General features: G+C 34.5%; 12 protein-coding genes across 22 annotated transcripts in view; 10 read left to right on the forward strand and 2 right to left on the reverse strand.

The window, feature by feature from the left end:
• LOC137820024 (protein BASIC PENTACYSTEINE6) overlaps nt 1–2,603 on the forward strand; it is a 4,129-nt gene extending 1,526 nt beyond the window's left edge. For 4 of the 6 annotated variants that reach the window (XM_068623792.1, XM_068623793.1, XM_068623796.1 and 1 more), the window contains 3 exons: nt 695–738; nt 900–1,058; nt 1,214–2,603. In XM_068623792.1, coding sequence (XP_068479893.1) covers nt 990–1,058; nt 1,214–2,158 — 1,014 coding nt within the window. In that variant the 5' untranslated portion in view covers nt 695–738; nt 900–989 and the 3' untranslated portion in view covers nt 2,159–2,603. Of the gene's footprint in view, nt 1–694; nt 739–884; nt 1,059–1,213 lie in introns of all 6 variants that reach the window. The other 2 variants (XM_068623794.1, XM_068623797.1) reach the window with 1 other exon arrangement.
• A 9,562-nt stretch (nt 2,604–12,165) lies between these two features.
• On the forward strand, nt 12,166–19,030 carry LOC137820077 (uncharacterized). 2 transcript variants are annotated; one of them, XM_068623861.1, is made up of 16 exons: nt 12,166–12,897; nt 13,010–13,071; nt 13,148–13,215; nt 13,526–13,647; nt 14,671–14,776; nt 14,907–14,958; nt 16,022–16,139; nt 16,229–16,259; nt 16,343–16,366; nt 16,499–16,623; nt 16,906–16,987; nt 17,109–17,231; nt 17,346–17,399; nt 17,640–17,709; nt 18,146–18,179; nt 18,426–19,030. In XM_068623861.1, exons 1-16 carry the CDS (start codon nt 12,702–12,704, stop codon nt 18,800–18,802), a joined length of 1,644 nt encoding a protein of 547 aa, XP_068479962.1. In that variant the 5' UTR covers nt 12,166–12,701; the 3' UTR covers nt 18,803–19,030. The 2 variants fall into 2 exon arrangements, with proteins under 2 accessions (XP_068479962.1, XP_068479964.1); XM_068623863.1 differs by having other exon boundaries at nt 12,448–12,897; nt 12,985–13,071.
• Nucleotides 19,031–34,034: 15,004 nt separating this feature from the next.
• Nucleotides 34,035–40,224, forward strand: LOC137820080 (protein IQ-DOMAIN 32). 2 transcript variants are annotated; one of them, XM_068623868.1, is made up of 7 exons: nt 34,035–34,262; nt 34,372–34,459; nt 36,182–36,511; nt 36,614–36,826; nt 37,143–37,223; nt 37,324–39,079; nt 39,863–40,224. In XM_068623868.1, the coding sequence occupies exons 2-7, from the start codon at nt 34,376–34,378 to the stop codon at nt 39,880–39,882; spliced, it is 2,484 nt and encodes an 827-aa protein (XP_068479969.1). In that variant the 5' UTR covers nt 34,035–34,262; nt 34,372–34,375; the 3' UTR covers nt 39,883–40,224. The 2 variants fall into 2 exon arrangements, with proteins under 2 accessions (XP_068479969.1, XP_068479968.1); XM_068623867.1 differs by lacking the exon at nt 34,035–34,262 and having other exon boundaries at nt 34,273–34,459.
• A 2,592-nt stretch (nt 40,225–42,816) lies between these two features.
• On the forward strand, nt 42,817–48,507 carry LOC137820344 (zinc finger CCCH domain-containing protein 6). Of its 3 annotated transcripts, none has more exons than XM_068624383.1 (5): nt 42,882–43,068; nt 45,622–45,728; nt 46,721–46,930; nt 47,085–47,209; nt 47,294–48,507. In XM_068624383.1, exons 2-5 carry the CDS (start codon nt 45,690–45,692, stop codon nt 48,189–48,191), a joined length of 1,272 nt encoding a protein of 423 aa, XP_068480484.1. In that variant the 5' UTR covers nt 42,882–43,068; nt 45,622–45,689; the 3' UTR covers nt 48,192–48,507. The 3 variants fall into 3 exon arrangements, with proteins under 3 accessions (XP_068480481.1, XP_068480484.1, XP_068480482.1); XM_068624381.1 differs by having other exon boundaries at nt 42,892–43,244; XM_068624380.1 differs by lacking the exon at nt 45,622–45,728 and having other exon boundaries at nt 42,817–43,244.
• A 2,682-nt stretch (nt 48,508–51,189) lies between these two features.
• Nucleotides 51,190–52,903, forward strand: LOC137821458 (uncharacterized). The gene is made up of 2 exons (XM_068626066.1): nt 51,190–51,674; nt 52,697–52,903. The coding sequence occupies exons 1-2, from the start codon at nt 51,318–51,320 to the stop codon at nt 52,724–52,726; spliced, it is 387 nt and encodes a 128-aa protein (XP_068482167.1). The 5' UTR covers nt 51,190–51,317; the 3' UTR covers nt 52,727–52,903.
• Nucleotides 52,904–53,858: 955 nt separating this feature from the next.
• LOC137821706 (probable methyltransferase At1g29790) lies at nt 53,859–55,662 on the forward strand. The gene has a single exon (XM_068626427.1). It carries the CDS (start codon nt 54,087–54,089, stop codon nt 55,344–55,346), a length of 1,260 nt encoding a protein of 419 aa, XP_068482528.1. The 5' UTR covers nt 53,859–54,086; the 3' UTR covers nt 55,347–55,662.
• Nucleotides 55,663–64,259: 8,597 nt separating this feature from the next.
• LOC137820646 (uncharacterized mitochondrial protein AtMg00300-like) lies at nt 64,260–65,304 on the reverse strand. Its single transcript, XM_068624829.1, has 2 exons — nt 64,926–65,304; nt 64,260–64,354 (listed from the first exon to the last, which is right to left on the reverse strand). The coding sequence occupies exons 1-2, from the start codon at nt 65,302–65,304 to the stop codon at nt 64,260–64,262; spliced, it is 474 nt and encodes a 157-aa protein (XP_068480930.1).
• Nucleotides 65,305–68,789: 3,485 nt separating this feature from the next.
• LOC137820647 (uncharacterized) lies at nt 68,790–71,225 on the reverse strand. The gene has a single exon (XM_068624830.1). The coding sequence runs from the start codon at nt 71,223–71,225 to the stop codon at nt 68,790–68,792; it is 2,436 nt and encodes an 811-aa protein (XP_068480931.1).
• Nucleotides 71,226–78,719: 7,494 nt separating this feature from the next.
• On the forward strand, nt 78,720–79,505 carry LOC137821035 (protein SMALL AUXIN UP-REGULATED RNA 12). The gene has a single exon (XM_068625446.1). It carries the CDS (start codon nt 78,855–78,857, stop codon nt 79,263–79,265), a length of 411 nt encoding a protein of 136 aa, XP_068481547.1. The 5' UTR covers nt 78,720–78,854; the 3' UTR covers nt 79,266–79,505.
• A 24,250-nt stretch (nt 79,506–103,755) lies between these two features.
• LOC137820279 (filament-like plant protein 4) lies at nt 103,756–109,841 on the forward strand. 2 transcript variants are annotated; one of them, XM_068624264.1, is made up of 6 exons: nt 103,756–104,278; nt 105,354–105,458; nt 105,874–106,090; nt 106,192–108,616; nt 108,814–108,856; nt 109,057–109,841. In XM_068624264.1, the coding sequence occupies exons 2-6, from the start codon at nt 105,360–105,362 to the stop codon at nt 109,513–109,515; spliced, it is 3,243 nt and encodes a 1,080-aa protein (XP_068480365.1). In that variant the 5' UTR covers nt 103,756–104,278; nt 105,354–105,359; the 3' UTR covers nt 109,516–109,841. The 2 variants fall into 2 exon arrangements, with proteins under 2 accessions (XP_068480365.1, XP_068480364.1); XM_068624263.1 differs by having other exon boundaries at nt 103,800–105,090.
• A 7,263-nt stretch (nt 109,842–117,104) lies between these two features.
• LOC137820655 (secreted RxLR effector protein 161-like) lies at nt 117,105–117,716 on the forward strand. Its single transcript, XM_068624839.1, has one exon. The coding sequence runs from the start codon at nt 117,105–117,107 to the stop codon at nt 117,714–117,716; it is 612 nt and encodes a 203-aa protein (XP_068480940.1).
• A 23,865-nt stretch (nt 117,717–141,581) lies between these two features.
• Nucleotides 141,582–142,711, forward strand: LOC137820656 (uncharacterized mitochondrial protein AtMg00810-like). Its single transcript, XM_068624840.1, has 2 exons — nt 141,582–141,762; nt 142,161–142,711. Exons 1-2 carry the CDS (start codon nt 141,582–141,584, stop codon nt 142,709–142,711), a joined length of 732 nt encoding a protein of 243 aa, XP_068480941.1.
• The last annotated feature ends 1,468 nt before the right edge of the window (nt 142,712–144,179 follow it).

The following is a 144,179-nucleotide window of genomic DNA, read 5'->3' on the forward strand; positions in this document are numbered from 1 at the left end:
TCAGAACAGTGCTTTTAAAACTTGCTTTTCATCAAATGTTATTGGGTTTTGGAGTTTGGTCCTCCTGTCATGGAAGTGCTGCTTGAAGAGGACCTTGATCATATGGTTGTCATCATTATTTCTGTGATATTTACCCATGCATTATGTGGTCAGGACATTATAATCACATTAGGATTCTTTCTATCCACTCATTTTTACCTCTTCCCCCTCTCCCAACATGCCTTATCTTTCTTCATTTGTTCTACCTTCATGTTTCTTTATTGCTTCCATGGAAGCTCTGAAATAATAACAATAATGACTAATAGCTTTTATATGATATGGTGGTAATTTCTGGAACTTAATATCTTTCTATTATAATTGCTGTAGTAACTGCCTACTACGCGGCTACCATTGATGTAGTTGTGGTAACCCTGCTTACTACATTACTACCATGTCTGCCATTCATATCCACCTGTTCCATTGTTTCCTTTTAAGGTTTTTGGAAAGTTCCAACTGTCTTTTATGCTTCAATGCAAGTATTTAAATCATACATGATGACCAATAGACTTCCCCTGCGTTGCCAAAGTTTCCCAGCACTATTTTTATCCCAGATTTTCTTGAAGCTGAATATTCTAGTCTTTTTATAAAGTGGCAGTTTGTTTGTAAGTTTCATTCGTTATTGCATGTGAACTTACTGAGATTCATTTTTGTATAGGTTTAATTTTGATCAAGTACCTGCTATCCCTATGTATAAGCATGGTAAGTATTTTAAACTTTGTGACATTCATTCTTCATGGCAGTTGTTGATCGAGTGATTCCTTCCTACCCAATACTCTGCACCCTAAGAAAGAAGAGGACCACATAGATACACTAACTATCCCAAGTATCTAATATAAACTGAAAAGTTTCTATGAATGCAGGACTTCTGGCATACTGTTGTTTGATCAATCAAGTTCCATATTGGTTGAGGAAGCCTAGAGTCCATATTTAGTTATTTGTTTGTGTTTCTGATGGATGATGCTGGGCATCGTGAAAATGGCAGGCACAAAGCCGATCAATTTAAATCTGCTCAGGGACAGGTATATTAAAATACATTTATTTTTGTTCATGTATAAATTCATCAACAAATTTACTATTCAATTTTGCACAAACAAAGAATTTGTAACTGCAGTGCGTTCTCACTATTAAGTAAGTTGCTGACTTTAAAAATATTTATCTCGATGTTGCGTTGCAGTGGCTGATGCAACATCAGCCTTCCATGAAGCAGATCATGGCAATTATGGCCGAAAGAGATGCGGCCATCCAAGAAAGAAATCTGGCCATATCTGAGAAGAAGGCAGCATATGCTGAGCGTGACATGGCATTTCTGCAGCGAGATGCTGCAATTGCAGAACGAAATAATGCAATTTTGGAACGAGATAATGCGTTTGCAACTCTTCAGTATCGAGAAACCTCGTTAAGTAGTGGCAGTATGCCATCATGCCCTCCGGGATGCCAAATTTCACGTGGTGTCAAGCATATACATCATCCCCAGCAACAGGTACACCATATACCTAACATGGGTGATCCTTCTTACAACACAAGGGAGATGCACACAACTGATGTCCTCCCCGCAGCTCCCATCACTTCTGAGGCTGGGAAATCAAGGCGGGCCAAGCGGCCCAAGGAACCTAAGTCAACTTCACCTAATAAGAAGACTACAAAAGCAGCAAAAAAAGTCAAAAAGGAGAGCGAAGACTTGAATAAGGTTATGTTTGGCAAGGCACATGAGTGGAAGAATGGTCAGGAAATGGTCAACGGAGGCGATGATCTTAACAAGCAGTTAGCAGTGTCTAAGGCTGATTGGAAAGGTCAAGACTTGGGATTGAACCAAGTGGCTTATGATGAGTCAACCATGCCAGCGCCAGTATGTTCTTGTACCGGGGTCCTTAAGCAGTGTTACAAATGGGGTAATGGAGGTTGGCAGTCCGCCTGTTGCACAACCACTCTGTCAATGTATCCACTTCCTGCAGTGCCGAACAAGAGGCATGCTCGGGTTGGAGGTCGAAAGATGAGTGGTAGCGCTTTCAACAAGCTGCTTAGTCGCCTTGCCGCAGAAGGTCACGATCTGTCAAACCCTGTTGACCTCAAAGACCATTGGGCCAAACACGGGACGAACCGATACATTACAATAAAGTAGATGGTGAGAAATTGATTCTGGAGCAGCATTGCATGAATAGAAACAGCTTTTAGTGATCAATCATCAAGTCGAGCGAGGGAAATAATGTCAAGTGTAAAGGTTATCTGGGAAAGTTTAATGATTATAGTATGCCCGTACCTATATTTAGAATGCTTAATGGTGCTAGATGTTGGCTAAACGAAGGGGTTGAAGAAATGTCTAAGTAATCAGTCATCCTTGCCATTTTTACCCATTTAATCGTCTGAGATGTTCTGGTGGCCCCGATGGCAAGTGTAAAATGTGTGCATGGTGGATAAATAGTTGTTAGATAGTCTTGATTAATCCATGTAGTTCTTAAACCCCAATAATTGTAGACTCGTGTCCTCAGTCATCCTGGAACCCTTTTCTGCTCTACTATGTAAAATCGACTACGTATGTTAATTATTTCCCTGTTTCATGTTTGTTATTTACCCTCCACGTTCAAACCTATCTATGATTACCACTTTAGTTTTTATCGGTGATTGTTACAGGAGGAAGCGAACATGAAGCAGATACCTCACTCTCGTTGCTTCATTAATGACTGTATTCCATGCTGATTCAAAACAACGTCAGAGCCGGGTTTCTCTTCCCAATTTTTTTTTAGGATTTTTTGTATTTCAAATATTAATTTTCATGAACTTTAATATAGCAATTGTCGAATACGTACACACACACACACACTATATATATATATATATATATATATATGATTACATAGTTTCTACACCTAAGAAATAATTTTAATTATACTCTCTTTTTTCAAGGCAACTCCTAACTATCTTTGTAAAATTTAGTTTGTAACTTTTTATAATTTTATACAATTTTCCCTTAAATGCTTATCTCATGTCTTAAATTTTTTGTTCAAAATTAGAGATAGATGTTCATTCATGGGTGAAAATTGAAATGCTTGCTAGTTTGGCTACAGTAGTTTATAAGGGTGAGCAAGGACCTTTCCAATGGCTTGGTTTTCCTTTTTTTCGGTCCTTTTAAGTTGCTGGAAATTCATATCTGCGTTACTTTTCCTAACTTCAACTTTCTTGCGTGCATGTAATCACACGCTACTCGTTGCGTGCACTTGTATGTGGAAACTGGTGGGCTCCGAAAATAGTAAATTAAAAATATTACAAGCACAGAAACATTTCGAGAAAACTTTAATACGATTTGACCTTATAAACAAATTCATTTGTGAATTTTCTGAGAACTGCGTGAAGGAGTGCTATGAGAAACTAAACATGCCCTTTTACAAGCTGTCTTCTTGTATTCAGCTTAACAGTGCGTGTCAGATTACAAATTCTCAGCAGCTACTGTGTCAGCCAGGGATAACCGTGAAACGATTGTTCTCATCGCCCACAGCACTGTTTAATCACACTAACAAATTCATTATGCATTGGGATCTGTAGATGAAGGTGGAAGAATGAAAATATTCCCTTATGTTCTGATCAAGATATCTGAGAAACGCAAACAACTTGCATTTCGGCCAAATGAAACATTGATATCATTGGCTACAACAGGTAAACGAGTATTTCGTTCTTAACCAACATCATCTTTAGTTTTGGAAAATCATAATCATGGAGTTCACATCCAAGCATTGGAAAAATCATTTATTCCATGAGGGTATAATAATAAACATAACTAAAAGAGAGGAATCGCTTTCCAAACCAAGATTTGAGCTTGGCATTAGATCTCCTAGTAAATGAAGATTTATTACACCCAAATCAAAGTTTGGGCTCTCAAGAAATTGAAAGATTCTTCATTTGATAATTGAATGCATGTAGAGGAGACAGATTATGAAGGAGAACGTGAGTGAACAAGAATCAGAAAGTGTTTGACGAGATGTTTCTAAGATAATTTCTTTTAAAGGTGTGCTTGCTAGCGGTGATATGTAAAAGAGATAAAATCCTTGAGAGTGGAAGTAAAGGTATACTTCAAGAAAATTATGTTGTCTCCAATCCTTCCTTATTTGTGTCTTAGATTGAGGGCTCTCAGATTCCTTACTTTTATAACAAGTGTTAGCTTGTAAACTATTTTATGTAATTTATGTTAAATTTTCCTCTATTTCCTTTATTAGATCATTATACCTCATTAATTATTATTTTGGTTCAAAGTAAAATACTTTAAATCAATGAGTTCAAGTTCCCTTTCAATCTAAAATTAATTGTATTGATAGAGATCCTACCTTTCACATACATACTAGATAATCTTGATTATTTGAAAAAATAATTATGAAACTTCTTAAAATTTTGATAACGATGATGCTAAATTCATTAATGAGACTGAAGTTTCCATAACAAAACATCATTCTTATCAATAATACTAAATTTATGAAACGAAACTAAAGTTTCAATAACAAAATATCATTCCCTTTAATCGGTCATTAACTCATCTGGACATTTCACAACTCCAACCTTAAGTAAAATAAGACAAAAGGTTTAAAAAATTTTAAAAATCAACTTAAATTATACTACGAGACATCATTTACGTATAGACTCAATCCGTTAAAATGATATGAACAATTCAATTATAAAAAAAATATTAGTAGTTGTACATTTTATTTGTCTAAATAGCATACAAAATTTCAAAAATTAAGATAATGCCACACACAATATTAACTTGTATATTTTGAAATTAAGGTTAAACACAACACACTTAAAATATATATATATATATATATATATATATATGAATTATAAGGTGGTGAAGTTATGCATAATCATTTTGAATTAACTTAATATTTTGAGATGTGATAAAGTGTGTAAACTTGATTTCTACAAGGGCAACAAACTGTCATTGTTTTTGTCAACTCTGAAGGACACTTTGAAAGTTAAAGTCAAGTGTACAAGGCATGCTTGTGGCACAATTTGATGGGAAATCCCTCACAAATTTCACCACTCAAAAGCTTATCATTAACCGATAATTCCTTTAATTTTAAAATATAAAAAACTCCACATCATAAGCATCTCCCACTAAAAAATCACAATTCCAATAAAGACAACACAATGAAGTGTATGATGGGAAAAATGAACGCGGAAGCAATACACACAATCATGAATCAACTGCAAAAATAAACAACACAATATTTAACGTAGTTCGGTCGCCAACTGCAACCTACATTCACACGGGCAACTATTAGGTTTACATTATATCCTGTTGCACACCAATTACAAGTACAGTGATCTCTTTAAATAGAGATAAATAGATATAATAAAGGGACACAATGATCAAGCCCACTCACTAAAACATGGTGTCTACTCAGCCCAACCCAATTGGTCCTGGCTTCATACCCAACAATCTCCCACTTGAAGTCACGAAACAATGTTCACCTGCGCTTCAACTGTGTACATGGTGTCTTGTCAGCCCAACCCAATTGGTTTTGACTTCATACCCAACAATCTCCCACTTGAAGTCACGAAACAATGTTCACCTGCGCTTCAACTGTGTACATGTACTTCCTGTAATATGTCGACGGAACTCAATGTTCCACCTCTAGTTGCCACCAGCCTTTTTAATCATTTTGAAGACTTCGTTAAAACTCCCCTGAGTTTCAACACGTCAATCACTGACCCGTTCTCTATTCCTACCGACTCCCACTTACAGGAACTGCTGGATTCTGGAACAACCTGAGAACAAACACTCTCCATATTCAACAAGAAATATTCTGGAGAAGTTTCAACAGCTGGAATACTGGTTCTCCTAACCCACTGTCGTCTAGGAACCTTAGCTGAAGCACAACTCGTGCTCCCACTGCCATAAGTACCTCTGACTGGTCTACCTGAACCTTTCCATGCTCATTCATCCTGAATCTGACCTGTGGCTCTGGGTTTCTCTCTTATAAAGACAACCCTCTTCTGCCCACAAGATTTTGTGAACCGAACTTTGTTTATCTTCTGAACTGAGATGGTCACTCCCTCATTAATCCGACTATATACAACGAACCTCTCTTTCTTCCGCAGGCTATGACAAGATTTTCCTTGACGACCTTCCACTACTGATTTTCGAACTTCACTTCATGTCTCTGTTTGTCCAACTGTCTAACAAAAATCTAACTTTTTGTCAAGCTTGGAACAACTTTGACATCCTTCAAAGTCCAAAAACCAACTGGTGTCTTCAACACTATGTCACCCATGCCCGTAAAATCAAGAGTTCTGTTGTCTGCTAGTCTTAGCTTTCCAAAGTCTCTAATAACTAGATTCTGCAATGCTTCAGAATCCATGCCCCAGGAATCCACACTACTATCCGCGCAACAGACTAAAATGTCCTCGTCCACGAAGTCTTCTGCAATGTTGACTTATTTATAATTTGGGCATTGATTCCTGAAATGCCCCACGTCCTTATAGTTCCAACATGTTACACTTGAGCAATCCCAAGTCTTTGACTGACTCCTTCTTTTGTTCTTACTCCCACTATCTCTGATATTATTCTTACCTCCGATGAAATATAGCTATTCACTAGATAATTCCCCATAACTCCTTCTTTGGACATCCTCGCCAAGAATGAGATCACGAATCTTCTCAAAAGTGAATTCATCGGATCCCGCTGAACTGGTGGTAACTGCTGTAACCATTCCGGACCAACTGTCAGGGAAAGACAACAGCAGAGTCTGGCTAAGATCGAATTCGTTTTATTGATGTGCTCAGTAACTGAACTCGCAAATCCTCAATTTGCATTTTCCACCAACTGAAATTTGTACCATCGAATTTTCAATTCGAAACTTCCCGTCTTCTGCCATCTCAAACGACTAGTCGAGATACTCGGTACAACTAATTTCAGATCTTGGCAATCTTTTTTTTTTTTAAATCAATACCACAAAAATTGCACCACCCAAAATCACTCACCAACAGACCTGGTCGCAGTCCCCACTGCACTAGCGCTCCGCACCACCACCGTCGCTGGTCACCGGTCACCGCTGTTGTGAAGCAAATCTGGAGCCTCCTCCTTGCACCGCTGTGAAACCCTAAGCCTTGGGACGCTGCTGCAATCCCTGTGAAACCCTAGCTTTGGGATGTTGTTGCCGCCTCTGCGAACCCCTAGCTTTGGGACACTACTCCAGCCACATTTTTCACGTCTTGTCGATTAATTTCTACTGATCGGATCTCTAGTGTGTAAACAAACCAAGGCTCTTTATACCACTTGATGGGAAAAATGCACGCGGAAGCAATACACACAATCATGAATCAACTGCAAAAAAATAAACAACACAAGATTTAACGTGGTTTGGTTGCCAACTGCAACCTACATCCACACGGGCAATGATTAGGTTTACATTATATCCTGTTGCACACCAATTACAAGTACAAAGATATCTTTAAATAGAGATAAATAGAGATAATAAAGGGACACAATGATCAAGCCCACTCACTAAAACATGGTGTCTACTCAGCCCCACCCAATTGGTTCTGGCTTCATACCCAACAGTGTATCCCAAACCTTAAATCACGAGGCAATATGTTGAACGTGTCACAATGAGTGGAATCAAAAGTTTCAATATTAAATATTAAATTTTGTTAGATAAAAGTTTCTAAGGTATAAATATAATTAATTATTCACACATGAACATTAATTTGCTCGAAGTTTTATTATATTATTTTATTATCTTTGTTTAATTATTATTGATAGTTACATTTTTATAAACTTTAATTTTTCTATTTTAATGTATATCAATCACATACACCACGAAGATAATATTAATTAACATTAATTCCCTAGTAACAAACTAAATACAAAAACTTAAATTTTATATTAAGTTCCAATTCCTTTTTTTTAGTAATTTTATATTTTTCATTAATTCTTAAAAATGTTGAAATTCTTTTATTAATGCAAATGTTATTCTCTACCAATTTGATACACCTAATTTTTTTTCTCAACATATGTGAAAAATAAATATTCCACTCCTATCTTTGTCGACTTAAACTTTCTACAACAAGTTGTTACCTCTAGGTTTGTGATCGTTTATTTTAAAAATTAGCATGATTTAATAATTACTTAGTATGTTTTTTTTTTCTAAGTCTTTTACAACCCATTCAAAGTATTTATTACCTTGTAGAATCCCGTTTATAATTTAGTTTTATTACATGAAAAATGTTATGTAAGTTTGAAAATTAAGTTTTTATTAATGTAGTTTTTTCAAGTGACGTAAATAATATATTTGGAAAAAATATTCTTTCATTCTATTTTTGAAAAATAAGTACATCATTACAACTAATACTTAAAATCTATTAATAAATCACAGACATTTGTATTATGATGTCAATTTTTTTAATCTTAGAATATATATTTTGATAAGGGTATTAACTAAATGCATTTTTTTAAAAATGCATCAAACATAAAATAATAAACAAATAGTAAGGTTTAATTTCTACAAGTATAATGGTTTGTTATTTTTCAAGTACATAAAAAAAAATCAATTTCACTTATTATTGTGTTGTTAATATCTGTGACATTGAACAAACAAAAAAATGTAATTTTAAAAATATTTAGTTAAACTTTATCTATGACTAAATAATTGAATATAATCCCTTATATGTATGGGTAAAAATAGAAAGAGGTCAATTTATACTTACTTGCTAAACTAATCAACAAGTTTCAATATAATTGAATTAGTACACGTATTTTCTATATTAAAAATATAAGTACAATTTATATAAAATTATTACTTAATTAAGTTTTAGATACAGTATATGTGGGTAATATATGGGCAGATAAAATCTACCCAGATATCCACAAGAAACTTAAACAAAAGTGTTTATTTATTTAGGTACCAAATTTAAAAGAAAATTTTATTAAATACTTAAAAAAAAATCTATGGCTTAAGAATTATTTAAATTTAAAATTATTTATAGATAAAAGTGAGTATATATATATATATATATATATATATATATATATATATATATATATATATAATTTACACTTCTATAAAGTTAATTCCTTTTCAAAGTATGTAACATTCAAACCCAAACACAGCTATTTTTCCCCCCTTCAAAATATATAAAATAAAGGAGGAAGTTACATTATGCGGTATATATATATATATTATGTGTATGAAAAATAATAAGTATAAAAAATAATACAACTGCTTAAACAAAATTTAAATATAAGAAAAGTTAAATAAAATGCATATTTTAAATTTTTTTTATAAATAACCTGTATATTTCATTTAAAGACAGAGGAAAAATATTTAACTCCCCGTACTATCATATTTTAATTTAAATTTTTTTGCGACCATTACTATTATTAATAAAGAGAAAAAATAAAGTATTTTTAGAAATTTTCCTAAATAACATTATTATTTTAAAATGACATAAATAAACTCTTTTAAATATTTACAGATATACTGGTTATTGTTTAGAGATTAGAATTTAATTTTTTGATTTTTGAGATATTAAATTCTAGCTGATAAAAAAAAGATATTAAATTCTAACCTGTAAACAGTGTTTTCCATTAATAATGGTCAGTGTAGATTTTCTAGTACATATGACCAATGTTCATAGATTAGAATTGTAGTGACTTATAAACAATGAATATGTAAATAAAGTTCGAACAAATTTATTTATATAATTTAAAAAAAAAAGTGATATGTATGGGAAAAAAATTCCACTTGGTCATGAATAATGAGTAATTTGCTGTATATCCTAATATTGATAAAGGAAACCAGAAAAAAAAAAAGATAATGTTTGATACCGTGTACAACAGGGAAGAAGGAATTGAAATATGATGTGAAAATAAATATATCACTTTTTACATATTGTTTTTGTCAAAAACGAATTCGGATATTCTCATTGAATATACTTTTAATCCTCTTAAAAAAAATTATCTTATACTTAAATAAGTATCAACATAAAAATAACAATAAATGCACCCTAATATGAGAATTAACTAGTATGATAATTAATACTATGAAATATGATAACTTGTAATTCTTAAAAAGTTGTTATTTATAGATTTTTTCAATAACGGTCTTTAAATTAATAGTATGATCATTAAAGTTATTTATTTTTTTCATAAACAATCATTACTTATTTAATAGATCGTTTTATTCATAATTATCAAAATATAACAATGAAATTTCAATTATAAAATATACGCACAATTGTTACCGCAATAAACTATAAACATTCCCATTTTTTTACTCAATACAATTTTCATATGCATATATAATGGTTTTTTTTTGTTTTACGTCAATTATCTTATTTAAATCGTTTATTTTTTCATAAATAATCATTTAAATTAAAGACTCGATCGTTTTATTCATAATTATTAAATATAACAATAAAAATTCAATTATAAAATATACGTGTACCCATCGCGATGCACTATAGACATCTTATTTTTATTACTATAGATACAATTTTTATATGCATATATAATGGTTTTTTTGTTTTACATCAATTATCTTCACCATTATTAATGGTTATCTTGCTTCTACCTTTTCATTTTCTTTCTCTCACCGTATGACGTATAATTCTTTAGAGTAGAACAAGCTTTCTTATCTCCAAATGTAATGGCTTGTGTTTGTGTGCTTGGGACTTTGAGTAGCTCTTGAGTTCAAAATATAATTTGGTGTTTTGAAATTATCTTTTAAGCTTTGTAATTTAAAATATAATTTTTTATTTTAAATTGTAAAATTTAGAATGTATTTTACCTTTTTAAAATTATAATTCAAAATACAATTTTATATTCAGCATGTAAAGTTTAAAGAGTATTTTTAATTAAAAGAATTATGAAGGTGTAGAAAGAAGAGGCCCACTGAAAATTATAATTTTTGTATTAAAATCCTAGTTCCTCCTGCTAGAGATACATGTAGCCTCTTGTTTTTTCATATACACACGTAAAATTCATCTACAAATTCTATGATGATCTTAGTTTAATGTAAGTATGTTTAATAGGAGTTTTTACAATATTTACATCTTAAATTAAGACCCTTCTGCTAATCACTTTTTCTTTAGTTTAAATTATGACAAATATTATATAAAAAAATATTTAAGATATTTTCAAGTAAATAAAAAGACTATTTTTTTAACCATTCCTTAATTTTGTGGGTGAGAGATTACCATATTCCAATTACATGTTTTTTTCCTGAATTTTTTAATTATACTTTTACATTAAAAAAATCATAATGTTACATGTTTAAGAGAATGAATACATCTTAGAATAAGAGATTAAACACGTCCTAAAAGCAAGTGTAGCAATTTTAATTTTCATGTACAAGTAATTCCAGATGAAAGTAAAATCCAAATATACAATTACACGTTTTTCCTGAATTTTTTAATTATATTTTTTTAGATTTTAAAAAAATATGTTACATGTTTAAGAGAATAAACACATCATAAAATAAGAGATTGGACACAAACACCTTGTATCGAGTTATCAAATGATGATATAAATGCAAAGCAAGTGTAGTAATTTTAATTTTCCAGATGAAAATAAAATCCAAATATGCAATATTTGAAGTAAAATGAAGCATATGTTACGGATTATTCACTTGATGACGTGACATTAGAGTGTGAAAGTGGAGAATTTTAAATGATTTTTGGACAATATATCAAACCCTCAATCTAATTGTAAATGGATAAAATCGATCTAATTTAAAATTAATAAAATTTATCGTCTCATTTATTTGTTCTAATTAACTTTTATTTATTATGTGACTAAAATCTTTCCGAATTCTTGGGAAAACAAAGAGTTTTTCTTATTAACGAGTGATCTAAGTAATTAATAAATTAAAAAAAGTGGTGTTAGTGAAGAAATAAAGAAAATTGTGAAAAAGAGGGAGATAGAGAGAGGTAGTAGGTGTGTTGCGTGGATATAGTATCAGTATCTGTATCTACTAGCATGAAGGAAGCATTAACTGTGCGCGTGCTACAAGCTACTTGATTTTTCTATTTATAGATAATAATGAATTCAAAATAATTTAACAGAGTGTAACATTTACGCTACCTGCAAGATCAATCAGAGCTTAAAGAGTAATAAAGTCTAAAAAATGTATAAAGAGGGAGAGAGAGGGACAAATTCCGACGATAAAAGTAGTAAAAGAAAAAGAAAATCTGCAGACAGCGACGGAGCATAGCCAAAATAATAATAATAAATAATGATTTGTTTCCGTTGTCATATTTTAATTTATAATAATGATTTTTGTTTCCATTTATTAGTTGTTAATTGGTTAACAATAATAATAATAATAATTTAAGATGATTAATCAAAAGTTGGGTTGTTGCTACTCTCGAAAACCCAAGGACAATCCACTCTTTATTATCCTTTTTTTTTTATATTTGAGAGCACTCGCGCACACACTGACTCGGTAAAATTGAATTAGGGTTTCATTTTCTTCTTCACCCCACTGTCACTGCGCAAACCCAGTTCTTCCCTTACCCTCTCCCTCGCTCCTCATCTTTTCCCGCCATTTCCCGCGCTTCGTTTCCCCTGATTTTGAATACTAGCCGTTAGATCTGCCATTTTTCATTTTTTTTATATTTTTTTTTCGTTTTTTTCGAAAACTTTCGACCGTTGCTCTAGCCGGAGTGAACGGGAAATGTCTGCATCTGAAGCGGAGAAGAAGGTGGAGGAAGAGAGCGAGGAGGTCAAAGGGGGAGAACTCTTGTTCTGCGGTGCCACGTGCTGGGATATCATTGGCCGGCGCAAGGGTGCCGTCGACGGCAACCTCGTCTCTCCCTCGCGCCTCCGTCCTCTTGTCGGGGTTGATATTCGTTTCGTTGCGTCCGGTTGCGGTAACTTGAACAAACTCGTTTGTTTGTTTTTTTGACGTTCACTTTTTAAGAACTTACTCTGTTGTGTTATGAATTATTGTTTTAAAGTGTGTTTTCGTTGGCGAGAGTGCAGTCTCGTGTCATTGCGTTGCATTGGACGTCGAAGGGCGCTGCTATACTTGGGGACGGAATGAGGTATGTTTATGCACACGCACTTAGGTGTTTACGTTATAGAAGTTTTTGCGTCTAATTTGTGAGATTTGGTGTGCAGAAAGGGCAACTGGGTCATGGAGATATGATTCAGCGTGATAGACCAACTGTCGTGTCTGAACTTTCCAAGTGAGTTCATGATTTGGTTTTGTGAATGCTGATTTTGTTTTGCCGGTTTTTCCCCATCTGGTTGTTATGAATATAGTGTTAGTTCCTTGTCTAGTGTTGTCTATGAGCGTTGACGCACTTTTAGGAAGAAGCAACAATTGTTGTTGCTTTTGGTTGGTTGTCTGTTCTGTGATTGTCTAATGGAAAGCATACACTCTTTTTTCTCTCTAACTTTAATATGACTGTTGATATTTACATCTTTCTATTTATAATCCCTACTCTATATAAGGGTTAATTTTGTATTAATCTGTAGTTTATTCTGTCATTGAAGGCACAAAATTGTCAAAGCTGGATCAGGGAGGAGCCATACAGTGGTTGTTACGGAGGATGGAAATTCCCTGGCCTTTGGATGGAACAAGCATGGACAGCTAGGTTCGGGTTCCGTGAGAAATGGTATGTTTTTGTAGTTATCTGTTAAATTCTGCAGTTTCTGCCAATGCATTTTAATAACACCCATTGCTTGCTTGAATGTTAGTGTGCCCCCATGTTCTTTCTTGGAATTGTTCTGATTTTTATGAGTGGAAATGTAGTCAAGCTTGTCAATATTTGATTATTCAAGGATGGAATGGAGGTTCTGGTGAAAGTTAGTAGAATGAAAAATGTATTCTTCCAATTTGTCCTTATTCCAGAAATCTTATTTTTCTTATACTATTTTATATTTGTGAAGTATTTTATTACTAATTCATGAAAAAAATACATACTATTTTCAAAGAATATCCATGTCACAAGTTGTGAAACAGTTGTGAACTGCAAACTTCAAAATGCTTAGAAGAAAGTAGCAAAAGAGCGAATTGAAACATGGGGGGAGGATGAAGTGCGCTGCTGGAGCTTCGGTACCAAATCAAACACTTTGTAGACCAAAAACAGGGTGATTTGACAAGGTTGATGCAGGTAGATAATGGTTCTAGAACATGGAAGAGGAACTTAATGACAATACTTAAGCAACAAGTAGAAAGAGTTATGGGAAAAAAAGTATAATGTTGTAGTTATGATAGCAACAAATATAAATTGGTTTCTCCTTTTCACAGTTCAGAGGTGAACATAATGGGTTACAGAGTGGAATGAAGTCCACCCAATTCTGTTCTATTCCAACCTATTTGTAAAACCCAAACCATGAAATTCCTTATCATTCTACTCCTTTTCACCCTCTATCATCAATCTAGACAAATAATTATTTTCAGTCTTCTACAAATAAAATTGGTATTGAATTATGGTTGCATTGTGATTAATTATTGGGATGCTGGTGGTAATTCTTGTTGCAACTCACTGCTATATATTGTCCTTCCAACAAAACGAGATTGATAACTGACGTAAAACTTCGTAGATCTTCCAGTTGTACTTTTGTTTGTGAACAGCAAGGATTGCTTTATCTTGTGGAGAATGACAATTTCATTTTCTTTAACGTGTCTTGTACAGAAATTGAGTCTTCACCTGTTCGCTGTCTTGTGTCTGAAGTAAATCATGCTGCTTGTGGGGGTGACTTCACTGTGTGGTTATCTTCCATTGAAGGAGCTTCTATACTGTATGGTTTCTGAATTAAGATTGCATTCTGTTTTCTTGATTCTCTGTCCTCAGGCATGGATATTCTATTTTTGCTTGGAATGCAATTATCGGTGATTCTCAATGTTTTTTTCTTTTGATTTGATTCCCAGAACTGCAGGGCTTCCCCAGTATGGACAGCTTGGGCATGGAACAGATAATGAGGTATGCTCAAGGATGATGTTTTAATTTAATGGTCTTTGTTGTCCCAAGATGTGTGTCCTTATTTTAATTTAAAACCATGGGACGCAGGAAGCTGTATTCTAGTTGTTGTAACTTGTATATGATCTATTATCTTCAGATTTAAAGGCCAGTTGATCAGATGCCGTGTGCTGGGGGCAAATCTTACAATTACAATGATTGAATTTTGATTTGTGTTTCCCTCTTGCTATGATAGGCATATGTTTTGTTTTAACACAGATTTTTTAGTGCTGTTTACTGCATCAATTTTATTTATGTTTTCTTTGAATAATTATTCCAGTATACTTAGTTTAAGTAAGTACTTGCAAGTTTAAGAATAATACTGGATTCCATATTTTAACGTTCAGCAGACTAGATATTTATGCATGCTACTGTTTTTCTGGATTTTATGGATTTAATTCCTTGATTAGTCCTACTCTTGGTTGAAATAATCTTTAATAGGTACTTTTTCCTGTGCTAGTTGCTTGATTTCCTTAATTAACATTTATTTGAAAATAACACTGTTAATTATGGTAGGAATGCTTAATATTTTTTGTAGTTGCATTGCAGATAAGCATTAGAAGATAATTATTATAAAATAATGAATGCTGAAAAAAAAATATAAAATAATGAATGAAGAGGACTGAAACTAATTAGTAATTATGTTTTGCATCAGACATTTGCTAAGTTCATTTGTCTTGTGAATTATCTCACTTATTCTATAGTTGCCTTGCCATCTATGACTGGTGTTTGGCCTGATCATCTTAGTGAGCTTCTTACATGCCAACATGAATTATGAGCATTGTATCACAATTGATGTAATAATGGGTCATTATTAGGGTTTATCATTAAGTAAGTTGTTTTTCTTCTAAAACAAGTTGTTTTTCTTACATTTAATATCACTAATTAAGTTGTTATTCTCCACACTTTTTATTTTTTAATAAAGTTTTTTTTATTCCCATTTGATTCTTGCTTACTCTAATATGCATTCACGTGCATGGAGCCGCCAAGAACAGGAAATTTTACCTAATTTTGCATATATCTGCAGTATAATTCCAAAGACAGCTCTGTGAGGTTGGTTTATGAACCCCAGCCACGCCCTCGAGGGATTGCTGCTCTTGCTGGGGAAACAGTTGTGAAAGTGGCATGTGGAACAAATCATACAGGTGGTTGTTATTCCTTTCTTTATCTTGGTTATATGACCTTGTTTACTATTTTTCCTTTAATGATTTTTTGTTTTGTTTTGGATATTTAGTGGCGGTGGATAAGAATGGCTCTGTCTACACGTGAGTATTCCTTTAGTTACCTACTTCAATGTTTTAGTTCCTTTGAGTTTAAAGTTATGATTGTTAATTATTTGTGTGTGCAGGTGGGGTTTCGGTGGTTATGGAAGGTCTGTGCTTGGTTCGAGATTGGGTTGGCAATGTTTTGAACTCCCAATAAACAGTCAAATACGAGATATTCTTTTTTGAAATGGCTTTTAATATTTGGTCCCTTGTGCTCAAAATTTCATAAAACTATGTAGGCTAGGACATAGGGAGCAGAAGGATGAGTGGGTCCCACGTCGTGTTGATGTTTTTCAGAATAGAAATATTTTGCCACCTGATGCCATTATTTCTGCTGGTTCTGTGAGTTCTTCATGTACTGCAGGTATGCTTCGCACTTGTAACTATTTTCTTCTATTGATACTTGATATTTGTTTTAAATTTGTTTAGTGGTTAGTTGATGGTTTGTTAAAAGAGCCTAACCTTTATGGTCTTTGCATGTGTACTTAATAATTTATAATTCATTACAAAAGGGACTGAAAAAGTCTCGTGTTAATTTTGCCAATGGTTAGATCTATTTATCCTACTGGTTATACCGAGTATGGATGGGGACTTTCCACAGAATGGCTTTTGCTTTCAGTTTCACCTCCTTCTTATTTACTTTCAGGTGGTGGGCAGTTGTACATGTGGGGCAAATTAAAGAACACCGGTGATGACTGGATGTATCCAAAGCCTCTAATGGATTTAAGGTTGTACTTTATTCCATGGTTTGGATAATAATGCTTGGTGCATGTTATTCTTCTTGATAAGTTCTTTTTTCCACCTCTTTTACTTGATGTTGATTAAGTCCATGTTTTATTTGATAAATAGTGGGTGGAATATACGGTGCATGGATTCAGGCAATATGCATCATTTTGTTGGGGCTGATTCCTCTTGCATAAGCTGGGGACATGCTCAGAATGGTGAGCTGGGATATGGACCTACTGGACAGAAGTATGTCTATGCAACTCTTTCTGGGCGGATAGGGGTGTGGGGGGGAGTAATCTCTTATATTTCGTGTTGCCTTAATTTTCATATTTTCCAATCTTGTTTGTACTTGTACTTTAGGTCCTCGGCTGTACCCAAGAAGGTGGATATACTTGAGGGTATGCATGTAATAAGGTAGGTAGTGAGCATCCCATTTTGTTCCATGTTTTCCTGCCTCTTTTTTGTGGATGTTGCGATTCTATTTAAAACTCTGAATTTTAAGTGGTTTTCTTTTGTTTCAATTCTCTTTTGGTAGTCACAATTTGGTTTTGGTTAAGTTATATTCTTCGATGCATCTTTTTATTCAAGTAAGATTTTTATCTATATGGATGAACAGAATGTGAAATGATCTAATGTTTCCTTGTTTTCTAACAGTGTTGCTTGTGGTATGGGTCATTCCATGGTTATTGTTGATAGAGCAAATGTTGCTGATCGACTTGACCAGGTAGCTTTTAAATCTTAGCAGTTCATAAGCTCACATATTTACTGTATCAAGTTCTCAAAGAATCTTTTATTGTATTTTTGGCTTTCTGTAGCAGAAATAATCGTATAGTAGTGAGTGTTGTTCCAAGCTATTTATCTGTTCAATACAGAAACCAGTAGATTCTTTGTAACAAGGGGTTTTGTATTTTGTTAGCATATTATTATATGTCGAGTATTATGAATAGATTTCGGAGGCCATGAGTTTTCTCTAGTATCGGTTTATATTATGGTGCAGTAAATTTACATCAATCTTGCATTTTTATCTCTAAAATGTTGTCCGTGACATGTCCTCTTCATCACAAGTCGGATGTAGTTCATTTTATACTATGTTACAATGTGTAGTTTACTTTATCTTGAGTTACGATGTATACAACGCCTGACATCTCCTTTGTGTGCAGCTTGATATATATGACGGGAAAGCTGTTAGTGAAGGTATGCTACTTGCTATAAATCAAATTAGCTTTAGGTCTAAAATACAATCTGTCCAAAATTCAAAATACCTCAGCATGTATCATTTTATGGCTGACTTAAAGGGGTGGTGGGGTGGAATCCTAATTGCTGTGGAGATATTTTCCTGATCCATCTTCAGTTGATTGACTGACTGTCCAAAAAGAGGACTTTTAACAATCTGGTTGGAATCTGAACTGGTGCTGATTTCATTGTGCTCTCTGCCTGCAGGTAATGAGGCTGTAAATACAACTCCAGTTCCTAAGCAGGCTGCAAAAAAGGGTGCCAAGGCAGCTGACAATTCGAAGAAGAGGAAAAAGTCAAAAGATTCATCCGAGTCAGAAGAGGAAGAGGAAGAAGAAGATGCTGAAGAAAGTGATGATGATAGTGAGGAGGATGAAGTTAATGGTGAGGCTGAGGTGAAAAGGCTGCGTGGTTCTGGTAAAGGCAGAGGTAAGGCATCCAAAACGTCCAGTGCCAAGGGAAAGGGCTCGGCTGGAAAGGGAAAAGGTGGTGGCCGAGGACGCGGTGGAACTTCAGCTAATAAGAACAGTTCTAAATCCCCTCCGGTGAAATCTGGTAAGAGAGGAAGACCCCGGAAATCATAACTTAGTTTTTTGGTTGAAAATTTTGTTCTCTATGTAACCACTAGAGAATTGTAGCGTGTAGTTCATTGGCCGGTGATTATACCCAGTGTTTCAGTACTCAAATTTAATCACTAACTACGCAAATTTTTGAGAAACACGTCGAATTTGCTGACTGTTTTGGAACGCGAAGGCAAGAATTGCCCGCTTGTTATTATAATTTATTCAAGGGGGATGCTTTTATTGCTTCAATTTCTATACAAGGGGAGCTCTTAATGCTTCGATATATATATGATTTCTGCTTACATGTGAGATACTTGTTCACTTTGAGGTGGATTAAGTCGTTTTTTTTTAATTATTTCGTTTTATATCCAAAGCGTGAGTTTTGGCACAACAGTAGAAGTTCAAATCTTACCAATCACCAGCAGTGGTATGGATATGGGCGTCTCAACTGAGTTCCATGCAATTATAAACAGCTCAAAAACTCATACTCAAAAGATATTAATATTTTATGTTTTTGGAAAACGTTTGTGTGCTTTCAATTTAAACATTTTTCATTTTACCTTGTATTGTTGCACCACGCATATTCAAGTTCTGACCAGTATGGGTAAGAGCCACTGTCGATCTACCTTGCGTGAATTGATTGGATGTGGGAGGGCGTGCATAGTTTGCTAGGGAATTGTTTTCAAACACTTAATTTATTAATGAAATCTCAATATATTTTATTATCTTATAACAATAGTGTATAATCATAGTTTAATAATAAATCTAGTTTTTCTATCTTTTGATTAAATACATTCTCGTGTAAGTCTTTACTTCATTTTTCTTCACCCTCAGGTCTGAAGAATCAAGAGGCTTAAATAACTTTTTCTTTCATCTCGTAAGAATTTCCTTTGGGAACAACATTAACAATGGCTGTGGTTGTAGATGTAAATTTTATCCCCCATATTATATTGAACTTTGCTAATGGGTGTTACGCTTATTAAGTTTTTTTGAAACAGTAAATCTTTTCTCAAATAGAATCTTCATGTTTTTTATCTTCTTAACTCAATGCCTATTGCCATGATTTTTGTTTTTAAACTAACATATTATACATCATAAAAATCTTGTAGCTTTATTTAGTGGGTGACAGCTTTATTATGCATAGCACAGGTACTTTTGAATACAAAATTATAAATTTTGATAAAGTCATATACTTCAAGGTAAAATGAAATATAATTTTTAGCTCAAAGCTTTTGATAGTCTTTACAAACTCTTAGAAGCATTTTATTTCTATATTTGTCTTTCGTAATTGTTGAAGCTTTGAAATTCCAAAATTTGATTGAGGTGGAGAATGTAGGGGAATTTGAGTGCAGGAGTTATATCTTGAAAGTATATTCTTGTAGCCTCATCCTCTATGGTTGTGCAGTTTGTAGGTAGCTTTGCTATTAAGCATCCAATCATGATATTCGATTGAGGAAAAGATAGAGATAAGTAGATTTGACTGAAAGGGCCTTGTAGGTGTGGCCATAGAGAGTAGTTGTCTTGCCACACTATTGTCTGAGTGATGCTTAAGATAAGTAAATAATGATCTAACTCATCCAATCTTGGTGCTAGGTTCTTTGGAGATTTTAAGCATCTTATTTGTCATTACATCTCATTGTTCAAGTCGGAGTGATAGTATCGTTAGGGTCAATTACGGCATTTGATGTATTGTTCGTTTTGGAGGTCGGTGTTCCGTCACGATTTTGTCTTAAAAATTTGTCTCGATGGATTGACGGAGAAGGGAGTATATAAACTGACATTGGCCTCGACTTTTAAGCGATGTGAGACTATATTGACTTATGGGAGTGGATTCCCTTTAGCTGAGGCGCTAAGGAGCCTCTTCAGTCCCACGATAGCTATTGTTCCGACTTCAAGTCCGAGAAATAGCATTGCAAGTGTCAATCACCGCATCCGAAGTATTGTCCACTGTTCTTGACCTTGACTCCTAAGCGATGTGGACTATATTGATGTACGAGAACATATTTCATTGCTTTGTTTAGTGTTATAATCGGTTTTGTGCTGGAATACTACTGTTTCTGCATAATGTTGTTATAACAATGCAACATTCTAAAATTTGTTTGAGGATTTCGGTCGAACACGAGAGTGTCTGATTTTGGGCTTTTGTTATGGTGAGAGTTGTTGGGCTCTGAAGATGATTCTGAAAAAAAGTGAAGCATGAAGATCCAAAATCGAAAAGCAATGAGGTTGTTGTTGTTGTGTTTAGTGAAGGGTTAATGATTAGTTTGGGAGTGACGGAGCAACGTAGCATGTGAAATATGTCAGGTGGATAAGCTTTAAACTAGAAGAGGCCATGCACATGCACACAAGCTTTTATGATTCACTTGGCACGGTTTCTTCTCTTTATAATGGACGAAGTATTTGACGAAACAACAATGTTGTGGCTGGCTTTGTTGGATCCCATGTGACATTGGGCTCCACCACACCTACGCACTCACCATTAATTGCCTCTCTATAGTTGGCTTCTCATGTGCCCTTCTTCCTAAACGCCATTTCATTCTTCTTCATCACCTTAAATCTTCACTTTTTTTTTTATCTCATCGACTAGATATTGGAGTATTTCATAATATATAAGTGGGTGCAAATTTCACTTTATTGACGATTTATGGGATTGAGTTAAATTTAAAGTCCAGTTCGTAATACGGTATCCGAGTCATTTTCGGACTTATACTAACAAATATTTGTTGGGCTTATCAGGTCACTCGTTATCGAATCACCCATAATATATAGTCTCACGCACAAGTTGACAATCTCGACGTGAAAGAGTGTGTTGGAGATCTCATGTCGACTAAAGATTATAGTCTTTCATAATATATAAGTAGACGTAAACCAGAGTTGAATTAAGTTTAAATTTAATTTTGTAATAACTTTTTTCGTTCATATCATTATCCTACCAAAAATTATGGATCAACCTTATCAATCAAACCAAATTATTTACTACCAAAACATACATTGCATCTGCTATGTGTGGTAAAAACTTGTGGACCAAACTTGTCCCATATATCCAATAACTAATCATTTTCTCTCTCTTTCATTTCATATCATGCTCTTCCAACTATGCCCATCAAACAACGTACTTACGTACCATCGACTTATAGATAGTGGTTAAATACATTTTTTTTCTTAACATCAATTTCTCTTAGGGTTTCACTCACAAAACCAATCACTGTATGATTGAATAATCATGCTGTTTTTGCTTTAGGATCACCCATTTTCAGATACGCATTAAATAATTACCTATATCAAGTTAAGTTAGGCCAAGTTATATATTCTGGCTAACATACTCCGTCTTTCCATTTTCAACGCAATTGCAATGTAACAAATTTGAATTCAAAATCCTTTTACACTAAACCTGTTTTGTCTTTGTTTATCCTTGTATTTGGTGATCAATTATTTGTGATTTGACAAGTAAAGAAGCAAGATTCGAAAAGTGAAGTTACTAGCAAAGAAAACACTAGTCCTTTTTTTTTTTTTCTTGTCATTTGTCAATTTTTTCAAAGAAGTCACGTACAAATGAAAGGATCGGACACCAAACATGTTATACCATCTTTGAGAATCGTTTCGAAGGAAATAATAATTCTGCAGTAAAAGTATTTGAATTAATATTTTTAATTTATTTTGTTCCTTTAAAAATAAGGTAAAACGTAATTTAAACAGAAATAATAAAAAATATTAAGAGATTTTTTAAAAATATGTTTGCCGCTTTACATTTATTTCCGAATTCAATAGTTTGTATATATTTTAACTTTATTTTTTGAGTTAAATGTTTTGAAATTACATTTATCACAAATCACGCTGATAAACAGTTGACGAAACTAAGCCTTTATGAAGAGTTTTAACTTTCCTTTAAATATAAATTTGAATAAATGTTCACAGCGATTGAAAAGACATATTTTAATATAATTAATTGGATTTATAGGAAGTTTAATTTATTACATTTGATGATTTTAAAAGATGAAGGGTCTATTTCTTGGAAGTTAGGAGAAATAGTGATAGTAACAGCGAAAAATGTTATTTGAAAATTGCCTATTAAAATACGTAGTTTTTTTTCATCAATGACAAATAAATAAATGCAAATCATTTCTTGAATGGTTCAATCTTTATACAAAAATACAAAACCAACTACTAACTAAAATCTTCAAACTAACAAATAAAAACACTAACGAGACACAAAACATAAACTACATCAAACAACTATTCTCATACAATCTAAATGAGTCATACACCAACTAGAAAAAGGAAACGAGACAAAGCGAGATCTAACATTAATTCAAGATCAAACTTTTGCTTGCATCCGTGCACACACTTCAGACGCATCAGTCACTTGTTGAAGATAATAGATTCCTGTAAAAAAAAATACATAGTATAATTATGATTTAGGGTTATGAATGTATCAACACTTAATTTTAAATTAAAAAATCTATTATTCATTAATCAAATATGAGTAAGAGGATAATAGACCTTTTCTAATGTTGCATGATTCTGGTTGGAAGTGTGGGGGAAAGAGAGTAGAGGAGTTGGATGAAGGAGGGACATGATCATAAATAATTTAGTAAATAATTTAACATATAGGGTTGGGGTAGGTGGACCAATGTTTTTGTTTTTTAATAAAAAAATGACATTTTATTGAGATACGCTAACCCTCATAATTTTATTTATATTTATATTTATATTGATTAAGCTTAAAAATAATAGGTTGTTCCATGTTAAGGTGGAATATCATATGCTTTTTATTATGAATGAATTGTGTTGTATTATATGGCACAACAGCCATGTGCTCCTACATATCCAAAAAGTCAAGCCACGTGGCAAGCCAGGACAAAATAGTCATCAATCACCTGCTCTCTTCTTTATTACGTTATAGTCGAATGTCCATAGATACAAATATAGAATCTTATGCCATGTGATCTTCCTCTCTTTCTCTCCACAATTTTTTTTTTCTTTTTTCTTAATCTTTTATTACCATCTGCATTTTAATTTTATTTTCTGCATCTTTCTCACTATGCCAACTACGTTTTGAATTTTTTTTTATTTAAAAGTTGAAGAGTGGACACATCTTTTATCATTTCAGGGTGTAAGTTAATTTGAAAATTTGGAGTGGTGAGTGAAATTTGGAAACACAAGAACCATGTAATTTTTAATAAGCGTAAGACTGATGTGTTAGAAGTGTTCGTAATGGTCCAATTCAAGAAGTCTAGTTTTAGATCGTTTTCTTATTTTAGTTTGTGTTTGAACCCTTTGGCTTGTATGGATTGGTTTGTTGAGGTTTTCGGTGATTTTTACTATGATATTAGTGGTGTTGTCTGTTTGGTAGGTGGGAGAGTGGAGGAGATTAAAGCGCGATTATATAAGGGTTGAACACCCCTAAAATAATTCATATTTATTAATTCGTTTTACTGATGATAAAAAAAAATGTAAGTTAATTATAGTAAAATCAAATTTGATTCATTCATAATCCAATTCACTTATTTTACATTTGTGGTAAGTTGGACTAACTCATATAATTCATTAAAATCAATAAAAAAATAATAATTAAGTTTTCAATTTGTCATAAAATTAAATATTTTTAATTGTATTTCTATAAAAAGAATTAAATATTACAAAAAATTATAATTTTATCATTTAATTATTCCATAAACTGGTTAACGTATCTTTACTACGTAATTTTAATTAATTGTCTCCATGTTCATGTAATTTTCATGTGTTAAGAAATATAATTTTTATATTATTGTTAATATAAAATAATAATTGGTTTTTATTGTTTTAATTGAAAACAATGTTGTTATGTTTTTCGATTCAACAACATTATTTATTGAGATCAAGAAATCACGTCGTTATCATCATTAATGTAATTGATGATGATAATTTTTTATTATCGAATACATTTTTAATGAAAATAATAAAAATTATTTATTGTTTTACATCAACCGTTATATTTTTTTATATTAATCATCAAATTTAATAATTTTTTTATTATGAAACAACCGTTCACCTAATTAATAAAGAAATTAAATGATAAATTCATAAAAAAAAATATAAATGATGAGTATTAAATAAATTAATAAAAACTTATATTAAAAAATACTCAAATTTAAAAAAAAAAAATTAAACTTAATTAATTTAAAAATAATATAGTTTGAACATAAATAAATACGGAGTACAACAAAGAATTGTCTTATTTACATCATACTAAGTCTAAAACCTAACTGTTCCTCTCTTTTGGGTCTTCAATTTTTCCTATATTTTCATTTTTTATTGTAGATGAAGATAAAATAGATATTAAAAGTGACAAAGTTTTTATATATTTATCTTATGAAGATTTCAATTTTATTTAATATTTATGGACAAAAGACACTAAGATAATAAAGTTCTTTCTTTGCTATTTAATGTTGATGGGTCACCTCAATAGTTATATTTTGTTAAAAAAATTATTTTTTCATTTTAAAGTTCAAGAATACTGAGAAATTAATATTTAATTTTGTTAGACTTTTCTAAAAAATATGTTTTTAAATTTATATATTTTTAAATTAAGTTGATCAACACATTTAATTAACAACCATATGATTTACTGATAGAGAAAATTATCTTAAGGACTCACCAACAGATCACATTAAATTCATTTGTTCGTTAAATAGGTTAAGACATCTATAGTTAACCACTTTACATTAAGACTTTTAAGTTTTTTGTGTTATCAATTATTATTATCATTAAAGCATTTTGACTCTAAAATTATCTCAGAGTTATCCGTTCTCAATATTTTTTTTGTCTACCCTATATATAAAGTTGAATACATTAAAAGATGCATCATCAATTGGCTTAATGGATATTTATAGTTCATTTTTTACATAAATAGATATTAACTATAAAATGGCACCATTGAATTAGAAAAACAATTTTAGAATATTTAAGTAAGTTTTTTTTTCCATGTGTTTTGAGTTACAAGAAAATCATTAAATAGAAACCACTTTTTTAGAGACCAAAATAATTAGTTACAATAATAACTAAATTAGAGACCATTTTAGAAACTAAAAAAATGGTTTTAAATTAGTTTCTATTTTTGTTAAATAGTTTCTAAATTGATATCTAATTAGCTATTAATGTTTTAACTACCAATTATTTAAATTCTAAATTTGGTAGCAAAAATCTTGGTTGCTAATTAGATACCAATTTAGAAATCATTTAATAATAATATAAACTAATTTAGAAACCAAAAATTTATTTAGTCCCTATAACACTAGTGCAGAAATGTAAAACAAATGTGGCTATTTTAAATTTACAAATGCGGTCATAGAACCGTATTTGATCAGCACGCATTCGTAAATCTGGCATTTACAAATGCGGTCATAGGACCGCATTCATAAATCACATTTACAAATGCGGTTATTTTAAGTAACCGCATTTGTATATTATTCTGAATGAGGGATGTGGGTTTGAGGTTTAGGATTTATGAATGCGGTCTTGGTAAAAACCGCATTCATAAATCACTATTTACAAATGCGGTCTTGGTAAATGACCGCATTTGTAAATAGTGTTTTTTTTTAAAGTGCAGTTTGTTTTGTGCAGAAACCATATATTTTAATAACCTGCATAATGATCAAACCCAACCAGACAAATACAGAAATATAGTAATCAATTGAAATCATCAAAATGTACATTTACAAGTGATCAAATTACATATAATAAAACCACTATTGTTTACCTATGCTAGAGTTATAAAAATTAATGAAATATGTGGACCAAGAATCTCTAACATATGAAATGCCTTCCTCATTCATTGGTGTTTCTTCTGTGAATAACTGCATTGCAAAGTTGACATAAATTAGTTTTTAGATATATATATATATATATGTTCAAGAATTATAAAAATGATTTAACATATATAGTACCTCTTTCCAACCAGTTTTAACACCTAGTCTTATAATGGTAATCATCCATTGCATAATGTAATAGCCACACTCATAGCTTCCTGGTTGTTTATTACACTATAATTCAATAAAAAGTAATATGTTAGTATATTGATAAACAATGATAATAGAGAAAGAAAAAAATTACAAACCTTTACTCTTATGTAGTTCAAATTATTTGAACTGGATCGACCTTTTAGGATGTTATATCCACGCCATGAACTGGTTAATACAAAAAACCTCGTTAGTAGATGATTAATTAGTAACATACAAAGTTAAGTTTATACTATACTTACGTATCAATGATATCCTTAAATTTTGTGGGAATCTTCTTGTGTAGGGAACAGAACCACACAGCAGTCTTATCAACCATTGATAAGACAAGTAACTGCCAATGATGCCTATATGATCAATGAAAAGAGTTAGTAAATATTTAAAACATGAAATAATAATAATTGATGACATATAATTAAACTTACTCATTAATATAAGGGCATAAATAAATTTGTTTTCCCTCTTTTTCCAGGGTGTTAGTGATGTATGCTTGAGTCTCAGTTGAGTTTGGTCCAACGGGATTAGTATATGCAGGATCTAAGAATCCATACATATTTTCCTTCCCCTCAGTGATACAGACTCTATGCAAAAACCTACAAGTTTTTAGTTAAAGCATAATCAATAATAATTTAACATAAAGTAAATTGAATAATAGGTAAAGATACTTACATCATAAAAAATTGAATTATACTTATATTGAGCTCCTGTTTCCCAGATATAAATTCTGATAAATCTGTGTTGTAAATCATCAGTGGCAGTTCAGTGTTTATTTGAAAAAATATATTATCCCACGGAACTGGAAAAGGATCATTGCCAATCTGACTAGCAATGAGACGTAGGGAAGCTATAAGATCGTCAACTGGAACCTCACGCTTCTTTTCCAGACTTGGTGGCTGAAAAGGTTTCTACAAGATAAACAACATTTGTATTAAATTATATGTAATATATAAATATAAATAAAAAATAATATAATGAAACGAAATTATTACATGAGGTTCGGGCATAGATCGAATGAGCTCTCTGGGCCAGGCAACGAATGTCTGAAATGCATCGGCCACAGTGGTTACCTCATCTGAAGGTAGTGGAACACGAGCATTAGGAAATCGTACTTTTTCAACTGTTACCTTTGCCACATCAGGGGAGAGAGGAACGTTATGTAAGGTGGTGGCGTTTTTATAGACTTTTCCAAGTGCCACCACCCGAGGAAGTTTGCCGCCCACTACCAGTAGCTCACAATCCTCTGTCTGCCCATTGATATCATCCCTTGATGTTGGAGGAGCCGCACAACTCCCCTTTGTGCTCTTGGGAGTGGGACTAACAAGGGGTTCAATCGGCTCAGCACAAACTTGTTGCGATAGAAACTCTTGTCGCATTCGATCATTCTCCTTTTTCATCTCCAGCCACATCAAATCAGTCTCCTTTCTCATCTCCTCCATTATTTCTTCACGTAACTTAGTCTTCAGTTGAGTTTCGTTCTTGGAGGAGGAGGATGGTTGTCGTTCTGAAACTCCAAAATAAAGTTTAATTCCGACCCCTTGTCCAGCTGCACGAACACGACCAGAGTGTTCAGGTCGTCCAATTGCTTCAACCAGGATATCGTGACGACCTTCAGCAACAAATTTACCGTCAGATTACAAGGAATCCTGCAAGAGTACACAAAAATCATATTTTCAATCATTAATATAATTAATGCTTTAAAAAAATGAAAATAACAAAAATAACTTACAATTTTTTCGATTATAACCCCGGATTGCTCAGAACTTGGTGCACCCGACTTTTTAATTTGGGCCCTCTTCCATTTTACATGGCGAAAAGGTGGTGATGGAGGAGAAGTGACCCCTGTTTCCACATTCTCAGACAACGCCCCCTGTTGAGATTTCTCCTTTTCCACCATCAGTGTTTGCTCAAGTTTTCGATACCCCGAACGAGACATAACGTGCGGGGTAAGATTCTTCAAAGCTATCTCATGAGCTTTCTTCCGACGATCCAGTCATAATTGAAATAAAAAAACTGAAGTAAATAAGATAAACTTATTAATGTTATATAAACAAAAAAGTTACTTCACTTACCATCCAAGCCTCATTTTCACGGCTTTCTCTAAAAAGACGCCATGTCTCTTCATCAATATGTTGGTACTTTAAACATGGATTTTTGTCTTTAAGGTCGCCAAAAATGTATCTCGAAGTCAGTCTTGACTTAAAGGTACGAAATTTGAGTCCGATATTGGATATAATCTTTGATCGAAGCGGTTCCACATCAGGAATTTCAAAGTTTGCCTGCAAAATAACATCAGCAAATTAAAATTAATCAATGAATATTAAAAAGCATTATATCAAAATGTAAAGCTTACCAGAACATCCTCCCAGATCATGTTCCGGTCGGCCTCTGACACCTCATCCCATGAATTAATCAGAATGGAGAGCCTCTCACGAGAAACAACTCCAAGATAGCTCATAAACTCATCTGCCTTAGGACCAAAAGCCACTCCAGTGTTGACGTCAATGTCAACACGTGTCTTCTCACCAGCAGCACGTCTCAATGCGAGACGCTTCAATCTAGTAGGTCCTCTGCTGCCTCGTCCGGATCGAGGTTTGTTTGGGGTCTGATCGTCATCCATGTCTCTGTTAAAAAAATTAGGTAACAAACATTAGTTAATCTGCATCAAATTAAAATCTTATAAAAATAATACATAAAAATGTAAATAAAAAATGCTTATTTACAGGTTGCATGGAGGTTGAAAGTTCATATGTAAATTCCTTCACTGTGGTCTTTACGGGTTGCATGTACATCATCAACTACATCGTCATCTTTATTAATTATCTTTGGTGTGAATGAACAGGGGTCACCATTTTCAATATCATCTATGGTCTCCCCTTGTTTTTTGGCGTGTAAAACGACATACCAATGTTCTGACGTAGGATCTTTCATGTAGAAAACTTGAGATGCTTGTTGAACCATTATAAATGGCTCATCTCGATACCCTATCTTTCGAAAGTCCACTAGTGTGAATCCTGAATCATCAATTTTAACCCCACTTTTATTGTCAACCCATTTACACTTGAAAACTGGAACGGAAAACTTAGTGTAGTCAATCTCCCATATCTCTTCTATAAACCCATAGTATGCCATTGATCCAAGTACTGGATTTGTATCTTTCGAAGTCGAAAACTGCATTGACTCGGCTTCAAGAGTAACACCGGAATTTTGAACTGTACTCTTTTCATCCATGGACTTCGTGTAAAATATACAATTATTCACTTCGTACGTTGTACATGAGATGACATCAAACTTCAATCCAGCAGCCAACCAGGTCAAGGTCTCTGATGCCGTTGAATCCTTGAACACCTCGTCTTTAAACCAAGGCATGAAAGTTCTATTATGTTCCATCAAGACCCATTTCTCTGCTTGTCTTGGGTTATTTGCCTTCACAATGGCTTTATGAGCTTCTATGTATGGTACAACTTCATCTGTGTTATTCAATATGTACAAATGTGCTTGCAAGACTTCTGATCGAGATTTGTTTACAATATTCACACCACGTAAACATTTACTTGTAGAACGCCTGTGGTGCCATGAATTAGCTGGAACACCTATTGGATTTGCTTTTGTCATGTACTCTGAACAAAATTCAATACTTTCTTCAGCTATGTACCTTTCAATCATTGAAGCCTCTGGACGATAATGATTTTTCACATAAACTTTCAAAATTTTCATATACCGCTCAACAGGATACATCCATCTTAAGTACACTGGTCCACACAATCTAACCTCTCTTACCAGATGCACAACTAGATGAACCATGATGTCAGAAAAAGACGGAGGAAAAAACATCTCCAATTCACACAAGATAACAACAATTTCATTTTGAAGTTCATCTAGTTTTGAGGGATCAATGACTTTACAACAGATGGAAGAGAAGAATGAGCACAAACGGGTTATGGTATGTCTAACATTTTTTGGTAAGATCCCAGGGATAGCTACCGGCAACAACTGTTGCATCAAGATGTGACAATCATGAGACTTCAACCCAATTAACTTCAAATCTTGCATTGACACTAGGCTCTTCACATTTGAGGAATGTCCTTGTGGCACTTTCACACCTTTTAGACATTGACAAAAACTAATTTTTTCATCTTTTGACATTGTGTAACAGGCTGTGGGCAAATATGTACGCTTACCCATTTCTATGGGTGCCAACTCGTCGCGTATGTTCATCTCAATCAAATCTAAACGAGCATTTAGACCATCATTCGTCTTCCCGTTAATGTTAAGAAGTGTACCAATTAAGCTATCACACACATTCTTCTCAACATGCATTAATATAAATTAATTGTTTCCGTAAATAATTTATTAAATTATATATAAATTATAATAAACAAAAATTCAAAATACACAGAAATATATAAATTATTAGTTATTAGTTATAAATTCCAAGTTGTATTAGTTATTAATTAAATATATATTATAATACAAAAAAATAAAAATTCAAAATACTAAATAAAAATTCAAAATATTAAATATAAATTCAAAATATTAAATAAATATTAAATACAAAACCAACCTTTCCGTCGTGAAGAAGCTTGATGGTGATCGGAGTGGAAAACAAAGGCGAAGGCGACGGCAGAAGCTGTGGCGGTGGCGGAGCAAGAAAACAGCAGGCAACACCAATGGAACAGTAACCTAAGTGCCACAAACGAAGTAAGGAAACGAAAATGACAATGGCAACGAAGTGAATAATGAATGATGCGAAAACGAAAACGAAAACGAAAACGAAAACGAATGAGTGAAACTGAAACTTACAAAACGCAGAGAGAAGAAACTGAACTGAGCGCAAAACGTTGAAACGAAGAGCGGAGAGGAAAGTGAAAGTGAAAATGAAACTGGCGCGCTTCAAATTTTTAGGGTAAAATTATTTTACAAATGCGGTTGTAGGGTAAGACCGCATTTGTAAATCAATTAAAATGATTTACAAATGCGGTCTTACCCTACAACCGCATTTGTAAAACAATTTAATTTCAAAAATGCCACCGCGTTTTTTACAAATGCGTTTAAGCGCTAAGCCGCACTAAATAAATGGTCGTTGTTTTACATTTCTGCACTAGTGTAATGATATCTAGTTTAGTTACTATAGTAACTATTTTTTTTTTTAAATTGGTTTCTATTTGATGATTTTGTTGTAGTGTATTGATAAATTATATATATAAATAAAGTTGGAGTAGCTGTTAAATATTTAATGTTTATTTTATTTTATTTTTTTTTTACAAAAAAGAATTAGAAATCTCTAAAAACATTAAAAATAATAGAATGTTCCTTTGCAACTATTTGTGAGAAGATGGATGAACAACCTTGAAGATAAATCTACATAATTATTACATGTCATATTCTAATTCATCTCATTTTTCGTTTTCAGGGTATAAAACTGCACAACTTTAAGTCAGCATGCATTCTCAAATGCTATTAATGTCTAAATAAACTTTAATCAATACCGAAATTGTGGTAAAAAATGTATTACTCACCTTATACTAAAAAATAATATATATATATATATATATTTATTTATTAATATTATTATTTTTTTCTTTTCTTTGTGATGATTGACAAACACTCATTTTCCAATTCTCTAGTAAACGATCATCCCCCAGCAATAATATAAATTTTTATTTCAAAATATAAATTAAAATTTGAGAAGAATCAACTACAAATTTAAAAATATTATTTTTTATTGGATGTTTTATAAGTGTAGGAAAATTAAAGGATAAATTTTTCCTTTTTCTTTATATTCCTAAATTCTAATATAACTCTTCTTTAAATCTCAAGCTTCCATTTCTATATAGAAATTAAGCATCATAAAAGGTTGACAAAAACGACATTGAGTGAGAAACTGGAGTCATGATAACCTAAAAGTTACATTATAGATAAGTTTATCTTCATTAAGTTGCGTATATATCAAGTAAAACCCATTACTATAGCTTAATTAAATAATGATTATAATAACAACAAAGTTAATGCTCTCATAAGTATGCATTGTAAGAACGGTCACATTTAAGAAGTTAAAGTATATATATAGGTTTGATTTTTTTTTTTATATATATTTTTACAAACTAATCTTTAACGAGAAGCGTTAAAAAAACACAATCACATATCAAACTAAATGTGGAAAAAACAGAGAAATTAGAATTCGTGATTTTGTGAGTGAGGAATATTTTTTTTATAAAAAGTTTTTATGTTAGGTATCATTATATTATTTGACATTTCAGCTAGACTGACAGCTCAAATAACAATAATCATTTTTCATCCCATAAAAAAATATTATTAAAGAAAAATACAAAAATATGGAGGGAATAAATCAAAACTCATATTAACAAAAACAATATATAGGTAAACTATATGTTGGAGATCCCACGTCGACTAGAGATTAGAGTCTTTCATATATAAGTGGGTGCAAACCTCACCTCATTCAGCCGGTTTTATGGGGTTGAGTTAGAGTAAAGTCCACTTCGTAATATGATATCAGAACTGTTTTTGAGCCTATCCTAGTGAATATTTGTTGGGCCTATCGTGTCACCTGCTATTGAGCCACTATCTCGGCGTGAGGGGGTGTGATGCAAACCTCACATCATTGAATCCATTTTATGGAGTTGAATTAGACTTAAAGTCCGCTATCTCGGCGTGATGGGTGTGATGGAGATCTCAAATCGACTAGAAATTAGAGTCTTTCATAGTATATAAGTGGATGCAAACCTCGAACCCATTTTATAGGTTGAATTAAGCTTAAAGTCCACTTCGTAATACTATACTTATTAATAAAAAATTATAACATAATAGATAGAAACCAATAAAATGATTCTTTATGAATAAATCTTAAATTAACAAACTTATTAAAAGAGATATTTGATATTGGACGCAACTCCCACGACAATTTATAGTATATTGAGGTAATATTGTTAAAAATAATTTAAAGTATATTGAAATAATATTGTTAGAATTAATGATATGAGTTATTATCTACATCGATTCTGAGCGAAACTATATTGAGGACACCGATAGTAAAACTTATGATCCCTTAGTTTCGTATTAGTCAAAGTTACTTACGGTGTAAAAAACTTGCATTAAAAGGTCTTGTTCCACACGAAAAAGAAAAGAAAAATGAATCGTAAGAATCTGAATTTAGAATGGAAGCTTTACTTTAGAAGAAGGTAAGGGGACCACAGGGCGCTGGATCTTAATGGTAGTGGTAATGGTCCTATCCTAATCCTAATCCTAATGCAGTGCATTTAAAAAACTTCAAATTTCTATAATGCAATTATATATATTATATTAGAATATATAAAAGGTGAAAGAAAATAAAAAGGAGGAGATTGTGTTTTTGTTGATCCATTTTATTTGGGTAGGTGAAGGAGAAGGGAGACGAAGTGATGCGAAGAGAGAAACGGAACGCGGACTCCAAGGCAAAAACAGAAGGCAGATTTAAGGAGGGAGTTGAGGTCCGTATATTTTAAGCTTATTACCTTTCTCTCTTTCTATTTCCATTTTCCAATACGGTAACCAACCGCAACACAAAGCTCCTCTTCTTTCTTCCTTTCCCACACTCAGAGCCATGGGCAAATCTACCTCCTGCTTCAAGCTAATCACTTGCGGTGGCGATGCGCCTGAGAAAGACGACTACCACCAAGTCTCCGAGGTAATTAATTCCTCTCTCAATTCACTTTAACCACTCCAACTCTCTTTCATCTTCTCTCTGCATCTTTGATCCCACATTCTTTCTCTTTTTCTTCTCCAATTCACGCTCTAGGGCTCACTTCTGCATCCTGCTTCATCAATAACTTCATCCGCCTTTGATTCCCTTCTTCTTCTTCTTCTTTTCCCTTTTTGGATAGCTTATTAAATAATCTGATGCGGTTTTTCCATCATTGTGTTTCCTTTTTCGTTTGTCCTTCACTTTCATTATTACCGGTGGATGTTGAGGGAGCTGTTTTTTTTTCTCTGTTGATTATTGCAATTATTGTGCTCACCTTTTTAAGTTTGTTTTCCTTAATGTAGAACTTTTTGTTTACATCCTACTCATTGAATTGCCAATGCATGAGAACGATCCCGAAACTGTTGATTTTTTTTTTTTAAATCTGGCATCTAGTAACTTCGTTAGGATTGTGACATTTTACGCTTTCGATATGGAGTTACTATCAACTTTATTTTTAGATCTGTGCTTCTTGGCTCATTGTGTTTTCGCTGGATGAAGTGTACGCATTGCACATGTGACTTCGAATAGTTGCACATTGCTTTCTGGTGAATTTCTTTGAGTCAGTGGAAGTTCATCTAAAGGCCTTTTGCTGTTGGCATTATGAATAAGAGTGCATGCCTTAGATGCATTAATCGTTAGATCATTGAAGCTGAATTCGTTTAGGATTTAAAAAAAAAAAAATAGTTCGTTGAATGTCTGTCTCCTGTCGTCTTTTGTGACTGATGATATCTGTCACGTGGAAAAATTGTCTGTATTTCTCTTTGTTTTCATTTTTTCAGTTCCACTGTACATCTGATTAAAAGCTGGATTTGAAGAGAACACTGTAGAAGTATGTTTCACGAGCTGACTTCTCTTTTGCAAAATTGCAAGAGTTAGTGGTTTTCTGCATCTGAACAAGATTGGATCCTTTATGATTGAAGCAGCATTCCGTTTCATTCTTACATTTCAGACACAGAGTCAATGTAGTTTTGAAAAAATTATAGGAAAAAATAAAAATATACATATTTTAACTTGCATAGAGGAAAGTTATTATTTGTAATTTGCTGTTGTTTTCCACTTCTAAGTTCCGTAGTAAAATTATCTGAAAGCTGAAATTAGAAGGAATACCATAAAAACTTTTGAATACCAGAATTTGTTTTCGCGAAGTTAGAATAGTTAATATTTGGCTGCATTTCAAACATCATGGTTCTGTTATGATTGAAATAACATTCCATTTTGGCCGTATGAATTGGACACGGAATATGGGAACTATTTTGTAGTTTTGAATAAACATGTATTAGAAAATGCTTATCTAGATTACCGATAATCAGCAATCCCACCCTAAGTAGGATTTATATTGTGCTGTTTGAAACCGAAGGGTGGGATGTAAACATCATCGTACTGAATCTCTTTTTAGTGCTAAATGTAGGGAGTAGCAATTGCGCACAAAGCTAGGAATGGAATCACCTTCCTGACTTCTTGCATGTAATTCATGCTCCGGAAAAATATAAATTCCAGCAAATAGTCTTGTGGAGGATGTTTGGTCAAAAAATATTTATATTCACCATTTATAGTTTTTACTTTCTTGCTAGCAGTAAGAAGAAACTGAGGTTATCCTTGCTACTGTACCTACATGTATGGCTCCAAGTTTGTTTTTCACACATTTTTTTTAAAACATTATTCCAGGTAAAGGAGTCTAATGATAAACGTGGTTGGAGTTTCCGCAAGAAATCTGCAAGGCATCGTGTGCTTAGCAATACTGTGATAGCAGAGTCTCCATCTTCGGCAAATAAGGAACATTCAGAAAGTACTAATTTTAATTTTCAACCACTTCCTGAACCTAATGTTGTTGAGAAGATTTACACAGCAAATTACTCCGATGAGAAGCCCCAGTTATCCTCCTTTGAAAACTCACAAGTAGCAGAAACAAATGTAATTGAATCTGAGAAGAAGGTAGATGTGAATCCACCAGAGTCTGATGTCATCATCATCCAGGCGGCTATTAGGGGGTTATTGGTATGTTTTACCTTTGTGGAATTTTGCTAATCCATAACCTTGAAAGAAGGAACAATTATTTATAGCTTCCTTTTTTGTGTGTATTGTTCTTGTTGATTTCAGGCTCAGAGAGAACTGCTACAGCGTACGAAAGTAGTGAAGTTACAAGCTGCCTTTCGTGGGCACTTGGTCCGGAGGCATGCTCTGGGAACCCTGCGTTGTGTTCAAGCCATCATCAAAATGCAAGTCCTTGTGCGGGCTCGACGTGCTCAGCAGTCACATCTGGAAAATCCTTTAGATCACAAGGACGGCAAAAAGGATTCCTCAGAAGCTTTGGTACTGTTATTTCAAAATTGAAATTTCTGATTGGCAATTGATTTGTCCTCTGTTCTAATAAGTTTGATGATTCTTGCCCAGTTGTTACTTGTTTAAAGTTGCTTCAACTTGAGAAATGATTAGTCCTTAGAATTTTCCCTCCTTAATACATTGAGCATTCAATACGATTACTGGAAGTCTGGAACACAGGATATCTATTTCATAGTTTAATAGTTGAAGTTCTTTAATTTTTAATTTGCAAGAGCATCATATGATCTGTAGTATCTTCAGTTGATGCTCTGTGTATGACCCTTTATTTTTACATACCTTTGTTTAGGGAAATGAAAATCTGATGACCAAATCAAATGTGAATTACACTTCAATTGAGAAGCTGCTTAGCAATAGGTTTGCTAGTCAGGTATGCTGAATATGGATATGTTTGTTCCCCAGTTCGTAGTTCCTATATTTTTTTATTATCCCATTAAATCTCTTCCCATCTTTTATTTTTTACATTCAAGCTGTTGGAATCAACACCAAAGAACAAACCTATCCATGTCAAGTGTGATCCATCTAAAGGCGATTCTGCTTGGAAATGGTTGGAAAGGTGGATGTCCATATCATCAAAAGATATTGCAAATTGCAATGAAACTAGTTCTCTAACAGAACAGTCAAAGGAAAGCAAGGATAGCGCTTCTGTGTTTCAATTTGAAACGGGTATTCCATCTGAACCCTTTCCCCCAGCTGCTAACACTATACCCACTGTTGAAGATTCACCTCTGCCACCTGAGGATGAAGAAAAGTCGATTACTTATGATCCTAATAACTTTGAGTTTCAAGCAAGCTGCTCCACACCATCTATTGTAAAAGATGACATGGAACAGGTTCCGGCTGAAGAAAAAACTGCATATGATGCCAAAGTTACCTTAGCCGATACCGATTCCTTCCAAAATGACAATTCGGCATCAGATGCAAGTGCCCCACCAGAGCTTTACTCTCTTCGGAAGGGACCTGAAATTGCCCCACCATCTGAACACAGCTCTCTTCATGGGGAGCCTGAAATTGCCCCACCACCAGAGCTTAATTCTTTTTATCAGAAGCCTGAAATTGACAGTGAGCAGAACAAACGATCCATGAAAAGATTTGCTTCAGACCAACTAGAGTCTGAAGGAAAGAAAACTATGAATGGATCAAAAAAGCTCAGTAATCCTGCATTTATCGCGGCACAGTCAAAATTCGAAGAGCTGAGTTCAGTAGCAAATTCAGGTAGGACAAGCAATTTGTCCTACCAAGATTCTGCAGTTGAATCTCAAGGAGACACCTTTTCTGTTGGCAATGATGGTGCATATAAAACAAAAGAGTTTGCATTTGAAAATCCTGCTCTTTATCTTTCTAGGCTTGCTGGTTCTGATTGTGGCACTGAACTCTCCATTTCTTCCACTCTTGATTCACCTGATATATCAGAGCCTGGCGTAATGGAAAGTGAACGAGATGCCAAAGATTTAGTGGAAGGGATTGGTAATATTGAGAACACAATAAACCGTGATGATGAGACCAATGTTTCATCTGCCATCCCAGCTTCTAACCTAGCTACTTCTGTTTTGGATCAGTCAGAGGTTGTGGATGTCATTAGTGGCAATTTGGGTCACTCAGTGGTGGCTGTGGACTCTGGAGAGCCTGCTAATAGTAATACTGAGAAAGATGCATCTGATCTGCAGAGAGAACCAGCAGAGTCTGCTCTGCAAGATTTAAGATCGTCTCCAGAAGCATCACCTAGAAGCCATTTAACTGTCCCTGAATCACAAGGAACCCCTTCAAGTCAAGTGTCTGGGCAACCTAAAGAGAGCAAAATCAACAAGAGTAGATCTGGCAATAAACGTCGGAGTCTATCCTTAAGTAACAAATCTCCTACAACTCCAAATCAAGATTCAGGATCAGGAGGCAGTAGGGAGCAACTGCCTAAAGATCAGCAGAATGGAAAGAGGCGCAGTTCCTTTGGCTCAGTAAAGCCTGATCACATTGATCAAGAACCTAGAGATAATAGTACTAACAGTAATTCTGTTCCCCATTTCATGCAAGCTACAGAATCTGCTAGGGCCAAGATTAATGCAAATAACTCTCCAAGATCAAGCCCAGATGTGCATGAACGGGACGTCGAAGTTAAGAAGAGACTTTCCTTACCTGGTGCCGCTGGTAGGCAAGGATCTCCACGTATCCAACGATCAACATCTAAGGCACAGCAGACTGCCAAAGGGAACAATATACATCCTCCTCAAGGTAAATTTTAGAGTATAAGTAACTTCTTTTGCTTGGATTTTGAAGCTTGAATCTTCTTGTTATTATGAATGGATCATTATTTTTTACTTCATTGAATAGTGTAAGGGTTGTTGCTAGTAAAATTATGATTAATTGATAAGCTGTTATTTTGGCTGTCTATTGCATTGTTGTGGTGTTTGACATGCTAGTAGTGGACAAGCTTCGATCAATTAGGGCTGTGCACTTTGCAAGAATCCAGCCTATGTTTACAGATTATGTCTTGGTTTGGTTTGCCAAAAGTTAATGTTTATATTACTTAAATTTTTGTTTTTGACCATTGGGTTGTTTGGGGGCGGGGTGAACTAGAATGTGAATGACTTTTTTTTATCGGTTTTCGAGGTTTGTTCTTAAAAAATAACGCTGGAAATGCACCACATTTTGAGCTCAACTGGCAATGGAGGCATCTGGTTAGGAAGGAGATCTTAAGCATATTTTCCTTATTAATGAAAAAATGTTGTTTTAACTTTCTTCTTAGGCCACCATCCTTGTGAATATATCATTGCTGCTCTACCTTGAAGATATTTGTAATGTATGAATCTGTGTTTGATCTCTTGTGCTTTCTTTGCCTCACCTTCTTTCTTATAGTAAAAGTCAGAATATTGCTGGTTATTGAGCTAAACATACTGGGGGTGTCCAGTGTCCAACCTTTCTTGTGGAGAACATATATTTTGTTATGAAAAAAGAGAAAAATAAAATCTGCTCTTTAAGTTGTACTACTTACCACTTGATTTCTGATTCTTCCAGAGAGAAAATGGCTGAGGTGAATTGATGGCGGAAGTGTGCTGACAAGCTTCTACAATGATTTGATTTGTTAATTCTATTTGAAGCATAGCTGCTCCGTTTTACATGCTTTTTTTTTCTTTAAATATTTCTTGACACTTTGCATTCTTTGCCTCCCTTTTCTGCTTCCCCAAATTTGAAGGTGCTCAGTTTGGTTGTGACCTCCGGGAACATTCATGTGTAAAAGTGAGTGAGGCTTATATATGTAATGTACATTGTTTGTTGCTCTGGTCATTGTTATTATTGTGCCATACCTGTGAGGCGCACGCGATTTGTAAGTTTCAGAGTTCGAACTTTATGAAATATTTAAAAATGTTTGTTGAATATATTTTTGTTTGGTTTTTGACCCAAATGGAGGATTATGTTACGGAAATAAGCTGAATATCATCCTGATTTTTTCCCTTTTTCTTATTATGACTTGAGTGAGGGGGAAAAAGAGCCAAAGATCAGCTGTAGTCAGACAAAGTCTTTGTTAGCCTGATTCTTTTGACTGAATTGAAAGTGTATCGGAATTTTTCATAAGTAGTGCTGTCAATTTCTCTTAGATGATTTGAGATGTCAAAAAACTATGAGTGAGATTAATTAAACAATTTTTTTGTAGTTTTATAATTTAAAATAAAATTAATTGGTAATAAAGAAAGTATTTAAAAGAGTTTTCTTTCATTAGTCCGAAGATTAAATGAACCAACTATGAACAAATTACAGAAATTTGTAAATCATCAGCAAATAGTAACACTGAACCAACAAGAGAAAGGAACAGAGTATCAGAACAAACATTCTGTTCGCCGAGAGTGTGGTGAAATTGAATACGTAAGATTCATAAGATGTCTATGGGTAGGTGCTCCTTCGAGGATAACAGTGTTTAAAGAACGAATTTCACTAACCACCTTTAAATAAAAGAAAATTTAAAATGAATTATTGTGAAATGATAATTTGTAAAAAAGTAAATTAACTTGTATTTATAATTTGTGTATAAGTTAAATTTAGTTTTGAAAGAATATTTCATTTTCTAATTTTTCTCTCTCAAAAGTATTTATGTAAAAAACTCATCCAACCATACCTGCTTAAAAGGAACTCTAAGTTGAATGTGAGTTTTATAATAATCTTCAATCAATTATTTGAAGTGAAAAAACTCTACCATTTTTAATTCTAGAATGTTTTAAGTAATTAATTTAAAAAATCAATTTTGTTAATTAGATCTCAATTATTTACGATCATTTAACTTTGAGAAAAAGTTATTATTGTAGCTAAAAAATATTATTTGTATAAAAAAATAAGGATAAAAGTACACCAGACTATTCATTAAAAGAAACTAGATTGAAGAAAAAAATAACTAAAAAACTCCAATTTAAAAGAAAAATTAAGTGTCTGGTTAACTCACCAACTATAGCGTATTAAAAGGAACCAAACTTATTATTTTGAAACTTACTTATAATTAAATTGGATTTATTTGATCCACCATTTTATACACCAAATGGAATGAAATAGAGTAAAATGTTTGACACCTCTTATTAAAAGTCATCTAAAAAGTTGTATACGTGTAACTACATAAAAAAACACTGATAAATGTTTAAATATAATGTTGTTAAAGAACTAAATACAAGTAAAAAAAATTAGTTTTGAGTAAAATTTAACGGTGGGAAATTAAACCGATGAACTCTTTTAGTAGCAAGAATTATATTTCTTTGGTCAAATATTGATCTCCCAAAAAAGAATTAAAGTTTATTCCGTTAATAGACTTTTATTATAACTATATGGTAAGTTAACTGATTTTTATTGTAAATGCATGCATATTATACGAGTTTAATCTTTTCCTTCCCACAATAATTAACTAAGAACATTTCTATTATATATATATATATATATATATGTAGAAAAATTAATCCCTTTGCCATGGATAATGAACTATTAAAATTAATAATAGTTAATCAATCACCCAAACTTTCTAGTTTTAATATCTTAATCATTATTAAGAAAACAATTAAAAAAGACATGCTAATTATTATATATAAGGTTACCTTAGTAGTAAAAGTGTTCAAGTGACAAACTTTAGTTTCTTTTTAATTTTCATAACTTATTAAGAAGAAAAAAATTAAATACGTAGTTTTATTTTGTCTTCTTATCTTAGACTCTTTTAAAGTACACAACTTTAAGGAATTCTGAACTGTAACGCGAATAAAGCGAATAATACAGTTTAAATGGAAGTTATCTTAAAATACTATCTCAATAATTCAAAATCCAGTTCAAATTTTTAAAAAAATAAACATTTGAAGTAAAATAAATCTAATTAAAACATTTTATTTATAAGTAAAAATATACAAGAGTTTAAAATTAATAAAAAAAATTAAACTCAAAATTCTCTAATTTTTATCAATAAAAAATCATATAAATATATTTAATTTTATCTTTTACATATATAAATTATTGGTAATTTTATCAAACATTTACAATTTAAAATCCACTTGATTTAAAGTCTATGAGACTCAGACACTATTCTTAAATGATATATCTATGTCGGACACACGTATCGATACTAATATTATGACAAGTATCGGTGAAGTGTTAAATTTAAAAAATACTTATTAAATTTTTAATAATTATAACATAATTCTAATACAATTTAAAAAAAAATTAATGTATAAATTTTTATTATCATTATAAAAATAAATAACAAATTTTTTGAATTAGTTATGAAAAATATTTTTTTACTTTAAAAAATCTAAAATATATGTACACAAATTATAATTTATATAATATATAAATTTGTATATTTAATCTTCATATTCTACATTTTAAAAATTAGACGTATTTTTTTTTCTTATTCGTATTTTGTTAGAGGTTAAGGGTAATTTGGGTGTGACGAGAGAGTGACAATGAGTGAGAAAATAATTAAGTATATTATATATGTAGAGAGAAATATGGAAAAATAAAAAGAGAAAAAGCGGGGGCGATAATTGTCGCTGTATATTCCAATTTGCAAGTTGCGATTTGGTGAGATTTGGGTGAGTGACGAAAATTTGGGGTTGAGAGCTTTAAAGAAGAAGGGCAAGCTGGGAAAGAAAGAAAGAGAGAAAGAGAGAAAAATGTTGTTAGCATGTGAAGAGCGAAGAACTGCGAAACATCCATAGATCGATAGATAGGGGTGCGTGTGGGAATGCGTGTGCGTGACGGTGAGGGCCCTTCCCAGTCATAAATAGCTTTCTCTGGTTAGGGTTTACTCTCCAATCTTTTCTTCCATACTCACACACATTTCCATCCAAGAAGCTTAACGATCCATTCCCTAATTATGCGCCGATTGCAAAAATCCAAAAGAGTTTCATGGGCCTCCGATTTAGATCTTTGTCAGGTAAAATCATCTGCACAATCCCAAATCCATCATCCCTTCCTTCCTTCCCATGCTTAACATCCAATACTCGCTACTCTTGTAAACCCTTTTTTTTTTAATTTATGCCTTTTTGTCTTCCATTAACCTCACTCTGTGTTCTTCTCTCTGTTCGTACTCCGTAATCTACCGTTCATGGATTCCGATTACAATAATCTCATCACTCTTGTTTGCTCCTATCTGTGAATCGAGGGTTTTAACTTTCGAAGTCCAAGTTAACACAGATGCAGTGTAATGGTGTCGGACAAGGCACGGGATTGCCCTAATTGAAATTGTAAACCCTGGAGGACTTTCTCTCTCTAACTTGTTTTCAATGAAAGTTTAGTCATCATCAACATCATAGATTAAATTTTTATAAAATAGGCTTTTAAATGATTGAAGAAAAAATGAAGAAAGAGAAAGGCAAATTGTTTCAGAATACGAAAGGAACTAAAGTGAAGTATCTCTCATGGCATTTGAAATTCCTGATGAGGTCTTTGTATGTCCTGCTTCTTCATTCATTTGAAGCTACTGGTAAGGTCGTCAGGCAATGACAAAAATATCATTTCACAACCTGAGAATTGAGGGTAGTCACAGTATAGTTCTGACAGAGGAAGGAATGGCCTTAACTAAAATTATAAATTTTGGAGGACTTTCTTCATGATTTGTTTTGAATGAAAGTTAACTGGCCATAGATTAAGATGTCTATAAAATAGGTTGTAAATGATGTGAGAAGAAAAAAGAAGAAAGGTTTTGTTTCAAAATGCAAAGGTACTTGAAAACCATCATAAGCTGTATGCTGTCTTGCTTCTTTATTCACTTGAAGCTACTGGTAAGTGGTAAGGTCATCGGCCAATGCAAGAAAGATCATTTGAACAAATGAGTCTTTGGCAAGTGCATCTTTGACTCTCCATGCCATTTGCAATCTTATAGACTGTAGGAGAATGACATGCAAGAGAAAATAATTACCAATTAGTTTTGCTTGAAGAGCTCTATTAAAAGTCACGAAGAAGGTGATAATGTAATTAGCAAAATGCATCTACCAAGATTTTCTGGCAGAAATACAGTATATATTATATCCCTACTGTCCAAATTTTCGTCCACCAGGATAACCTCAAATTCCTGCGGCTTGATGACTAAATTTGATTTCTGAACTGTTTGTATGTTTTAAAAAATTGAAATTGTTGTGTGAGATAGTACTCCTTGAATGTGTAGGTTCAGTTTCGTGGAATGCATTATGTTGTGGAGTTGATGTTTGTTGTTGTATGATTAGAAAAAGCTGTTAATAGCTTACTGCAATCTGTAATTTAATGCATAGTTACATGGAAGACTTCATGTGTAGGGAAAAGAAATTTCGGTACCTATGTTAAATTCCATTTGAAACATAATTTATTCTTGGAGAGTGAATGCCTTGTATCAGCTAGTCAGTCAATTTCTTTGTTTTTTAATAAGTCCCCTTTTGTGCAATTTTTTTCAAAATTTTCAGTTGTACTTTCATTTTCACAGGGCACTACCATCAATATTTCATATAGGATGTCTTTCTGCTTTCCACAAACTTAAATGACACTGGAAAAGTAAAATTTTCCATAATTGGATCAGATCTTAAATGTTTTAATGGTTTGAATATATGTCCAATTATACGTGATACTGCAATTGCACATTATATTTTCAGACATTTTTTAAGTAATTTGGGGTGTAGATATGTGGGATTAGATTGCTTATGCTGCCCTCTAGTGCTTTATTTTCTGAATAAATTTATACTGGTCATCCTAAAGTTGTCTCTATTTTCCTTCTGGAAGGATAACTTTGGGAGTTGTTTTAGTTATTTTGTTAACCTTTCGTAATTGCTCAAGTGAAAAAGGGGCCATTCTTCCGGGTATTTTCTATTTCTTTGAGATGTATCCTTGTGTGTGACTGTTAACTTGTATGCTTACGCTTTCTGTCTATAACAATGGATTAGTTGATTCCTCTGACTTCTTTTGTTCCATTGGTGGTGGTCTGTAATATTCTTGTATGCCGCAATTGTTTCTATAAAAGAAGATAATATTAATTTCAAAGTGATGCATTGATCTGTCCAGCTATTTCTTCTGTGATGTTGGTTTTATTGTTATGATTAAAAGAATTCTGCATAACCCTTATATCTGTACTTTTCAGTTCCTTTTTTTTTCATAGATTATGTGTGGTTGCAATTGTGTCCGTGAGTCCCTGAAGAGTTAAAAAAATAGCAGACCTTTTGTTTCTTCACTGCTATTACTAATTACAATGGACTTTTGTTGTTGTCCAATTGAATTGGTAGAGTTCTGCAGCTTAGACATCTTTGTTGTCTTTCACTCTAAAATTTTGTTATTTTTCTGTTTGAAAGGAGTCTAAAAGCAAGACCTCAGCCACTTCCAACATGGGAGGGCCAAGTCACAGTGATATTTTCTCAAGATGTACTGCTGGTGCATTCAGAATTATCAGAGGAAAAAGGTGACAAGTTTTTGGTTGGCCGGCCTACTAACTCAGATAATAATACCTTTCAGAGTGTGACTATATAAGTTCTATGCAGTCCAAATCTGAGAAGAAGAGGTGGAAAGATATAGTCAGAGATGTTTTGAAACTGCTTGCCCTTTGGATTTAAGAATCTGTTATTTTTCCTAATCAGGGATCATAATTTGGTGTTACCCCTAGTATCAGTCTGTGCACATTGGACAAGGTGTTACTCACTTGTGGGCAGATATTTTTGTGTGTCCAGTTTTAATGAGACGCATCAGTATCTTCCCTAGTACTATGGCAAGATTGTAACTTTTGGTTTTATTAGTCTTTCCATCCAGGGTGGGGTATTCTGGATGCAGTTATTCCTGGAGTCTACAGTAGTAGGCTTTGAAAATCTTAAAGAATACTAAGGAATCGAAGATATTGGATCTTGGCCTTTCATGTACCTATTGGATGAAAAATATGATTGTGTATATAATTTTGGATGGGAATGTGTTTCTGATATGATTGCAACCACTCCGAATGCTACTGCATCTATTAGTTTCATCAGAATATTTTAGCTAACTGTGTTGGTTTTTATGTGGCAACAGTTCACCTTCTATCATAGTTGACTATTCTTAGATGAAATATTTCATGATTGCTTGATTGTGTGTTTATAATGATTAATGTTGTTTTTTTGGATGCGGTAAGTGTAAGTGATAATTATGTCAGTCTGAAGGAGTTTATTTTATCATATTGAGTGGTATTTAATTTTTCTATATTCAAGTTTTTTACTCAATAAGCTCATGTTCAATGACCATATATTTTCGCCTCAGGTTTAAGATGATTTTCTTTGTTCTTCAAGTATTTGCTTTTAATAATCACCTAATTGAGTTGATAGTGTCAATAATCAGTTACTGAAGAATATTCTACCTGATTATTGGATTTGTGAATAAATGTTGGAAGAGTGTCAAAGGGAAAAAGACTAATACTTTTTCATTGAACAGGTTAGGCTATTCTTATCAGAAGACTCCCCTTCACAGGTTGGGTTAAATTCTCAAGATCACCTCCAAGCTAAGGCATCATTGGTGTTGCCTCCAGGTGTATCAGGTTCTGATGACATTCTGCCTCCTGGATTTGAGGGAACTCATACTTCAAGTCAGTTTGAGATTAAGCCATCTCAAATACCAGTTATTAAGTGGATTACTCCTCCAAAGGTAGTTTTTTTTAGTTCTCTATTAAGCATTTTTCCTCTGTAGTTTTCAGTATTATCTATATGTCAAAATAGGTGAAAGAAAAGTAAGAAAAAAGTGGTTCCATGAGTTTGTCTTCGTTATTACATCTTTTTTAGTCAATTTGTTATTCTCCCAGATTGTGCTAAATCTCACATGGCAAGTAGTGTGTGGGGAAGAAAGCAACGAGGTAGAGGATCAACGACAGAGGGAGATGAGAGTACTTGAAGCTATTTATCCTCGCATATCTTCCATTCCTCCAAAGTTTGTGTCTCGTCTGTGCCTTGTACTATAATATTTCTTGGTATCCATATTTCGTCATATAAGATTTTTTCCCCCTGCATGCAGCCCTTCCGTTTCAGTGGATGCTGAAGATTCAAATTACACAGACGGGCAACCTGCTTTGATACCAATAACGCCAATTGAAGATGAAGATGCGGCAGCAGAAGCATTAACGGATTCCTTGGAACCATTTGATGCTTCACAATCTCTTGAATTACCTCCTGGTATATTGAAGAATTCAAACTCTGTTACAAGTACGCAATTTGCTCGTGGTCTGACATCTGATGTAGCTGCTGCATCTGTTGCTTTAACTAACATTGTGAAGAGCAACGAACATGGGAAATTGATCGACCATGACTTACTTAATAATATTCTCAACAATCCAGAAGTGATTGAGAAATTGGTTAGAGATTATGGAGCTACTAATAATTCGCAGAGTGTACATAATGTGGCGTCGTCCGGTGCGGTTTTTTCAAATCCTCCTATTCCTATTAATCAAGGAGAAACCGCTACACCTTCATCGATTGCTTTTTCAGCCACTTCTTCCTATGCACCATCTACTGGAGGTCAGGTGGTACCCGTTTCTACCCAATGGCCTCCTAGGCCTGCAGCCAGTTCAGCTATTGTTTCGTCTCCTGTTGAGGTCCCTGCTGCGAAAGATGTTAACTACTATAAGAGTTTAATTCAACAACATGGAGGAGAAAAACAAGAAACACTTCCATACTCCAGTAAACGTCAGATTCATCAGCCAGTAACAAGTTATGAGCCAACATACAATCAAAGAGCTAAAGTGTCAAAACCAAAGATAATGAAGCCTTGTATCTTCTTCAACAGTTCTAGAGGATGTCGGAATGGAGCCAACTGTGCCTACCAGCATGACACATCATTTCAGCCGCGAGGTAATACCGTGCCAGGGATACAAAGTTCAAAGAGGATGAAAATGGATCATGAGATTAGCAGTTAAATGAACTCTTGATTGGTGGTGTCGATTGCCGTTTAATTTGATGGTGGCGGCTGAATGCAGGTTCATTAACTTTTAATTTTATGAGCAATTGTGAGCCTTGTTTGCTACTAGTTCCAAATGCTGCATGTATAATTTTTTAATGAAAGGCTCCTCTTCATTTTGTTCTCTTTATTGAGAATCTGCCAAAATTACTACTTTTCTTGGTCAATCTTTCGATGATTGTATTTTAGATGGAGACTGATTGCAGGCACCACCAGCTGGATGATGACTCTTTTTTTCTTTACTTTCTGGCAATATAGTTTACATTTTTGTGGAATTTAATCTGCCTTGACGTTATTATTAAATTTTTTTCTCAGTGTGGAGGACATGAAATTGCCAATTTAAGATTAGACATGGCAGTAAGCAACAAATGTCATAAAAACATAATTCATGGATTATGATATATTTTTATGTATGGGGCGTTTGGATTGTTAAAATATTCTATTTTTATTTATTACTTTCATTTTCCAAAAATAGTTTTTATTTTCAATTTGTTAAGATTTATAAATTTTTGTTTGGTTTTACTTTTTATTTTTAATTTCTTGTTTGACGCACCACTTCTCTCATGTCGACCTCAGCTGCCGTCTCTCTCCGCACCATTATCTTTTGGTTCCTATCGTAAAAAAAATGTGACATCACATTTACTAGGGTTTCGGTAGAAGTTTATGGCCATCTGGATGTGTATCGATCATTGTTGTTAACACTTCCAATATGGTGGTGGTAGTAATGAGAACTTTTCTTTATTTTCTGCTTTTGATCTATGTTAAAACTATTTAATGTTTTTTTTTTAAAATTTTGAATCAAGCATATATTCAACTTTACTCATAGAGTGAAAGATAAAACAAATTCTAAGAAAAACATCCCTTAAAAGGATAAGAACTTATCAGACATTTTGCATCATTTTGTTCTCAATTCTGGCTAACACAATTTGTATACATTTGGTTCATTAAATATATTCATGAAGTATAACAAAACCTTGTATACGTTTTGCATAATAATTGATTAGTGATTTTTTTTGTTTTTATCATAATAATAAAAATAATTAAGCAAGCAATATTAAAAATAACAGATAAAAAAACATTTTAGTTTTTATCCATTTCAATTTTTTATGTAAATCAAATAATGCTAATTTTCTTCTTTTTTTCACTTTCTTATTTTCTAGTATATCAGCCAAATAAAGTGTTAGATTAAATAGGTCATCAAACATATTTTAAAAACTAGGGGTAAAATAATCCTATAAATTTTGCATTATTTTCTTCCAGGTCAATTATCACAAGCACATTAAATTTGTACATGTTTAGATTGCATGTGCCATTAAACACAGACTCTTTCTTCCCACGCCTCCATACCTTCTTATGCCACCCCATACTAAATGTGAAAATATCATTTTATCCTTTTTTTTCACCCCCTTGGATTTGAAATAATAAGTCTATGGACTATGTAATCTGGATATATTCCGGATTACATAATCCATAAGTCAATTTCATATTGAGAAAAGATTTTCGGATTACATAATCCAGAAACTAATAACACATCTAAAAAAAAAGCTTCCAAATTACATAATCCGGAAGCTAATCTTATGTATAAAAAAAACTTTCAGATTATGTAATCTGGAAACTAATCACAAAATACTTCTGAATTAAATAATCTAGAAGCTAATTCTGATCTAGAAAAAGACTTACTGATTATATAATCTGAAATATTGAAAAGGGTATTTTTGGAATACGAAAAAATTTATGGGTGTAGCACAAGAAGGTATGGAGGTGCAGGAAGAAGCAGCGTTAAACACATCCCGATTATAATGAGTGAGTTGTGACCCAATTCTTCCAAGGCGTAGGATAGGGACCAGGACCACACAGTAAAAGGTCACTGAAAGTCCTCTTTTTTTTCATGGATTTAAATTATCCTTTTAACATGTTAGTGTTTCAGAGCTAATTTAAATTTATAAAAATAGTTTGTGATTGTATAGTTTTTTCTCGATGTATTTTTACAACAATTTCTTAGACTAATAATAGCAATACTTTGTTTTAATTAAACACTCGCTGTTATTAATTGAAAATGATAGAAAATCACCAATTTATATTGGTCTCACTGCTTATTTAATGATTTCCTCACCTTATTTTAGTGAGATTCAGTAAATTTAAATCAATAAGATACAGTGGTAAAAGAGTATTAGAGATAATATCTATCTTTTGGAGAGTTTATTGATTTTTTTAGTTTAGTGCATTGAGTTTGTTGATCAACCAGGCTCCCGATAATAGGTTTAGGCACCTAGATCTACCGAGTATGTTACTGATACAACACAGAAATAAATACGAAGATATGAATAATATAAAAATGTAGAATATGGAGATACACATCTATATATTATATAATTATGAATTATATAATTTGACAATAAAGATTTATGTGCATAAGTATGTTCTAGATTATTTTTTGAAATAGAAAGATGTTTTTCATGACTGGTTCAAAAAGATTTGTTTCTTATTTTTATAATCATAATAAAAATTTATATAATAAATTTAAGTTTTTAAAAAATTAATGTATTTTTTCTTTTTAAAATTGTGTTAGAACCGTAATAGAATTATCAGAAATCCAACCAATACTTTTTGAATTGGACACTTCACGGATACGTGTTCTATAAGTATCATATGAGTGTCAGTGTCTGATATGAATATCCAACATCGACACGTCATTTAAGAGAAGTGTCTGAGTTTCATAATTATGTTATCATAAAATATCTACCTATTTAATTTTATCGACTTTTATTTTTTCAAATTCTTTAACTAGCTTTTACTCGCTTAAATAATTTATTAAATAATTTCTTTAAATATAATGGTATAAATAATAAACTTATTTTTGTCTGAATATTATAATTAACAATAAAATTAAATATAATATTGAATATTAATTACAGTAATTATTAATTAGATAGGTTGATAAAGCAAAAATTGGAATTAGGAAACCCTAAACTCATCCATCCCCAGAAGCTTTCTTGGGTTTTTCCTTTTACGTAAAAAAACCATCTTGATTAAGGTTTTGGCGTTCGTTGGTTTTGGATTTTACGACGCCGAGTCGGATAGCACAATGTTGAAGTTCCTGTCGAGAGTGAGAATCGAGTTCAACGCGTTGGATCCGCGAACGGCGTCGTGTATGGAGTTTCTGGCGCAATGCAACTCGCGTAAGGCGAAGGAATCGAACCCGGCGTGCGAAGTGGAGGTAAAGCGCGGTAAGGTAGAGTGCGCGCCGCAGATAACGGTGACGTTTGTGAACGGCGTGGAGGAAGTGTTCGACGCGACGGCGACGCCGGCACAGAGCATAAGAAACTTGATTCTGGAAAAGGGTCAGCAGCTCGAGACAGAGCAGATGTTCCGTGAAGCAGGGGAATCTTGGCCTGTTATCATCCCCGACGAGGAGCTTTCTCAAATTGCACCCCCCACCAAAGTGAGTTCTCATTTTCAATTTTATCTGTTGGTCCTGTAATATTTTTACACCTAAGTAATTTAAGTGAAAAGGCTTCATTAATTTTATTATGTGATACTTCACAATTTAGATTGCGTTTAGAGTGCAAACATAGGTGATATAGTTAACATATACCATAGTCCTTTATGCATTAGAAAGTTCCTCTCTCAGACCCTTGTTTTCGGTAAAAGCATCTATGAGAAGTCTTCAATTCTTTGAATAAATCCTCATACTTGGGGGATTAGTACCTGATTCTAGGTGGGCAACCAAAAAGATGGTGCGTAGAGTTTTGTCATGCCAGTGAATGAAAATTTTGTAGAAGGAAGAGTAGTGATGATTTTAAAGTAAGGTGTGGTTCGTAAAATTGTTTTTAGGTTTGTTAGTTTTGGTTATGAGTGTGTGCACCATAACCGGAGAATTTTGTGGATTCGCGAGTTGTGCTATGAGGGAATGTGTGGTATTTTTTTGGGTGATACAATGGACTTAATGTGTTTTTATAGTAATGGTGTTGCAGATTGATCAATCGGAATACTCGGTTTGGATAAACTTATTCGCAATCATTTGTGAGAAAATTGGGAGTTAAAATGAATTTAGCTTCTTCCATAAACTTATGCACTCAACTTTTAAAGAAATTTTCTCATTTAACTTTTCCAAAACTGAAGTGCATAATTTAATTTTAACATATTGGAGAAATTCAATTTATTTTACCTAATATTCTTCTCCTTTAACTGGTTGTGAGGAAGTTTATCCAAACATTGTCTAAATATGTTAATGTTATCACTGTTGTTTGATGGATTTTTTTTATGTAGTTACTTATGCCTGTACAACTACAGTTTATGTGCTTTGGTTTAACAACTTCTGTTCTGATAACTCAGCAATTTGGTTTAGTGTTGAATTCGACTTTTATTTATTGTCTTCACTACGGCTTCTATCTGTTGTGAATGAAGTATCTATAGTTACAACAGTTCTAATTAATTTGTGTGCTTTATATGCCTTTCTTTCAGCCAAGGAAAGCAGAAGACAAGAAGCAATAGCTAAAAACTGTTGAGCTTATTAACTGCTGGGGATTGTTCTGGCTTTTCTTGTTTCCTTTTGGTAGGCATAGATAAGGCATTGGATTGCTGCTGCTGCGTGCCTTACTGTATTTCAGAATTTAATTATTGAATACATGACTGCATATGTTTTCCATAATCTACCCCTGAATTGCTGAATTTTGAAACTGTAATCCTTTCATGCTTGCTTTTTGCTTTTTTTTTTCTCTGGCTTGCACCTACAGTGTTTCTATGGGAATGCTCTTAGCCTCTATAAAGTTCAATGTTGTGAACATAAGCTGCCAAATGACATCAGATTATTGATTCAGAAGCACAACACGCAGAAGCACAAACCTTTGAAGTTTGGCTGTCAATGTTCTTATACTTCGGGGGATAATAACTGTTTGCATGCGATGCTTATTGGCCCAACTGCTAATAATTTCGTACCATCCCCGTTATTGTTGCTGCTAATGCTAAATCATGATTTTCCTGCTGTGTGAGTGCGTATTTCAAATCTTAAGCACGAATAAGTGTAAAACTGTCCCAAACGGACGGAATTGGGAATTTTTTTTAGAATGAAACTGTTTTGCTATTCTTGAGAGATTCTGTGAAAATGTATTTTGCTGAAATTGATTTGGTATTGTGGGTTAGTCCTTGGGCTCATAGAAAGTTGTCTTCCTTGTTTTCAAAGTATGGATAAAATAACTTTGGTTTTAATACAATTGTAATATATTTAGTCTTTTATAAGTTAATTTTCATGATTTGATTGATCAGAATTTAAATTTTTAATATTTTGGTTCCTCCACGAGAGTAACGAAGCGAAGCTAGATGGTATAGGTTATAGTTGATGGAAAAAGATTAAGGAGTAGAGTGAACTGTATAATTGATAAAAAGAACATGCAAGGTGATAAAGTGTATATATCTTTAATGGAGAAAAATAGGTTTTTATTTTAATTATATTCAGATTTGTCTTTCTCAGTTTAAATTGTTCAAGGTCTCCTTTATCAGGTTTTCCCATTTTGAAATTCAATGAAGAGCATATTAAAGGATTGAGAAGGTTAGTTGCTAACACCACGAATGAAGTAGCGAAGATAAACTTAATTAACTTCAAACAAGACAAAGAGCCTAAAATGAAACGATAAGGTGGAAGGAAGTGGCCTTCAATTCATGAGAGACACTGCGTTTTTCTGTGCACCACTAAAATTAATTGCACGCAGCAGGCGAATAAATGAAGAGCTCACGTGTAATGTAACGAGCAACACACACACACAATGTTCCACTCGGTGTCGCGTTTCTCTCTGACACAAATCAATGTAGTGTTCTTCTTCACTCTCCAATTCCCGTTGTGAAACCAAGCCAAGAGATGGGTTCCGTGTCTCTGAAAATAGGCGACGGAACTGCCAGATTCAGAAGAGCAACCGTGTGTTCCTCCGCAGTTAACATTCTCATGATCTTCTCCGTCATCACCACCAACCTCTTCGCCCTCTTTGCCTTCACTTCTTCCCCAAAAGATCTTCACACACACCACCTTCTTCACAAAAACTTCTCCCTCATCTCCGAACAAGTCACCCTCATTCTACGAGAGATCGATTTGTCGCAAAAGAAACTTGCCCAAATAGAAAAAGACCTCCTCGGCTACGAAAGCATTGACCTTTCCCGAAACAACACTGCCAACGAACTCAAACTCTTTCTTCATCGCCACCACCTTCCTCTGGGCAAAGACTCCAAAACTGGAATCACCGAAATGGTCTCATCCGTGGGCCATTCCTGCGACAAATCCTCGGACTTGTTGTCTCAGTACATGAGTTACAAGGTTTCTGGACCCTGCCTCAATGATTGGAGTGTGGCACAGAAACTCGTTTTGAAAGGGTGTGAGCCTTTACCGAGAAGAAGGTGTTTTGCTAAAACTATTTCCAAGGTGGGTCTTCTACACCCTTTTCCCACATCGCTTTGGGAACCTCCAGTTAACAACACTGTTAACTGGAGTGGTTTAGGTTGCAAGAGTTTTGAGTGTTTGAAGGGTAAGAAACTGAGTAGAGATTGCATTGGTTGCTTTGATTTGGTTAATGGGTATGAGAATCAGAAGTTTGTGAAGTCTAGGAGTAAGAATGATTTTCTAGTTGATGATGTGTTAACTTTGGGAGGTGGTGGAATTAGGATAGGGCTTGATGTTGGAGGTGGGTCTGGGTCCTTTGGTGCTGTGATGGCCGAGAGGAATGTTACTGTGGTTACTACCACTTTAAATGTCGGTGCTCCATTCAGTGAATTCATTGCTGCACGAGGACTTTTCCCTCTATTTTTGAGCTTGGATCACAGGTTCCCGTTTTATGACAATGTGTTTGATTTGGTGCGTGCTGCGAGTGGTTTGGATGGTGGGGGGAGGCAGGAGAAGTTGGAGTTTTTGATATTTGATATTGATCGTGTTTTGCGGGGCGGTGGTTTGTTTTGGCTGGATAACTTCTACTGTGTTGATGAAGAGAAGAAAAGGGTGTTAACTAGGTTGATTGAACGGTTTGGGTACAAAAAGTTGAAGTGGGTTGTGGGAGAAAAGGTTGATAGTCTTGGATCAGGTAAGTCACAGGCTGTGTTATCAGCAGTGCTTCAAAAGCCTGTGAGAGTGTAAAGCTTCGGAAAACAATATGACACGATGAAACAATAATGCTCTTGTTTCTGCTGCCTCTGATGAATAATAAGTGCGTGGATATGACTGTTTAAAAGTAATGGTTTGTATATTATTCGGGTACTGCAAACTATTTTATAGGTGATAACTTGTTAGACATAACTGCTAGCTATTAAGTCTTGATTTTAATTTTGTGCTATGAAGTTCAAAGGATAAATTTTATTAGCTGCATAAGTTCTGCTGTCCATATGGATGTTCTGTGTTAATTTTTCATATTATTGAAAATATTAAGAACCGAGGCATGCTTGTGATGAGTGTTTTTTTTGTTGTCAAAACCTAGTATAATTTCTGAAAAAGCTTGTTTCTGTCTCTTTCACTTCATTGACCCGAATTCAGCCATCTTAACGATTACATGACTTGAAGATTCTTAACTGTGGAAACTGCCTTTGCTCAGTGGATATATTTGGGGTTCAAACCTAGAATTGGAAATTCAAAAGGAAAACAATTGAACTTGGAATTTCAAAAAGCCAATTTTGTCTGCAGCATTTACTTCATCTAATTATCACTTCATTTACTCTTTCATCAAACCTAATTTGTTATCATTCCAAGCAATCTTGGGTGATATCCGAGCTTATCAACAATTGGATGCTTAGAACATCTGAGGTTGGACCATGTTTTGAATTTTCGAAACTGACAACATATTTTTTTTTATCTGTTGTCTGTAAACAATAGTGTATTGGTGTCTGTTGATAAACTATATATAAGGAACATCGTTAATGATTTATAGAACATCAAATAGTATTTGCACTTTTTTTTTTCATCAGTAAAACGAATTAATAAATTTGATTCACTTCAGGAGTGATTCAAATTGTAGTTTAACCTCTTTCATCCTCCCAAGAAGTCCCTACAAAACAGACAAATATAAAATCTAAGATTCACAAAATCTACGAATAACATCAACAATCCAACTTCATACAAGTCAAAGAGTTCAAATACCAATTAGGGATAAGTTAACGACCTAAATCGAGACTTAGAGTAAATAAAAGATCAAACCTTGACTTGGACCATTACAATCACTTCTGACACATCATCCTTATCCTTATTAAAAATTACGTTATTCTTCACTCACCACTCCAACCCATATTGCACCCCAAAATTCGTTAACCAAACCTGAAACATTACACATCCCGAACTGAGAAAAAGTTGATGCAGGATCAATGTGGATCATAGTCATCACGCCAAACCACTCAAAACAGGGACACCAAACAAGACAAGCAAATCTGCAGTCGAAAAATAAATGTTAAGTATTCGCACCCTTAATTAAGGAAGAAAATCTGTAGTCGAAAAACAAATGTTAAGTATTCGCACCCTTAATTAAGGAAGGAGGAATACAAGGCAAATGGATTTTAACATACTTAAAAAAAAAAAGCTACACTGAAGGTGTTGTTTTCCATTGAATTTAATCTGCAAAATCAAATAGTTAAAATTAGCTAGGCAGATTATGAATAAATTAATATGTAAATGTTTTTTCTAAGTTCTCGTTTATAATTTATCTATAAGTTAATTTTAATTTATCAAAATAATTGTTTTCTCTAAAATTATCTGCAGAAGAGTTTATTCGAACATTAAAAAACTAAAAATGGCAAAGAGTTTGAGATTAGAGTTACAAGAAAATATTGAATGGAAAAAAATGGGTTAATGATTTATTGGTCTTATTTACAACCATGAGCCAAATAACATACAACCATTGATTCCTTGCAAAACACCACTATTTAGAAGCTTCATCCTCTCTACACTCATCTGCTGAACTTGTGTAAGTCTAAATTAGGCCTATGTAAGTCTAAGTACTTTTAATAATGATTCTAGATATTGTTTACTATTCATTCTTTCTTAATCGTATTTAATCATTAAACATTCATTAACTTTCAATGGGTGTCGAAAAATCGAGAGGCTGAGAGCAAGAATGATTGACTTCTTGACATCTCAGCACTACAATCACTCTCACTGTCACTGGATTTTACACTACCAAATTTTTTTACATGTATTAGTCACGGATACTTAACATGAAAAATTAATTTTTGCTTGATTATATAAATTGTAAATGTAATCACCACAATCTAGCACTTGGATTCCAATAAAAGTAGCAGCAACATGAAATGCAATTTCATCAAATTTTTTGTCCAAATTCATATTTCTAATAAGAGACGATCACAATTTAAATTAATAAAAAATAAATTTTCAAATATAAATTTTGAATAAATTTATTTTTTGTTAATTAAATTAATTTTTTTTTCTTATTTAGATGAATTAGTTAAATGATCTGATACTATTTTTTTCACCATGTGTAATAAGATATTAGTAAAAAAAATATTAATCTTTTAATTTTTAATGAAATTTAAATTTTAAGCGTATTAATAAATTGACTAATGAAATATTTTATTATTATATATATAAATTTTAAAGGTACTATTCTAATTTAAAAAGTGTACAACTTAGTTGCAAGTTTTCCCAAGAGAATCCTCAAATCATGGTTTGCGAAATTTGGAGCTCTATCCAACACTAGGCTTGAAGATAAACCATGATGATGTATCACTTCTCTAGAGAAGAGTTTATCCATATCCACGAAAATGGAATCAAAACCTTTTGTTGTCCTAGGAAGCTCTAATATGAAATTTGTGTCTTCCCAAGGATCATTTGCAAAAGGTGAAGGAGTATAGAGTTCTTGAGACATTGCCTTAGGTGTAGTTTGAAAACAAGAATTGTACCTAAGGTAATGTCTTTGAACCTCTTTTCTCATGGGGGACAAAAGTTTTCCTTTTAAAAACGCTAGAGTTTTATCAACTCTAATTTGACCCATGAGTTCTCCTTCATGAAGACTTTCTCTCTTATGTGTAAAGATAGTCTCGTTGTTACAACCATTGTTTATGAGAATTTGTACACTTGGCAATGGTTTTCTCAATAAGACATGACAAGTTTCTTTAGGCACTACCTCACATAAAAATTTGTTTTTATAGATGCTTATAGATAACTTGACATTCAATTGGTGATATCCTAGCACATATGAGAAATAATCTACTTTATCTTTATCTATGCAAGCTTCTTTTAAAGACTCTTCTTTTTTGCTTATGCTTGCAAGTGTTCCTTTACAAAAGGTAAGGCTTTGAGGTTGTTCAACAAGACACATATTTTCAAAGGTATTTTTAAATCTTTTGTCTTGTTGAATGACCTTGTGGGGATGAACACTCTTCTCCCATGCCTTTTGTTTCTCAAGGGTCTTCTCATGCTTTTCTTTTTCTTTTTCTTTTTCTTTAGCTTCCCTTTCGACTTCCTCTCTTTTCTTTTGTATTTTTCTTTCCTTTCTTTCTTTATGGGAAACAAACAATTTTTCTACCCTTATTTCCCAATCTAGGCAAGCTTCTATATTTTCTTTTCCATGGAAATGGGGTTGGTCTACCCTAACCTCTCTTGGGTTTTCTTGTTCTTTTCTATCTCTTCTATGTCTTCTAGGGGGTGCTTGATAATAATCATTTATTCTAAGGCTTCCCTCCCCAAAAGAATCATGATCTTTAGAGATAGATGCATGAGAATGTAATTTTTTTAAAATGTGAGACTTCTCATCCTTTGCTTTAGTCAATTCATTAGTTTTAGCCTCATTCTCCAATTGTTTAGATGAAATTGATTGCATATCCTTGGAAAGTTGTTTCAAAAGAGATTTCAAGGATTTCACCTCACTTTTAAGAGATTTAGAGGAGTGAGAAGACATGACTAAAGCTTTGTGTTTAGAAATGTTTTACTTTTAAGAAAGAGGAGGGAAGCTAATGAAGGTAGTTTTCCAGGTAAGAGAGGTGAGTCACAATGGACTACTTAAATACCAAGTCTTTGCCTTAGCCAAAAACTATCCCTCAAGACCTTCACACAAATCTTTCTTTAGGTAAATCACTTGAAACACAATGAGAATGTAGAAATCAAATTTTGAATGCAAGAAAACAATGCAAACTATTTAACAAACAAAACAAATAATCAAAGCTTTAAACAAGACTAAACAAAAGCAATTAACAATTGCTAAGCTAGAAAGTTCTAAACTAGTCGGCCCTAGGTGAGGCTTCTTGGACACTTGGAGCCCTTGAAGACACACTCACCATCTAATTGCGTAATTAAAGAAGTAATTAACAAAATTTAAGTTGCAAAGAAAATTAAGAAAACTCCCTTTGTTGATCTTTTTTTTTTTTGCTATTGACACTTCCTTGGTTGTCTTTTCTTTGTTGGGCCCTCCAAGTGTTTGTGGTGTTTTTTGGTAAGTAATTGTTTCTGCCCTTGCCTTTGTTCCTCTTAGAATTAGGGACTTAATTCTCCAATCCAGCACCTATCAAGAAAACTAGACCTCACTCAAGTCAAATTTCCACTCAAATAAGCACCAATTAAGAATCAATTTCAGCACCAAATTTAGAGGCCAAAGAATTAAAGCAAGAAACAATTTAATTGGAAAAATAGTACCACACAAATGGAGTTAAATTGTGACAACTAGAAAGAGTTCCAAGAAATATTAGACAAGCAAATAAAGGTACTCAAATAAAGGTAGGCACACAAAATGAATCCTAAGAATAGAACTAGAATTAGATTTCAAAGTAAAAAACAGCACCACTGGAAAATTGTTGTGGGCCAGAGAACGTGATTTTCCCCAATTTATGCTGAGCTGCCCTTTTAAGATTTGATTCTGAAATTTTATATGCAAAATATTCAAGATCTTAACTAAAATCTGGCGTTGGAATCACTCCAAACGCATGAACCATTTTTTTTAATAAATTTTTCAAATTCAGTGTTCAGTTACGCCAACTGTAGCGCCCAGATTGCACACTGTTTTTAAAATATTTATCATTTTTTTTTCTATTGACTCTTTTGAGCTGATTCTTTTTTTGTCTTTTCTGTAACACCTCAATCTTGCATAATCCAGGGAATCAAAAATTTCCTATGAGGGAAAATAATTTTCTGAAACAAAACAGCCAGCACAGAGTATGTAAAACAGGGGATTCTGGAAAAACTGGAAAAAAAAACAGCAAGAGACCAAAAGATAAACACAATGGAATTAATGTAAAGGAATTTGTGTAGATCTAAACACAAATATGAACTCAAACTAAAAATAAAAGGCACCAAAAGATCAATATCACAGCAGTTTCAAATCAAGCAAAATTACCCAAAATCAAGAAACAATCAAGCCAAACAAAGGACTACTATGAGTTGATGACATTGTGGATGAACATGACTTGAAAAAACATATATGGATTCAGAAATTAAAAGACTCAAAGAGCATAAAATGAACCAAATAAAAGTGCAATAAAGACTCAAATACCTAAAATAAAAAACAGCAACTCAAGGTGTATGGAATCCTATCACAAATTGCACAAGGGTTGTTCAAGATCAATTGAACAATGTGCACCAGTTGGATCTTCCAAATAGCACACCAAATCAAAGTAAAAATTAAAAAACAGCAAGACAATTATGGAAACAAGAGGAACAACATGAAATAAAGAAGAACTCAAAATGAAAAAGACCAAGAACTACTCATCTTTGAAGAACCTATGCTCATGATACCAAATGATGGCAAATTCATGAAGCTCTTCTTGGATGTTGTGAAAAATGGTGCGGAAGCTATGGTTGTAAATGTGCAAGATCCTCCTAGGAGCTATGGTGATCTTGAAGGTGCATGATGTGTATGGAAGTAAGGAGGTTCGGCTAGCCCTTTGGTAGGTGATGAAGGTGAAGATTAGATCCTAGAAACTAGGGAAAAGCAAAGTATGGCACAATATTGGCAGCATAACTTTACTCTCATTAATCTTGCAAAATACAAGGGATGGCTTCTCCTTTTATAAGCCAAGGAGGCCGTAAATCCTAAGCTAAGAGAAGATGAAATGCTTCTCAAATGAAATGAAAATGAATCCACATGGTAGCACATGGGAAAAATACTAAAAATACTCAAAAGTAATTACAAAAGAAAGACATCCAATGATGCTTAGTTTGCCCATATCTTCTATTTGTTGGGCTTGAGTTGAAGCTTGAACTTGTATTTGGGCTTGGGCTTGGGCTTTTTCTATCATGGGCTTGGGCCTCTTCCATCATCCCCTCCCTCTTGAAAAGGATTTGTCCTCAAATCCAATGCTTCTTCTTCATCATCATTATGTGGATGTATGTGGCTGGATGGTTTCCATCAGTTCACATGGCTACCAAAACCGTCCCTTGATTAGTGAAGGCTTCTAGAAACCTTTGCTAATCAAGGTTAACTCCTCCTTAATTCTAATGTGCAGAAAAATAAACACTTGTCCACATGGCTATGCTATTTACACCCCAATTAAAGCTAAACTACACTTGTTGGGCCTTCACGGAATATGTGCTAGTATGCCACTCTCCCATTCATAGCTTGATCCAAGTCTTCTTATCCTAGACGCTCCTAGCTTGTCCTAGACGCTTCCTAGCTTGGTCTTCTTGTCCTAGAGGCTTCCTAGCTTGCCTTAGACGCTCCTAGCTTGGTCTTGGACGTTCTTGACTTGGCTCTTGCCTTTCATGAAAGGTTGTGCTTGGCCCTCTTCCATCAATAAGGGTTAAGATAACTTAAAGTATTTCATTTAATTTCGTATATACATTATTCATAAATAAAAATTGTATGTTAATCACGTACCTAGATGAATCTATATGCATGATAACTGTTGGGAAAAACGGGTAATTTTCCCACTAAAATTACCCTAACAGAGCTACCCGACAAATAATATTGAATAAACAGAGCAGAATAATAAAAGAGATAAAGAGGAAAAAACACACCAAAAAATTGTTAACGGAGTTCGACCAATTTAGCCTAATCTCCGAGCACAGCCCACTTTTATTATTATGGGAGAAGATATTACAAATTGAGATATTTAACCGTGAAAGAGGAGATGTTAATTTATAACCCTCAAACCTCCTTTCCAAACAATGAACCCATCGATGTGGGACTTGGGATTAAGCCAAAATCAACAAATCTCCACCTTGGCTTAATTTCAAGTTCCACCTAATACAAATCTTCTCAAAATATAACAAAAACAAACTTTGCAGTGCTTCAAATTTGCGCCTCCGAGCGCCAACTTCAAATGTGCAAGATATTAACCAAGTCTAAACAATGTTCAAACTTGGCCCTTGTAACCACCTTGGTGAGCATATCTGCAGGATTCTCCGTAGTGTGAATCTTCTGGAGAACAATCTCTTCTTCGAGAATCTCACGCACAAAGTGATAGCGAACATCAATGTGCTTCGTCCGTGCATGAAAGACTTGATTCTTTGCTAAATGAATAGCACTCTGACTGTCAGAATATAACTCAAGTTGTTTCTGACCAACTCCCAAGTCTTTAAGCAACCCATGAAGCCAAATTGCTTCCTTCACAGCCTTTGTAATCGCCATATACTCTGCCTCTGTCGTAGACAAAGCCACCGTAGACTGCAAGGTAGACTTCCAACTAACTGGCGCTTTTGCTAAAGTGAACAAATAGCCAGTTGTAGACCGTCGCTTATCCAAATCACCTGCATAATCAGAATCACAATATCCAACTATGCATTGACCAAGTGATTCATCTTGCTTAAATGCCAATCCAACATCTAAGGTATTTTGGAGGTACCGTAGAATCCATCTCACAGCTTGCCAATGACCCTTGCCTGGATCATGCATGTACCTGCTAACAACACTCACAGCCTGTGAAATATCTGGTCTCGTACACACCATTGCATACATCAAGCTTCCAACTGCATTTGCATATGGGACTTTCGCCATGTATTCTCGTTCTTCATCATCCGTAAGAGATAAACAGCTACTCAATTTCAAATGAGGAGAAAGTGGGGTACTTACAGGTTTTGTATCTTCGTGTATACCAAAACGTTGTAGTACCTTCTACAAATACTGCTTCTGTGACAGCCAAAGTTTTCCCCTCTCTTTGTCCCTGTTTTTCTCCATGCCGAGAATCTTCTTGGCTTCCCCCAAATCCTTCATCTCGAACTCTTTACTCAACTGAGCCTTTAACCTGTCAATCTCAACTTGGCTCTTTGCTGCAATCAGCATATAATCAACATATAAGAGTAAGTAAATGTAGGAACCATCTTCAAGTCTGCGCAAATGCACATAGTGATCATATTTGCTTCTTTTGTACTTTTGATCCTTCATGAACTTATCAAATCGTTTGTACCACTGTCTCAGAGATTGTTTAAGTCCGTACAACGATTTTCTAAGTTTACAAACCCAATCTTCTTTACCAACAACCTTGTATCCTTCTGGTTGAGTCATATAGATTTCCTCCTTCAAATCACCGTGTAGGAACACAATTTTTACATCAAGTTGAGCTGGCTCCAAATTCAACTATGCTACCAAGGCCAACAAAATTCGAATGAGGAATGTTTAACAACTGGAGAAAATACCTCATTATAATCAATTCCCTCCCTCTAAGCAAAGCCTTTAGCAACCAACCTTGCCTTGTAGCGAACATCTTCTTTATTAGGAAATCCTTCTTTCTTTGCAAATACCCATTTGCACCCAATTGCCTTCTTGCCTTTTGGTAATTGTGTCAGCTTCCACGTCTTATTCTTCTTCAAAGACTGCATCTCCTCTTCCATCGCACCTGCCCAATTACCACTCTCTGAACTCAGAATGGCTTCTGGGTAAGTGGATGGAATGCCATCAACAAATGAAAGTGCATAGGCAACCATATCCATGAAACGAGCAGGCTTCTGAATATCTCGTCTCTATCTTCTAACTGCAATTGGCGCTGATTGCTGTTGAGATTCTTGGGTAGGAACCTCTTCCTCATCTGACTCTTCTTCTGCCATAGGAGAGTCACTTGTAGTATTTCGTGTTGGGATCACCACTGTCTGCTCAAACTCCACCTGCTTCCGGGCACACTCCACCTGTTACGGAGTACTATCAACTCCTTCTTGATTTACCTTCTTTAACATGGCAGATTCATCAAAGGTAACATCCCTGCTGATAATCATTTTCTTTGCCTCTAGACACCACAAATGGTATCCCTTCACTCCAGGACTAAAGCCCATGAAAAGAGCCTTCTTTGCCCGTGGATCCAACTTTGATTCAATCACATGATAATATGCAATAGAACCAAAAACATGCAAAGAATCATAATCAGTTGCAGGTTTTCCAGACCATACCTCTAACGGGATTTTGCCATCTATAGCAGATGACGACAAATGATTGACGAGATGTTGAGCGTATGTCACAGCCTCAGCCCAAAACTCTGCCTAACTCAGCATTAGACAACATACAACGAACTTTCTCCACAAGTGTCTTGTTCATACGCTCCGAAACCCCATTCTGTTGTGGTGTTTTTCTAACAGTGAAGTGCCGAACTATGCCACAATCTTGGCATACCTTCAAGAACGGATCACTCTTGTATTCTCCTTCATTGTCTGTTCGGAGAACCTTAATCTTCCTTCCTGTCTGGTTTTCAACTTGAGCTTTCCACTTAAGGAAAATTTCAAGCACATCATTTTTGTTCTTCACAGTAAACACCCAAACTCTCCTGGAAAAATCATCCACAAAAGTGACAAAATAATGCCTACCTCCGATTGACGAAGTCTTGGCAGGTCCCCACACATCTGAATGCACATAATCTAGAATACCCTGGGTATTGTGAATTGCAGTGCCAAACTTCACTCTTCGTTGTTTTCCCATAACACAATGCTCACAAAATTCAAATTTGCAAGCCTTTGTACCTTTCAACAATCCCTGCTTGGTAAGAATTTGCAAGGATTTCTCTCTAGCATGTCCCAACCTCATATGCCACAACTTCGTTGCCTCAGCATCCTTCTTAGAGCTAGAAGTTGTTGTCGCTTCTGTCCCCACCATTGTACTACCTTGATAGTAATACAAATTATTCTTCCTCTCGCCTTTCAACATCACCAGTGCTCCTGAAATTGCTTTAAGAATTCCATCTCGCATCGTCACAACTAGGCCTTTAGATTCTAAAGCCCCCAATTAGATGAGATTCTTCTTCAACTTTGGCACGTACCGTACATCCCGCAAAATTCTGGTGGATCCATCATGATTTCGCAGCTTGATTGAACCTATCCCAGTTATCTTACATGGATTATCATTACCCATGTAAACAACCCCACCATCAAGTTCTTGAAATTCAAAGAACCATTCCCAAATGAGACACATATGATAGGTACAACCTAAATCCAATATCCACTCATCTGGATACGATGATGCTGAAAGCGAGACAATTAAAGAGATATCTGATTCAACATCACTTTTGCATTTTGCAACATTTGCATCTTGCGGAGCCTTCCCTTTCTTCTGCAGTTTTGGACAGTCTTTCTTCCAGTGTCCTTTCTCATGATAGAAAACACACTCATCTTTGGCAACGACTCGACCTTTAGACTTAGACTTCCCTCTTCTCCCTTTTGCCTGGCTTTGCTGACGACCTCTTGCCACCAATGCTTCTTCTGATGTTGTTGATTTGGTTTTCATCTTTTCTTGCTTTCTCAATTCATGACTATATAAAGCAGAACAAACATCATCTAACGACACATTCTCCTTCCCGTGAAGGAAAATAGTCTCCAAATGTTCAAATTCATCAGGAAGAGATGATAACAACATCAAAGCCAAATCCTCATTCTCAAACTTCACATCTAAATTCAATAGGTCTGCTATTAATTGATTAAACATAGTGATGTGTGCATTCATAATAGTACCTTGTTGGTAGTCAAATCGGAACAACCTTTTCTTCATCAGGAGTTTGTTCTGACCACTCTTCTTCAAAAACTTGTCCTCCAATGCCTTCCACAGTTTGTGTGCAGAAGTCTCGTTTTTTACAACATACTTCTGCTCTCTAGACAGGCAGGATCGAATAGTTATGCATGCTAACCGGTTGATGATGCTCCAGTGTTTCTTCTCTACCTCTTCTGGTTTCTCTTCTTCAATAGCAATATCAAGACCCTACTGAAAAAGAGAGTCCAAGACCTCTCCTTGCCACATGCCAAAATGTCCAGTGCCATCAAATATTCCCACCGCCAATTTCAAAGTGGACACCGGGAACCTCAACCATGATGACGAGGAGCTCGACACTCTGGATACATCCTTCGCTTCTTCTTCTTGATTTGCCATTACAAACTCAAAATATAATATTCAATATTACAAATAATTTCAAACAACCCAATGGCGAACCTTCGGCTCTTGATACCACTTGTTGGGAAAAACGAGTAATTTTCTCACTAAAACAAAACCCTAACAGAGCTACCCGACAAATAATATTGAATAAACAGAGTGGAATAATAAAAGAGATAAAGAGGAAAAAAACACACCAGAAAATTGTTAATAGAGTTCGGCCAATTTAGCCTAATCTCCGAGCACAACTGAAACATCCCACTTTTATTATTATGGGAGAAGATATTACAAATTGAGATATTTAACAGTGAAGGAGGAGATGTTAATTTATAACCCTCAAACCTTATTCCCAAACAATGAACTCACCGATGTGGGACTTGAAATTAAGCCAAAATCAATAATAACTAGCTAACCATCATATCAATTAACATGCTTGTAATGCATTTATTTATTTATTCATAAATTTTCTCTTTAAAGAATGCCGTCGAGTAAATATTGCTTGATTGGGGTAATCCAAGTAGATTCCGTGTCGGTCGTCAGGCATTCCTGTAGGTCGATGCTTGGGCGTGCAAGCGTAACATGGATGACCGACCGATGCATTCCTTTACACTTCGTGGTTGCTAACCGGGACAAGGCGTCCGCGCGGGTATTGTGATCGCGTCGAACGTGCTGCATAGAAATTTCAGAAAAGGTGCTCATCGACTGTTTGACTAAGTGATAGTATCGCTGTAAAAAGCTTTCTCGGACTTCATATTCGTCGTTAAGCTGACCGATGACAAGCCGGGAATCACTTTTGCAAATTAACTTAGTGATTTCTAATTCTTGAGCGAGACGTAGACCGGCTAATATGGCTTCATATTCGGCCTGATTGTTTGAAGCTTTGAAGTCGAATTTGAGGGCTTGCTCGATGACAATCTCGCCGGGGCCTTCCAAAACAACTCCAGCGCCGCACGACCTCTCGTTGGAGGAGCCATCAACATATAATATCCATGATGAATGTTCGGTCTCGGCTGAAGAAGTAGTGAGTTCAGCTGCGAAGTCGGCGAGAGCTTGCGACTTGATCGCTCCGCGTGGTTGGTACTGAATATGGAATTCGGATAGTTCGATCGTCCAACTGATCATTCGTCCGGCTAAATCTGGCTTAGTGAGGATCTTTACAATAGGGTAATTTGTCCGAACAATAATCCGATGATTCTGAAAATACATACGCATTCGTCGGGCGGTAATGATGAGGGCCATGGCTACCTTTTCGATCGTCTGGTATCGGATTTCGGCACCATGAAGGGCGCGGCTGACGAAGTAAATCGGCCGTTCTTCAAAATTAATTTCTTGCACTAAGACTGAGCTGATGGCTTCGTGTGAAACGGCGAGGTAGACTATGATGGGTTCTCGTGCGTCCGGTTTCTGGATGACCGGCGGGGTTGATAAAAAAAATTTCAAATCGAGGAAAATTTCCTCACATTCGGTCGACCACTCGAAGCGGGATGCTTTTTTCAGTAGTCGGACGATGGGCCTCGTTCGTTCGGCGAGTTTAGGAACAAATCTGGATAGTGCGGTGAGTCGGCCGATAAGTCTCTGAATTTCCTGAATGGAGTTGGGACTTCGCATTTCGGAGATAGCTCTGCACTTCTCGGGGTTAGCTTCTATGCCTCTATGAGTTAGCATAAAACCTAAGAACTTCCCCCCCCCTCGACGCCGAACGCACACTTGTCCGGATTGAGTCGCATCTGGTGTTGGCGGAGGGCCTGAAAAACTTCTTTTAGGTCGGCAATATGTTGTTTGCATGAGTCGGACTTGACGACGATGTCATCGACATAGACTTCAACATTCCTACCAATCATGTCGTGGAATACGTGGTCCATTAGTCTTTGATAAGTGGCTCCGGCATTTTTGAGTCCGAAGGGCATCACTTCATAGTAGAAATTGCCAGAATCAGTCATGAAGGCCGTCTTCTTCCGGTCGGCCGGGTGCATTTGGATTTGATTATAGCCAGAGTAGGCATCAAGGAAGCTGAGGATGTGATGCTCGGCTGTACCGTCGACGAGACGATCAATGGTAGGCAGAGGATACGAGTCTTTTGGGCAAGCTTTATTGAGGTCTGTGTAGTCAACACACATACGCCATTTTCCGTTCGCTTTCTTCACCATAACCACGTTGGCTAGCCATGTGGTGTAATGGGCCTTCCGAATGAATCCAGCCTGTAACAATTTGTCGGCTTCCTCACGTGCGGCTTGACGTCGTTCCTCGCCTATATGTCTTTTCTTTTGAGCTATTGGCTTAGCTTCTCTATACAGTGATAATCGGTGAGTGATAACCTATGGGTCTACGCCAGGCATATCAGCGGCCGTCCAGGCGAAAAGATCGGAATTTTTAACAAGTGTCGTCCCGATGGCTATTCGGTCGTCCGGTTTCAGCGAAGTACCGATGTGCGTAGTGTGGCGATCATCGCGAAGCGGGAATGGATGCAAGTCTTCTCCTGCTTCCATACGGGGATCGTCCATGCGAGGGTCGAGGTCAACAAGGGCTATCATTTGACGACGGGACATGTGTCGTCCGGAACGCCGTGTGGGGGAACGTCCTCGTTTTTGCGGGACTCGGTCGTCCGTATTGGTTGTATAGAGTCGTCGAGTTGGCTCACTTTTCAAACTTGCTACATAGCATTCCCTAGCGGTTTTTTGATCGACATGGATGGTTGCAATGTCGTTGTTAGCCGAGGGGAATTTCATGGCTAAGTGTGGAGTGGACACAATGGCTTTTAATCTGTTAATGGACGGACGACCGAGCAGGATGTTGTAGGAAGTTTGTGCATTAACCAGGAGGTATCGTACGTTTATTGTTTTATGGAGGCCGTCTTCCTCACCAAAGGTTGTGTACAAGTCTATGTACCCCTTAGTATCGACCCGTTCACCTGAGAACCCTGCAATTTGTTCGTTATAGGGCTGAATATGTGCTTCTGGGATGCGCATTTTCTTGAAAATGTCCCAATACAGTATGTCGACCGAGCTACCCTGATCTACCAAAGTCTTGGCAATTGCGAACTTGTCAATTTCTACAGTGATGACCATGGGGTCGTCCTGGGCTGGATCTATGGCTGTAAAGTCTTCGTCAGTGAAAGTAATCGGAGGTATATGTGGACGCCTCCTCGTGGTAGCATGAGTGGACTGGATGTCACGGAGATGTTTCTTTCGGGCGGAATTTGAGCACCCGCCACCGGCAAATCCTCCAGCTATATAATTTGTTTCGTGGTTCGGTTCGCCCAAGTTAACGGGTCCAGCAATCATGTTGATGACTTCGCGGACTCGTTGGCGAGGTCGGGCGTTTCGGTCGGGACTTGTGCTACGGGCGCGTGTACGCCGAACGGGGCTTTCGCTGCGTTTTCGCGAAGTCTGGCTACGGTCAGTGTGGCGTTTGTAATCGTTACGGTACGACCAGTCGACACCACGGGAAGGACGGTCAGTATTCCGTGGTGGGGATCTTGAACTCTTTGTCCTCTTGACGAACTGCCGTAAATGGCCAGCTTGGATGAGTTCTTCAATTTTATCCTTCAAAGCTTGACATCCTTCGGTCGTGTGACCGAAATTCTGATGGTATTGACAACGCTTAGCAGTATCTGCATTTGGTGGTGTTTGATACTGCTTCAATGTTGGGATTAGGTCCGTTTGTAGTGCTTCATCTAGGGCTCGTCCCCTCGGCACAGTTAAAGGGGTGTAACTGTTAAACCTGGGGATTCGGCCTCCCCTATTCCGGTCGGACCTTAGAGTGGTTCGGACGGTTCGTTCGGTTTCGACTTCTCTTTCTTTACTTTGAGTTTGGTCTTTAAGGGCTCCGAATCCGACAACTTTGAACCGTTGATGGTAATCAATGTGTTCTTCGATTTGCATGAATTTGGTTGCTCGAGTTCGAAGGTCCTCCATGTCTTGAGGTGGTTTCTTGATGAGACTTTCAGTGAAACGGCTCGGTCGGATGGCCGAGACCAAATGGTGCAATGCAACCTCTTGTTTGAGCCCTCGGATGTTCATGCATGCTTTGTTGAACCTATCTAGAAAGGTTCTAAGAGATTCACCTTTTTCTTGTTGTACCGCTAGGAGAGACATGGAGGACATGTGATGCGGTCGGCTAGTGGCATATTGAGTGGAGAATTTTGCGGCTAGGATGTCAAAATCGTTAATGGAGTTTGGAGGCAGCTCTGTGAACCAGGTAAGAGGTTCTCCCTGGAGCGACGTGGGAAATACTTTACACCACACATTGTTATCTGTGGTATACAAAGTCATTTGCGTCTTGTAGACATTTAAGTGTTCGTCCGGGTCGGTCGAGCCGTCATAGAGTGTAATGACGAGGCCTCTCCATTTGTCAGGAAGTGGAGTGGTGATAATTTCGTCTGTAAAAGGATGACCCCTTTTACTTGACTTTCTTTCGACTGTTTCAGCTCTGGAAGCAGGATTGGTATTGGCAGGTGTAGGTATGCGAGAGGCGGTTCGGTCGGCCATATGGGATTGGCCTTCTCGTTCGGGATTATCGACCTGTTGTTGGAGTCGTGCATTCTGCTCTCTTAATAAGGCGATTTCTTCTTCTTGGCGGTGTCTATCTTCTTCTTGGAGGCGTCTATCTTCTTCTTGGAGGCGTCTATCTTCTTCATGTTGACGATGGTCTTCCATCCCCTTTTGTCGCAGTTCCTCCATCTGAGCTTGGAGGATTTGAATCATAGTCATCTGTTCTGCCATAGCGTCGTTGTTGTTTCTTGTCGCAACCATTATAGCTTCAAAAATTGAAGATTTGCCTCGGCCCCACGGTGGGCGCCAATTGTACCTGAGTGGAGAGATGGGGCCCAGGCACGGTCGGTTGACGTGGTGTAATTGCTGACGTGTTGATCTTCTTCTCCTCTGGTCGATTGTCCTTTCTTGCTGTCTCCTTTGGTCGGTCGTCCCTTCGTGCTATCCACTTCGGTCGGGCGGGGGAGGGTACCTGCGAAGGCACTCCGACACTCAAGTAAGTATGAGATTCTAAGCGCAGTTTCGTAAGTGAATGAAAACGTACCTTTCTCTGGCTTGAGCACAGTATTTATAGGATTGCCTAATGGGCTTTCTATCCCTTGGGCTCAGGGTGGTTATGGATATGTCTTGTCAGTCGTGCTCCGGAATACCCGGGGAACATATCTTCTCTAAACGCATATTCCTTATTCTTCGGAGGTGTATCTTAACCACCTTAGCTTGTCATATAAATGCCCTTACATTTATTGTGTATACGGCCGGTCGGAACGTGCGTTCGTTTCCATTTATTGTGTATACGGCCGGTCGGCCACGTGCGTTCGTTTCCATTTATTGTGTATAAGGCCGGTCGGCCACGTACGTTCGTCCGGTACCTACCAGTACATAAAGTAATAGTGAAAAATTGCGAGTGGTAGCATTTATATGATTAAAAATGAAGAATGTGTATGTGTATTTGTTTTATCTATATTGTTCTATTATCATGTGCATGCAATGTAAGGATCCAATTCTGGTCTCTGACAAAAGATTTTACGCATCTCACAATAATGCCAACCTTTTCCTTAAGTTTTCTAATTCTTAAATGCGCAGATACAATTTAATTAATAAATAACGTAGTAATTAAGGTGATTAATCCATATTTTGGCTCCATTTTAATCGTGGACGTTCTAGAAAAGCTCGTTTGCATGCACCGCAGGGTTGCCACATGTAATGTAAGTTACACTTACATATCAATTATTGGCTATGTAAAATTAAAATACCTTAATTAATTAGCATCTGACTTTAAACTTAACTGTTACGAACTAAATTCAGAATATTCAAGTTATTAAAGAATAAGTGTGTTCTTAACCTAAATTCCTAAATTGAGATCTTTTTATCTATGAAGTTTTACCTAGTATATATAGAGTCAGTCTTAATCCTGTGTCTGTTATTATGATTTTCTCTTTACTGCCCAATTAATGTTGGTTAATGCTAATTAATCCATATCCTCTATTCTACGCTATTTTCATTGTATTATTCATGTAGATCGGATTCCTGCCTTACTGATGATGGGTCGGTCCAGACCCATAACCCAATATGTCCCCCAGCCATATAAGACTATTGCTGACTTCAAATTGTACTTGATTGCCAGGTTGGACTACGCCCGCTACATTTAGATCGACCTCCTTCACACTTAATAAAGGATTGACCCAGGCCCATAACCCAACATTAACTTAACTTCATAAAACCGACTTTTGAAATAAGTTTGCATAGAATGAATTGTCCTCATCTATCTTCAGTAGATATTGGATCTCCGACATAATACTATTTTATATATTGTAAAAAATATGTTTTTCACTAATTAGTTTTGGAATACTTACATTTCATCATTAGAAATTACCACATCCACGATAATTTTATATTATTAATTATATAATTTAGCCTCATCCAATTATCGGTGACAATAGGAGAAAAAATAATTATTAGTTATTTAATATTATTTCCAAATTAATTGATAGCCATGTGTTGGTATTTTATGTTAAGTTTTCTTCTCTCTTTTTTTTTCAAAAGATATTTCTGTGTCTCACAATTGAGCACGTTCAGTTATTACGACATCACACCTACTTCACAAGCTATAAATGCAGTCAATTATCATCAAACAGATCTAGCCTGCAATAAATATTATACATATATATATATATAATTTTATTTTTTATTGTGCCTTACTATTTTGCTAATTTGTAATATATTTTCTTTAACTTCTATTCATTCTTATATTGAATAGAGCATGCTTCGGCACCCAATACGGATGACTGCATGGTCTAGCTCATGACTTCATTGTAAGAGTCTCAAATGACTAACCATACTTAAAATAATAAAGATTATAAAAAAATATCATACAAAGATTAAAATAATAAAAATATATTAGAAAATGATTCACGAATTAACTCATCAAATAAATAGCAAATAAAAAACATCAATCACTAATTTGATATTTAATAGGACTATTTACTGGGAATACGCAACTCGTTTTATTAATTATATTTAATACTCATTCAATTCATCAGTTTGAAAACATGTTTTATTTGCTAATAATAAAAAACACCATTTCATAAAATATATATTTTTTAAATGATTAGTTTATTTTCTCCTCTATAAATATGTCCTCGTACACTTTATTTTTTAAGTTTATACCTTCCAATAAATATTTTAATCGAGTTATTGACTAAAACCAATTTCTTCTTTGAAATCCATTGTTACTGATACTACTACTTCCATTATTATTATTATTATTATTATTATTATTATTATTATTATTATTATTATTATTATTATTATATTATGTTCAATGGGGGTAACATTGAAACCAAAGGAGGAGAGGAAATTATAATCAAAGACAATAAATAGGTCCAAAAATAGGTTAAATGTATTTATATTTATCTCGACCTAAAAAAACAAGTGAAAATTTAAACTTACAATTGCTTTGCTCGACCTGTCTCTTGTGATCTTATAATCTATTTTAAAATAAATAACGTATTAATTGACAATTATTTTTATATTAAGTGATGTTTTAACTTTTTAATGAGTCATTAAATGTTTCTTTCAATTCAGTTCCAAATAAACAGTAAACATGACCATTTTTTAATGCCTTCAACATCATTTTTTAATAATCAATAAAGATAATTTAATAATTATTTCACTCGTTGAACTATTTATTTATTATTTTCTTGAAAAACAAATTTCAATGTTACTTTTTGAAATGGATGGAATATTAGAGAAATGATGGATTATTTAATATATAGATCTCACTGTGACCATACATATAGAGATGGTTGACTTAATTGATAAAATTAAACGTTATTGCTAAAAATAAAAACGTTTTGTGCCTTCTTATTGGTAGCAGTCTTTGTTTGATAAGTCTTATGCAACCTTCATATTTTTAATTTCTAAAACATGTGATATGTCCTGAATTATGATCTTAACCTTTCCTTTTTAAAGAAGGGGGTTAAAATTTGCATGTTTGTTATTTAATTTTTCATTTTATATATTGAAGTGAACAAAAATTTGTACTAGGTTACAATATGTGGCAAGAATTTTTCTCTTTTCGAGAAAAAATGTAGCTTTTAGATAATTTTTGTGTGAAAAATCTCATGATTCATTACAGAAAACGCTTATTATTATGTCAACAAAAAATACCAACGGGTTGGGAAATTTTTAGTTGCAAGCTTTCAACTTTTATAAGAACTACAATTACTTTTTCAAAATCAGTTTAGTTTGAAATTATTTTTAGCTTCAAACATTAGTTTTTATTTTTAAAAAAATAGTTATAAATTAGTTTATATGTCATAAATAGTAACTACAATATCCCCGATTGCGCAAGAAGGGTGAGGAGAATGCTGATTTTTGAACGAAAGAAGTAAAAAAGTTTCACAAATTGGATAAAAAAATATTTTTTTTACAAACGTGCCAATTTTAAAGTGAAATATATATATATAAAATATATATATATATATAATAGAAAATAATTTAGAAACAATAAATAATTAGTTGTTAGTTGTTATAGTGACTAAATTAAAGATCATTTCATAAACTATTTTTTTTTCTAATTAGTTTATATTATTGTTAAATAGTTTCTAAATTGGTATTTAATTAGCTATCAAGCTTTTAACTACCAATTATTTAGATTCTAAATTTGGTAGAAAAACCTAGGTTGTTAATTAGATACCAATTTAGAAATCATCTAACAATAATAGAAACAAATTTAGAAACCAAATTTTTTTAGTATCTAAACTGATCTCTAATTTAGAGTATAGCAACTAATTTTTTTTTTCTAAAATTAGTTTATATTTCATGATTTTTTTTAGTGATAATTTCAACTACTTTAAACATAAATTTTGATGGCTTTGATTATATTTAAAAAATATTTAAATAAACTATATAGAAATATGAGACAGGAAATTTATTACATATCAAAACGAAAATAGTATAAAGTATTTATCTTCTATTCATTTTCTTTTAAATTACTAAAATATACTTAATATTTTATTTTGTTCTATATGTAATTATAATTTTTACTATTATTTCATATTAAAGAGAAAATAATAATATCCTTTTAATATTAAATTCTTAATGTAATTTTTAAAAAATATTTAAGCTATAGAAATTATCAACAACAAAATAATTGTAAGCTTTTAGTTGAAAGACGGAATAATTATAATGAATCTGAGACTTCTATCCCATTGAGGTTCCTAACAAAGATGTCGGAATTGACTAATGAAACCATATCATTTAATTCAATTGGTGAAACCAACCTAGAATATGATTCAATTTTCCCCATATTTTATCCAAACAGCCCAGACATGGAAAAATCAACAAAACCAACCACCTCAAAAACCTTTTTTTTTTCTTTGTTGTTGTACTTGGATTTTGTGGGTGTTAATGTTTTTTTTTTCTTTCTATTGTTGAACTTATATATAATATTATTAAAAATGAATTTTAAATTTAATTTAATCTTATAAAAAAAAATATGTTTGCTCTCCTTATAAAGTACGAGATTTCTAATTTTATTTGAGATCTTTAACAAATGTATTAATTAAATTTATAGATTTATTTGCTTTATTTATAACTTAAGGTAGATTCAAATTTTGATTTTACAAATTTACGCTTATCATCTATTTTTATTAATACAACTTAGTAGTATATTCTACTATGTATTAGAGAAATAAAAATAATAGTATGAAGTAAGTAAGTAATATTGTGATAGGAACGGTAACGGTGTGGATTACAAGGCTTGAGTAATGTTGATCCATTTGATACACAATTCGCTGTTGTACTGATAGTTTTCGAATCTTTCAAAGTTCTTTCTCTCCTACGTGTGTGCTTTGCCGGTCGGTGGGGTATCTGCGATTGCACTCTGATGCTCAAGTCACTGCTAGTGATTAGTCTGTTCTTTTTTTTTTTTTTTATCAGCAATATAGTCTGTTCTCTTAGGATATCGAAAATGTACATTTTTCTCCTTCAGAAGTCTTATTTATAGGTTGACCTGAGCCTCCATTTGTGTGGGCCAGATAACTAGTTTGCTAAGACATATGTAGTAATCATCAGGTCGTGTGTAGTGACTTCCAAATATTACGAAAGTGCATTTCAAAGTGTCATTGAGACGTATTTATTACATTATATTATTAATTCATGTCTTCGGTCGTGACCGGTACAGGAACAATATCTATATATAAGATTAAAATGAATTGTTTTTTAAATATAAAGATTAAAAAGACGCATTTCTCCAACTACTAAAAACAAAATGAGTAATTAAAGTATGTGAAAACGAAGAGATGGGCTTCCAGAAATCCAGCATATATTCTTCATATCTTCCAACAGTTTTTTGTCTGATCACCAACCAATTAAATAAAATTCATGAAAGCCCAGAAGGTAAACAACAAAGTAGGGGGATATATAGAACATAACTCCGGAGCAACAAACTAAACGACATTATTAAAATTATTCCTAGTTAATTTTCTTAACTTTAATTTGGAGATCCGGTATGATATGTGTGTTTGTTATAAATCATAGGAAGTGGGGTTGCATGGTGAAATTATTCTAAGGGTGACTTAATCAGGGGGGATGCACCCTACAAACTAAAACATGCGAAGTGGACCCATAAATCATAATCTGCAAAATTTGGCACTTAACTCTATTCTCCTGCAGGCACCATAGTTCTGTACTGCTCTTGATATTTAATAGGAGAACAAGAACAAAAGAAGGAGATTGGTGAATTTGAATGTTAATGGAGGATGTGGATGATGAATTAAGAAAAGATGATTCTAAAATGGGATTGGGTAAGATGGTTTTGGCTGTTTGTTTTGGGAATTATAAAGAAAGGTAGAATGGGGCATCTTGGCACATGGGTGTAGTCAGATTTGGAGATTGGAAAATGGTTTCTATTTAAGATTATTTTGTTCTTTTATTCACACTAATACTTTTTCCAATACAGCTTAACTACAAACCATTTTTTATTAGTGCCTCACCCTAACCCTAAGCTACTCCCTTCTCTTTCCCTCTTTCCAATTTTTTAAATATTCTTTTCAAGGTGTAAAGATCAAAATGGAACTGGCACTTCGGCTGCTCAAACCCTTTTTTTTTAATAAACGAGTTACTTTACTTTTAAGATAAACATAATAATGTCTTTTTTTAAATTACAAAAACAGTTTAATTCGGTTTTCTTTGGTTTAGTAAAATCAATTTTTATGAGTTTTTATGGCGATTTATAACCATCACAAGTACAAAAATAAGTTTTACAATTTGAGCGTACACCATTTTTAACATGTTTTGAGAAAAAATTGGGCGATTTGATAACAAAAAGGAGCGCAAAGATTTTTGTGACACGTCTAGCTATAGGCTATAAGTTCCTGAAATTGTGCATTACTCAATACAAACACCCCACTCATCATTCTGCCTTCCACTACATCAACCAATTTTAGGAATCCATAACACATTTTTCTGTTCACTACTGTTTCTTTACATTTACCATCTCTAAGACATAACCAAAACATTATTGAAACTTACAATTTAAGAAAACCTTATAATACTTAATTAAGTTTTAAATTAGTATTTTTAATTGAATTATTACTAAAAAATTATTATATTAAATGTTCAAATTTTATTTTTGTTTAAATATCTTGTTGTAATCAGAATAATGTTATCAATATTTTGGTGCTTCTACTCTTTAATTAACCTATCAAATTGAATATTTATTAAAACTTAATTAATCTTACAAACTATGTAGCACAGACACGGACACGGACACTGATACGATACGGACACGGATACGGAGATACGTAAAATCTCTAAAATGTAAGACACGGGGACACATATCTATATATTATATAATTATGAATTATATAAATTGATAATAAATATTTATATGTACAAGTATGTTACAGATTATTTTTTAGAACAGAAAGATATTTTTCATGATTGGTTCAAAATGATTTTTTTTTATTTTTATAATCATAATAATAATTTATACAATAAAATTTGAATTTTGAGAAAATTAATGTATTTTTCTTTTTTTTTTAAATTGTGTAAGATTGTCAAAAATCTAACAAATACTTTTTGAATTAGACACTTCACATATACGTGTCCTACAGATGTCATACGAGTATCCGTGTTCGTATCGACACTGACACGCCATTTAAGAAGAATTTCTGAGCTTCGTAACTTACAAATTATTATATATATCCATCTTAAATAATTAAGCCTAGAAAAGAGAGACAGTTGGTTGGTAATTATGAGGAAGAGGAAGGGCACAGTGTGAGGCATGCCATTATAAAAGAAGAGCACCACCCTCTATTCCAATCCCCCACTTCCACTCCCAATTTTCCTTTCACAAACCAAAACCAAAGAGAGTGGAAGGGGAAAATGGCAATCTCAATGTCAGAAGGGGGTCTCGCAAAATGCAGCAGAATCAGGCACATTGTCAGGCTCCGCCAAATGCTGCGGCGGTGGCGCAGCAAGGCCCGCTTGTCGGCCCACCGAGGAATACCCTCCGATGTTCCGGCGGGACACGTGGCGGTGTGCGTGGGCAGCAACTCGAGGAGATTCGTGGTGCGCGCCACATACCTGAACCACCCTGTGTTCAAGAAGCTACTGGTTGAGGCGGAGGAAGAGTACGGGTTCTCCAACCACGGTCCTCTCGCCATTCCCTGCGACGAAACACTCTTCGAACAGCTCCTCCGCTTCATTTCACGCTCCAACCGCTCCGACGAATGCCACCTCCCTCTGAGAAACAACCTCGACTTCTGCCTCCAATCTCAACCACTACTCCACTGAACCAAACCAAACCAAACCCAACACATTCACATTCACATAACAACAACAACAACAATCTTGTTGTTGCAGTGCAATTCTGCTGAGGAGATGGCAAAGGGTTGCCACAATGGTTCACCCAGTCGTCCCGGCTTCCGATCCAAGTTCACCCTATTGCTTTTCAATCTGTATATTTTTACTAATATATATTAATAATATTATTATTACGTTTGCTGCCACTAATAATAATTCATGCAAATTCAAGTGTAGAGTATAGGACTTTCAAATTTAAGCACGCTCAATTATTATAGATTCGATATCTGTTTGTTTTTTAGCACGATGCAATCATAGAAAGAGAGAGCAAATGGGAGTTATGAATAGCTTAGCATCAACCCACGTGAAGGAAAAAGCAAGCACCAAACCCTCAAACTGCACGTTTAATTATGACTCATCATCATCTTCTTTCTTTCTCTATCATCAACTCTCGCTTCTTTAGTTACTTCACTTGTTCACTCACAACAATCTCTCCACAAATCTTTAATTACGATGCTCATGACTCTTTCACTTCTTCTGAACTGTGTTTGTTCCAATTCTTAACTCGTTTCTGGAATAAGGTCTATTGGTTTCAATGTAGCTGCAATAAAAGTAATCCATATACACTCATTTGATTTATATTTTTAGTTAAATGTTTTTATATAATATATTAAAATTGTTGGACTAATATTTACAAATCGTTTTCTCTATTATTGATTCTCAATTTTGATCTCTCTTTTCTTACATATTTTTTGGGTTTATTCTCGATTTTATTTACGTTTGTTCATTTTATATTTTAATCAATTAGAGGATTTCTTATAGTATTTTAAATAAATATGATGGATTCATACACCAATTAAACTGGAAATTAAATATTTATAGAATTGAGAATTTGATTAATATTAAAGATTCTCTGAAATTTATCATTCACTAATTAATGACTTATCTTAAAATTTTTAAAAAATGTGGATATGCATATGGTACTTTTATTTCCGCTAGTAATAATAAAAAAAAAATTTAGGGGCCAACATTTAGTTGTTTTTTGTGTTATTTTTTGTTAATTAGAAGTGAAGTTTTGCTGATATCGTGTATTTATTCTAAATATAGACTCTCTTTTTTTATGTGAAAGAGTATGATGAAATTTGAATTTTATGAGAAGAGAACAGCACATAAAAACTGAATTTAAAATTTGTATGAATGTTAACGAATATGTGTGGGGTAGGGTGTCTTAAAAAAATGGTTATGTGAGGTGGGGGAAGAAAAGCAAAAGAAAAGATGAACATAACTGTAGAAACGAGAGACTTCAGATGTGGCAGGCATGTCATCACTTTACTAATCACAGATATATGTTCCTACGACCTAAGTTAGTTTTGGACTTTAGACTCTCTTTTTTAACTTCAAAAAATATAATGTGATAAACCATTTTTTCCTGGATAGACTGTTTGGTGTGTCACCATCCTTTGCAAAAATGCACTACCATTTCTGTAAAGCAAACATGTCTTTAAGTTAAGCAACACACGATACCTCTAATACTTAATTTTAACGGATTAACTCTTTAAATACTGCTGGTTAATAGGTTTCTGGCGTATATAACTTTTATTTGTAAGGATAAATTAAGCTAAAAATGTTTGTAATATTGGTTTTGTACCGATCAATTCTCGGAAACTACTTTATGCACTCATTGTTTCTTTACCCCAGTCCTGACTTGAACGTCGGAGTGCAAACGGCTGTTAAGGCACCCTTTATCTTTGCAGGTGAGAGTTTCTTCAAACAACGAAGTTCGATTCTCAGGCGAAGATAGGAGAACCAGAGACTGCCGTTCGAATCAACCGACGAACAAGTCAACCGGTGAGAACAATTTTATTTAATATTTTCACATTACATGCTTATGAACACACTATATACAACTTCATTAATGCTTATGAACACACTATATACAACTTCATTAATGAGATAACTATGAAGAGATTAAGGATAGTAGATAACTAAGAATAATAGAAAATGTTAACATGAAACCTATAGGGTTGATTTATGCAATTAAAAGTAATAATAAATACGTTTTCCTATTGAAATTGAGCAGTTTATTTTAATAGGATTTGTGTTAACAAAACAGGTTTTCTATTTTCATATTACTGCTAGAAGCTTTGCGTTGTAGAGTGAGAGTGGTTGGCAAATGCAATTTGCCATTTCTATTTACGGAGTTTTGATTGCTGCAATGACATAAAATTACATCCCTAAAGGGAAAATTTGAGGATGGCAAAACTTAAAATATTAATATATATAGAAGATATACCATAAAGACAATAAGAAAATTATGAAATAAAAATCAATTTTAAAAATTAAAAATAATTAATTACTAATAGTGATTAAATTAGAAACTATTTTATAAACTAAATATATATATATATATATATATATAAAGTAAGTTAATATTCTTAGATCACCACTAGTGCAGAATATAAAAACAACGACCCTTTATTTAGTGCGGCTTTGCGCTTAAACGCATTTGTAAAAAACGCGGTGACATTTTTGAAATTAAATTGTTTTACAAATGCGGTTCTAGGGTATGACCGCATTTGTAAATCATTCTGAATTGATTTACAAATGCGGGCATTAATGATTTACAAATGCGGTCTTACCCTAGAACCGCATTTGTAAAACAATTTAATTTCAAAAATGCCACCGCGTTTTTTACAAATGCGTTTAAGCGCAAAGCCGCACTAAATAAAGGGTCGTTGTTTTCATATTCTGCACTAGAGATCAAACCATCAAACATAAGCCTGATATGATTTACAATAAGTTGTCCTACCCATAAAATACACTCTTCAATAATTCAACAACAAATCACCAACACTATCTTCAATCGTTTTAGCATAAGGACTACCTAGGTTAGACAAAATATGAATAATATTTATTATTGTCAAGTATGAAAATGATGTTGAAATATTAAAAAGACTATAGTTGAAATATTTGCTTTCAATACTTTGAAATAGAGGATTAAAAATATAAAATAAATCAAAATTATCTCATAACAAAGATAGTAGATATTATAAGAACATTTTTTATAAATAAATATTAAATCAAATTTATTAACAAGTGAGAAGTATACCCTATTTTAGAAAAAGTGTTTGATATATCACTACAAGAAAATCATGAAATAAAAACCAATTTTTAGATACCAAAATAATTAGTTACAATATAAATTAAAATAGAGACCATTTTAGAAACTAAAAAAAAATTGGTTTCTAAATTAGTTTATATTATTTTCTATTATTGTTAAATAGTTTTTAAATTGATATCTAATTAGCAACTAAGGTTTTAACTACCAATTATTTAGTTTCTAAATTTGGTAGCAAAAACTTTGATTGCTAATTAGATACCAATTTAGAAACTATTTAAAAATAATTAAAAATAATAGAAACTAATTTAGAAATCAAATTTTTTTTTAGTTTCTAAAATGATCTCTAATTTAGTTACTATTGCAACTAATTATTTTGATTTTTACAAATGATTTTTATTTCATGATTTTCGTGTAGTGTATTGATAATTCTGCATTAGATTATAAGTCAACAAAATTTGTTGAAATGTAAATCTCAAATGTAATAATTTTGAACATAATTATAAAGTATAAAATAACATGTACAGTTGTGAAAATAACATTTTACTTTAAGATAAAAAAAAAAGTGAGCTGATAAATACTATATATTAGCCGAGATCAGCTAAAAGAACGTGTTCATGATCTATTCCAGTTAATAATTTGTACAGTCAAATACAAGAATGATAAAATTGGGAAACTAAGATTTGCAAATCGACCCTCACGTGAAGGACGAAACTGGTGATCTCCATTTGATCTATACAAGAAATAATTACGCCACAGCTAATGATTGGACATCTTCAACGTTTATGATAACTCTGTGATGTGAACACAATAACTTGTTTATGTTGTATAATTGCTGACATGTCGATTTTCTTCTCCTTCGGTCGGTCGTTCCTTCTTGGTGTCTCCTTCTGTCGGACGGGAAGGGTACCTGCGAAGGCACTCCGACGCTCAAGTAAGTATGAGATTCTAAGTGTGATTTAGTAAGTGAATGAAAGCGTACCTTTTTCTGGCTTGAACACAGTATTTATAAGATTGCCTAATGGGCTTTCTATCCCTTGGGCTCAGGGTGGTTATGAATAGGTCTTGCCAGTCGTGCTCCGGAATACCCGGGGAACATATCTTCTTTAAACGCGTATTCCTTATTCTTCGAAGGTGTATCTTAACCACCTTAGCTTGTCACATAAATGCCCTCACATTTATTATGCATTCAGTCGGTCGGCCACGTGTGTTCGTCCGGTGCCTACCGTACAGTTTTATCCTTAGTGTTCAAAAGAAGAAGCAACGTGCAGCAAAAGTGTTGTAATCAGTTTATAAGAACGAAGTGTATCAAGTAAAAGAGAGTTAAATGTTGAAGATGCAACAGTGGTCTGAGATCCAAAAGTTGTGGTCAATGTAATCACTGTGGCCCCTAATTTTCATGTAAAAGGAATGAAACAGAACAATTATGCAAGAGATAGGAAATTATTAAGAGCTCTCTGTCCCCCCAAAAAAAAAGAGTGGAAATTTCTTTTAAATAGAAAATTAGCATAATCCTTTTTCATGTTATTTTATTCTATCATTTTTGTTCACATTTTTGCTGAAGTAATGTTGTGGCCGCTGGACTGATACTGGGTTTGGCCCATTTTTTATTTGCTTGAAACTGTTATTGGGCTGCTTCTTCCTGCACCTCCATACCTTCTTGTGCCACCCCCATAAATTTTTCTTATTCCAAAAATACGCTTTTCAATATTCCGGATTACATAATTCGAAAGTCTTTTTCTATATTCAAAATTAACTTCCGGATTATGTTATCTGGAAGTCTTTTGTGATTAACTTCCGGATTACATAATCTGGAAATCTTTTCTATACATAAGATTAGCTTTCGGATTATGTAATCCGAAAGTCTTTTTTTCATATGTGTTATTAGCTTCTGGATTACATAATCCGGAAGTCTTTTCTAAATATGAAATTGATCTGGATTACATAATCCATAGGCTTATTATTTCAAATTCAAGGGGGTGAAAAAAAAAGAATAAAATGGTATTTTCATATTTAGTATGGGGGTGGTACAAGAAGGTATGGAGGTGTAGGAAGAAAGAGTCCTGTTATTATGAATCTCTTACTAATACTGGGCTTGTCCCTTTTTAACCATTTTCGGGTATTTCTTTTTGGGAAATTGCTTCCTGCATCCAATCAATTTTGACTCGCACCCAACGAAAATTTTAAAATCCCATTCTGCCATTTTCACACATTTGCTTACAGATTTCAATATCCGGAAGTCATTTTTATACATTCTGGATTTCAGAATCTGGAAGGTCATTTTCATATTTCATTTAAGCTTCTAGATGGTCATATCCGAAAGTGAGTAATGAGTTCCGAATTTTCATATACAAAATGGTGTTGAGGATTAAGATCCATAACTCATTTATGTTTGCTTACCGATCTTGACATCCAGAAGGTCATTTATGATGTCCAAATAAGTTTCCGGATGATAAAATTCAGAAGTGACATATTAGTTCTGGATTTGTATATCCAAAACTTTGTAATTTGACTTACGGATATGAATATCCAAAAGGTCAAAATTTAAAATTATTAAGGATAAAATGGACATTTCACGGGAGTGTGTTAAGTACAAATCATAAATGATATGGTGCTGGCAGAATCAGCCTTCTTTTTGCACCTTATAAAAGTCGTGTCCCACCGCCTCTTGGTCTGGCGTTTTTGCTTTGTGCATCTGGGCTCAGTTGTCGAATCTCTATTTACAAGAAAAACACTTCGAATTTCTCACACATACCTGGGCTTATGTTATTCTTCTTTTCAGTTAATATAAGTCTATTTCTTTATGTATTCTCATAATTTTAATTTTGCACTCCTATAATTTTGAAAGTTCTAAATTTATCCTTCTGAAATTAAATTGCTTACACTGGATACTGTGTTGGTGTTTGCTAGTTGGAGTATTTGTACATGTGAAGGTTCTGATGTGCTTGGTAATGGTTGCTATAGCTTGGGTTATATTGGATTATGATTTTTGTTGCAGTTTAATTTGGTTTATGATTTTTAATTTAAGTTGTGGATTATTTAATTTGGAATTATCTCAAATTACATAATCTATCTGAAAATGTTAAATATATTTTTTTTAGTTTTGGACTGGTCAATATAAAATTAAAAATGTTATTTCATATTGTATAGTTCAACATATAAATTATGATTTTAGATTGTGTCATCTATAATACAGATTTAGTTTTTTTTATAGTGTTACAAAATATACAGATATAGATATGGATTGTACATTCCGAAATCATATTTGTATTATAAATTGTAAAATACAGAATATAAATTATGGCTACCAACAATTCGAATATAAAATTTAAAAATTACTTTAAGTTTTTTTTTTAAGTTAATACTTATGTCATGTAATTGCAATTATTACATTGGTTTGTAAGTTGAATATAAAAATGGAATTCCAATTTTAGAGGAAAATATTTCATGAAGTGAATAAGTTGTCTTACACAAATGAGTATGGCATTATGAAGTTTGTGACAAGATGAATTGGTCCGAGAAAACTACATTCGTCACTTTACAACATATAAAATAAGTATAATTACATACTATTTATGTAAAAATTGTAAGATAAAATATATTTTCATGTTATAATATATTTGTATAAGTATTTGGTAAGTAAGATGATTTAAATATGCGCATAAAATAATCTTTCGACTTTACTTTATAATTATTATTTTAATATTTGATAAAACAAATAAAGAATAAAAAAGAAAAACATATTTATTTAGACTTGAATATATTAAGTAAAATATCAAAATTAAGTCTAATTATTATTATTTTATCGACAATAAAAAATTAAGTTTACTTAAAAACTTAAAAGAATATAATTAGAAGGAAGACCTAAAGTGTGACAAGAAAAATTCACCATGCCCTTGTACTATGATAGCAACAAATTAGTAAAAAAATAATAATTTTCAAGACAGTAAAATCTGGTAAAGTGGACTTCACCTATTAAATATTATTTGATATAGATACATGACATTAAACCCTTCATTAAATATGTAGGAAAAATAGTTATCTAGTATAATAAATTGAAGTTTAGCGATTGTCTGTTACATAATATTTTAAAGTTAATTGTATATATAATAAAATCATAGCTCTCCTTCAAATAGTTAATCATAGAGTGAGTGTCTCCATCTATGCAGAATCCAACTCGTAATTCTAATGATTGTAATGAAAAATTATGTTATGATTAGTTTGCGGTCTAGATGATGCTGATATCTTGGAATTATTTCGCGTCTTTTGGAGAATCCCCTTATCTCGTATTGTTTGTATCTGTAATCAATACTAAAAATGATTATAAAAGACAAAGAACGTAAGTCAAAAGTAACAGGAAGAGAAATGGAGAAATTCATAATAAGAAATGATCGAATTCGGGTCCCATCACAAGTGATTGCTTTTGTTCCATTCTTTGTAATTAAAAATAATATTTGTTTACTTTCATATGGAAAAAAGTCCTTGATTTTGACAAATGTGTTTGATCATTGTTTCAATGGATAACAATTACACTTCTAATCTGGTTGTTAGCTCGTTCACCTCACTACTACTCCCTTTTGCTTTTCTCTGTGTGGTGACACCATTTCAAGCCTTTGCTTCTCGATCAGTTTTTCCACCTCTCGTCAATTTTTTTTTGGTGAATCACTTTCCATCAATGTCTTTAATCTAACAAAGACACAAATAAAGCCAACCATTTTATTTAAAGAGACAAAGAGGAAGGCATGCCATCAAGGAATTACCAAATTTTAGAGAATGCCATCAACAAAGAAAAAAGGTTGGAGAGAGATTAGGACTTTGTAGCACATAAGAATTAGTAGGGAAGGGATTTTACATCACTACACTAATAAGCTGGCATGTCAATGGAAGAAGCCTCAAGAAAATGACTTTGAGAAGTTAAAAGTCAAAATCACATACACTAATACAACATACACACTAATTCATTGCATCCAACTCTGGTTCACACGTACCAATTAAGTTCTAGAATCAATTCGCCGTAATTCAGAGTTTTGCTGATAAATGTATAGCCATTTAGTGTTGTAGTCTAATGTGTATATAATCGTGTTTCTTTAACTATACAACAGCACTTCCGAGCTTGGTTTTAGGTAAGGTAAATGAAAGGTAAGGTAAATGAATTATGATGCCATATTAAAAAAAAATAATTATCAAATTATACATAATTATTATATGTAATATTGTACTTAATTATATGTAATTAATTTAGTAATAATAAAATTTTATAATTAATGGATGTTAATCTTTATATATATTTTTTATACATGAAATAATTTAATAATAATAGAATTTTATTATTAGTCTATCCTAATCTCCTACGGTTATATATTAAAGAATAAAAACATTTTATTTCTTCCTTCTATCTTCAAACGTATAATTTTCTTACTTGCAAAACATCTCTAAGAATAATTATTCTTATTTTGGAATCTCGTTATTGTTTTTTCATTTTTTTGTTCTCACTGAGAGAATAAGAAAGAAGGTGGAGCAAAACTATACCTTTCTTAAATTTCCTTCCTTAACCCTGTTTAACTCAATGTTGCTAACAAAGAAATTATTGTCTACTTAAGAAAAAAAAACTCTTCATTTTTTTTTCGTAATTTGCTAACACCAGTCATCTTTAATTTTTACCTTTTTATTACTTTTTTATGCTCATATAAATTTCTTCCTATTTTCTTCTCTCTTTCAAATCAAACGAAATGTTAAAGGTTTTACCACCACTGGAAAAATATTTAAAGTACATAAAATAACAATAAAATGTGATAATGAAATTTGTGTAAAAGTTATAGCTAAAGTAACTTTTGATTCCATTCTTGCAGGTCTTGAAATTGCAACCTGGAAAGCCCAACGTGGTCCCATTCTTTTGATACCCATATTTGAAGGAATAATTTAAAATTTTCTAAAAAGAAATCCTGTGAGTCTTTTTTTTTAATTAAAAAAGGGTTAAGTTTTTTTTTTTTTTTTACAATTATGAAATACTCGATACATTTACTTTTCATCCAAGTATTTTTAATGAAGTATTATGACAGTAAAAGAGAATATAATGAAAAAGCATGAGAAGTGGGTAAGTGGGGACAACATTTATTTTTTAAGCTTATTCTGAAGTGAAGTTTGAACTTTAGTCATTGGATCCCATATAGTTTCTCTCACCACTCTCTGCTCTTTTGCTTTTGCCATCAGTAAGGAATTAATGGCTGAGAAACCTAGCTTAGCTAAAGCTTCTTCATTCAGACCTTGTAGTTCTAGCTGCTAACAATGCGTCTACCATGTCAACTTAATTTTTCTTCACCACTATTTTCTCATTTTTTTTCTTTTTTTTTAATGCTAAATCTTCATATTGATATGACATAAATAGGTCAAAATAGTACTCTATCTTTAAATTGGTGCGATAATAGAGATGAATATTTATATATACTCGTTTGTATCTTATATTTATTTTCGTTAGTAAATTTTTTTTTATTAAAATACTTTTAGTGTCTTAGATAATTTAATTTTTTTATTTTTATTATTATTTTAGTTTTTATTCATTTCATATAAAAACTATTTTTTATTAGAATATTTTTACTATTAATTTTTTTTATAAAAAATTTTCATGTTAGACATCACTATACTACTTGACATCTGAGCTAGGCTGACACCTCAAGTAATAAAAATCATTTGACACATGAAAAAAAAATTATTAAAAAAAAGAAAATACAAAAATATGGAAGGATTAGACCAAAACCCATATGTTAACAAAAAACGATACATAGGTAAACTATACCCATTAATAAAGAATTCTAAGGACAGACTAGATGGAAGCCTATTATACATATGAAATAATTCTCTATGAATAAATCCTAAATTAGCTAACTTATCAGCATAAACAATCCCTTCACGAAAAATATGAGTAACCCTAAACCTGATATTTCCACAGTAATTAAGACAAGTATTACATCGATTACGAAGCATCCAAGAAACATTTGTCCTAGTAGTAAAAACAGAGTCACGTATTTTTATTATTGATGTCAAGATATTTGATCTTTCTATTATAACCTCAATTACATTGTTTTTGTTTGTTTGTGAGGTTTGGTTAGAATGAATATCGCATATAAAAAGAATAACGTAAACATCAATTTTGTAAAATTAAATTGTTTTGAGGACACATATTTTGATAGTTTATTTTTATTATATTTGATAATTTAATTTAGTTTTTAATATTTTTATTTATTATTTGTTACGTATAAATGATTTCACACGTTAATATCTTAATTAAGGTTTCAAGTTCCATTTTCAACTTTGATACTTTAAGTTGTCATCAACCTCTGAAGTGATGTATATTTTTTCTGGTTTGGACCGATCAACTATTTTTCTTAACTATTTCTGATTTGATGTTGACCATGTATTACCTAGCCCACACCCAAATTCAACATCTCCCTTCAGAAAAGTCTACGCAATGTTTCATGATATAGACTCGGGAATCATAAATGGAAAATGCTGAAGAAGAAAAAAAAATCATAGATGGTATTAGATTAGGATAATGTATTCACGTAATAATGTTGTATTTTGAATTTATGGTATACATTATATATCTACTACTTCTACATTTATTAACATTTTTAAGTTGTAAGAGAATCATAAATATATATTGTATACTTTTTGCATCATATTTATTTTTCATATAGGACCATGTATTAGTTGCATCATTAGGATGTGTTGATATGATAAATAAATTTAGTAACATTCCTATTTGTACGGACTCAAAGTTAGATTCATTATAATCTATTTATCTACAAAATGAGTCACTAAAAATTACTCAGCCAAATTTCATTAACTTTATCATGTAGTTAATGATGAGACTCAAGATAACTCAACAAATATAAGAGAGACAAGGAAAAATCTGATTTAAGTGGAGAAAATTAAGTTAAAAATAAATACCTTTGAAAATGATTACTTAAATATTAAATGAAGTTAACTTTTCTTCCACTGAAAATTAAAATGACAATTGTTTTTAGCTGAAGTGGAAAAACTTCAAATACACCCTCGTCAAGAGATTTTCTAGTGATGGTTCTAAAGATTTAAAGAACTGTTCAAGCCTTTAGTTACTTAATAAAATTGGATTATTGACTTGCTCAATATTACATTTCTTTTATTTTGTTTGATGTATTGTATTTTTATACACTAAAGGACGTATAATCTCGTGCAAGAAATAGGTACAAAAATCAGTATATATATATATATATATATAATACTCATGTTAATATAAAATATAAGTAACTCTTAAGCAACATTCCATAAACTAAAATAATGATAATTTATTAACTCTAAAGACTAAGAATATATTTTATAGATGTAGAAATTAAATTAATTAATGTTCTTTTTATAAATGAAATTTAACTTATAGCTAAAACCTTTAATTAGATATTAATTTAAAAATTGTTTATTAATAATAAAAATTATTTAAACATCAATATTTTTTTAGTCTTCATAATATTATTTAATTTATTAATATAGCAATAAATGATTTTTTTTGTCTTGAATAATGTTTCGTTAAAAAAAAAGTTATGACGATTCGTTGAATAATGTTGTAATTTTATACGTTATTGGTGCACAATAATTATTGTATTTTTTATCTACAAAATGTAAACTTGATATCTTACTTATCACTGAGACCAGAAATATGTTCTTACATTTATTATATGTTAATAAGCATGCATGTAAAATATTTTACACAGTTATTTAATTATAAACCATTATATATGTGATATAATAATGAGTTATATACGTAAAATTTTATTAAATAATTTATTATGTTATATTTTTCTAAAGTATTGTGTACTATAAAAAAACTAGTTTATTGATATAATATTTTTAAAAAATTATATTAATAATATGAGAGAAATCCGATTTAGTTTAGAAATAAGTATCCAACATATTATATATATATATATATATATTCAATAAATAAGTATTCATGAATATATTATTTTATAGTCGACATTCGTCTATATTTAAAAGTACAACATTTATTAAATTAATTCATTAATGAAATACTAACTAATGTTTAAATTGTAAAAAAATCTTTAAATAAAACTTGTAATCAATAATTTGATTAATAAAAGATAATGGTTATAAAAATTAAAATCAAATGACTTGGAATCTGTTTTTTCCTATAGTTTGAATATGGGTCATACCATCTTGATAAGTCAAATAGTAAAATTGAGTTTATCCAATTTAACAAAATTTTCTATGGATATTATTTTTATTTACTATATTCTTTCATTAGTTGTTCTGAACTAAATTAATTCCCTTTTTTTTCTTTGTTAAAACTATATTATTTTTCAAAAAGCAAAAAAAAAAAAAATGTTAAACTAAACAGTTTTTTTTTCTTTTGTGAAATGAGTGTTTATAGGACTATTTCGATAATTAAAGATCTCACTTATTTAGTGAGTAATTTGTCTAAAAGTTGTATTCAAAATGATATGTTTGATTTTAATGTGCTTAAATTTTTTTATATTAATACTCTTAGTGGTCAAATTTTATCTCCTCTTTCTGTTTGATGAGAGTTTTCTTCTCCAAGTTGGGTTAAAATAAACATTGATGGTGCTGCTATGAGTTCTCATTGTCTTGTTACTTGTGGTGGTATTTTCCATGTGAGTATAGGAGAATTTATTGGTGATTTCTCTAATTTTCTTAATGTTCAGATTGTTTTGGTTGTTGAGTTTTATAGAGTTATACATACTATTGAACAAGCTCAATGATGGGTCTTACTAGTTTATGCCTTGAATGCGATTCTGTATTGGTTTGTGCTGCATTTAATGTTAGGACTAATGTTCCTTGGATTCTTTGTAATAGGTGAAATACTTGTCTTAACTATTGTGGGAAAATCAGGTTTAGTTTTTTTTTTTTTTTTATATTTTTCGTTAAGGAAATGCATGTGTTGATAAACTTGTTAACTTAGGTTTTATTCATAGAGAGTATTTTCCTTGGTATAATAGGCTTCCATCTAGTATTTTCTTAGAGTTCTTTATTAATATGTATATATTACCTATGTACCGTTTTTGTTAAAATATGTGTTTCGGTCTACTTTCCCATATTTTCTTGTATTTCCTTTTTTTTAATAATATAATTTTCATGTATTTCCTAACTTAGATGTCAAGTTTCATAGTGATGCTTAACATGAAAACTTTTATCTTTTGTGAGAATGAAGTTTAGAGTTTAAGGTTTAGGATTTAGAGTTTTATTTTTTTTTATAAATTAAATAAGAATATGGCTATTTACCATAGCCGCATTTATAAATGACATTTAAGAATATGGCTAAATAGTCGCCTTCTTATCTCTTGTATTTATAACTACGTGTACAATAAATGTAGCTATAAAGTCGCCGTTTTAAATAAAAATAGCCGTTGTATTTTAATATTTTTGCACAAATGTAACTTGTTTGTGTTAAATTAATTAGTCTAATTATTTTTAAACTATTATTTTTTAGTATGTAAATATGATGATTTTGGTATTTCTATTATTTGTTTTCCATTATTTTTTTAAGTGGCAAAAGTTTGCATTTGAATATTTCACATAGTTCTTACTATATAACATCCCCTAAAAAAACATACAATATTTATCATCTCATAAACATATTTTCCCTTTTTGGAACTATCTCCTACACAAATCATCATTGAAGTGAGTTAACTATTTATTAAAATTTATAATATAATTAATATTGAATCACGATAACTTAAATCTATTTAATATTATTTATTATATAACAAAAGATATACAATAGTCTATTTTGGAGAGATTAATACTAAATTCAGATTCATATAATAATATTTATTAAGATATTTGATAGATATAACAAGTTTAATTAATTTCTTTTACTCTTAGGTCACTAGAAAAAAATAATCACAAAGTTGAACATCTATAAACTCTCATATAATTTAAGGAAATGACATAACATTAGTAAAAATGATAAATAATTTTAAATAATATTTTTTTAATTGATTTAACATATAAAGTCATAAAATATGAAAATAAAAGAAAATTATTTTAAAACAAATTCTAATATATTAAAAATATTTTTTACTGTGTTATTTACTAATGGAACTTATTTAGTGGAAATACGCGTAACAGGTTAAAATAATGGTAAAAAAAGGATTTGCGAATGAAAAAGAAAGAAAAAAGCACCCATTTAGACACACTCCAGTTTAAAAACATTGATTAAACTAAAAACGATTTTTGTAAGTGTTATCAGATTTACTCCTTGATTATATTAAAGTTTTATCAGTGCGGAAAAAAAATAGTCACTTCAAAAAAACCATGATATTTAAAGGTGATATGAAGTTTGGACACTCCTCTTAAATGATATGTCGTATCAGACACATATGACACTTGTAGGATACATATCCGTGAAGTGTCCAAAAAGTATTTGTTAGATTTCAGAGAATTATAGTACGGTTCTAACACAATTTAAAAAAAAAAAAATACATTAAATTTTTAAAAATTCAAATTTTATTGTATAAATTATTATTATGATTATAAAAATAAGAAATAAATACTGATGAACCCATCATAAAAAACATTTTTCTACTAAAAAAAATCTGAAACATACTTGTGCACATAAATATTTATTATCAATTTATATAATTTATAATTATATAATATTTATATCCATATTTCCGTTTCTTACATTTTAAAATTTTTACATGTTTATGTTTTTGTGTTTGTATCCGTGTTATCAGTGTCTCTGTGCTACATAGTGGGAGATGAACAAATTCTCTGAAATAAACTTTATCAGTTTCGTACTTATGCTAGCTTTTTTCAACAATCTAGAAAAACAAAACGAACTTTTGTAGTGGGTTTATCATTTATGTTGCTTAGCTTTATAAATTTCGAAAACTAAGGTCGACATAACTTTATACCACTATTATAGCTAGTCAGAGGAAGATTATCTTTCAGCTTACTCAACCAAAAAAGGTCCAAAGAAACAAGAGAATTAAGCTTTAAGGCAGATAAGTGTTCGTCAAATAATTATATCGAACTAAAAAAACAAGAGTTTAGAAGACTAAAAATACTATTCTCCTCAACAATGGTTATTGTAATTTTACGAGCAGCTTCATGGAATTATAGATTGACGGCAATACCATTTGCTAGTTATGGTTGACAGCAATTTATTCCATAGAGTTCATTGATTATATGGTTGACCTTAGTTTTCGAAATTTATAAAGCTAAGCAACATAAATGATAAACCCACTACTAGATATGTTTTTTTTTTTACATTATTTAAAAAAAAATCTTACTTTTCAGCCAATTTTCGAATTCTTCCACACAATTGAACACAACTATTTAAACGTTTACTATAATTTATACACACTTTTCAGCCAATTGAATTAAACATTATTATATCGTTTCTTTGCTTTGAAAAAGGGTAATAGCAGTATGATTATATTAGCAAGAGATGTGAAATATTATTCTTTTCACTATATCGGCAATAAAAGAAATCAAACTATGCAATATCACATGCAAAAGTTATCGGCATTACATGGCTGCATGAGGAAGGCAAGAACATTTTTTTTACATAATAAAATAATTGTGTTTTAATAAGAATTACAGTGGATTTTCTAGTAATTCAACAAACTCAAACTCTAGTTATAATAGATTATAAATACTCTAATATCATATTAAAATAAATTTTAAAATAAATTTAATTTTATAAACTGATTTATAATATAAGATCTGTTCTATCTAAGAGATCTTAGTCTAGAGCGTCAAGTTTAATTAAAAAAAATGGTTTCTAGTTTTTATTATCCGTATTTTTTTACTTGCCTTTCTTCCTTCTTATACTCATTTTCTTGGCTTCGGTCTTTCTCTTCGTTCCTCCTTCATTATTACCTATCCTGGGTATCCAATTAATTAACTTCATTAACGTCTTACTTTCTTAAAAAGTCATAAAAGGAGATCTTCGTCATTAACATCGTAGATCGATCACCGAACCGTTTTGCCTAATTAGCGGGATCAACCTATAACCTCACAACCCCTCAGTCTCAGGCTTAAGCCAATGAGGCTAACAAGGCCTAAGTACCGGATCGATCCATAACCTCACAACCCCTCAGCCTCAGACATAAGCCAATGAGACTAATAAGGCCCAAGTACCGGATCAACCCATAACCTCACAGCCCCTCAGCCTCAGACATAAGCCAATAAGGCTAACAAGGCCTAACAACGGGATCAGATTACAAACTCGCTAAAAAACGGACCACCAACACTCGTGACCTCCTGACTCCCATCCACACACACTTGGTTCTCGAAGTTGTCGTTGACGTTGATATCCGCACCGCATGATTACCCTTGCCACACGTCTCATCCGACATTAAATGCTTTAGTCGTCTCCACGTGTCCACCTGTCATTAGTCGAAATTAAATCAGTTACTGTTAAGCATCTTTTCGTCTTCATGCGAAGCTTCATTCTCCACTTTACCCTTCATTCATTTGATGTTCCACTATCACTTGTTTCATCACCACCTCAATACTCTCCATCTCTTCTTCTGCTATTCCACCTTCCTTTGCCTCGCACTTCAAGTTTCCAGGTACGCATTATTCTTCTTGCCCTTTCTCTAGTTTATTTATCTATTACACACCCTACGCGCGTTTGTACCTGTATCGTGTTGTCTTCCCTTGTATCGTTACCATTTCCACTGTTCTCGTCTACTCATCCCTTGCACCATGGATTATATTGATGTTTATCCTTGGGCTAAGCGTGATGTACTTCGTGAAACCTCTGTCTTCACCTCCGTTAAAAGAGTCGAGAGCTTCCTCCATGCCCAAGCTTTAAGTTATTTTGGTGTGGAAGCCACCATAGCTGTCGTTCCTTGTGACCCCAATGAGCCAGTTTGTAGGGATTGCCAAAATGGAGAACCGTTCTGTTTTTTCTACGAAACCTTTTTTACAAAGCTGGGTGTACGCCTTTCGTTAACTTCCTTTGAAAAGGAAATCCTGAACGCTCTGAACGTTGCCCCTGCACAACTTCATCCTAATAGCTGAGCATTCGTTCGTGCCTTTCAAACTCTCTGTATCCATTTTGATGTCACTCCTACAATAATATTTTCTTCTTTTTCTTTGAGTACAAAGCCTCCAAACGTTCATCTTGGGCCTCCCTCAATAGCGTTCCCGGTCGAGGTTTGTTAACACTTTTTCAATCTTCGTACAAATATTTCAAAGGAAAATTCCTTAAAATACGATCTACCGAGCTCCTTAAAGGTTTTCCACTATATTGTCATCCTGTCCCCGATGTCAATCTTCTTGTTCTTCTGAAGATTTAAATAGTATTGAACTAGATGATTGCAAAAAACTTGACAATCTGGGCACAATATTCGAAACTCCCTAAGGCTTGAGTCCGACCTTCTGATATTAAAGTTTACATCGATACCGATTCTTTTCATTACACTTCCTCTTTATCTTTCTTGAGTTGTTCCTAACCTCGTTGTTATGCAGAGAACACCATGTCTTTGAGCAGAGCTGAGATGACCCGCCGAATAAAGAACAAAAACAAAACTGCTACCATTATAATCGACTCAGAGAAACTGATCGTTCCAAACTCGACCAACTGATACTGGAACCAGAGCATTCGTCACACCAACACTCAACTTATAGAGGGAAAACCTACCAAAGTGGTGGCCATTCTCGAGTTACTCCCGAGCACTAAGCATCTCATCATGGACTGGATTTTTGAACCATTTGGATCACCTTCGTGAACATCGCCACTGAGCTTCCCTTGATGATTCCCAACGTAAAAAACTCCAAACTAACCTGATCGAGGCTTCCCAAAACCAAACCAATCTATAGGAAGCTCAACACATGATTGTTGATCTAGAAAGCCAAATTGCACAAGGCTAACAAACACAAAGACATTGTTACCCAGCTTCAACAATTACTTGTAAAGATACGTGAAAAACATGCTTCTTCCGAACACTTGCTTCAGAACAAAGTGCAAACCTTGGACACTGCTCTTGAGGCGGCTAAAGACGAGATTGCTCGAGGTTTTGTGGATGGATTTAGCGCCGTTGTAGAACAATTTTGTGCACTCTATCCTGCCCTGGATCAATCAGAGTTTGACCCTTTCAAGATCGTGGTAGACGAAAAGATAATTGAAGAGAATTAATTTTCTCCTATATTTTGACAAACTCTGGCCTTTTGCTTTGTAATTATGCAATCCCTCTGTTCTTGCTTGATAATTCATACATTCCGTGTTTATCGCTTCATTTGGTTGGTGCCTCATCCTAAATTTAAGCAACATTTAACTTAACTCGATAACCGAACGAAACCTCCCTGCCCGACATCTAACCAATCTTCTTTTCAAGATGACGAGGTCGACACCAGTGTGAGGTTTTTCTTCATGTTAGGTATAACCTACGTGGTTTTCATTGTTTTGGACCGTCCTTGTACTTAAATTTGACAAGGTCGACACCACAATGTGGTTTTTCTTCATGTTAGGTCGAAACCTACACGGTCTTCATTGTTTTGGACCATCCTTGTACTTAAATTTGACAAGGTCGGCACCACTGTGTGGTTTTTCTTCATGTTAGGTTGAAACCTACATGGTCTTCATTGTTTTGGACCATCCTTGTACTTAAATTTGACAAGGTCGGCACCACTGTGTGGTTTTTCTTCATGTTAGGTTGAAACCTACATGGTCTTCATTGTTTTGGACCATCCTTGTAATTAAATTTGACAAGGTTGGAACCACAATGTGATCTTTCTTCATGTTAGGTTGAAACCTACATGGTCTTCATTGCTTACCTGTTCAACAACTTATATCATGGAAAAATTGTACCCCATCCTTATTTTATTCCAAATCAATTCATACGAGACTAAAAAATATTCGAACACCCAAACCGAGTTACAAATGATCATAGTAAAGAAGCAAATTAAATTAACTGTGATAAAACGTAAATTTGCTACATTTCATGTCCTTGGGATCAGTCCTCCATCCAAAGCTTCTAGTTGATAAACACCTTTATCCAAGCACCTTTAATCGTTGATCTAACCGTCGTGTGATACGACCATACTATATCTGGTAATACTTCTGCCCACCTTGCCTTTGCTTTTCCCACATTTTTCTTTAAGCCTTGCAAGATTATCTTATTTACCACCTCCACCTGCCCGTTTGTATGTGGGTGTTCTACATAAGAGAAAATCTGGCGAATCCCCAGCTCTTAACACATATCATGAATCTTTCTACTCGCGAATTGCGTCCTGTTGTCCAACACTATCTCTCTTCGAACTCCAAACCTTCATATTATATATTTCCAAATAAACTTCAAAATCTTTTCAGCTATTATTGTAGTTACAGGCTCTACTTCCACCCACTTTGTAAAATATTCCACTGCCACTATAATAAATTTGAATTGTCTTTCTGAAATCGGGAAAGGACCAAGAATGTCTATTCCCCACCTAAAAGAAGGCCAAGGTGTCATCATTGAGTATAAGCACTTTGCTGGTGTATTAATTTGGTTGGCATTTCGTTGACACTTATCACACCTCTTTACATATAATAAATAATGCTCCCTCATGGTTGACCAATAAAACCTTGCTCTTACAATCTTAATTGAAAGAGCTCGCCCTCCGATGTGGCTTCCATGGATTCCTTCATGAACATTTTCCATTATACGCTCTGTTTGCGGGCTTTCCACACATTTCAACAAAGGTATAGAAAACCCTTTCCTAAATAATTTATTATGAATTAAGACGTACCTTGCTACATTCTTTCGCAAAATTAATGCCTCCCGAGGGTCCACTGGTTCCTCGCCGTTTTGAAACCAACGTATATTCATACTTGTCCACCCCCCATCCATTTGTACCTCCATTACTTCATCCACTGAGACACTTGGAAATTCCAAATTTTCCTGAATCACAAATCAGTGATTTCTCGGCTTCTTTGTGCTCGCTAATTTAGACAATAAACCTGCCCTAGCATTCTGATTTCTTGGGACATACATCAGCTTGAAATCCTTAAAAACTCCAGCTACCATGCGAACTTTTGCCAAATATTTTTCCAAATGTAGATCTTTTGCCTGAAAATTCTCTGCCACATGCTCAGTTACTAACTGTGAATCACTTCTCACTATCAGGTTCTTTACACCCATATCTCCTGCCAAACGCATTCCCGTTAATAACGCCTCATATTCTGTTTGATTATTAGTGGCTTTAAAAGCAAATTTGAACAATTGATCTACTAAAACCCTATCAGGTCCTTCTAAGATTACACATACTCCACTTCCCTTGATATTCGACGCCCGTCCACCGATAAAATCCATTTTCTTTTTCTCTCACTCTCCTGTTCTCCTTTCGAGGGTGTTAACTCTACTACGAAGTCTATTAATGCGTGAGTCCTAAAGGATCCCCTAGACTTAAAAATAATCCCATACTCTGACAACTCCACTGCCCATTTCATCATTCTTCCCGTTAAATCTAGCTTTTGCAAAACTTGTTTAACAGGTAAATCTATTTTAACAATAACTTGGAAATTTTGGAAATAATACCTCAATCTCCTAGCTGTAATGACGATTGCCAAAGTTGCTTTCTCTAGCTTCTAATATCCTGCCTCTCGCTCATGTCCACTTCTTACGTCAGAACGATGCTGACTGTCCTCTCCATTACCCACAAGTACAAGTGCACTAATACTCCTACTGTGGGATTAACAAGTATTGGTGGTGTAGCCAAATCCTCCTTCAATTGTTGAAATGCTTACTCACACTCCTCCGCCACTGAAAACGTGTATTCCCCTTCAAACACTGAAAGTATGGATAAGCTTTATCTCCCGCTTTTGGAATAAATCGGGAAAGTGAAGCTATTCTCCTAGCTAACTGTTGCACTTCCTTCACTGATGATGGGCTTCTCATATTCATAATGGCCATGCACTTATCTGGATTCATTTATATTCCTCTTTGATTCAACATAAAACTAAAAAAATTTCCCACTTTTACTCCAAAAACACACTTATCAGGATTTAACTTCAACTTATACTTATCCAACAGGTGAAATACTTCTCTCAACTCTTCTTCATGTGCTACCTCCCTCCTTGACTTCACCACCATATCATCTACTTAAGCTTCCACATTCCGTCCAATCATCCCCTTCAGAATTTGATCCATCAAATGTTGATACGTCGCTCCAACATTTTTTTAACCCAAATGGCATCCCCGTGTAACAATAGTTTGCTAACCCACCCATAAAGGCAATTTTTTCCTCATTCTCTGGGTGCATCCTTATTTGATTGTAACTAGAATAAGCATCCATAAATCTTAACAATTCACATCTTGCCACTCCATCCACCAATGAATCTATGGTCGATAACGAATACACATCTATTTGACATGCTTTATTTAGATTCGTAAAATCTGTACACATTCTCCATTTTCTATTATCTTTTTGCACCAACACCACATTGGACAACCATGATGGATATTAAATTTCCTTCACATGTCCTACACTTTTTAACTTCTCAACCTCCTGAACCACTACCTCCATTTTTTCCTCCCCTAGCTTCCTTCTTCACTGGACCACGAGTTTTATTTTGCTATTAGTGGCCAGTCTATGACATATGACATCAGGATTTATCCCTAGCATGTCAGCTACTCACCAGGAAAATGCATATGCATTTTCTTTTAAAAATTGAAGTATCTTCTTCTCCAACTTGGGCTCCAACTTACAACCTATCTTTATACTACACCCTACCCTTATTTTTACCATCTTTGCTTCCTCTTCTGGTTGGGGTCGCCCTTCTTCACAACATACCCTTGGATCTAACTCTACATATTCCCCTCCTCCTCATTCAATGTACATACATCGCCTCCTACCCTTCAAACTCGCCTCATAACACTTCCTAGCCTCTCTCCGATTTAGTCTAATAACTCCTACCTGCCCATTATCACAAGGGTATTTTATCTTCATATGTACTGATGATACTACTGCTCCTAACTTATTTATTGCTGAATGACCCAATAAAATGTTAAATGAAGAAAGGACATTTACTACCATGTACCTGAAATCAATTGTTTTCGTCGTATCGCCCTCACCGAACGCCATCTGAGTACTTAAATATCCCCTGACCTGTACCAGATCATCCGTAAATCCTACCAATATGCCATCAAATTGCTCCAACTTCTCAAAAGGAATGACCAAACTCACAAAGGCATCCCAAAATAAAATGCCAGCTGAACTGCCTTGATCCACCAACACCCTATGCACCTTTCGAATTTTCATTATTACAAAGATAACAATAGAGTCGTTGTCATGAGGAAAAACGTCCCTAGAATCTTCCTTTGTGAGCTTTAGTGACAACATTCTTTCTTGGTTGTCTTGAAGACACATCACTGCCCGTGCATATCTTTTACGATTAGCACTGGAAATACCTCCTCCTGAAAAACCTCCCGCTATGGTATGTAACTCTCCCATAGTGGCTTGTTCATGTCCCTCCCGTCTGCGCTATAAATAACTTCTTGGGGATTGAACCTCTAGTTTAGCCCCTAGCTCCACTTTCTCCCGATCTTCTTTGTCTATCGCCTTGAAGACTTTCAATAGTCGTTGTTGATGAATTCATCAATTTTCTTGGCCAAAGTCACACATCGCTCGGTATCATGCCCATATGCCTCATGAAAATGACACCATGCCCTTTGATGTGGTCCCATGATCCTATTTGTCTTGTCTGGAAACTGTAGCAATTTGGTAGTATTGACATCTTTCAAGATATCCTTCTGCGATATCTTCAACTTTGGGGGAGACCAATCATGATTATGCCGACCTTCCGCCCATTCTCCTTTCAACCCATCATTAGCACGAAAATCGCCATAGGGACCTATTGGTCACATATCCTCTTTCCGACTTGCCTTAAAATGGCCACCTCTGTTCTCGGCATGTCTCGTTCCTACCCTTATGCCTTCCTTATTCCTTTCTTCTTCTCTTTTTTTAATTTTAAATTCTCTCGCTTTAATGTGCGTAGCGACTCTTATTTTAATGGCAACCATGTCTTAGGGCCTTCTCTCAATCAACGAATCGCTAAACGATCCCGACCGTAAACTACTGAACCAATTCAGAGTTGTTCCCACCAAAGTGTTCGCAAACATCTTGCACCTAATTGCATCCGTCCCTCCACATCTATGTTTTTAAAATTTTTAAGTGAGTGCTCAGATCTTGCCTTCCTGTGGAAGTTCCCATTTTTGGAAAAATGTATCCCACTAGAATAAAATTTCCTCTGAAAATGGTTGGAAATCAGGTTCTTCCTCTTCTTCTCCTTGTTGATCTAGCATTTGTTGATTAATTTGTTGTTGATCTAGCATTTGTTGATTAATTTGTTGTTGAAGCTCCTCATTCCTTGCTCGAAACTGATCCCGATCTCGCAATGTTTGTTCCAACATCTCTCTGGATCGAGTACTTTCTCTTCTAAACTTCTCCTGAGCCCTTCCAATCTCCTCCGCCCGATCTTCATTATGTTTCCTCATGGTCTCCATAAGTTCTAACAACATTTGTGTTGTTTCCAGTAACACTCCATTGCTATCCTCTTCCGCTGTCGTTCTCCGAGTTGCCCTCATTGTGGTACAAGAAGATTTTACCTACCCCACGATAGGCGCCAAATGTTCTTCTATCCAAGAGATAAACCTCTTAATCTAGAGCATAAAGTTTAACTAGAAAGAGAGGTTTCTAGTCCTCATTGTCCGTGTTTCCCCACTGGTCTTCCTTCTTTCTCATACTCATTCTCCTGCCTTCGATCTTTCTCTCTATTCCTCGCTCATTATTACCTATCCCAGATATCAGTTAACTAGCTTTGTTAATGTAATTCTTTCTTAAAAAGTCATAAAAGAAGATCTTCGAACTATAACTTCACAATAGTTTTATATTATGAAGTATTTTTTTCTTTAATCGAAATGCAACATTGTTTTAAGAATTTGGTGAGTTATTTGTTTGTTTTGATGAGATGAGATGGGTGGATGTTGAGCTTTAAGGTGGACCTAAAGTTGAAGATGGTAGACATTATTTTGAAAGAAAATGAAGAGGTAAAAAATTGTGCATGTAATAAAGTTTTGTAGTGGAATCTTAGAGAAAGCAGGATAAGGAGAAGAATTTATGAATAGCATCCGAAGGACTTGACCTGATGCAATGGGAAGTGAGCAGTTCGAAAGGCTCAAACTGATCCATGGCTTAGCTACAGACCAAAAATTGTGAGCTGTAGAGTGTAGAATGCCAGTAAGTAACCGTGGTCCAAACTCCTTCCCAGCAATCAAACGCACTTGAACTACGTATAAATATTAAAAAACTAAATAAGACCTATTCCCTCTTAAATCATTTCCATTCACTCACTCACTTGGGAATCCAAAAGTAAAAGAAAACCAATGGCACCACTTTCCTTTGCCAAAATCGGATACAGCTCACAATTCAGATGCTTGCTTGCGTCTGACACAAACCATTCTAAGCATCCCAAAGGGTCAATTACGTCAAACCAATCTTCACTTTGCTTAAATAAAACACAGCTGTTTTCTCTTGCGCGTTAATCAAGATTGCACCACATCAATACACCACTATTTTTATTTAATACATTTATTCCAATTACCTCACCAAAATTTTAAATAAAATGGGTTTTGCGTCTCCTTCAACACCCTGCTTTTAACTTTCGAGAGACACAAACTGCACACCTTCTATTCCGAATATCTTACTTAGGAACATAGCAACCACCTCGCCGCCACCGCCGTCACCGCCGCCACTCTCTCCGTCTTCGATTCTAATCGAGTTCCTTATCCTTCACTTTTCACTTTTCACTTTTCAACCTCTTAGTAGCATTGTTGCTTCCACTGCTCCTCTCGCCTCACACTATCCTCGCTCCCATTTTTTTGTAAGTTTGTTTTATTCACATTTTCTTCGCTAGTTTATCATTCACGTTTCTTTCGCTCTCTGGCTTCCTGCTCGCAACATTTTCAGTGAAACTGCACAGTGCACTGCACGCTACGAATTATTATTTTTTTTAAAATTTTATTTTCATATATTTGGTCATGGAGGGAGAACTTTATCTTTTTCTTTTTCATTTTTTTTCTTTAAATTGTCGGTGAGATTCTGTTCGTGCGGTTCCAATTGTTGCTGTTTTTAGAAATGAGAAACATTTGGTGCATTCCTTAGCACATTGAATAATTTTGCCAAGATTAAATGCGGTGGTGCTAATCTGCGATACCTGATTTCGATTAATTGGGATCTAATTTGGGCGATAAAGACGGTTAGGCATAATAAACAATCATTACGAAAGCTCACTTTTATCTTTTGAAGAATAAAAATGAAAATGGCCACTAACTTGCTTTACTCTCAAGTTTGAGCAGTGAGTGGAGTGCAGTGGAGAGAAAAGAATATTATGTGGCTTTTGATAGTTATGGTACACGGTTATAGCATGCGCACACCTCCACATTAGCCAAGTGCGGTGGTTGGTTTGGTTAGATCTCGGAAATCGCCGTTACATAAATACCACTTCATTTCCATCACTCCCACTCCAGCACGCGCAGAAGCAGTACCATGCTGCTTCCATGCGTTTCACCAATTTAGTAATTTCGTTCTATCCACATCCAAAACCTTACTTCAATTCAATCTGTTTTTGCCACCCACAATTACATTTACATACGCACTGCGCTACTATGCATATCTATTAAGTTGCGTCCCGAGGTAGTTTTTTTTTTTTTTTTTTTCTTTTAATATTCGTTGCCTAAATAATTAAGATGTTTGGAATTTTGAAGGTGTAAAAATTGAACTCCTACTTGAAGATTCTTGTTTGGTTGGTTATTTTATTGTTGTCATTTGAATCTAATTATCGTGGACGGCGGTGGGATTGATTATGGAGTTTGCACCACAGTCTGTTTCTGTGTTAGTGTGACAATTTTGTGTGGTGAAACCTAATCAAAGTGTTTAATGTTGCGTGGCTTTTGTAGTTTGCGATGGATCGACGCTGGCCTTGGAAGAAAAAATCCTCGGAGAAGGCTGTGATTGAGAAAGCAGCTACTGCATTGGATTCCTCCGATGCTTCCAACAACCAGGTATATTTGTTTGTTGGCATTTTTCACACAAGAAATATGTGCGAAACTTTTGTGCCTTCGAAAATTTTCCCATCTTGAGTTTTATTTAGCAACTGAGTTCTGTTTTATTTTTTTGTCTGAGTCTGACTCTTTTAGCAATTTTTAATGTCTATAGTTTTGCCACTTTGTGGATGTTAGTCTCATTGTTGATAATTTAATTATTAATTTTGATTCCCACCTTCCGCAAGTTTCCCATTCTTAGCAGGCTGTTAAGCATGTATTCACTCTCTAGTGTGTATCTAGGAGTAGAACATGGATTTTCAACTTTATGTGACTAGTAACTCTTATCCTTTGTTTGATTGATTCAACAATGTGATTTTAGTTAATAGTTTTTTTTTGTCTTTTCTATTTTTTTTCCCGATTCACATGTGTACAGGATAACAAGAAACCAAACTACATCCAAATCTCTGCGGAATCCTACTCACATCTGTCTAGCGTGGAGGATCAAGTGAAGACATATGAGGAAAAAGTTCAGGAACTGGAGGATGAGTTCAAGGAAATTAATGAAAAGCTGTCCGCGGCAAACTCCGAGATAAATACCAAGGAAAGCATGGTAAAGCAGCATGCTAAAGTTGCTGAAGAAGCTGTATCAGGTAAAATGCTTAATGATTTTATCTACCATCTTATACATGCTAAAGTAGCTGTGTCAAGTAAAATAGATTCTCATCATTCTTAATGGTTTTAAACACTGCAGGCTGGGAAAAAGCTGAAGCTGAGGCTTTGGCATTGAAGAATCATCTAGAATCTGTCACTCTTTTAAAACTCACTGCCGAGGATCGTGCAACACATTTAGATGGCGCTCTTAAAGAGTGTATGCGACAAATACGAAACCTTAAGGAAGAACATGAGCTGAAAATACAGGACGTTGCTCTCTCAAAAACCAAGCAATTAGACCAGATTAAGGGGGAGCTCGAGGCGAAGATAGTGAATTTTGAACAGGAACTTCTTAGGTCTGCTGCTGAAAATGGGGCCCTGTCAAGGTCATTGCAGGAGCGCTCTAACATGCTAATCAAATTAAGTGAAGATAAGGCTCGTGCTGAGGCTGAAATTGAGCTTCTTAAGGGCAACATAGAAGCATGTGAAAGGGAAAATAATTCACTTAAATATGAGCTACATGTTGTTTCCAAAGAGCTTGAAATTCGCAATGAAGAAAAAAACATGAGTATGAGGTCTGCAGAAGCTGCTAACAAGCAGCAGATGGAGGGTGTAAAAAAAATTGCTAAGTTAGAGGCTGAGTGCCAAAGACTACGTGGTCTTGTAAGAAAAAAGTTACCTGGTCCTGCTGCACTTGCACAGATGAAACTAGAAGTTGAAAGCCTTGGCCGAGATTTTGGAGAGAGTCGATTAAGGAAGTCCCCTGTGAAGGCTGCTTCCCCTAATTTGTCTCCATTACCCGATTTCTCCCTGGACAATGTGCAGAAATTCCAGAAGGATAATGAATTTCTTACTGAGCGTTTATTGGCAATGGAAGAAGAAACAAAGATGCTGAAAGAAGCCTTGGCTAAACGTAACAGTGAGTTGCAGGCCTCAAGGAGTATGTGCGCTAAAACACTGAGCAAACTTCAAAGTTTGGAAGCACAACCTCAGACAAGTAACCAGCTGAAAGGATCTCCAAAATCCATCGTCCAGATAACTCACGAAAGCATTTATAATCAAAATGCAAGCAGTGCACCAAGCTTGGTCTCCATGTCTGAAGATGGAAATGACGATGCAGTAAGTTGTGCTGAATCTTGGTCTACAGCAATAGTTCCTGGGCTATCCCAATTTCCTAAAGAAAAGTGCACTGAGGAATCAAGCAAATCTGAAGTCTCTAATAAGTTGGAACTAATGGATGACTTTCTGGAGGTGGAGAAGTTGGCTCGTTTGTCAAATGATTCCATTGTAGACGCCACTGTTTCAGTTTCTTCAAACAATAAGACAACTGACATTGTGAATGGTGATGTATCCGAAGTCAGTATTGGCAACGAAGGTCTGTCTGAAAAAATTGGCAATTCGAATCCATTGTCAAATCAAGTTTCTTCTGATGCTTTGATGTCAGCACCTTATCCTCAATCTGATGCTAGTGGCTTGATATTAACAGAACTTAGATCAAGAATATTACTGGTTTTTGAGTCCTTAGCCAACGATGGTGACATAGGGAAGATTGTGGAAGATATTAAACATGTGCTTGAAGATTCGCATGACATTACTATCCGCCACTCGGTGGATGCCCATCCTTCTGATGCTACGTGTGATAGGAAGGATGATCCTGAAGATGCTGGCTTAAACCTTGAAAAGGACATCATTTCATCCCAGCAACCCAGAGAATATGTGCGTATAACTTCAGATTTGGAAGCTGCAATTTCTCAGATTCATGACTTTGTGCTGCTCCTTGGCAAGGAAGCAGTGACATTTCATGACATATCTTGTGATGGAAATGAAATGAGGCAAAAGATTGAGGAGTTCTCCATCACATTTGATAAAATATTAAACAACAATGCAAGTTTGCTACAGTTTGTTCTTGACCTGTCCTATGTTCTGGATAAAGCAAGTGAGTTCAGATTTAATGTTCTTTGCTACAAGGGCACAGAAGTTGAGAGTAACAGTTCTGATTGCATAGATAAGATTGCTTTGCCTGAAAATAAGTTAGTACAAGACAATTCATCCAGAGAAAGATATCAAACTGCCTGTTCCCATATTCATAGTTCGTGTTCTAATCCTGAGATTCCCGATGATGAAAATTTGGTCTCAGGCTATAGAGTGGATGCTGCATCACAAAAACTGTCAATGCAAGAGTTTGAAGAATTGAAACTAGAGAAAGAAAAAGTATTGACTGATCTGTCAAATTGTACTGAAACTCTTGAAATAACCAAGTCTCAGTTGCTAGAGACTGAACAACTTCTAGCCGAAGTTAAATCACAATTGGCTTCTGCTAAAAAATCAAATTCCTTGGCTGAGACGCAGCTAAAGTGTATGGCAGAATCGTACAATTCTCTTGAAACACGTGCCCAGGTCTTGGAAACTGAGATGAACCGTCTGCAAATTAAGATAGAATCTCTGGAGAATGAACTTCAAGATGAAAAGAAGGCTCATGAAGCTGCTTTGGCTCGGAGCAAGGTTCTAGAAGAGCAGTTACAAAGGTAAGGCGTCATCTAATATCTGGGGACAAGTACTGAAATCATGCATCGCAACCCTAATTACTTCCACACATTTTCAGCATTTGTGTTTATGTTTGATAAAAAATTGGAAAATGTTATGAAAAGCAGGGTGTCATATATCTAATTTGATGAAAATCTCTTGTGTGATTCAAATTCTGATTTATGTTACTGTCTGTCAGGATTGAGTACTCGGCAGCTGATGATGACATCAAGACTCCGCATGTAAGGCTTTGATTCCATTGTGGATATTAATTACCATGTTGAATTCTGTGTGTCATGTCGCAGAATATGTTAAAAGAAAATTAAGTTAGGAAAATATAGGCTCTCATGATAATTAAAAATTTCATAAAGTGTGCATCTTAAAACGTGTGATTTCCTTGGATAAGTTAAAAGTCTAAGATCCATTTCTATTGAAAATGCAGGATAGAGATTTGACAGCTGCTGCCGAGAAGCTAGCCGAGTGTCAGGAAACCATATTTCTTCTGGGCAAGCAGTTAAATGCTCTACGTCCACAAACTGAGTCAATTGATTCATCGTACAGTAAGACAAATCCAAAGGATGAAGGATTCACAGAAGATGAACCTGCCAACAATAGCCCAAAATTTCAAGAATTAGGTCAGATGGAAATGGACAATGCTACTTCTGCTTTTGTGCAAAGATTGAGTTCGGAGTCTCCCTTACAATTTCCCAACAGTTTATTTAGCCCTTCGGACAGTGAGTCCACCCTTCCAGCCAGATCCCCAGTACAGCATTCTAAATCAAAACCAAAACACAGGCCCACCAAGTCAGCCTCTTCTTCAGTTCCCTCTGCCACTACACCAGAAAAGCATGCACGGGGATTTAGTAGATTCTTTTCACCAAAAGGAAAGTCCGGTCATTAAGTTTTGCAGAGGGCTCTATGTGAATTCATAATGAGTAAGCCGCGTGGTGGTGACTTTTGCAAAGTACCAAGGTCCAAATCCTTCTTGTTTGACAGAATTGAGTTTTGGGGAGGTTTGTGTAATTAATTAAGGTGGGGATACCGTGAATGCCGGTGATTTTTGTATGTATGGGTTGTACCATAAGTTTTATTCCTTTGCTTTTCATTGTCTTACCCCCTTCTGTTCTGTAATTTAATTAGCAAAGGACAAAGGTTGACATAGTATCTGAACTTTTACAGGATATATTGTATTTCACAAATTTATCCATACCATAATTCTTTTAGAAAGCAAGACCCACTGGTTGTTTTTCTTTAGACTAACAATATTTCATAAATTTCAACTTAGATAATCAATTTTTAATTTTTATTATAAATGTAACGAAAAATAATTAATTTTAGCATTTGATTCATTAGGATTAAAACTTATATTCATTTTACTAGAATTTTATTATCTTGATGAAAAAGATATTAATTAAATTATAAGCATTTTATGTCTTTTTTGTATTTTAATAATAAAAATTTCCGAAATTAGACAAAAGATAAGTTTTAAACTAAAAACTAAAATAATTATACAAAATAATAAAGATTAATTGAAATAAAAGAGCAATAATTTGTAAATAATGCAAGTGAATTAGAAAAATATAGCAAATAAATGGAAATGAATTACATTAATTACATGAAAATAATTTCTGAAACTGTAAATAATGTGAATGATAAAATGATTTTAAAGTAAAAAAATGTATATATATATAAGTAATTGTAAGTAAAATAGTAATATACTTTTTTGTTTATAGACTTTGCATCAGAATGTTTTTATTTATAAAATTTTATCCACTGTGTTACTAATCACGACGTTCTTATTTTTTATATTATTTCATCTATGGATAGAATCTAAATATAAAAGTAGTTGTATATTGAACTATGTATTTGTTTTGAGGCAAATACTTTTTTCGTGATGATTTGTATACTATTTATGACCACCCTCAGAAGTGTAAAGAGGTGAAATTGGTTAAAATCATTTTAATATTTGTATTATTATATTATATAATTTTAACCAATTATATTTTTATACTACTGAAAAACTCATATATTACATAAAATCGATAATGTTATAATATAATTGGTTAAAATTATATAATATAATAATACAAATATTAAATAAACATATAACTGATTATTTATATACATAAATATATGATAAAATATTGAATACAATAATAATAACATAAATAAATTTATATGATAATAATAACTAATATTATTAATAATAAAATAAAAATTAATAATATTATTAAATTAAAAATATTATTATTAATAATATTATTAAATTAAAAATATTATTATTAATAATAACAATAAAATAAACTTATACATTAATAATTATAAATAATAGTATCTATACTTATATAAAGGAATTCCCCTCTGTTATAAATTATTTTTTTATTTTATCATTATATCAATATTTAGTTTTATTTCAATATTATGGGTATTCCGTCATTTCTTATTTTTTTAAAAACATTTAGTATAAGTGGAGGGGTAATTTTGAATTGAAAGAGCAGTTTTGAATTTTAAATTTTGAAGACTCATTATTTCTTTGCCTTCATTAACCTCCACATATCCTCTTTAACTTCTCATTTTAATATTCTTCAGAGAAATTGTTTTTGAACAATAAAAAGAAGGCCAAAGAAAGAGAAGCATCCTTCTTTCTCTTAGTAGGAATGTTTCCTTTCAAACGCAAAAATGACTCTTTGGTAAATGCTCAACCAATACTTGGAGAGGGACAAAAGCTCAAGCCATGATTGTTAGGATCATGTGTTTAACATCCTGCAAGTTAGCTTTTTTGTTATTGAATAAGTCTCCAGATTATTAGGAAATTAATTAGTTATGTTTTAACTACTGGTTTGTTACCAAATTTCTTTCCTGTTTTTTAGAACAAACTTTGTTCATTCTGTGTATAAATATATAGCTTTCCAGCTTTAATAAATTATCTCAGTTGATCAATCAAACATTATTTGTTCTGAAACTAACAAATTGCTATCAAGAGCTCTCTTCTTAAGGGATTTGTGAGGTCAAAATGGAAGGAGAATCAAGTTTTTTAGTTGTTGCACCACCAGTCTTCGATGGAGACAATTATCAAATGTGGGTAGTGTTGAAGATGGTTGCTGCCCCTTCAAGATTGTGTTTGATGAAGACCTATATGTAGTGTTTGATGAAGACTTTTATGTACATTTCATGTATTTTTGATTTGCTTTAAGTATGTCTTAGTTAGTGCTTAGAGGTTGTCTAAGAGTGGGCTTTTTGCTGAGTAACTCACCTCATAACCACTGACCATGTGTTAAGAACAAGCATAAGTTTTCTTAAATTGTTTTTCACATGTTTTACACAAAAACACGTTTACTGCATAAAAATAAATCTGTTCTTTTCTAAATAAACAGATTCATTTTTTCACTGATGCCTTGGCTAAAGTTTTGTAAAAATTAGATTTTGTGCATCAGGTATTTTGACTATGTCTTCTTCTTTTCAAAACGACTGAGTTTTAAATAGTTAAACTTTCTCTGTTTTCGTTTTGAAAAATGAATTTGTTCATCTGTAAATGAATAGATTCTTTTTGTCTCTGGTGCCATGTCAAGCTTAAACGTTTTTCAGTTTTATCTCAGCACCAGAATGGTTGACTAAGTCTCCTCACTTAACAAATTCTCTAACTGCTTTTGAAAATAAATCTGTTCATTTTATTTTCAATCTGTTCATTTTATAACAGCTTTAACTGTTTTTCAAAAATCTGTTATAAGTTGGTTTTCTATAAAATGCAAACTTGTTTTCTGAGTTTTACAACAATTCAAACAATTCATGCATTTGCAAAAACAAGTTTTGACAGCAGAGAGTTAAGTGTTTACAAAGGATTAGCATTTGTTCTTCAAAGATTTCAAAAAATCACAAAGTGCTTGTTCTTGGTTTGGTTCAAAAGCTTGGTGTGAGGTGCAGCTACTGTTCTAGCAATCTTGCCTACTGGTTTAAGGCAGATCTGTGTATCCTCAATCAGGTGTAGTCGTTTCACATCTCTTTCTTGTAATAGTTTGGTTGAACACTCTTCTTGATAGGTGTTCTTGAAGAGTGGGTGTGTGTGTATGCTGAAATAGGTTTTTTCAGCAAGAGTACCTAAGTTCTTGTAGGTTTCAAAAACAGTGGGAATTGTACTTGGTTGTACTGTGTGTTAGTGATTTCCACCTGTTGTTGGTGAAGACTGGATGTAGCTCAGTTGAGTGAACCAGTATAATTGCTTGTGTTCATTCTCTCTCACTCTCTGCAATTTCGTTTCTGCATAATTGATAAAACATCAAAGAAATAAATCTGTTCAATTGAAAATAAATCTGTTCTTTCTGGGCACTGTGCATACTGTTCTTGATTTCTGAAAAAGGTGTTTGAATCTGATAAGAACATATATAATCTGCTAAAAACCATTGGAACAGATTGACTGTGATAGGTTGCACAAGAAACTGTCAAAGCTATTAATTGAACCTTAAACAATTGCTTAAAGTTGAAGCTTGCTGTTCTGTGATTCATTGTTCTTAATTTCTGGAAAATTGCTTGTCATCAAGAAGAACACTCATAGTCTGTTAAAAGCCACTAGAACAGGTTGTTTGCAAAGGTCACTCAATTAACTAGCATGCTATCAATTGAACCTTAATCACTTGCTTGAAACTGAAGTTTGCTGTTTTGGTGTTTCACTGTTTTTCAATCTGATATCTGTGTGTGAGCATCTGGAAAACCTATCTGCATAGTCTTGTGATTAACCTTGCTGTATTAAAAGCGTTTCAAACAAAAACAGTGCTGAAATAAATCTGTTCATTTTCACATAAATCGATTTATTTTCTGTAAAACTGTGTTAAACACTGTTTCTGCGAGAAAGTTTTAAAAGGTCAATTCACCCCCCCTCTTGAACTTTGGCACTATTAAACCCAACAGGTAGTTCGTATGGAGGGGCTTTGGATCTTTGGGAAGTAGTAGAAGAGGATTACGAAGTCCCTCCACTTCCAGCAAATCCTGTTGTTGCACAAATCAAAGCACAGAAGGAGAAAAAAACCAGAAACTCAAAGGCAAAAGCTTGCCTATTTGCAGCTGTATATCAAATGATCATCACACGAATAATGTCCCTCAAAACAACAAAAGGAAATTTGGGATTACCTCAAGGGTGAATTTGCAGGAGATGAGAGGATTCGTGGAATTAAAGTCCTGAATTTGATTCGGGATTTCAAGTTGCAGAAGATGAAGGAGTCTGAGTCAGTGAAGGAGTACTTTGACAGACTTCTCAGCATTGCCAATAAGGTGAGATTACTTGGTTATGTGTTTAATGACTCTAGGATAGTTGAAAAGCTGCTGGTCACTGTTCCCGAGAAGTTTGAAGCCACCATTACTACTCTGGAGAACACCAAAGACCTGTCAAAAATTTCTCTTACAGAGCTCTTGAATGCTTTACAAACACAAGAGCAAAGAAGGTCTATGAGGCAAGAAGGGGTGATTTAAGGAGCTTTACCTGTCAAGCATCAAGACAACAACAGGTATAAAAAGAAGAAAAACTTCAAAAAGGAAGGAGGTTCCAAAAAATCCTACCCACCTTGCTGCCACTGTGAGAAGAAAGGTCATCCACCATACAAGTGTTGGAGAAGACCCGATGCCAAATGCTCCAAATGCAATCAACTTGGACATGAAGCTGTGATCTGCAAAGTCAAAGGTCAGGTGCAAGAAGTAGATGCACAAGTTGCTGGTCAAGAAGAAGATCAATTGTTCGTGGTCACTTGTTTCTCAAGTAGAGAATCAAGTGAGAGCTGGTTGATTGACAGTGGGTGCACAAATCATATGACATATGACAATGAACTTTTCAAAGAATTGAAAAACACTGAAGTTAAGAGAGTGAGAATTGGAAATGGTGAACTCTTGGAAGTCAAGGGAAAAGGCACAATAGCTATAGCAAGCTATGAAGGTACAAAATTTATTTCAGATGTTTTATTTGTACCTAAAATTGATCAAAATCTCTTAAGTGTTGGCCAACTACTCGATAAAGGCTATAAAGTGTTGTTTGAGAATAAACAATGCTTGATTAGAGATGCTAGTGGCAAAGACTTGTGCAATGTCAAAATGAAAGGAAAAAGCTTTGCTTTAAATCCAATGGAGAAAGAACAAATGACCTTCAAGTACAGAGCTAGTGCCACTAAGATTTGGCACAAAAGACTTGGGCACTTTCATCATCAAGGATTGTTTCAGATGCAATCAAAGAAGCTGGTTGAAGGACTCACAGACATTGATGATAATATTCCTCCTTGTCATGCCTGCAATTTTGGGAAGCAACACATGCAACCTTTCCCTAAACAAGCTTGGAGATCCTCGAAAAAGCTGTAACAGGTGCACACTGATCTGTGTGGTCATCAGAGAACACATTCATTAAATGGTAACCTCTACTGATGGCATTTTCATGTGTTCTTCTTAAATCAAAGTAGAAAATAAGGTGCGGAAGCAATGGGTGAGATGATCAAGACCCTCCTAGGAGTTGTGTTGGCCTTGTAGGTGCATGATGAGTATGGTGTTTGAGTGGTTCGGCCAGCTCAAGGGAGAAGGTGAAAGGATTGAAGTTTAGAGCCTAGATTTCTAGGGAGAAGCAAAGTTGAGCACAAATGGGCAGCATAACTTTACTCACAATAAACTTGAAAATACAAGGTATAGGCTCCTCCTTTTATAGGCTAAGGAGGACCATAATGCAACCCTAATGCTAGCCAAATGAAATGTAAATGTGAAGCACATGGGTGCACATGGCACATGGGTGCACAAATGAGCACATGGGGAGGGGTGTGTCTAGTTTTTATGCTCACCCCCTCCATGGGCTTTCTAGACCGGCCTTGGTAAATTTAGAGGTTTTTTTAGAAACTCTAAGTTTACCTAGGTTGGTGTTTTAGGTGCCAAAATTAATTCTAAGAAAATTACAAATAAAGTTCCTATGCTAATTTTGACAAGAAATTAAAGTCTACTCTACACTAGAGTTTATGGCATTTGAACATGTAAAAGAACGTCTTCTTGGATTCTCTTGGCCATAACTCTATGGTTGGCCCAAATCTACCCTTTGGTGGGCTTGCATGTGGGTTTGTGCTTGGGCCTCTTCCATCATCTACTACATTATTTTTATTGATGATCTAACAAGAATGTGCTGGATTTTCATGTTAAAACAAAAGTTAGAGGTTCCCAGTATATTATGGAAATTCAAAGCCAGAGTTGAAAATGAAAGTGGATGCTCAATTCAGATTATAAGGTCTGACAATGGCAAGGAATACACCTCTGATGCTTTCAACAAATTTTGTGAAGAAGCTGGAATTCAACATCAATTAACAGTACCATATACTCCCCAACAGAATGGTGTCAGTGAAAGGAAGAACATATTCATTATGGAGATGACAAGGTGTATGCTCCATGAAAAGAATCTTCCAAAAAGGTTATGGGGAGGCAGCAATCACTGCTGTATTCCTAAAAAATCGAATTTCTACAAAAGCCTTGAAAGATCTAACACCATATGAAGCTTGGTATGGCTACAAACCTTCTTTAAAATTTCTCAGAATATTTGGCTGTCTTTGCTTCACATATATTCCACAGGTCAAGCGTGATAAGCTTGATAAAAAAGCTAAAGCAGGCATCTTTGTTGGATATAGCACTGTATCCAAAGCTTACAAAAATTTTCAGCCACAAACTGGCCGTGTGATTGTAAGCAGAGATGTTCATTTTGTTGAAAATGAGCAATGGGATTGGGAAAGTTCAACTAAGGTGAATCAAAGTCCAAATGCTCCAAACAGTTCAACCCTTGGGAGCATGACAAAAGAATTTGAAGATGATGGACAAGATGCTGCAGTTGATGATGCACCTGTCAGAGGAACAAGACTGTTGTCTAACATCTATCAAAGGTGCAATGTAGTTGTTTGTGAGCCTGCAGGATTTCACGATGCAAAAAACAGTCAACACTGGATGGCTGCAATGCAGGAGGACCTTTCTATGATTGAGAAAAATAAAACCTGGGAATTGGTTGATCGATCTCCAAACAGAAAAATAATTGGAGTAAGATGGGTTTTCAGAACCAAGCTAAGTCCTGATGGTTCTATCAACAAATTCAAAGCAAGACTTCTTGTGAAAGGATATGCACAAGTTTTTGGTGTTGTTTATTCAGAGACATTTGCACCTGTTGCCAGGCTTGACATTGTAAGATTGTTGCTTGCTCTTGCTGCTCAAAGGAGCTAGAAAGTATACCATTTGGATGTTAAATATGCATTCTTAAATGGAGATTTGCAAGAAGAAATTTTTGTTGAACAACCTGAAGGCTTTGTGAATGAGGGCAATGAAAATAAAGTCTACTTTATGAAAAAGGCTTTATATGGATTAAAGCAGGCTCCACGAGCCTGGAACAACAAGGTTGATGATCATCTGGTACACCTTGGCTTTTAGAAAAGCCAATCTGAACTCACATTGTATGTCAAACATCAAGGTACAATTATTTTGGTCATTTCTCTTTATGTGGATGACATGTTAGTTACAGGAAGCAATGTTGAAGAAATCAACTGGTTCAAACTGAAAATGAAAAAGGTCTTCGAAATGACAGATCTTGGTTTGATGTCATATTTTCTTGGCATTGAGATCAAACAGAATCAAGATGAAGTTTTCTTAAGTCAAAGAAAATATGCAAAGGAGATACTCAAGAAATTTATGATGGAAAATTGCAAAGCTGTGAACACTCCCATGAATCAAAAGGAGAAGCTAATCAAAGATGATGGTTCTGACAAGGTTAATGAATCTGAGTTTAAAAGTTTGATAGGTTGTATGATGTACTTAACAACAACCAGACCTGACATCCTAAATGCTGTGAGTATTCTTTCAAGGTTCTTGCATTGTCCAAACGAAACACATATGAAAGCTGCAAAAAGAGTTATCAGATACATCAAAGGAACTTGGAATTTTGGTGTGAAGTTTCTGAAGCAAAAAGAAATGAAGCTGATTGGTTTCTCTGACAATGACTGGGGTGGATCAATTGATGACATGAAGAGCACATCTGGTTACTGTTTCTCCCTTGGATCAGAGATGTTCTCTTGGAGCTCAAAGAAGCAAGAAACAGTTGCTCAATCCACTGCTGAAGCATAATTTATTGCTGCAACAGCTGCTGTTAATCAAGCTTTATGGTTAAGAAAGGTTCTCTTTGATCTAAATCTGGAACAAAAGCAAAGCACTGAAATACATGTTGATAATCAAGTTGCAATCGCAATCTCAAAAAATCCAGTCTTTCATGGAAAGACAAAGCATTTCAACATCAAGCTTTTCTTTGTTCGAGAAGTTCAAAAAAATGGTGACGTATTTCTTTGTTATTGCAAATCTGAGAATCAAATTGCAGATGTCTTTACCAAGCCTCTGCCATTTAACAAGTTTGAAGATTTCACAGCTAAACTGGGAGTTTGCAGCATTTAAACAAGGAAGAGTGTTAGGATCATGTGTTTAACATCTTGCAAGTTAGCTTTTTTGTTATTGAATAAGTCTCCAGATTATTAGGAAATTAATTACTTTTGTTTTAACTACTGGTCTGTTACCAGATTTCTTTCTTGTTTATTAGAACAAACTTTGTTCATTCCGTGTATAAATATATAGCTTTCTAGCTTTAATAAATTATCTCAGTTGATCAATCAAACATTATTTGTTCTGAAACTAACAATGTTGAAGATTAATGCTTCCTTCCATCCATGACTCACAGTTTCACCACCCCATCCGTGTTGCTGTTCGCGAAATCGACCCGTCCATAGGAAGCGCCACCGTGTTCACGTAACCATCGTATCTAGAGGTTTCAAAAATGCTTCAGCAACGCGCTGCAGTCACCAGCCTCGGAGATGACAGAGTCGTTGCGTGACAGATAGGACATGATAGGTGTGCCCGAAAAAATGATGCGTGTTGAGGCTGGTGGTCATGGAAAGGGAATGGGGTTTCATTGCCTAAGGTTATCGCTAATATAGTGTGTTCTACCTTTTGGTGGCTTCTTCTACTTTTGGAATTTATTGTTGTTTCTCTCTTCCTCTCTTTGAACACAGTACTCTTGCTCTTGAATTAAGATTTTATTATTATTTATTAACTATTACTCTAAAAGCCTCTGCCTTGCCATATGACCCTTAAACATTATTTCATAATTCAGATTTATGGAGTATTTGTTCGGTCTCCATGTCACTGTATGTAATTTTGATAACTTAAAATAGAGAATTAGCCAAAGTTGGCCATGCTGAATTGAAAATTTTCTTGAGACTCTATTTTTCCATTTTATAACCTATTTGTTTTTGTCATTTGCAATCAGAAAATGGTTATTTTTTCATTTTAAGATTGTGAAGCAATTATGTTTATATGTATCTAACACTATGTATATAAATGATACAAATAAAAGATACGGATACACAGACATGTCCAGTGTGTTCCCTCTAGTTAGTAATAAAATAAATAATAATAGTATAAAGTAAAATCATAAAATAATATTACTATTATTAAAAATAAAATTAAAATTTAAGATAGGTAAAAAAATATTTTTTTTAATACATAAGTGAAATTGTTGGAATTTTTTACTCATTTATCACATGATTTACATACTTGTCCTATTTTTTTTTTTTATAAAAAGTTTTCATTTTAGTATCAGTATGCTACTTGTCCTATTCATTTATCTCAACAAACTTGTTCTGATTTCAACTTCTCTTTATTGTCATCAAAACAAATCCAACTCTTAGTAATTGTTGAGATTTTTTTATTATGGTAGACTAGAGAAATTCATCCCTACTAAAATATGAATTATCCACACATCATAAACTTTCTGAATTTGTTGAAAATTACAATAGAACATTGTATTTTTAATATTGGCATAGTTATGTTTATCAACATCATCCAGAATTTTCATCAATACAATGTTGTAACCTTGTCCAGATTTATTGAATATACTATTGTTGATCAAATATTTCAGCTAATACTACTATTAATGGGAAGCTTTTTTTTTAGTTATTTTATGATAATTTTATTTAAAACTCTTATAACAAACGCCAAAATTACCACTCTAATGTTTTTGTTTTCCAGAATATTTTCAAAATATTTAATTAAGAATGCATATTTTCCTTCCTGAAAAAGTTTAACTAAACAGAAAATTAGTTTCAGTGTAGCCTCTCAATGGATTTACATGTGTATGAATTTATTTTACAAACAAAAGTAAGTCAAAGTTACTAATTTCATAGAATACCTTTATGCTTTTTGGGGGAGCACCGACACAGACCACCCTACATCAGTGGGCACTCTTTGTTTTGGGCCACAGTTGTCCTTAATTTCACTGTTTCTTGAAGAATATTAATAAAGACAAATAAGTTGAGAAGACTAGTTCTCAATGCACCCAATTCCCACATTTTTATAACCTCTCAAAGATTAATAATAAATTTTTTTTATGAAATATATCAAATTTCAATGTATTTGTTGGGCTAATGTTACACCCGCTATCATATCGTTATCGTACCACTTATAATATGTTGTCCTACGCACGAGTTGTCACTCTCGACGTGAGGGGTGTGCTGGAGATCTCACATCGACTAGAGATGATGACATTTTATTATATATATAAGTAAATGCAAACCTTAATCTTATGATCTGATTTTATGGAATTGAATTAGACTTAAAATCCACTTCTTAATACAATGTGTTGTCTTGTTCTGTAACCATACTTATTTTGGCTGTTGAGTTTATAAGTTTATAAGCAATTACTTTTTTCAAGAGTGTATAACAAAGTTTAGAGTGATAATGTCCTACTTCCATTGCCCCAACAAAGAACTCCTCAACATAGTCGTTTTTTATAAATATTTTCACACAGAACGTGTAAATGGAATTTGATGGCACATCCATAGTTTCTGTTGCTACATTTAATTGGAATGACAGAAAGACTGTTATACTTTGTTGAACACATAAAGAATAAAATGGATATTTATGAAGATAATTTTTTTTTTAAATATGATAAAGATAAAAAAATAACATTTTAATCTTTTCACCTTAAAGTCCACAAAAATATTTGAGTAAAGTTTGTATTGTAATAGGGTAAGTAAGCCATTTCACGATAAAGAAATGCAAAGTATTAATTATTTATGAACTTATAAATTGTACCGGTATGGGCGAGGCCGAGGTCCACCTGGCTGCTCGAGGCCGAGTCCACTTGACCGAGATCAGGGGAACCTGGCTGAGACCTTAGAAGACTTGGCCGAGAGACCGAGAGGCCAAGACCTAACTTGGCCGAGACGTTGGAAGACTTGGCCGAGACGACCGAAGACCACCGAAATATGGCCGATGGCCGACCCATGCCATGATGATTTGGCCAGCGGCCGACCCCTATTACAATTAACGCTCAAACCAAAATCAGTGAAGTTAATCTATCATTTAAGAATTAGGTAATGCAACCCTAAGCGGTATCCACCTCGATAAACGGGCCCAACAAGGTAGGCCCATTAGAATAATATAAATAGCACGCATTCCAAGGAGTAAGGTATGTCATTTATTACTGTTCACCTACCTGAGAGCTGACCACCCGCTTTACTGACTTGAGCGTCGGAGTGCCTTCGCAGGTACCCCCACCACCTGGTGTTCAGCCGAGGCCGAGTGCCGAAGGAGAAGCAGGAGGACGAGAAGAATCCCAGCTCACCACCCAGTCACCTGATCGACCGAAGGAAGGAGAAGAAGACTTCAATAGTTCTATAGGTCCCATCTCCCTAGCAGGAACAATTGGCGCCCACCGTGGGGCCAAGGGAAACTAGTTGAAGGAAAAAAGTAGATGGTCTCAACAAGAAGCATGGAAAGAATGACTGAAGCCGACCAAACAATGTTGCTGCTATCTCTCCAGAGAGAGATGACCGAGAAAAACGAGCAAGAGCTGCAAGTTCTTTGTAGGGAGAACGAAGAGATGAAGAAGAAGCTGGGGGAGGGAGGACCCTCCGTCATACCGACGAATGTTGTCGGCAAGTCATACACCTCTCCCCTCGACCCGGATGTGGCTGAGGGGACGAGAGGCCGGCCCCGTCCCTGGGAAACCGAGATGGGCGACGAGTCGTGCCTGATGAGGTCCACCCGGACGACACTGACGGCCGACCCGAACTGCCGACACCCCTTTACCAACACCATCATCGAAGTCCCACTGCCTGAGAAGTGGAAGGGTTTCAACCGAGACCGATATGACGGGTCGACCGACCCGGACGAGCATATGGACGCCTACACCACCCATATGAGTCTCTACACCTCGGACGACGCCGTCTTGTGCTGAGTGTTCCCCACATCCTTGAAGGGTGAATCCCTTAGTTGGTTCACCAAGCTCTCACCCAACTCCATCGATAGCTTTGCCACGCTCGTCGCAAAGTTTGAAACTCAGTTCGCGACCAGCAGACCGTACTATCTGACCTCCATCGCTCTGGTAGGCATCCGCCAGGAGAAGGGAGAGTCGCTGAGAACCTTTGTGGATAGGTTCAATAAGGTGGCAATGAGCATCCAGAATCTGAGCCCGGACGTTGCCATGCACCACATGCTGACGGCCCTTCGCCCGGGACCCTTCGCCGACAACCTGTGCATGCAGCCGGCCGACAACTTGGACGAGCTGAGGAAGAGAGCTGCCAAATACATGCAGCTGGAAGAGCTAAGAGAGTTCCGCAACCAGGCCCGTGCCGAGGCCGGTGGAGAAAGGAAGGAAGAGAAGGACCGCCAGACGCGGCCGATACAAAGAATTGACCGACGACGGGAGAACCGAGACCGACCAATTTGGTTGTCAAGGTACACACCTCTGACGACCGAGAGGGGGAGGATTCTGGACGAGGCCCTCAGTGCCGAGTTGATCCCTCCTCCAAGGAAGGTAGCCAGCCCAAATAACACCGACCGAAGAAAGCAGTGTCGGTACCACCAAAACGTCGGACACTCAACCGAGGAGTGCCAGGCCCTAAAAGATAAGATCGAGGAACTTATCCAGGCTGGGCATCTCCGCCGTTTCGTGAGAAATGGTCGAGACCCACCCCGCCGGGCGGATCCACCCAGGCGGACGAGGTCGCCTCATCGCGGCCGAAATGACCAAGACAACAGAGGCGATCGACAACCCGCGAGGGACGACCCCCCCTGAAGGGACGACCCCCCAGGGGGCCGATAGGAGAGGTAACCGAGAGGTTATCAACACTATAGCCGACGGCTTCGTCGGAGGAGGAAGCACGAACAACGCTCGGAAGAAACATCTCCGGGCGGTACATCAGGTGAACGCGGTGGTATTCCGGCCGAGGATGCCACCCATCACTTTCACGGACGAGGACTTCAAGGGCGTAGACTACCGTCAGCAGGACGACCCGATGGTGATAGCGGTCGACATAGACTGATTCACCATACGGAAGACCCTCGTGGACCAAGGAAGTTCGGTAGATATCCTTTACTGGAAAACTTTCAAGGCCATGAGAATGGCCGAGGCCGAGATGTTGCCATACGACGACCACGTGGTAGGATTCTCGGGTGAGAGGGTGGGTACCAAGGGCTATATTGACTTGTACACCACCTTCGGAGAGGGGAAGAGCACCAGGACCATCAAAATCCGATACCTGGTCATCGACACCAACACCTCCTACAACATCCTCCTCGGCCGACCCTCCATCAACCGGTTGATGGCCATAGTATCAACCCCTCACCTCGCAATGAAATTCCCTTCAAGATCAGGGGACATTCTCACAGTCCATGTAGACCAGAAAGAAGCACGGGAGTGCTACGCCGAAAGCCTCCGGGTGGAGCCTTTAAGGGCCGACATCTCTCCTCTCAGGGCGAGAAAATCCTCCCGCAAGGACCGCTGCCCCAGGAAGGACCGACCGAGGAAGATCGAGCCAACTGTGGCGTTGGTGGACCTCGATCCCCGGGCGACCGAGGATAGGCTGGAGGCAAGAGAAGAGCTAAGGAGAGTCCCCCTCATCGACGAAGAACACAGCACGGCTGTAGGAACAGCCTTGGCAGCGGCCGAGGCCGAGATCATGCACGCCGCACTAAAAAAGAATATCGACATGTTCGCGTGGACGCCGACCGACATGCCGGGGGTGAGCCCGGATGTCATTACCCACCGACTATCAATTTTCAAAGAGGCCCGCCCGATCTCCTGAAAGAAAAGAGACTTGGGCGACGAAAAGCGACTTGCGGCTAAGGAGGAGGCCGACAAACTCATGTCGGCCGGGTTCATACGGGAGGCCCGATACATGACATGGTTGGCCAACGTCGTCATGGTCACCAAGCCGAACGGTAACTGGAGGATGTGCGTCGACTACAGAAACATCAACAGCGCATGTCCGAAGGATACCTACCCTCTCCCAAATATTGACCGACTAGTGGACGAGGCGGCCGACCACAAAATCATGAGTTTCTTGGACGCTTATTCTGGCTACAACCAGATAAGCATGCACCCCAGGGACAAGGAGAAAACGGCCTTTATGACGGCCGACACCAACTACTACTACGAGGTCATGCCATTTGGCCTCAAGAACGCAGGGGCGACCTACCAGCGCCTCATGGACAAAATCTTCAAAGGCCTAATTGGCCGGGCGGTAGAAGTGTACGTAGACGACATTTTCGTGAAGTCCGACTCATTCGATCAACACCTGAAAGACCTGGACGAGGTCTTCAGGGCCTTAAGGGGAGTCAACATGAAGCTCAACCCCGAGAAATGTACCTTCGGGGTCGAGGGAGGGAAGTTCCTAGGCTTCATGCTCACCCACTGGGGGATAGAGGCCAACCCCGACAAGTGTCAGGCCATACTCAACATGAGAAGTCCGAACAGCGTGAAGGAGGTACAACAGCTCCTAGGGCGGCTGACCGCCCTCTCCCGGTTCGTCCCCCGCCTGGCCAAGAGGACGAGGCCGATGATCCAGCTGCTCCGGAAGGGCAAAATTTCGCCTGGGACAACCAATGCGAGGAAATCTTCAAGCAGTTCAAGGAGTTCCTCACATCCCTGACCGTCATCCAGAAGCCGAGACCCGACCACTCGATCCTTGTATATCTGGAAGTCTTGGAGGAGGCAGTCAGCGCTGCCCTGGTACAAGAGACCGAGGGCGAGGAACGACCAGTGTACTTCGTCAGTCGAACCCTCCACTCGGCCGAGACCAGGTACCAGATGATAGAAAAGGTGGCCCTCGCCCTAGTCCTCACAGCAAGACGGATGCGCCCCCCTACTTCCAAAATCACTCCATAACTGTAAGAACCGACTACCCTATTTTTAAAATTTTGTCTAAGTCGGACCTTGCAGGGAGGATGATAAGATGGTCAATCGAACTCTCCGAGTTTGACATACACTACGAACAAAGAGGCGCCATTAAGTCTCAATGCCTGGCCGACTTCTCGGCCGAGCTGACACCACTACCCACCCTTTCGGGCGGGTGGACTCTCTATGTGGATGGCTCCTCAAATAAAACAGCTTGTGGAGCGGGAGTCGTCCTGGAGGGGCCGGGCGACCTCTTCTTGGAACAAGCCCTCCAGTTCGGATTCCGGGCGACAACAACCAGGCCGAGTACGAGGCCCTGCTCGCCGGGCTGAACCTAGCCTACGACATGGGAGCGCGCGAGGTTACATGCAAAAGCGACTCCCAGGTGATGGTCGACCAGGTCAATGGAGAGTTCGAGGTTAAAGAACCTTTGTTGCAGCGGTACTACCACGCGGCCAAAAACAGCATCGCCCGTTTCAGTAAAGCACCCTTAGAACACATACCGAGGGAGGACAATAAAAGGGCCGACATCCTGTCCAAGCTATCGGTCACCAAGAAGAAGAGCCATCAGAGGTCAGTCATACAAATATGGCTGAGACGCCCTAGTGTGACGGAGGCCGAGGCTGACAACTGGATGACACCCGTCATCCAATACCTAACGGACGGCACATGCAAGGCCGACCAAGAGAAGGCGATGAAGCAACAATGCACCCGGTACACCATGATCAACGAGGATTTGTACCAGAGAGGTTACTCGACCCCCCTGCTAAAATGCATCACCAACAAACGGGCCGAGTACATTCTGGCCGAGATCCATGAGGGGATCTGCGGAAATCACGCCGGGGCGAGGACGATGGCCGCCAAGGTCTTGAGAGTCGGCTACTACTGGCCGACCATACAGGGTGACTGTGCCGAATACGTGAAGAAATGCGCCAAGTGCCAAGAGTTCGGCCCCCTCCACCACACCAGGGCGGAAGAACTGCACAACATCATCTCCCCATGGCTGTTCGCCATATGGGGGATGCCACATACATCCACATAATGATGATGAAGAAGAAGCATTGGATTTGAGGACAAATCCTTTTCAAGAGGGAGGGGATGATGGAAGAGGCCCAAGCCCATGATAGAAAAAGCCCAAGCCCAAGCCCAAATACAAGTTCAAGCTTCAACTTAAGCCCAACAAATAGAAGATATAGGCAAACTAAGCATCATTGGATGTCTTTCTTTTGTAATTACTTTTGAGTATTTTTAGTAGAACATAAAGGGAGGTGTAGATATAAATATAAGAGGTGCAAATGTATAAAGCTAAGTCACACCTTCCATGTGACACAAAAGAAGGTGTAGGTATAGATTTAGGAGGTGCCAAAAATAGAAACCAAGTCACACTTCCCTTGTGACTAGGAATTGGCTCCAAATTCAAATGCTTCTCATTTGAATTTCCCTCCACTTTCTTTTGAATTTCCAACCCTCTAAACACTATAAATAAGAGGGCTTGGCTCATGTATTTTGAAGATTAATTGAATAGTGAAATGCTGCCAAAATTGTGTCATTCTCACTCATTGCCTAAACTCTCTTAGGAATAGGCTTTTAATCTTCAAACCTTTCACCACCTTCAAAGGGGCTGGCTGAACCTCCCCATTTCCACACTCTTCATGCACCTTCAAGGTCACCATAGCTCCTAGGAGGATCTTGCACATCTCAATCCATAGCTTTCGCACCATTCTTCACAACATCCAAGAAGAGCTCCATGAATTTGCCATCAGTTTTTATAATATTTATCATTTTTTTTCTATTGACTCTTTTAAGCTGATTCTTTTTTTGTCTTTTCTGTAACACCTCAATCTTGCATAATCCAGAGGATCAGAAATTTCCTATGTGGGAAAATAAATTTCTTAAGCAAAACAGCCAGCACAGAGTTATGCAAAACAGGGGATTCTGTAAAAACTGGAAAAAAAACAGCAAGATACCAAAAGAAAAACACAATGGAATTGGTGAAAAGGAATTTGTGTAGATCTAAACAAAAATATGAACTCAAGCTAAAAATAAAAGGCACCAAAGGATAAAAAACACAACAGATTCAAAACAAACATTTAGACCAAAATCAAGAAAGAAATAAGCCAAACAAAGTACTACTATGATTTGATGACATTTTGGAAAAACATGACTAGACAAAACACATATAGATTCAGAAATCAAAAGACTCAAAGAGCATAAAATGAACCAAATAAAATTGCAATAAGGACTCAAATACCTAAAATAAAAACAACATAAATTTTCAGAAGCAAATCTTAAAAGGACAGCTCAGCATAAATCGGGGAAAATCACGCTCTTTGGCCCACAACAATTTTTTCAGTGGTGCGGTGTTTTTTTTTTGAAATCAATTCTAGTGCTATTCTTAGGATCCATTTTGTGTGCCTACCTTTCTTTGAGTACCTTTATTTGCTTGTCTAATATTTCTTTGGAACTCTTTCTAGTTGTCACATTTAATTCCTTTTGTGTGGTACTGTTTTTCAAATTAATTTGTTTCTTGCTTTGATTCTTTGGCCTCTAAATTTGGTGCTGGATTGTTTCTCAATTGGTGCTTATTTGAGTGGAAATTTGACTTGAGTGAGGTCTAGCTTGCTTGATAGGTGCTGGATTGGAGAATTAATTCCCTAATTCTAAGAGGAACAAAGGCAAGGGCAGAAAACAAATACCTACCAAAAACACCACAAACATTGGAAGGCCCAACAAAGAAAAGACAACCAAGGAAGTGACAATAGCAAAAAAAAAAAAAAGATCAACAAAGGGAGTTTTCTTTATTCTTTGCAACTTAACTTTTGTTAATTACTTCTTTAATTATGTGATTAGACGGTGAGTGTGTCTTCAAGGGCTCCAAGTGTCCAAGAAGCCTCACCTAGGGCCGACTAGTGTAGAACTATCTAGTTTAGCAATTGTTAATTGTTTTAATTGCATCTCTTTGCTTTAGATAGTTACGTTTTTAATTGTCTTGTATTGCTTAAAGCTTTGTTAATTTTTGCTTGGTTAATTAGTTAGTTTGCATTGTTTTCTTGCCTTAAAATTTTGATTTCTCCAACTTAATTGTGTTTTAAGTGGTTTACCAAGAGAAAACTTTGTGTGAAAACATTAAGGGATAGTCTTTGGCTAAGGCAAGGCTTGGTATTTAAGTAGTCCACTGTGACTCACCTCCCTTACCTGGAAGACTAACTTCTTTGACTTCCCTAAATTTTCTCAAAGTAAAATACTTCTACGGACAAAAGCTCTAGTCATGTCTGCTTCCTCTCATTCTGCAAAGTCTATTGAAAGTGAAGTAAAATCTTTGAAAACTCTTTTGAAAGAAGTTTCACAAGCTGTGCAATTGATTTCATCTAAACAATTGGAGAATGAGGCCAAAACTAATAAATTGATTAAAGCAAAGGATGAGAAGTCTCAATTTTCAAAAAAATTACATTCTCATGCATCTAGCTCTAAACATCATGATTATCTTGGGGAAGAAAGTCTTAGGACAAATGAATATCATCAACCATCCCCTAGGAGAGCTAGAAAAGAGAGACAAGAAAACCTAAAGGAAGCTAAGGTAAAACTACCTCATTTCTATGGAAAAGAAGATGTAGAAACATATCTATATTGGGAGATGAGGGTAGAGCATTTGTTTGCTTACAACCATGTGAGTGAAGAAAAGAAAGTACCCTTAGGTACCTTAAGTTTTCAATGTGATGCTATGTATTGGTGGAATGCCCTAAAAAGAGAGAGACATCTCCACAAGGACCCTCCCATTACATCTTGGAATGACCTTAGGAGAGCCTTGAGATATCGCCATATTCCTTTACATTACAATAGGAAGTTGATGGACAAGCTCCAAAGACTTCATCAAAAAGATATGAGTGTAGAAGAATATTGGCAAAAGATGATATCATATATTGAGAGGGCAAGGATTAACGAGGACAACCATACCACCATAGCTAGGTTTCTAAGTGGTCTCAAACTTGAGATAAGAAACAAAGTTGAACTTTTACCTTATAGAGATTTAAATGACTTGATTCAACTTAGCATTAAAGTTGAAAAACAAATTTTGAGAAAACAATCAAGTCAAAAACAAAGTTCATACTATGAATCTTATGACAAGGATGAGTTCCATAGAGGGGAAGAACATATACAAGAACCATCTCTAGAACTTTCCCAAAACCTAACCAAGCATATCTCTCACACTCAAGCTAGAGAAATTCCATCTTTAGAATACCTTGGCAATGATCAATTAGCATCTCAATATTCCAATGAAAGATCTATGATCTTAAGGGACAAAGATGAGAATAGTAGCCAAGAAAAAGAAGCTAGTGAGAGTGATGAAAATGTAAAAATAGAAAAGAAAGAAAACCTTGTGAAACAAAAGGCGTGGGAGAAGAGTGTTCTTTCCCACAAGGTCATTCAACAAGGCAAACACATTGAAAATACCCTTGAAAACATGCTTCTTGTTGAACAACCTAGCCTTACCTCTTGTAAAGGAACACTTGCAAGCATAAGCAAAAAAGAAGAGTTTTTAAAAGAAGCTTGCATAGATAAAGATTATTTCTCATATGTGCTAGGATATCACCAAGCGAATTTCAAGTTATCTATAAGCATCTACCAAAACAATTTTTTATGTGAAGTAGTGCCTAAAGAAACTTGTCATGTCTTATTGAGACAACCATTGCAAAGTGTAAAAATTTTCATAAACAATGGTTGTAACAACGAGACTATCTTTACACATAAGAGAAAAAGTCTTCATGAAGGAGAACTCATGGGCCAAATTAGAGTTGATAAAACTCTAGAGCTTTTAAAAGGAAAACTTTTGTCCCCCATGAGAAAAGAAGTTCAAAGACATTACTTTAGGTACAATTCTTGTTTTCAAACTACACCTAAGGCAACGTCTCAAGAACTCTATACTCCTTCACCTTTTGTAAATGATCCTTGGAAAGACCAAATTTCATTTTAGAGCTTCCTAGGACAACAAAAGGTTTTGATTCAATTTTCATGGATAAACTCTTCTCTAGAGAAGTGCTACATCTTCATGGTTTATCCTCAAGCATAGTGTTGGATAGAGCTCCAAATTTCGCAAACCATGATTTGAGGATTTTCTTTGGAAAACTTGCAACTAGGTTGTACACTTTAAATTCTTATCATCCTCAAAGGCATGGTCAAAATACATTTGAAAATCTAGCTCTTTCTACTATGCCTAGAGTAATCATAAAAGACAAACACAACTCTAGAGATGAGCATACACACCATAAAGTAGTTCACAAAACTACTTATATTTCTACTTTTGAGGTTGTAGGTGGGCTAAATCATCTTCTTTTGAGTTGTTACCATCTCCTATAGGATTTGTGCCTAAGGAGAAAGTAACCACAATTGAAAATTTTAAAATGCATAAGATGATTAGAGAACACATACAACAATCAAAAAAGAAATATTGTAAAAAGTTGCCAAACACAAAAGAAAAACAAAAATGGTAACTTAGTGAAATTAATTTTCAAACTAACACCTCTGCTTTATTTGATGATTTCCGTAGGTACACGTTTGACCCGGGAGGGCAATCCTAGTTCTCAAAGCAAGAGGCTGCTATCCGAGATTAAGTCTGAAGATCTGTGGATCAATCTTCTCAAGAAGGAGGAGATGATGGACACCATCTAGCCACAACCATCCCCCCTAGGAAGCAAAAGCATTGGATTTGAGGACAAATCCTTTTCAAGAGGGAGGGGATGATGGAAGAGGGCCAAGCACAACCTTCCATGAAAGGCAAGAGCCAAGTCAAGAGCGTCTAAGACCAAGCTAGGAGCGTCTAAGATCAAGCTAGGAGCATCTAAGACAAGCTAGGAGCGTCTAGGACAAGAAGGCCAAGCTAGGAGCGTCTAGGACAAGCTAGGAGCGTCTATGACAAAGAAGACTTGGATCAAGCTATGAATGGGAGAGAGGCATACTAGCACATATTCCGTGAAGGCCCATCAAGTGTAGTTTAGCTTTAATTGGGGTGTAAATAGCATAGTCATGTGGACAAATGTTTATTTTTTCTGCACATTAGAATTAAGGAGGAGTTAACCTTGATTAGCTAAAGGTTTCTAGAAGCCTTCACTAATCAAGGGACGGTTTTGTGAAGCCATGTGCACCCATGTGCTCCATGTGCCATGTGCCTCCACATTTCCATTTCATTTTGCTTGCATTTCATCTTCACTTAGCTTAGCATTTACGGCCTCCTTAGCCTATAAAAGGAGAAGCCCATCACTTGTATTTTAAAGATTAATGAGAGTAATGTTATGTTGCCCATATTGTGCCATACATTGCCTTTGCCTAGTTTCTAGGTCCTAATCTTCTCTTCATCATTTACCAAGAGGGCTGGCCGAACCTCCCTTTTTCCATACACTTCATGCACCTTCAAGATCACCACAACTCCTAGGAGGATCTTGCACATTTTCACCATTGCTTCCGCACCATATTCATCAACATCCAAGAAGAGCTCCATGAGAATGCCATCAGTAAGTGTACCGGTATGGGCGAGGTCGAGGCCCACCTGGCTGCCCGATGCCGAGTCCACTTGACCGAGACCAGGGGAACCTGGCTGAGACCTTAGAAGACTTGGCCGAGAGGCCGAGAGGCCAAGACCTAACTTGGCCGAGACCTTGGAAGACTTGGCCGAGACGACCGAAGACCACGGGAATATGGCCGATGGCCGACCCATGCCATGATGATTTGGCCGGCGGCCGACCCCTATTACAGTTAACGCTCAAACCAAAATCAGTGAAGTTAATCTATCATTAAGAATTAGGTAATGCAACCCTAAGCGGCATCCACCTCGATAAACGAGCCCAACAAGGTAGGCCCATTAGAATAATATAAATAGCACGCATTCCAAGGAATAAGGTATGTCATTTATTACTGTTCACCTACCTGAGAGCTGACCACCCGCTTTACTGACTTGAGCGTCGGAGTACCTTCGCAGGTACCCCCACCACCCGGTGTTCAGCCGAGGCCGAGTGCCGAAGGAGAAGCAGGAGGACGAGAAGAATCCTAGCTCACCACCCAGTCACCTGACCGACCGAAGGAAGGAAAAGAAGACTTCAATAGTTCTCTAAGTCCCATCTCCCTAGCGGGAACATAAATATATTAATAAATAAAGAAATAATTTTAATTTGTGTTAATAAATAAAGAAATAACTTTAATTTGTGTTAGGTAAATAATTTGGGCATTTTTTTTTCTAAGAAACACGTATAATGTTTTTTTTATAGCGTGTGAGGTGTGAAAGTTTTTCTTTAAGTGAAATATTTTATTTTTCTTTAAAAATTTGTGGAAGTGAAGTTAAAACCTTTTATTTCTGTTCCCTTGAAATATAACTAGCTGAAGAATTTGGGCCCTTTTTTTTTTCCAATAAACACTTAGAAAATGTGACTTAATATATTAATAAATAAATAAATTACAAAGTAAATATTAATATATAAGAACTTAAATCAGTATATATAAATAAATAAATAAATTAAATATATTAAAATTAATATAAACAATGCATAAACATAAATTATACATTGTAAATAAATAAATTGTTCAAATATCAACAAACTGATACAAATTTTTTAATTTTGAAGATAATAATTAACAATAAACAATTATGTAAAAAATGATTCATCCTAAAAAGTCAATAACTAAAATTTTATTATTTGGTGTATGTTAATCTCTGTTTCAAAAATAATCTTATCGTTTCTTTCAAGTCATTTAACATACAAAAAATTATTTTTTCATATACAAATATACAACTTATATGAATAAATAAATAAAATTAAACATACTGGATTTTGTTTATTTAGGATTTTAAATAATTTATAAATTTTATTTTTTTAGATTTTAATTTAAGTAGGACATTAAATAATTTAGAATTTGTGTTTATTGAGATTTTTAATAATTTAATAATTTTATTTATTTTACATACTTTATTTAACTAAGAAGTTAAGAAATTTAGGATTTTGAATAATGTGGAAATTTTATTTATTGCAAATTATTATTTAAGCATTACATTAAATAAAGTATGACATTAAATAATTTAGAATTTGTATTTATTTAGTATTTTGAATAATTTAGAAAATTAATTTATTTCAAAATTTTATTTGTGTAAAAAATTAAATTATTTAGATTTTATATTTATTTATGATTTAAAAAATTTTAGAAATATTTTTTATTTTAGATTATTATTTAAGTAGAAAAAAATAATAATTCAGGATTGGTATGTTTTTAGAACTTTGAAAACATAGAAATTTAATTAATTTAGATGTTTTTTAAGAATCACGTTAATTAATTTAGGAATTTTATTGATTTTCAGTTTTTATTTAAGAATGACATTAAATATAATTTAGTTTAGATTTTTATTTAAGTAGGAAATAAAATAATTTAAGATTTTGTATTTTTTAGGATTTTGGATTTTGAAGAACTTATACGTTTCATTTATTTGAGATTTTTATTTAAGTATAACATAAAGTAAGTAAGGATTTTTGTTTATTTAGAATTTTTAATAATTTAAAATTTTATTTATTTCAGCTTTTAATTTAAGTAGGATATTAAATAATTTAGAATTTGTATTTATTGATATTTTTAATAATTTAGAAATTTTATTTATTTTAGATACTTTATTTAGTTAAGACGTAATTTAGAATTTGTAGTTTTTTAGAATTTTGAATAATTTAGAAATTTTATTTATAACAATTTTTTTTAAATACAACATTAAATTAAATAAGATTTTTATTTATTTAAGATTTTAAATAATTTAGAAATATAATTTATTTCTTATTTTTATTTAAGTAGAACATTAAGTAATTTAGGTTTTGTATTACAAATTTTAATAATTTAGGAATTTATTTATTTTAAATTTTTATATAATAACATTAAATAATTTAGGATTTGTATTTATTTATAAATTTGGAATTTTATTTATTTCCATTTTTATTTCAATAATGTAGAATTTGTATATGTTTAGAATTTTGGATAATTTAATTATTTTATTTATTGAAAATTTTTATTTTTATAGGAAATTAAATAATTTAGATTTATATTTATTTAATATTTTGAATAATTTAAGAATTTTATTTATTTCAGATTTTAATTTTAGTAGGACATTAAATAATTTAGAATTTTGTATTTATTGAGATTTTGAATGATTAAGAATTTTATTTATTTCAGATACTTTATTTAAGTAAGACAATTTAGAATTTGTATTTATTTAGACTTTTGAATAATTTAGAAATTTTATTTATTGCAAAGTTTTCGTTAAATAGGACATTAAATAAATTAGGATATGTATTTAATATTTTGAATAATTTAAAAATTTAATTTATTTTTTTATTTTTATTTAAGTAGAACATTATGTAATGTAGGTTTTGTATTACAAATTTTAATAATTTAGGAATTATATTTATTTATATTTTTATTTAAGTAGAAAATTAAGTAATTTAGGATTTATTTTTATTTATTAAATTTTAATTCCTTAGAAATTTTATTTATTTCCATTTTTATTTAAGTATGACATTCAATAATTTAGGATTTGTATATGTTTAGAATTTTGAATAATTTAATTATTTTATTTATTGTAAATTTTTATTAAAATAAGACATTGAATAATTTAGAAATTTTAGTTTTTTGAGATTTGTATTTACGTATAACCTTAAATAATTTATGGTTTGTATTTATTTAGGATTTTGATTAATTTAAAAATTTAATTTATTTTCAATTTTTATTTAAGTAGAACATTAATAATTTAGATTTTGTATTTATTTAAAATTTTGAAAAATTTATATTATTATTTAAGTAGGAAATAAAATAAATTATGTTTTGTATATATGTAGGATTTAGAAAAACTTATATTTTTTTTAATTTTAGATTTTTATTTCAGACGAAATTAAATAATTTAGGATATGTATTTATTTAAGATTTTGAATAATTTAGGAATTTTATTAATATTGGATGGTAATCCATTGCTTTTTCTCTAGGTCACAATATTCAAAATGATTTTGATCAAGTTGCCTACAACAATTGTGCTATATTCCTTTTTTGCACAAAGTTCTTACAATTTTGGTATGGGTTTCTAAACTTTATACACTATTGTAACAAACATTATTCAGTTTGTATTGTTTTATTATTTTTTTGGTGGGTATAAAGGTGTTTTATTTTGCATATGACACACAATGTAGTGTTTTCCCAGTATTTGTTTATTGTATTTGTCCTTAGTCCATCATTCAACATTGGGTAGTCCAGTGAACGTGTAATGTGAAAACACAAATTACCTTTTCATCTTTTTATTCCTATGTTTAATGTCTTAACCTGATGTGTGATTTTTTTTGGCACCTCAATGTCCACTGTGTACTATTCTCGTTCTGATTATACAAAGCTTCTAATACCGCTTAATCCATTCATAATAAATATATCAATTCTTACTCCATTGACACTTATAGTTAAATTTTGTTCTGAGCAGATTATGAAAATAAATGTATCTGAATTTTCATACTAATTGAGCAAAACTTGTATTGCACATTTCTGTGTAGCAGAGCTTCAAAATGCATATTCATTGATCCTTTTCAGATTAAAGTTTCCATGTCTCAAACCAATTTGAACATAGTTTGGGCAAGGCTCACATGGGGATGGTAGTCTATTGGTTTTTCTCTAGGTTATAGAACTTTTGTGTATTGGCAGCTTTGCACTTGGTTGACTTGTTCAAAATTATTTTGATGCACCACATCAACTTGCCTACAACAACTGTGATATATAGAAAAGGAAATTTTCAAATATTTCTTTATAGTCTTCGTATGCGTTTCTGAAGTTTATACACTATTGTAACAATTTGAAAGTTTGTATTACTTTATTGCTTTTTTTGGTGGGGTATAAAGTTCTTTAATTTGCAGATTATTACCAATGCAGTGTTTTTCCATTTTTCTCAAGACTATGACACGTTTATTATTGCTTTATTGCTTTTTTTTTGTTTAAGTATCAAGTTGTTTTATTTTGCAAATTACACACCCTTTAAACTTTTTATTCCTATGTTGAATATAATGAATGTATATTACTTTGTGTTTGACACCTCCATCATTCACAATGTAATATTCAATGACAAAACATTTTCGTTTGGCAGTCTCACTGATATAACAACAACCATTTGAATCTCATATGCCATTTCAACTGACACACAATTTGATTTATACTTATGTTGGATATATGATTAACTATTTAATGTGACTGTAGATTATACATTATTCTAATATATCATCATTCATAGTGCAATACTTAATGCAGTAGAAAATAGAGAAAAACAATGACAAAATATTCACAGTATTTACCATTCTCAAATTGTTTACATCAAGCTTCAAAACTCAACAAAGGAAATTACATTGAATATAATCTAAACAGTTTACATCACAATTTGATTTTACATTGATACAAACTTTTTATCATCAAAGTATACAAAATGTGTTTTTACACAATCAAAGAGAGTGGTTCTCCTCTATTGCATTCAATCCCTCTATTTACATCAAAATATACATGTGTATTTACACAATTACAATTTCTACAAATATGAGATAAGCATGTTCTTCAATCCATTTACACAATAAGCATCGTGTTCTTCAGAGTGCTCCTCCAATGCAGCCTACACATAACAAAGAATTTTAATATAGCATAATATGAAAAACATAAAATGCTAGCTTAAGAAGAATCTAACATAAAAACATCCATGTTAAATACAGTGAGAAAGAAAACATGTGACAAAACCATTATCAATATGAAAACCATCCAACTTGCAACAAAGCAATGAGGAAGAAAAAAATATGAAATGAATTGATGAATCCAATGAGAAGAGGTCCAAAATAGAATGAAAATGAATATAAAATGCACCACAACAAACCAGATGAACAGAGCAACAAAAAAATGGATATTGAATGTAGTGCCAAATCAGCTTTGAAGAGCACGAATATGTAGTCCAAAATCTATGACAACATATACAAGAACCAATAATGTGAAAAGAGTTGTGATTAGGGTTGTGAAAAGGAGAGAAGATTGAGATAAAGGGTTGTGATTAGGGTTTGAGAGAAAAGAGAGTGATAATGTTTCAGAGAGAGAGAGAGAGTGAGGAAAGCAGAAAAAACGCTAGAAATCGGAAATTCAAATTCAAAAAACATTATCTTAAATGGTGCTCTGTGATTGTTCTGCAACATCTACTAGATTTTGCAAGGCACAACCATACAAAGGAAAGGAAAACCCATTGGCAGCCACACAAAACACACCTTTAGAAACCCTAATTTTGTTGAACAAAGTGTGTTCAAGCTTTGAAGAATCCAAACCCTTTGAAGGTTGATGAAAGGCTGGATGTGCTTGCTGTTGCTGAGCTGTCTTTAGATAGGATCTGGGGTAGATTAATTGTATATATCCACTCTTGATTGAATCCAAAATATAAGCATTCTCAAACCTTTTAATTGAAAAGTGTTTTACAAACTAAGTGAAAAACAACCTGTTGTTTTGTCGAAACAACCGATTGTTTTATACTTAGGTGTTTTTAGAAAGGTTGAAAACTGTTTTTGATGGTTGACTTGCTGTCAAACCAAAACAACCAATTGATTCGTGGAAACAGCTGATTGTTTGTTTTGGGACCATAACAGAAAACTGTTTTGTGCTTTGACTGAGCAATAAATGTTTTTCTAACTGTTTACACTCCAGTTTTTAATGCTTTGACCAATCTTTAAATACAATGAATAGTTTGTTAAGATTTTGTAACAAACAACAACTTTGGTTTAATATAGAAAAACAGATTTGAGTTTTTACACAAATTGAGATTTATAAAAGTTGAGATTTGCTAAGAGATTGCATTTGATCAAAGAGTGTGAGATAGGATTTTCATCTTGTATTGATTTCAGATTTGTTCTGTAACAAGTGTAATCCTTTGTACTTTGAAAGAAACTTTGTGTGTATTGCTGAGAAGTGTTGTGTGTTCTTGAGGGGATCAAGATCAACATTCTTAGTGGTGTTGTGTTGAACCAAAGGAAGTGTGTGTCTTGAGGGGATCAATGTCACTTCTTTGGTTGTGTTGTAAGTGATCTAGGGTTGATTGCTTAGTGGATTCCCAATGGTTTCTGGGAAGACCGGATGTAGCTCTGGATTTAAAGTGAACCAATATAAACCTCTGTGTGCATTCTCTTTATCCTTAATCTCTTTAAATTCAGTTTTTATATTTGTGAACTGGTATAAACAACCGATTGTTTTTCTAGTGCTGTGCTTTTTGCTTTGTGTTTTGGCAAACTGATTTCTTTAACAAGTTATTCTCGAAGTAATTTCATTCTTGGCTTAAAAGTTTGCAAAAACCCTCTTTAAACCATTCACGTCCCTTCTAGTTTAAAGCCATACATTATAACAAATTTCTCCTTCACCTTTGCACATTGGGCTGGTTCACTCAATATGGGTAAGTTAAAGCACGGACCCGTTTTCTTCTTTAGGTAAATTTCTTTTATGATTTTTTGTGGGCAAAAAATGTGAGAGTGATACGTGGCTAAAAGTTCCTGTTTGTGCTACCTCTATTGTTATATAACTAGCCCTGTACCGTGCACAACACGGGTATTCTATAAATATTTACAATACCTAAATGACTATATAATTATACATAAATGAAATAAAAATAAATAAAATAAATATTACATAATAAATAACTAATAAAAACGATAACTAATGAATAATACACAAATAATTTTTGTTTATAAATAAATTAGACGATACAAAATTCTGAATTACATACTCTCCCAATTCCTATCTACACCAATAATAATAAAAAAAAACTCCATGTCTTCAGTCCCAATTCCTATCTACACCAATAATAATAATAAAAAAATAACTCCATGTCTTCAGCTCGACAAACTCCATGTTGTAAGTGAACTCTTAAAATAACTTCAAATATTAACTGTAATATCATGTTATAATTGTTGAAGATGGTTGTTGCCCCTTCAAGACATGTGTTTGATGAAGACTTCTATGTACATTTCATGTGTATTTTGCTTTGCTTTAAGTGTGTCTTAGGTAGTGCTTAGAGGTTGTTTAAGAGTGGGCTTTTTGCCGAGTAGCTCACCTCATAACCACTGGCCATGTGATAAGAACAAGCATAAGGTTTCTTAAACTGTTTTTCACATGTTTTACAAAAAACATTTACTACATAAAAATAAATCTGTTCTTTTCTAAATAAACAGATTCTTTTTTAATCTGATGCCTTGGCTAAGTCTTGTAAAAATTAGATTTTGTGCATCAAGTATTTTGACTAAGTCTTCTACCTTTCAAAACGACTGAGTTTTAAATAGCTAAACTTTCTCTGTTTTCGTTTTGAAAAATAAATCTGTTCATCTGTAAATGAATAGATTCTTTTTTACTCTGGTGCCATGGCTATCTTAAACGGTTTTCAGTTTTGTCCCTACATCAGAATGGCTGACTAAGTCTCCTCACATAACAATTTCTCTAACTGTGTTTGAAAATAAATCTGTTCATTTTATTTTCAATCTGTTCATTTTATAACAGCTTTAACTGTTTTTTAAAAGTCTGTTATAAGTTGGTTTTCTATAAAATGAAAACTTGTTTCTGAGTTTAAACTTCGTTCATACATTTGTAAAAACAAGTTTTACAGCAGAGAATTAAGAGTTTACAAAGAATTAGCATTTGTTCTTCAAAGATTTCGAAAATCACAAAGTGCTTGTTCTTGGTTTGGTTCCAAAAGCTTGGTGTGAGGTGCTGCTACAGTTCTAGCAGTCTTGCCTACTGGTTTAAGGCAGATCTTTGTATCCTCAATCAGGTGTAGTCGTTTCACTTTTCATTTCTTGTAATAGTTTGGTTGAACACTCTTCTTGATAGGTTTTCTTGAAGAGTGTGTGTGAGCTGAAATAGGTTTTTTCAGCAAGAGTACCTAAGTTCTTGTAGGTTTCAAGAACAGTGGGAATTGTGTTTGTTTGTATTGTGATTTAGTGAATTTCACCTTGGTTTAGGTGAAGACTGGATGTAGCTCAGTTGAGTGAACCAGTATAACTGCCCTGTGTTCATTCTCTCTCAATCTCTGCAATTAAGTTTCTGCATAATTGATAAAACAACAAAGAAATAAATCGGTTCAATTAAAAATAAATCTGTTTTGTCTGGGCACGGTTCATATTGTTCTTAATTTCTGGAAAACTGGTTGATTTCAATAAGAACACTTATAATCTGTTAAAAGCCATTAGAACATGTTGATTGTAATAGATCACTCAATAAACTATCAAGCCATTAATTGAACCTTAATCACTTGCTTGAAATTGAAGGTTGCTGTTTTGGTGATTCACTGTTTTTCGTTCTAATATCAGTGTGTGAGCATCTGGAAAATATATCTGCAGATCTTGTGATTAACCTTGCTGCATAAACACTTTTCAAACATACAAACAGTGCTAAAATAAATCTGTTCATTTCCATATAAATCGATTTATTTTCTGTAAACTGTGTTAAATACTGTTTTTGCGAGAAGCTTTTAAAAGGTCATTTCACCCCCCTCTTGAACTTTGACACTATTAAACCCAACAATTGGTATCAAGAGCTAGGACTTGTATTTTAATCAAGTTTGTTTGTAATAATGTCTGAGTTTAATGTGCTTTTTGCTGAAGGATCTGTTGTTAATAGACCACCTATGTTCAATGGAATGAATTATGCATTTTGGAAAGTTAGAATGAGAATTTTTATGGAATATATTGATGCATTAATTTGGCAAGCTGTGGTCCATGGACCTTATGTGCCAATGCAGGTTGTCAAGGATGAAGAAGTGGTAAAGCCAAGATCTAAATGGAAGAGACCGAAAGGAGGAAGGCTCAACATGATCTTGTGGCCAAGAACATCATAACCTCTGCATTAACAATGGATGAGTTCTTCAGGATATCCCAATGTAAGTCAGCTAAGGAGATGTGGGAAGTCTTAGAAGTCACTCATGAGGGTACAGAAGATGTGAAGTGGTCAAGAAAACATTCTCTCATCCAAGAATATGAACTGTTTAGAATGCAACCCGAGGAGAGCATTGCTGATGTGCAGAAAAGGTTCACTCATATTGTGAATCACCTCATTGGTTTGGGAAAAGAATTTGACAGAGAGGAACTCAACATAAAGATATTGAAGTGTCTCGACAGAAGCTGGCAACCAAAGGTGACTGCCATATCTGAAAGCCGTGATCTGTCAAAGCTGGGAACTGCTGCACTTTTTGGAAAGCTAATGGAGCATGAGCTAGAGCTCAAGAGACTCAAAGAGCAGGAAACAACAGAGAGAAAACCCAAAGGTCTTGCACTGAAAGCAACTGAACAGAGTGAGATCAAGGAGGAAAAAGAAGATGATGAAGATGATGACACAATCAGTCTTCTTACAAAAAGATTCAGCAAATTCCTGAGGAAGAAAAGCAGAGATAGGAACCAGCAGTAAAGAAGGTATCCAAAACCCAATGATTCAAATTCCTCTAAATATACTTGCTTTGGCTGTGGCAAAACAGGGCACATCAAAACAGATTGTCCAGATAATCAAGCAAAGGACAAATCTGCCAGCAAGAGAGTTGAAAGGAGTAAGGGAAGAAGGGCTTACATTTCATGGGAGGAAAATGAAGTATCTTCAACCAGCAACTCTTCAACAGAAGATGAGGAAAACAATCTGTGCTTCATGATGAAGGATGAGGAGTCAATCTCTAACTGAATCAATTTGCCCTGAATGAGTTATGGACACTTGTTCCAAGAACATCTGAAATGAACATCATTAGAACAAAGTGGATATACAGGAATAAGATGGATGAGCATGGAGTGATCACCAGAAATAAAGCTAGACTTGTGGCTAAAGGGTATAACCAAGAAGAGGGAATAGATTATGATGAAACTTATGCACCAGTGGCTAGACTAGAAGTTGTTAGACTTCTCCTTGCTTTCTCATGTATAAAAGGTTTCAAACTATTCCAAATGGATGTATAAAGCGACTTCTTGAATGCATATATCAATGAAGAAGTATTTGTTTCACAACCCCCAGGTTTTGAAGACCATCAACATCTAGAACATGTATTCAAACTCAAGAAGCATTCTATGGACTTAAGCAAGCCCCTAGACAATGGTATGAGAGATTGACTGTTTTTCTTACTTCACAAGGGTAAGATAGAGGCACATCTAATAAAACATTGTTCATTAAGAGAAAAGAGGAAGACATAATTTTGGTTCAAGTTTATGTGGATGATATCATATTCGGATCAACCAATGAAGAATTATGTGAGACCTTTGTGAAAATTATGAAGAGTGAGTTTGAAATGTCCATGATGGGTGAACATAATTACTTCCTAGGTTTGCAGGTCAAACAACTCAAGGATGACATATTTTTAAATCAAACTGAGTATTGCAAGGACTTGTTAAGAAAATTTGGAATGGATAAGTGCAAATCAATCAGCACACCATTCTCAACCAACTGCCATCTTGATCATGATGTGGTTGGAAATCCAGTTGATGAGACCAAGTATAGAGGGCTTATTGGGTCTTCATTGTATCTTACTATCAACAAACTTGACATAATGTTTGTTGTGTGCATGTGTGCTCGTTTTCAATCTGCTCCAAAAGAGTCACATTTCAATGCAGCCAAAAGGATTATGAAATATCTACAAGGAACAAAAGATGTTGGCTTGTGGTATCTAGGTAATGTTTCATTAAGTCTAACTGGTTACTCAGATTCAGACTTTGTAGGTTGCAATATTGATAGAAAAAGCACCAGTGGCACCTGTCACTTGCTTGGATCAAGCTTGATCTCTTGGCAATGCAAAAAGCAAGCATGTGTTGCTCTCTCTACTGTGAAGCAAAGTATATTGCAGCAGGGAGTTGTTGTGCTCAAACTCTATGGTTAAGGCAACAACTAAATGACTTTGGTATCTTGCTTAATAAAATACCTATTCTGTGTGATAATACTAGTTTAATTTTTTGCTGAATGAATTAGGTATTATAAATGTTAATTGTCCACTGTAGTGAAAAATAAATCTGTTGTTTATCAATTAAACATGTTTATTTTTTCCTGATACTGGTGTGCATTGATGACTAGGAAAGAGAAACTTTAATATTTGCTCCTTGACTTTTTGACTGACATTGTGGGTATTAACCAACAGATCTTTGACGGTTTTTGTCTTGATTTTGTAATTGATTTGATGCATTGATTGCACAATTGGGAAGTTTGATGTGTGAACTGTGCTTCAAAATATTTTATGCTCCTTTTCAAAGATATTTTGCACATGCACAGGGAATCAAATCTTCACATATCTTTGCTCTTAATTACTTGATCAAAACACTACTGTTTTGCTTTATAAATCTGTTTCCAGCATTGTTAATTCTTACCATTCACTTCTTGACCCAAACCTGGTAAGGTAATTGTGTTCTTTGCTTATTTGTTGTTGTGTGCTTTTCATTCCACAACAATCTGTCTTCAAGTTTATTAATGTGCAGACTTAAGACTGGTTCAACAATGGCATCCTCCTGACGTCAGAAAAAGAAGAACCAGGAGAAACACAACAACTCTTTAGGGGTTCTGGAAAATTGGTTTGTTGGAGATGAAGAGGCCATAACTGCCTACATACATGAGATGAGTAGAAAACAGATCAACATACCCAAGGTCTTGGAGTTCACATGGCTAAAACTTGAAAAACTCACTGAAACCAGATCTGCATTGAAGCATAAAAAACTGAAGCAGTTTCTAGAGATGATTGGAAATGTGTATCCAGACCTCGTGAAGGTCTTCTACACCAACTTAACACTGGATGGAAAGAACCTTGTGTCTTATGTGAAAGGTATTAAGATGAAAATATCCAATGATGTGTGGAACTTAGTGGCTGGAATCAAGTACTCTGGATTGAAGGTTGGAAAAGGGAACACAAATGGAATTCAAGAGTTTAATAAAATCCAATACTACAAGAGTTGATGGAGGAGGGCCCAAGCTCACCACACGATGAAAGCCAAGCCTCCAAGACTAGACGGTCTAGCCTATGATGAGGAGCGTCTAGACTCAAAAAGGAGCGTCTAGCCCATGAAGAGGAGCGTCTAGGCCATGATGAGGAGCGGCTACATAAGGAGCGTCTAGGCCATGATGAGGATTCCTTCTAGACCGTCTAGCTTCACATACACATGGGTCAAAGCTACGGTTTTGGGAAGAGAAGACCTTTGTAATTGTTACATAAAGGCCCATTAGGGGTGCTTAGTAATTAGAGTAGTGTAGAAAGCATATTTGTGTGAACATTCTAGAAAGACCATGGAGGGGGGGGGGTGAGCATAAAAACTAGACACACCCCTCCCCATGTGCTCATTTGTGCACCCATGTGCCATGTGCAC

This window comes from Phaseolus vulgaris, chromosome 9 (assembly GCF_000499845.2).
Source record: "Phaseolus vulgaris cultivar G19833 chromosome 9, P. vulgaris v2.0, whole genome shotgun sequence".
Classification (NCBI taxonomy): Eukaryota; Viridiplantae; Streptophyta; class Magnoliopsida; order Fabales; family Fabaceae; genus Phaseolus; species Phaseolus vulgaris.

Coding starts and splice junctions, on each gene's coding strand:
- LOC137820344 (XM_068624380.1), top strand. CDS start 43,185: ATGCGCCGATTGCAAAAATCCAAAAGAGTTTCATGGGCCTCCGATTTA. Junction 43,245..46,720: donor CCGATTTAGATCTTTGTCAG/GTAAAATCATCT, acceptor TTCATTGAACAG/GTTAGGCTATTCTTATCAGA. Junction 47,210..47,293: donor ATATCTTCCATTCCTCCAAA/GTTTGTGTCTCG, acceptor CCCTGCATGCAG/CCCTTCCGTTTCAGTGGATG.
- LOC137820077 (XM_068623861.1), top strand. CDS start 12,702: ATGTCTGCATCTGAAGCGGAGAAGAAGGTGGAGGAAGAGAGCGAGGAG. Junction 14,777..14,906: donor ATTGAAGGAGCTTCTATACT/GTATGGTTTCTG, acceptor TTTGATTCCCAG/AACTGCAGGGCTTCCCCAGT. Junction 16,988..17,108: donor AAGCCTCTAATGGATTTAAG/GTTGTACTTTAT, acceptor TTTGATAAATAG/TGGGTGGAATATACGGTGCA.
- LOC137820656 (XM_068624840.1), top strand. CDS start 141,582: ATGAACATCATTAGAACAAAGTGGATATACAGGAATAAGATGGATGAG. Junction 141,763..142,160: donor ACTTCTCCTTGCTTTCTCAT/GTATAAAAGGTT, acceptor ATTACTTCCTAG/GTTTGCAGGTCAAACAACTC.
- LOC137820080 (XM_068623868.1), top strand. CDS start 34,376: ATGGGCAAATCTACCTCCTGCTTCAAGCTAATCACTTGCGGTGGCGAT. Junction 36,827..37,142: donor AGGATTCCTCAGAAGCTTTG/GTACTGTTATTT, acceptor ACCTTTGTTTAG/GGAAATGAAAATCTGATGAC. Junction 37,224..37,323: donor GCAATAGGTTTGCTAGTCAG/GTATGCTGAATA, acceptor TTTACATTCAAG/CTGTTGGAATCAACACCAAA.
- LOC137820646 (XM_068624829.1), bottom strand. CDS start 65,304: ATGCGAGATGGAATTCTTAAAGCAATTTCAGGAGCACTGGTGATGTTG. Junction 64,355..64,925: donor CAAGACTTCGTCAATCGGAG/GTAGGCATTATT, acceptor TGTGGTGTCTAG/AGGCAAAGAAAATGATTATC.
- LOC137821458 (XM_068626066.1), top strand. CDS start 51,318: ATGTTGAAGTTCCTGTCGAGAGTGAGAATCGAGTTCAACGCGTTGGAT. Junction 51,675..52,696: donor AAATTGCACCCCCCACCAAA/GTGAGTTCTCAT, acceptor CCTTTCTTTCAG/CCAAGGAAAGCAGAAGACAA.
- LOC137821706 (XM_068626427.1), top strand. CDS start 54,087: ATGGGTTCCGTGTCTCTGAAAATAGGCGACGGAACTGCCAGATTCAGA.
- LOC137820279 (XM_068624264.1), top strand. CDS start 105,360: ATGGATCGACGCTGGCCTTGGAAGAAAAAATCCTCGGAGAAGGCTGTG. Junction 105,459..105,873: donor CCGATGCTTCCAACAACCAG/GTATATTTGTTT, acceptor ACATGTGTACAG/GATAACAAGAAACCAAACTA. Junction 108,857..109,056: donor ATGACATCAAGACTCCGCAT/GTAAGGCTTTGA, acceptor TTGAAAATGCAG/GATAGAGATTTGACAGCTGC.
- LOC137821035 (XM_068625446.1), top strand. CDS start 78,855: ATGGCAATCTCAATGTCAGAAGGGGGTCTCGCAAAATGCAGCAGAATC.
- LOC137820647 (XM_068624830.1), bottom strand. CDS start 71,225: ATGGTTGCGACAAGAAACAACAACGACGCTATGGCAGAACAGATGACT.
- LOC137820655 (XM_068624839.1), top strand. CDS start 117,105: ATGTTAGTTACAGGAAGCAATGTTGAAGAAATCAACTGGTTCAAACTG.